The following is a 120634-nucleotide window of genomic DNA, read 5'->3' on the forward strand; positions in this document are numbered from 1 at the left end:
AAATTAACCCGAGGAAAAACGAAGCAACCTTGCTTGTGTGAGACGACCTAACCAAAATTGCCGCAAATTCAACCAAATTAGAGGAGTTTACCAGGCTAGGTTCGTTGATTATGTAACTCATGGATTTCGCAACATCAAAAACCAACCATCTGAGCTTCATATAATAAAGTCCACGTGCCCAACACTGCCCAAAGAAACGACGATGAAGAAAAGCAACACAGAAAGACCCGTGTTCAAAAGGTCCCATCACAGCCAAAAAAGGAATCACGAAAGCATATGAGAGAAGCCTTTGACGATCCAATTTTACATCCACAGGCTCAAAAGAAAAAATAGAAATATCTCCCACGGAAACACTGATCCTAGTCCTAGTTGGAGACTAGTCAAACCCAAAAAGGAGCGAAGCCGAGAGAAAATCAAACCGCCAAGAAACGCTAGTGATAACAGCAAAAGAGGGCATGCCCTACGCCGAAATCCAACATAAGGTAAAAGCAGATCCTGTACTTAAAGAGCTAAGCGACAATGTGATGCGAATTAGACGAACACAGTAAGAGAGATTCGAATTATCGAAGAAGAAGAAGGATCATGACGACCTACAAAAAACGTCAAGACTTCACTCGGCGAGCAAGATTCTGCCTAGATTAGTCGGCCAGTGGTGGTGAGAGAGTACAAAGATCTTGATGGGGTTACCTTTAAGGAGGAAATCTGCAAAGCACTCAGAGACCAACTGAAACTGAAAGACGTGCAGGAAACAGATGTGAAGAGCCTAAGGCGAACAGACAGCGTTGCGTCACTTACGAAAGCATTGTCTGTGGGTAAAGCTCCTGTACAGTGTGTCATGTGCAGGTTACCCCAAAAAAAAGTCCTCTAAAAAGTGCTTTAAATGCCTCGAATTAAGACACATGGCAAAAGATCGCACCAACCAAAATTGGATGTAATGAGGCAGAGGTTAAATATGGAGGCGACCAGTTACACCAAGTGGTTCATCAACTTGTGCTCAAGGTATGGGACAGCGAATCAATGCCTGACGATTGGCAACGATGTATTATCAGTATCATACATAAAAAGGGAGATATCACACAGTGCAGCAATTATAGAGGTATCACGTTGCTGAGTACCATTTATAAGATATTCTCCACTATCTTGCTAGGCCGCCTGTATGGAGTTGCCAAATCTCCCACCAGGCGCGTCCCTTCGTGCGGATAAGGGAATGCTCGGCGAATGTGTCATGGCCATGCACATGCACGCATCCGGAGATGTGCGTGTATGGGCATGTTTATGCGCTGGCCGGGTAGGTGGGAAGTAAACGCCCACCCGTGGATAAAAATTGGCTATGGGAAGGATACCCAGAAGTAAAACCAAACATGGAGGAGCAGAAGAAGAATGAAGTTACGGTGCAGGGCATCGGAAACCCAGTACCGGCGGTTTTTGGGAGTGAGCAAGCGGGCTCCCGGCCGTCGATATCCAACGACCGCAGTGCCTCAGTAGTGGGAACCTTGGCTACTATGGCATCTAATGTTACAAGCGTACGGGAGGAACTTGAACTGGCTCCAGTGATGGATCCGTTCAGAAGGAGCTCGATTTTTCGCAGATCCCCTCCCACACGGGCACACGCCCCAACGATCGCTACCCCCAGTGGGAAGCGTATAGCGGGAGTCTTCGATGAGGAAGAATCACTGACGCCGATTCACCCGAGCGATGTTTTGGGCAATGATCAGTCTGGAGCTGCCTTTACTGCCCTCGGTAAAAAGATCATGGAGCTGTGTGAGTTTATAAAGGAGCGCAGGAACATTCACCAAAATATAAGGGCCATGATAAGAGGCATCCGTTTGATGTGCGGCAAGGCCCAGGATGAACGAGTAGGGAAGTCGCCGATTGGAAAAGTGAACCAGGCAACTCAAGTAACGCCGGTTCAAAACACAAAAGGGGAGAAACCGAGGAAGAGGCTGCGCGAGAAGCTGAATGACTCAACAGGCCAGCAAACCCCGAAAAGAAAAAAGGACTCAACTCCCAAAAAGGCGGAGTTCATGAAAAGTATGTCTGAAGCTACCAGGGAAAATACTGCAGTGGCTACCTCGAGAAAAGGGATCGAACCTTCAAAGGCGGATGCGGAAGCTTGGAGGAAGGTAGAACCGCGGAAAAGAAATTATCGGAGGAAGGTTAGACCGGAGATGATTTTCATTTCCAAACGAGGCAAAGGGTCATACGCCGACATTCTCAGGAAAGTGAAGGCAGACCCCGAACTCACCAATTTGGGAGACAACGTCAGCCGCATTAGACGATCCAAGAAGGGAGATCTTATGTTGGAGCTTAAGAAATCCAAGGATGTAACAGCGGACAAATTCTTAAGCCAAATCGGGAAGACTTTAGGGCAGGAAGCCGACATAAGAGCTAGCAGGCCGGAGATGACTATAATCTGCAAAGATATAGATGAAATCACGACGAAGGAGGAGGTTCGCGAAGCGTTAGAGAAACAGTTCGATCTTGCCGGACTACAAGAGTCAGTGGTGAAAACGCTAAGGAAAGCCTATGGGGGACACAAACCGCCATCATCAGCCTACCAATGGAGAACGCACTCAAACTGTTAGCACCAGGGAGAGTGAGAATAGGCTGGGTTATGTGTCGCCTTAGGGAACAGGTGGCGTTAAAACGGTGCTTTAGATGCCTTGGCTTTGGTCACATTGCGAAGTCATGCACTAACCCAAATGACAGGTCAAAGCAATGCAGGAGATGCGGAGTGGAAGGCCATATCAGCAAGGACCGCGGAGCTGACCCAAATTGTCTACTGTGCAAAGGAAAGGAGGGTGTGGACCATCGGCACATTGCAGGCAGCAGCAGGTGCCCGGAATACAGGAGAGCCCTTAGCACAAATCGCAGATGAGGTTGATACAAATCAACCTCAACCACTGCGAGGCGGCGCAGGATCTACTCGCGCAAACCATCCGCGAGAAAAACATCGATGTGGCCATACTAAGTGAACCATACCGACACCGCGGTGGTAGCGTTTGGGTCAAAGACCAAACGGGCCAAGCAGCGCTGTGGACTTGTGGAGAACAAGCCTTTGAGGAAATAATGGAGCACCCGGAGGAGGGCTTCATCAGAGCGAAGGTGAAGGGCATCCACATCTACAGCTGCTATGCTCCACCCAGCGCTACACTCGTCGAGTATGAGCGGATGATTGCTGCTCTTGTTTTGGATGCAAGAGGACGTTGGCCGATCATAATAGGAGGCGATTTCAATGCGTGGGCTCTGGAATGGGGCAGCCGGATAACTAATGTGAGGGGACGTGTTCTCCTCGAAGCATTCGCGGAGCTGGACGTGGTACTGGCGAATGTTGGGTCTTCGTCCACTTTCCGGGGAAGGGGCCGGGGTCTATAGTGGACCTGACATACGTGAGTGCCACTTTAGCCAGTAGAATCGCTTGGCATGTCAGTGAGGACTATACTCACAGCGACCACCAGGCAATCTGCATAGAGATCAAGGGCGGATCGAGGTCGAAAAAGAGTTTTAGCAAAATGCCGGGTGGTATGCTTGGCTGGACAGTGAAAGCGTTCGAGAGGACACGTTTTCCGCGGTGCTCAAATCCGACATATCACGACAGATCACTCGATGGGTGACGGAAGCATGCGATGCTACTATGCCCAGAAGGCGATTGCTCCCCAGTAGGCAACCCACCTACTGGTGGAACAACGAAATCGCAAGTTTGCGAGCCGCATGTTTTCGGGAAAGGAGGCTTTGCCAGAGGCTCAGGGGAAAACCCGGTGGCGACGGTCGAGAGGAAGCACACAAGCAATTGCGTGGCCGCCTAAAAGAAGCCATTCGGAGGAGCAAAAAGAACTGCTTCAAACAGCTGTGCGACCATGCCGACATAAACCCTTGGGGCGAGGCTTACAGAGTGGTGATGAAAAGGCTGCGGAAATCACCCCAGGTGACCTGTCCGCGCCTCCTGAAACAGATTGTTACCACTCTGTTCCCTCACCACGAAAATAGGGGAAGGCAAATTTTTGTCCAGCCAAATGTCGGCATAATACCGCCTGTAACTGTGGAGGAGCTGCGGGAAATATGTGGTAGGTTCGGTGACAACAAGGCCCCAGGTTTAGATGGCATCCCCAACCGAGCTTTGAAACTGGCAGTGAAGACTAGGCCCGACCTTTTCGTCAACACCTTCGAGGCGTGCCTAAAAGAAGGAGTATTCCCTGCCCAGTGGAAAAAGCAAAAGTTGGTGTTGCTTCCGAAGCCTGGCAAGCAACCTGGAAACCCAGCATCGTATCGTCCTATCTGCCTGTTGGATACAATGGGGAAGATGATGGAGAGAGTCATCTACAACAGACTCCTGCCCATCGTCGAAGCCAGCAATGGTTTGTCGGAACGCCAGTTTGGTTTCCGACGCGCCCACTCTACGGTGGACGCAATTGGCATGGTGGTAAACCTGGCAAAAGGTGCACTGATTTCTGGCGGCTGCTGTGCCGTGGTGGCGTTGGATGTCAAAAACGCATTCAACTCCGCCAACTGGAATAGAATTAAAGGGGCGTTGGCTGACATAGGTGTCCCCGGATACTTAGCGAATTTGGTGGAAAACTACCTCTCAGAGAGGACTCTCTGGTACGGGACAGATGAGGGCCCCAAAGAGTACATTGTCGCAGCCGGGTACCACAGGGATCGGTACTTGGTCCCCTATTGTGGAATATCATGTATAATGGGGTGCTTGCTCTTCCCGTCCCAGAGGGGACTACGATTGTCGGCTTTGCTGATGACCTAGCTGTGGTTGTTGCAGCAAAACACCCAGAAGATGTCGAGGTTTACGCAACGGAAACAGTGAGAGCGGTAAAGTCCGGGCTAGAAAAGGCCGGGCTGACCTTGGCGGACGCGAAAACGGAAGCGGTCTTAATAACGAAACGCAGGAAAAATAACACTGTAAAAGTGGAGGTCGGTGGACATACGGTCGTATCAAAGCCGGCTATCAAATACCTGGGGGTAATAAGTGGCACCAAATTGAGTTTTAGGGAGCACCTAGAGTATGCATGCCAAAAGGCAGCCAGTGCCATCACGGCACTTGCAAAAATGTTGCCAAATATTGGTGGGCCGAAACATTGCCGGAGGTTGGTGCTAGCCGGAGTGGTGCACTCCATCCTGCTCTACTCGTCGCCTGTGTGGGCAGAGGCGCTGGCAAGCTCTCAGAGACGGAAGCAGGTGAACTCGGTTTACCGGCGGATGGCTTTGAGGGTTTGCAGTGCTTTTAGAACCACATCAGATGAGGCAGTATTGGTGGTGGCAGGCATGATCCCGGTTGACATTCTGGCCAAAGAAATGAGTGTCCTGTACCATGCAAGACATATGGAGGGGCATGCACAGCGTAGAAATGCGGCAAGGTCAGAGTCGCTTGATCTCTGGCAACGCAGATGGGACGGGTCTGCGAAAGGTCGGTGGACGCACAGGCTCATTCCCAACATTAGGGTGTGGCTTGAGCGAAAACATGGGGATACCAACTACCACATTACCCAGTTCCTCACAGGACACGGTGGTTGCTACAGGCAGTATCTGCACCGCTTTGGGTTGGATGATTTTCCAAACTGTCCCAGATGCGATGGCATACCGGAGGATCCAGAGCATGTAATGTTTCACTGCCCACGATTTGCGATGGAAAGAAGGAGCTTAAACCAGGTGCTGGGCAGGAGCGTGACCCCGGAGAGCTTGGTTATTGAGATGCGGGAGTCCGAGGAGAAGTGGCTTGCGGTTGGCTCCGCAATCATCGAAATGCAGGAGGAGTTGCTGAAGGAACAAAGAAGGAGGAAAGCTGCAAATAGGAGAAGGATGAGTGCCTAAGAGCAAACCTACCCCGCGAAGTAATACCTCAATGGTGGTCCCGCGGGGCTGGGGCTGGGGCTGGAGAGACCGGGGGTGGTTTTTAGTGGGTGTGAATCCCACATGCGCCCGCTGTTGTTCCGCCGTTTGGGCGGCGGAGCTGCGGCGGACGTGTCTTTCTAAGATTTTCCACCGTCGAAGTCGAAAAGATCCATAAGAAGGTTACTCTTAAAGATGTCAGCCGGAAAAATGAACGAGAGAGAAACACGAATGTTAACAGGAGTTTTTTTTTCTTTTTTTTTTGGGGTAGGGTAGGTGAATGCATTTTCGCACACAGTGTTGGACTCCCGCTTCGGAACGTCGTCGGACTACCAACTAAACACCTCCCCATCGTCAGAGAGCTAGCCTGGAACCGTTTGTCACATTACTTCGGGCCAGCCCCCGAACTCTCCCGCCTTGCGGAGCCTTCAAATCAGGGAATTCCTTTCACCAACGGGAGGGGAGAGGAGGAAGGGAACTGCCAGTTCAAGGAGCCCTCTGCCATAAGGCTCCTCCACCGGTCGAGTTCTATCTTCTTAGCAACGAGAAGGGCCCGAACGTAATAGGCAACACGGTTCCACCTGTCAGCAGTCCTCAGCATCTCTTCCACAACGTTGTCTGGAGAGAGATCCCCCGTGTTTAAATAGAGCTGCTGACGAACCCCATCCCACCTTCCACAAGAAAAAAAAGTGTGGTGGGCGTCGTCCACAACTCCATTGCAAAACACACAATCCGGAGAGCGCGCCTTTCCAATCTTGTGCAGGTAAGACTGAAAACTTCCATGCCCACTTAAAAATTGGGTAAGAAAATAGTCAGTCTCACCATGCTTCCGACTCAGCCACGCACCTAAGTTGCTGATGAGCCGCGCAGTCCATCTGCCTCTAGTTTCATTTTGCCACGAGAGTTGCCACTCGTCTAGAGTGCGTTGCCGTTCTTCGCGAGCAACCACCTCCCTTGGCTCATCTCCCTTGCGCTTGTATATGGCCTGACGCTCCCTAGCAAGAAGGGCAATGGGGATAACTCCCGCGACCACCGTCACGGCCGGTTCAGAGACTGTGCGGTACACAGACGCCACCCGTAAAGCTCCCCGTCTCTGTACTTGCGCGAGGCGTTTACGATATACCTCCTTGTTAAGAGCGCCAGCCCATACCTCTGCGCCATAGAGCAGGGCAGACTGCGTTGAGCTCATCAGAAGACGTCGCCTACTAGACGTAGGACCCCCAATGTTTGCCATTAGCCTACTTAAGGCCGAAACTCCAGCCGCAGCCTTGTTCGCTGCTGCTTGGATTTGCTCAGAAAAGCTCATCTTTGAGTCAAGAGTCAACCCGAGGTACTTTACCGCTGATTTTGACTCGATTATCGACTCGCTGAACGATATGGGACGCAGGGTCGGAATTCTCTTTTTTGTCAGGATGACTACTTCGGTTTTTTCCAGTGCAAGGTTGAAACCATGAGTAGTCTGCTTTGCGCCTGTTCGACAGTGCGTCCAGCAACAAGCACTGCGACATCATCTGCGTAGCCGACCAGGCGCGACTCTTCTGGCATGTCGAGTTTAAGCAGACTGTCATAGGTAGCGTTCCAGACGATGGATCCCTGTGCTACCCCCGACGTGACCTTCATCCACCTTTGACCCTCTAGTGTTTCATAGAGCAGGGAGCGGTTCCTCAGATAGTTCCTCAAAATCCGTAAGAGATAGTTCGGCACGTTGAAGGTATTGTCTAGTGTGCCTAGAATGTCTTTCCATCTTACGGAATTGAAGGCGTTTCTGACGTCAAGCGTTACGAGGAGCACCACCCGTCGAGTTCGGCGGCTATGTGCCTCTGCTCGTCGAACGGCGTCCACGACCTGCATGACAGCATCAATTGTCGATCTCCCTGCTCTAAAACCAAACTGCCGGGGAGATAAATCTCCGGCAACGCGTATCGCTTCAGCGAGTCTACTTCTGATGAGCTTTTCGAGCACTTTCCCAGCAGTATCATGTTAAGAGGAGTGGAGTTATACCATATGTGAGTCCGGGGGGAAGATTAAAAGTCGAAGGAGGTGGTTTTAGTGGGTAAGATTTCAACATAACCGACTGCCAGGAGCCAGTGATAACTTTTGAAGCTTTACCTTCCATCGGCAAAAGAGAAAGACAGATGGACAGACAGACAGCCATTGAACCGATTTGAATATGATTTTTGTTTCACACAAAACCTTAAAAAGGACCCTCAATACTACCCCAATCCAACATAGTTCCAGAGTAGCAAATTCGTACAAACACAACAAAAAATTCCCGAATTTGTTTGGAACGATGCCCGCACTTTATGACTCGTTTTTTATTCAGTCTATGAAAAATTTGCTGGAAGGACGAGTACATCCCTGACCTGCCAGAAGTCGCAGTTGAAACGAGCATTATTCATTTCAGACCACGGAGTAGTCATACGAAAGTTTGCCAAACAAACAGATATCACTGAATTTTATGTCAGGAACGATATTCCACCGAGACGAGTGTTCCTTGCAGCATAGACGTGGGGCTCTTCCAAAAATCAAGGCCCGACCATAATTCATAGTTCCAGAAACTCGATGACATGATATCTACTTGATGACAAGCACTTTGAGCTGTACACAGAATGCATCCTTCCACTTGCCTCCAAAGATGAAAATGTTCTTGCGAATTTTCTGGATCCGTTGTTTGATTTTAACAGGATTAGAATTCTTCGGGATTTGTTCATGAATATGAGTTATACGAATATAATTGCGAGCCTGGAACCTGAGTCCTTTGCACCGGGAGAAGAAACATGGTTCGCGATTTGAATTCCCTTCTCGGGATTCAGGCAGCTCAGCCGTGAAACTTTATAACTCGTCGAAACTCTTTGCCTCCCATTTAACAAGTCTTCGCTCGCTTAATTCCCCAAATAAAAACTTGTGATCCCTGAACAGCAGCTCGCCGAGCAAAAACAACCTGAGAAGCGGAGTGGTCCCATTCACACCAGCTTCATGCCAAAGAAACACCAAAAGCTGTGAAGTCTATTATGTTTTTTCCTTTGCAGCACAACATCAACATCCCCCAAAAGGGACGATAGCATTGTTAGGACTTTACACACAAAAGTTAATTAAAATTCCTCTTACTCGCAAAATTATACCTCTTTACAGTCTTTACTTTCACACAAGGTGATTAATTGCAGTAATTAAATGAAATGCCACTATCGGCTGCCTACACACACAAAAACCTCCCTCTAGCGCGTCCTCGTCCCCTTCCCGGGGTGCCGGGGTCCCAGGGTGCGAGGGTTATTCAAAATTCCTTTTTGGATTGCTCAGTAACAGACTGGCGGAACTGCCGGGTTTTTACGTATGAGTGCGGAGTACATGCTCGTGTTTAGGAAAGCTAACAAAATAATTCATTTTCTAACATAACAAACCTGCGCCTCATTTACCGTTATCTTCTTTGGAATGCCATAGGAGGGCGGCGAGTGTCTAATAAGCGAGGGATTCACCCCCGGCCCGATGGCCTCGAGGGCCTTCGTCAAGTGGAGGCTGTGCGTATATTACGCACAAATGTACGGAGTGGCGGTGCCAAGGAGTGGTGGCGACGACGTCGGCAACATGTCGGGTTTTCCCAGCGAAAATGTTAAATGTGCCGTAGTCCTTGTTTTCCCGGAATTTGAAGAAAATTGCTGAAAGCTGCGATTAACATGACTTTGATGGATTTCGCCTGAAAAAGAGGAAATTTGATATGCGAGATGAACACAGTATTTTATCTCCGCTATTCATTTTTCCTGGGGAGCACACTTCCTGCAGTTTTGTTACTTTGACTAATTATTACAGCCACGATGTCTTCCTTCCATGAGATTTGCGAATATTTGGAGAGGATTGAATAGGATTGTTTCATGCTGAGCTGAATCCTTGGCTGCAATATGTTCCATGCTATTAACATAGTATGCTGGTCCCAAGCCCAGGTAAAGGAGGAGGGTTTGAGGCAACGTACTCTGTACTATCCTCAGTAAAACAAAAATAAAATGCTGAGATCAGGGAAAGAGATAAATAGAGTATAGTTGAAGTTATTCTACTATGCTAAATCCTACCTGATCTCTCTTGGTGCCAGGCCCCGCGACAGGTCGACCAAGAAAATGCATACAATGTCGTTACAAACATGATGATCAGATTGAGTCACAAGCCTCGGAGAAATGCTAGGGCGTCCACCTCGGTCGACGCGGCAGGACGGGCCCCGGTCCTGTCGAGAAATGGGCAAGGGTTCTTGACGCATGGACGGCGTCAGGACGTAAGCAAGTTAGTCCGTACACAACGAACAAAACAAATACGTCTCTGCACGCTAAATGTTGGTACCCTAACTGGAAAGACCGAGGAACTCGCAAGAACCCTTCGGAAAAGGTGCATTGACATCTGCGCTCTGCAAGAAACCCGATGGTCTGGTTCCAAAAGCTGCGACATTGAACGCGAGCGCGGTAAAAATGGCTACAAACTTCTCTATTTTGGTAACCCACACACTCAATATGGTGTTGGCATTGCCATCTCAGAGGGTTTCCGTGATGCCATTAAGGAAGTCGAACGATTTGATGATCGGCTGATGAAGCTCACCATTATATCAGCTGATCGCACTATTCACTTCTTCACCGCGTATGCACCACAGACAGGTCGACCTGATGCCGAGAAAGATGCTTTCTGGCAACTTCTCGATGAAAAGACTTGTCACGTGCCTGCTGACGATTACATAATCATTGCCGGCGATCTTAATGGTCATGTGGGTGAAAAGGCAGACGGTAACAGGTGCCATGGGGGAAAGGGGTTCGGAGCGCGCAATGAAGGTGGCGAGCGTATAATCGATTTTGCGGACACCCATGACCTTGTACTTATGAATACATGGTTCATCAAACGATTGTCTCATCTTCCCACATTTTATAGTGTGAACAGTAAAATGCAAATCGACTATATTCTCATAAGACGCCAAGATTTTACCACCGCCACTGATTGCAAAGTCGTTCCCTATGAGACCATCGCACCTCAACATCGGCCGTTGATTGCTGTCCTGCGAATTAAGCCACCGATAAAACAGCGTGAGGAACGCACTGGCCCGCCACGCATTAAATGGTGGCAATTTGGTGAGAAGAAAGAAGAAACGGTCTCACTCATACGATTGCCAACCATTACGAATGTGGAAGAATCATGGAACCAAATGAAAGACACGATCCACAAAGCGGCCTCTGCAACCATCGGGGTCACCAAACCGGGTAAGCGGTACATAAACCGAGATACTTGGCTTTGGAATGATGATGTTGAAATGAAGGTCCGTGAAAAGAAACGTCTCTACCACAAATTTCTCGACGATAAAACGCCTGCTAATTGGCAAATTTATAAGAATGCCAACCGGGAAGCAAAGAAAGCGGTCGCTGTCACCCGAGCGAACCATTTCAAAAATCTTTACGATAAACTGGACACTCGGGATGGCGAGAGAGATCTGTATCGACTTGCTAAAAGCCGTGATGAACGCACACAGGATATCGAACACTTCTGTTGTGTTAATGACAAGAACGGTACTTTGCTTACCAACCGTCGAGCCGCAACGGATAGATGGCGAGAATACTTCCAGCAGATTTCAACTGAAGAATTTGCTCATCCTCCACTTCCACAATCATTGCCGACATTTGGACCAGTTCCACCAGTTAGCGCAACTGAAGTCGAGTAGGCAATAAAACAAATGAAATCGGGGAAAGTAACAGGAACTGATGACATCGCATCTGAGCTCTGGAAAGCGAAGAGCTGGGACCCAACACTGTGGCTCACTGAATTCTTTAACCGGGTTATTCAGGAAGGAAGAACACCATCTGACTGGCAAGAAAGTACCACTGTTCCAATATGGAAAAAGAAAGGTAGCCCAGCACAATGTTCAAATTACCGTCCGATCCGGTTACTTTCCCATACCATGAAGATTTTTGAACGCATTCTTGACAACCGTATTCGCGAAATCGTTGAAATAACCGTGAATCAAGCCGGATTTGTCAAGAACTGCGGAACTACTGACGCAATACACGCTGCGCGGTTACTCACGGAGAAACACCGTGAAAAGCATCGCCCTCTTTACATTGCCTTTCTGGATCTAGAGAAAGCGTTTGACCGTGTACCACACGAACTAATCTGGTATGCTTTACGACAACACTTCGTGCCAGAAGAACTCGTGCGCTGGGTTCAATTGCTCTACCACGATCCGAAAAGTAAAGTTCGAAGTATGGCGGATGTATCAAAACCGCTTCGTGTCTCTGTTGGAGTTCATCAAGTAAGTACCCTCTCACCACTCCTCTTTGTCCTTGTTATGGACACCGTCACACGGGATATCCAACGTCCAGCGCCCTACACACTGCTTTATGCAGATGATGTTTTCCTAGCATCTGATAGCAAAAATGATCTCGAGCAACTTGTTCAAAAATGGAATGATCGCCTCATGCAACACGGTCTCAGATTGAATTTAAACAAAACTGAATTTTTGACGACCGATCCCCATGAAACAGGCACAATCACTGTCAGCGGCAGTGATCTGCCCAGAACTGAGCGATTTAAATACCTCGGGTCAACGCTATAAGCCAATGGAGAGCTGCGTTATGAAATTGCTTCACGCATTAACGCAACCTGGATGAAGTGGCGTTCCACAACTGGTGTCCTTTGTGATCGACGTATCAACGAACGTCTCAAATCTAAAATTTACCGCAATGTCGTCCGTCCTGTCGCTCTCTATGTTTCTGAGTGTTGGCCGACCATAAAAGACAATGAACGGCGTCTTGCCGTAATGGAGACGAAGATGCTACGTTGGATTAGTGGCGTGACACGTTTAGATCACATCCGAAATGAGGATATCCGCGATCGTTATGGGGTTGCACCGATCGTGGAAAAGTTGCGAGAGAGGCGTCTTTGATGGTATGGTCACGGAATTCGTGCAAACGAGAATTCACTTGCCAAGATTGGTCTGAACATCGAAGTCGATGGTAAACGACCGAAAGGCAGACCTAAGCAACGGTGGCTTGATACGCTGGATGGGGATTTGATAGCCTCGAGATTGCACCCAGATCAGGCATTCGATAGAGCCAAATGGCGAAGCCGATCACGACGAGCCAACCCCGCTTGTGACCGGGACAAAGGCTGAAGAAAAAGAAGAAAATGTTCCGTGTATTCTGCTTCCGCATTACAGGAGGGGCACGTATCGTCTTGCACAATTCCTATTCTGAACCTATGTCCAGCTAGTGAATCTAAACATAGAGTCCAAGCAGCCTCTGAATTCCTGAACGATTTTCGAGGTGGTCAAAGGACTACTCAACACTCTCAGCCTCAGCCTGGCCATCGCTACAGATTGCAATGCGCTCGGCAATAACCCAGTTTGCCGTCCTCAGCATCGCATATACTTCAGCTTGAAAAACTGTAATGACATAATGGGATTTGTCATCATCAGAAGACCCTCCTGAGTAACCGGAGACGACCAAGAGAGAAAAGCTATCCCAAAACCTAAAAAAATAGCTAAATTGATCGTGAAGGTCCGCCCGCAAATACTAAAGCTTCATCGAAGTGCTTACACACCTCTGTGCTTGCCAGACTCGGGGTTCACAACTTCTACGGACGATGTTCTGGAGTATATAAGGAGCAAAGTTGGTTTACTCTCTCCTCTGTCCTGCATTAAACTCACAAAAGACGACAACACCGACCGGGTCATTGCATCTTTCAAGGTTACTTATCCACACGAAGTTGATGTCCTTGGCAACCCTTCTTTCTGGCCTGAAGGTGTATTCATAAAGCCGTATAAGCGCCCCAATTCGCGGATAAATTTCAGGGCAACTCGCCTACCTCGCCGAGCTATATAACTGGATCCATGTTCACTGTCCGTCTGTTTTATCAGAACGTCAGGGGTTTAAGAACCAAGCTGGGGGCCTTCAATTTATCCGCGCTGGCTTAGCAACACCATGCCATCTGTATCTTCGAAACCTGGCTAGACTATGCCATATTATACTCCGAGCTCCCCGAAGGGTACTCCACTTTCCGCTGTGACAGGGACCGGGATGCTTCTCGTAAGTCCACTTTCCACTTTCCCGGTGGAGCCCTAATTGATATAAAAGAATCACTCCCCGCTGAACTCGTCTTCTCCTCCTCTGGCTTTCCTTTTGATTGTGTTGCTCTTCGTGTCTCCCCGCCCAACTTCCTCCCGTTCATTGTTTCTTGTGTTTATGTACCCTGTGCTAGCCCTTCTCACCTGTATGAAGAATTGTTTGACAGTTTGTCTGATCTCCTTACCGTCAGATTCCCTTCCCTCCCTTTCTTCCTTTGTGGAGATTTCAACCTCCCCATGCTCAACTGGCCTAATCATCCTAGTCTTCCAATTCCTTCCAACAACCTCTCCCATTCTTTCCTCCCACTTTCTTCCTTTATGTATACTTGCTCTGCCCTGAATTTCAACACCACCAAAAACTCCTTGGGCCGCACTCTCGATCTCTTCCTTTCCAACCTCCCCGAGCGCTACCTCTCTTTATTTCCTGGCACATCCCCGTATGTGAAAACCGACGCTCACCATCCCGCGGTTGAATTTGAAGCGGAGCTCAATCGTTCAAAACCCAAAACCAAGCGTAAACCCACTAAGTTCAACTTCCGCAAAGCCAATTTTGACGGTCTGAACTCAGCTTTAGCGTCTTTCAACTGGGTACATATATTAAGTAATTCATCGTGTGATCAAGCTCTTAACACCTTCTATAATATCCTCTCTGATCTCCTCTCCTGTTATGTCCCTTCTTCCCCTCCCTGCCTACGTTCGTACCCAACTTGATTCACAACGGAACTTCATATTAACATTCACTTGAAACATACACTGCGGAAGAAGTTTCGGGCTTCTAAAAATGACGCCGACCTTGCTCACTTTAAGGCTATACGATCTACTGTGAAGTCAATGGTCAGAAAAACGCGTAAAAGGTACCTACTAAGCGTCGAAGCCGCCCTTGCCCGCGGTAACTTAAAACCCTTTTGGTCTCACGCTCGCAACTCTCCTAATCAAACTCAATCTGTCCCTTCTTCTATCAGCTTCGCTGACTCCACTGCCAACGCCCCACAACAATCCTGCGACCTTCTCTGCACCTACTTCTCTTCAGTGTTTTCTCCCTCAAGCCCTTCACCCTCTACACCTTTCATAACCAAAGGCTCCTCTGAATCACTAGCCATTCCTCTCCTTACGCCTTCCTTGGTTGAGTTCCTCATTGGCAACCTTGACCCCAATGTCGGACCTGGCCCCGATGGGCTTCCTAACCTCTTCCTTCTTAACTGTAGAAAACACATTTCCCTCCTCCTGTGTATAATCTACAACAAAAGTCTAGACGAATGCTACTTTCCCCGTCTCTGGAAAGAGGCCCTTATCATTTATATCCTCAAGAGCGGAGATCCTTCCCTTGCTGTGAACTACCGCCCCATTTCCCTTCTCTCCTCTTGCTCCAAAATCCTAGAAAGATACGTCAACGACTGGTTGACCGCGCACTTCGGTCACCTCATTGTCAAAGAGCAGCATGGTTTCGTGAAACATAGATCAACGGCTTCAAATCTTCTGGTCTTTACCACCTTTGTTGCTAAACGCTTGAATTCACGACAGGAGGTACATGCTGTTTATACTGATTTCTCCAAAGCCTTTGACACCGTTGACCATGACATTCTCCTCTCTAAACTTTCTTCGCTAGACTTCCCTCCCTCAGTTATCTCCTGGCTTTCCTCCTATCTCTCATACCGTTCCTGCAAAGTTTCTTTTCATGGTCACTCATCTGGTTCCTTCTCTCCTTCCTCTGGTGTTCCCCAAGGCTCTATACTTGGCCCCCTACTCTTCCTGTTTTTTATCAATGACCTCGCCTCCATCCTCACCTGTCCGTATTTGCTTTACGCAGACGACCTTAAATTGTTTGCCTCTGTTTCGTCTCCATTGGCCTGTGCTCTCTTACAATTCAACCTTGATAATTTAGCCCGTTGGTGTTCGGTCAACAAGCTAATACTGAATGTCAACAAATGCCACTGGATGCGCTATTCCCTTAAACCCTCCCCATCATCATTTTCCTATTCTCTCAGTGGTCAACCCCTTTCACTACTGACCTCCTTCAAAGACCTGGGTGTAATATTCGACTATAAATTTCGTTTCAATTCCGACTTGGTTGACATCATCAATAGAGCTTCCAAAATGTCTGGTTTTATCCTACGTTCCTCGTCCGACTTTACCTCAATCCAGCCCTCCTTAACACTCTTCAATTCCCTTGTCAAAAACATCCTTGAATATTGCTGTGTAGTCTGGTCCCCCTACCGCATCCGTGACGGCCACGCTCTTGAAGCTGTACAACGGAAATTCACCAGGTCCCTCTTTTATAAAAAGAACCTTCCACGGGTTGATTATCCGTCACGACTCCGCACCCTCAATCTCCCCTCCCTACAGCAACGCCGTATCTTCCTTGATATGTGTACTCTTTTCAAACTCTGCAACTCTGCTCCGCCAACTCGGATATTACTTTCCGTATCGCCTCGTCTCATAACACACGTAATGCGGACATTTTTGATGTGCCCTTCGCCGAGCTCGAGATTTACTTTCAGTCTCCGATCCTGAGGTTTTGCCGGTCCTACAATGCCCTACAGCTTGGTTCCTTTGACTCTATGTCCCTCTCTAGCTTTAAGCGCAAAATATGCCATTTACTTGCTCCTCCCTCTCAGGAAAATATGTAATAAGAAATTTGCTTTCTGTGTATTGTCCTCATTAAATAAATAAGTAAATAAATAAATACTCAACGCTCTCAGTGCAGCCTGGCCATCGCTACAGACATAATGGGATTTGTGATCATCAGAAGACCATCCTGAGTGACCGGAGACGACCAAGAGAGAAAAGCTATCCCAAAACCTAAAAAAATGGCTAAATTGATCGTGAAGTGCAAGTGTGAGTCGTGGCGGCCATGACATCGAAACAGAATTTTTGACAGCGGAAATTGTTTTTAGGTGTCAGAACAAGCAATAGGAAAGAAGGACTCCTCTCAACTAACTGTTAATTTTAAAATATATTGATTTTGATTTAAATTTAGGCGCAGGACCATTTTCCTTCTCCTCCGTTCTTCTAGCTTGCACTGTCTTTCTCTTGGGTTGTTTGCTTCCGCTAAACGATGTCCTCCGAAATAGAGTCAAATCCATCGGTAATTACAGTGGCCATATGAATGCCGCCGTTTTGGCGCAGAAGCCCGGCAGCATGGTTGTTCCATCTCGAGACCCAATTCGCTGTGGCCAACTTCAGAGCAGATGGCGTTCGATTCAATTACGCGCTGGTCAGGCTGGACGAGGAGGCAGTTGAGCTTGTCTCCGACATCCTCGAGGAGCTGGCATCCCCGAGGTGCCCGAGTAAGTAGTAGCTGGCATAATTCCTATGTTCTAGATAATAGCCTCCAGAAAGGCTCTCGGTGAAGAGCGAACTGCTAGTGACCGATACACGGGGGAACACACTGGGAGTCCCTGGAGCCATTGACAACACCTTGTGGACGTCGATAGGGAGATGTGAGCCTAGCTCTGCCAAGTTGATAGTTGTGGCGTGTATCAGGAGTCAGTTCTTTCGGGACCCTGGTCGGGTAGTGTGCATTGAACAGGTATTAGTAATCCCCGTTGCCCCGAGCGAGCGCTGATACGTCCGTGAGTTCCGAAATCAGTTAATCCTAGGTCAGGGCTCAGGGAATTGGGGTAAGGGCTTTGATCGCGGGGATATACCCGTTCTTGACAATCGGCCCGCACACAATGTGCTGGTAAAAAACTTAAATGGCGAACACGAACAAAACGAATGAGGAAATAATAGGAATGGAGAGTGAGCTGGCTGCATTTATACGTAGCACGAAAATGCGTCTTTCCCTCCAACGCCTAATCTGGCGAAAGCTGATGAGAAAAGGCTTATTAAGAAATGCATGGCTGTTATGAAGTGCATGCGATCTGCGACGTTCCTCCAAAAAAAACAGATGGAGCTGGAGGAGCTCCTGGACAGAATCTCATATTAAAGGCGGACATGGAGAGCAAGAGAAAATCTGCGGGAGGCACGAACAACCGCACCTCCCGATGAGTCCACTGTGAACGCCAAACAGATCACAGACAGGAGAAAGGAGGAAGGAGCATCTAAAGGAGATTTCACTCAATTATTCTCTAGGATTCAAAAGAAGAAGACGAAGAGCGACAGTAAAAATCCGTTACAAAATTAAACTCGAAGATAGCGAAGCAGAAGCCCCTTCTATTCGTAAAACGAAGGATGGTGGAATCCTAGTCGCACTGGGCCCGAAGGCAACAAAGTTACGTTCTGTGAAGCAGTCAAGGGGCTTCTGAGAGAGAAAGCCCTTCCATCTGGGTGCGGGACGGCACCTTCCTTAGGGTTCTTGCATAAGGCCGACGGAACGGTTTTGTGTGGATTTGGTGTTTAGGGATAACGTTTTTCAGTGTCTATCTTACACCGAATGACGCGTTGACGGACTTTCGATGCAAGCTTAATGCTTTAAAGGACGCTACCTTGGGCACGAATGGGCAGATCTTAGGCGGGGGTGAATTCATTGCCGGGGCACTTGAATGGGGCATGCCTCACTCAGACTCCAGAGGGAAACGAATCCTGGAAATGGTGATGGAGTACAAATCCGGCACTCCGCAGCGCACAAAACAGGAGCAAAGCTCGTTGCTGACAGGTTTTGGTCGACGAGATGAATGGGGAATCGATTACAAACTAGTAACCCTGTTCATTAAAGGCCGAGCAGATTGACGGCATTCTATGGGATGATAACGTCGGAACGAAGAGCGCCCAGGACTGTCCACTTTTCTCTATAAAAGAAGTAGAACAGGCAGTCCTCTCTATGAAAGACAAGAAGGCGCCAGGACCCGATGGTATTCCAGCAAAGGTTAAAAACCGGTATTCCAACATCGGACATACCTACTGCTCGGCGCATTCAACGCTTAACAGAAATGTACGAACGTAGAGGCTCGATCCCACGAACGTGGAGACGCACCCTTTTCCATTCTTCCCTTCTCTTTGGATGGTGGCGAGGCTTGCGCTGATCAACAAAGGGAAGTGCGGCCCTGAGTTGCCGTCTTCATACCCCCCACTTTGTATGCTTGACACTGCTGGAAAAGTGCTCGAAAAGCTCATTAGAAAGAGACGAAGACGAAAAGAAGCGATATACACTACCAGAGACTTCCCTCCATGGCAGTTCGGTTTTACAGCAGAGAGATCCACAATCGATGCTCTCATGCAAGGCGTGGACGCCATTCGATGAGCGGAAGCACATAGCCGCTGAACTCGACGGGTGGTACCTCTCGTAACGCTTGACGTCAGAAACCTAATTCCGTAAGATGGAAAGACATTCGAGGCACACTACACGATACTTTCCACGTGCGGAACTATCTCTTACGGATATTGAAATATTGGGGATCCTACGTCGAACATGATGAGTTCAAGGCAGTCTGTCCTGCTCTACGGTGCAGAGGTATGGGCTGACGCTCTTGGCAAGGAGGTATAGGTATATCGTAAACGTCTCGCGCAAATACAGAGGCGAGGAGCTTTGGGGCTAGCATCTGCGTACAGCACTGTCTCTGAACCGACCGTGATGGTGATCGCGGAAGTGATCCCCGTTGCCCTTCTTATTAAGGAGCGTCAAGCCATATACAAGCGCATGGGGGAAGAGCCAAGGGAAGTGGTTGCTCGTGAAGAACAGCAACGCACCCTAACTGACAGGCAACTCTCTTTGCAAAATGAAACTAGAGGCAGATGAACCGCGCGGCTAATTGGCAAATTAGGTGCGTAGCTGAATCGAAAGCACAGTGAGGCTGACTATTTCCTTACCCAGTTTTTAAGTGGGCATAGAGGTTTTCAGTCTTACCTGCACAAGATTGGAAAACACAATCTCCGGATTGTGTGTTTTGCAATGGAGTTGTGGACGACGCCCATCAAAATTTTTTTTCTTATTGAAGGTGGAATGAGATTCGTCAGCAGCTCTATTTAAGCACAGGGAGTCGCTCTCCAGACAACACTGTCGAGCAGATGCTGAATGAAAATAAAAAAAAGTTGGCTCGACCGCTCGTGTGAAGCCATACAACTGCGGACCCGAGTGCCGCGATCGAACGGGAGAATCCAGGACGGATCAAATATTTTTGTGAGGCGCCTCCTCTGAGGTTCCCTCCCTGCATTGACATCCTCAGGCCATGGTTTTGAGGAGGTCCCTTTTGCCCTCCTCCTCCTTAGCTCCGCAAGACTCTCACAATGAAGAGGCATCCTTAGAAATCATGGTATGACTATGTCAAAGCAGCGAGGGAACCTCAGAGGTCGCGTCTCACAAATTAGTCCTGAGTTTCCATGTCCAGGCAAAGGTCCGTCTACACAGCCTCGTTTCAACTTTACCTCTATATGTTTTTTCCAAAGAAGCTTCTTATCTGGAGTGACTCCCAGATATTTCACTTCTTCGTAGAGTTGAAAGGTTGTATTTCTCATCTCTAGGAGGCAAAGTCCATCCATTTTTTTCCTTTTTGTAAATAATACCGTTGGTTTTTTTGGATTAACTGAAAGTTCACGCCTAGAGCACCAACTGTCAATCAAATCAATGGTACGTTGTATATTTCTTCACACCGTTCCGAGATCTTAGCCAACCGTAAGCACAGTCACGTCATGAGCATAAGTTTGAGCTTATATTGGCAAATTTTGCAGTTCACATAGAAGTGAGTCGATCAACATACTCTACAGAAGTCGCAATATCACACCTCATTTGGGGGCAGCCTTTCATTGCTTCTGCTATCAGGTCGCTGAAAGGTTACTTCGGCACCCACTTCCATACACAGCAACCTCTGTGTTAGCATAGCATAGATCCACTTAATTAAAGTGTCACCAACACCACGCACACTGGGGGTATCACAAAGTTTTTGGAAAGGCGCGCAATCAATGTCCCTTCAGTTTCCATGAACACGCCCATCGCGTACTCATCCCCTTGTATCCTCTATCTGCAAAACCAAAAACTGAAGAGCAGAATAAGAATGATGTCAAGCTGATCTATCTGAGGTTTTTTGAATTTAAATAGTCATCCTCCTCAGGCTTTGGTATGATGACTAACTTAACCTTCTGCCAAGAGGTAGGCAGGTAGCTAAAAGCAAGAGGTTCTAGAGAAATATCTCTGAGCAGTCGCTCTAAGTGCCCTATACCTTAGTCTACCATTGCTAAATAGATGTCATCAGTGCCAGGTGCTTTGAAGTGTTCAAAGGACAGTATGGCAGCTCCCATCTTTTCATTGGTTTAAGGGTTTAATGGAACCGCCAACCCTCTAGTAGGCCACCAAAGGATTTGCCTCTAACTCTCTCGTCGCATTCCTTTTTTTAGTTTCCGGTCTTCTTCGAATCGCCATTCGACCGATTGTTAACTTGTCAAACTCCCAGACCCACGACTCACCACCAGTAATTATGCATTTCCTGCAAGTCGTGTCATTATTCACTTCAGAAATCGTGTCCTCAGCAACCATCTTTCGATGTTGTTTTTGCACAAAGTTCAGGTCTGTTAGGAGAGCCGGGACGCTACTCGTCTCATATGCGATATTTCCACCGCAATGTGCTGAAAGGTTCCATATAATGTCAAGTTCACTAGCAATTTTTCTTAGACTATTAAGTTGAACAACTTTGTCCTGACCGGTTTCGCCAGTTTATCTGATCAAACGCCTGATCTGGATGTAATCTCGAGGCTTTTAGATCCCCATCCAGCGTATCAAACCACCGTTGCTTCGGCCTGTCTTTTGATCGTTTACCATCGAATTCGATGTTCAGACCAATCTTGGCAAGTGAATTCTCGTTAGCACGAATTGGGTGACCATACCATCGAAGATGCCTCTCTCGCAACTTTTCCACGATCGGTGCAACCCCATATCAATCGCAAATATCCTCATTTCGGATGTGATCGAAACGTGTCACGACACTAGTCCAGCGCAACATCTTCGTCTCCATTACCATAAGACGCCGTTCATTGAGATTGACTTCTTCAATTCCATTTCTTAAATTTTCAGGAAAACGGTTATGGGTTTCTGGTCATCCACCAATATTCAAACAAAGAAATAGGATCTGGTGAGAATCCATAACAAACACCTCAATTTATCCAACGCACATTTTATCTCAAAAAATATTAACGGAAGGAAATCGACAGTGACTACTAGATGGTTAACAATCACCACAAACTTCCACCAAATAAGATCAAATACGTAACCCCCAAATTCTACCTCCATTTTTTAGCCATCTAAACTAATTTCAAATACATTATGGACACCCCTGGAAGCCCTTATACTTTTTAGCGCTAGTGTACACTAGGCCAACTTCCTCGTTCACAACTCGAACGCTGTCACGGTGACAACTTGGACTGCTCCCGCGTACTGCGTCGTGCTTGCATGTAAACAAACGCCACTTCAGCTTCCAATCTTCAATCAGGAACACATTCTGCAATGGTAATTATTGGTCCAATCGAGCACAACGATCAGAACATCGTCTACCAGTCGAGCAATGTTCAGGTGAAAATCGGCGATCGGATCTTGTCAAACGGGACATTGTACATCACCGAAAGGTACGCACGAGCCTTTGTCCCGTCCCGAATTCATGCAATTATCTCTTCCAGTTCGCTTTCGTGGAAACCGGTCGACCTGCCGGAATCGATCTCCATTTCTTGGCCAGAGATTGGCGTGCACGCCATAGCGAACAACCCCACAAAATGCATTTATTTCATGATGGACAATGCGGTGTCGTGGCCGGGAGTCTACGATCCCGGCGTACGGGCGAACGGGAACAGACAGCAGCAGGAAGGCGCCGGGAATGCCTCGGGTTCCGACGACGAGGATGAGGGCAACGAATCAGACTGCGAACCAGAAATCACCGAATTCTGGCTGATCCCCAACGACCCCAACACAGTGGATGTGATCTTCCAATCCATGACGGAGTGCCAGGCACTGAACCCGGACCCATGTGATAGCATCTCAGAGGACGAGGGAGGGTTCATGGGCATGGAGGAGGACGCCGAGAACGAGGTTGGCCAGGAGAATATGCGCAATTTGAATTTGAACGAGGATGATGAGCAGTTCGCCGACGCGGAGGAGGACTGAATCTCAAATGTTTATTAAATATATACGTTAAGAGAAAATCCCTGGCCTATTATTTCCCCGCGGGGAGGAATGCGGTCCCAACTTCTGGCATGCAACGGGGGCCTCACGGGCGGCTGTTAGCCGGGTTTACGGCAATCAGTCGGTTCCCCTGACAGACCGTTTGTTTCACATCAATTCACAATAGGCGCATCGTCTGACGTTTCTTTTGTCCAGTTTAGTTGAGCCTTTTTGCGTGATGACAAATGTATCGAATTTTATAGATTTGTTTACGTGCATTTCCACGCAATTGTGGGCCTCCAAGAAATGTGAAAATTAAGCTCAGATCACAACAGAAATACTACATGGATCGTTTCAGCCGCTCCGGAATAGAGACACTGAGAAGTGAAAAAGGCCACAGAATGGAACAACTGTCGGGTGTGATGATAATTATCATCATTGGTGGCGGAGTGCTCACCTTCGTGGCCCTTTTCATATTTGCCAAGCGCCAGATAATGCGCTTCACTATACGATCCAGGCGCGGACCACACGTCCCGGTCGGCAATGATGCGAAAAAGGTAGAACAAATGTTTTGCGTGTTTGGGCGAAACCTTTGAATAATTTTCCTTGCAGAGCATAAGACGTGAAATCGAGCGACGTCTCGATTGCATTCAGAAAATCGCCTACGAACCGAAATTGCTGTGGGACGACGATAAGTATATCGTGAGACCGGACCAGCCACTGCCGCCTTACTACTATCGAATGCAAGCCGTCGATGATGTGAAAGTTTTGGAGAAAGAAATCACAAGGAATGATGGGAGCGTGCGGCATCCAAACGAAAGCCTGCGGGCTTTCTTGCTCATCACGCTAGCCGCCCCGCTAAATGGATCAGGCCAGAGAATGATCCACCAGTTTTGCGATATGTAAGTAACACGCACGTTACTCGAGATCTCCACTGTAAGCACTGTCTCTTGGTCGTTTTCTAGGTACGAACACGCCCGCCATGATCCCAACGAGTTCGGTCTTGAAGAATACGAAGCCTACCATCGTCTGCTCCTGAAGCTAATCGATTCGTGAGTTTATGAAACGCTTTCTAAACGCATATAACCATTCAATTTCCTACTTTTCATTCCAGAGCAAAAATGCTTAAATCATTCTCCAACAGCCGGAAAACATCGCCATCCAGAACACCAGTCAAGAAGCAAACAAAAATGCACTCATTGCTGGACCCGTCCCGTTTACGACCTCCTCCATTAAATTCAAGCCTCGGCAGCCTATCAAGTCTTGGTGGTGGCGGCGGGGGAGCTGCAGGCGGAGACGGCAAATCGCAGCTACACCAATCAAAAGTCAACCTCACATTAGGACTGCAACAAGGCAACGCATCGAATCTGACCAACTTGCAGTCGGTTGAACTGGACGACGACAATGAAATCCTCAGTATATCATAGCTCATAGTTGAATAAAATGTCCTTCGCGAAAGAGGGAGATATTTTTAAGGTGAAAATCGGAGCAATAAATACTCAAAATGCTTGCCGGATGTATGGATTGTGTTTAATTTTAAAGTTCAAAGATTGGGACTCTGGAAAAGACATTCGAAACTGCCTTCAAACTCGGACGTTCTGCAAAATACAGCAAAAAAATGGCGGTTAAAATCTGTCCAGCTCCAGAAAACGGACCAAGGAGGTCTTCAACATTTACAGGCACAAATACTGGCAGCCATGCAAGGACTACCTGAAAAGCGACAAGTCGGCCATCAAGGCTGCCAGACTGAACTATTCTCAGAACATTGAAAGCACCAACGAGTCAGCAAGATTCAGTAAAATTTTGACCACGGAACATAGGAGTGCGGCGGAGCAAGCAATTTGCGTGTCGAACGCACGCAAGTGCGAATCGCGGTGGCCGTAACATCGAAAAAAATTGTTCGCTGTCAAAAATTGTTTTGCGGCGTCAGTGCAGAAATGGAGTGGAATGGACAAGATATTTGACTCCTCCCCTGTTATCATATTTAATTTATGTTTTTATTGAATCGTTTTTTTTTTTTACGTCGAGCGGAGAAGCGACTTCACAGACGGAAAAAGGAAGCCTGGGAGAACCAACAAGTCTGTGAACTAAAAAAGTACAGGGAGCAACCGCACCAGGCACAGTAGGCGGAAGTTTTACCAACAAGTCAGCAGGATGAAGCCTTATACACCTCGATGTTCATCCTGCCGAGACAAAGAGGGAAATCTGATTTCCGACAGAATGGGCATATCAGAGCGATGGGTTGAGTACTTTGATGAGGTACTGAACAACCAGCACATCGGCGAGTTGGAGGTCCCGCCAACTGAAGACGTCGGACAAATACTGCCACCACCAAGTTTAGGAGAAACAGTCCGTGCAATTCATCGGCTAAAAAATCATAAGTCGCCAGGAGCCGATGGAATTACAGCCGAATTGGTTACACCAAGAGGTTCATCAACTTGTGCTCAAGGTATGGGACATCGAATCAATGCCTGACGATTGGCAATGAGGCATTATCTGTCTCATACATAAAAAGGGAGGTATCACACAGTGTAGCAATTATAGAGGTATCACGTTGTTGAGTACCATCTATAAGATATTCTCCGCTATCTTGCTTGGCCGGGTAGCTCCATACGCCCAGAACATCATTGGCCCATACCAAAGAGGCTTCACTCCAGGCAAATCAGCAACAGATCAGATTTTCTCTCTGCGGCAAGCGATGGAAAAACTGTTGGAATATGGACAACAGTTGCACCATCTGTTCATCGACTTTAAAGCCGCCTATGATAGCATAGCCAGGGTAAAACTGTACACGGCCATGAGAGAATTCGGTATCCCGACGAAATTGACCAATGTGCGAGGCCAGATAAAAGCAGCAGGATCACTCTCAAGACCATTCGACATCAACAACGGTCTACGACAAGGGGTTCCACTATCATGTGCCCCCTTTAACCTGGCCCTCGAGAAAGTGATCCGTGATGCTGAGGTAAATGCGAGGGATACGATTCTCTTTAAGTCCACCCAACTACTCGCCTATGTTGACGATATCGACATCATGGGAAGAATGACCCGAGACGTACAAACTGCCTACATTCAGATCGAGCAGGCGGCGCGAGATCTTGGGCTGCACATCAATGAAGGCAAGACGAAATGTATGGTGGCAATGTCAGCACCGAAAACCAACCAACCAACAACAGCAAACTGCACTGGTCAAACGGGAAGAATAAAGATAGGAGAATACAACTTTGAGACCGTTGATAATTTCTCCTATCTAGGGTCGAAAATCACAACCAATAACAGCTACGATGATGAAATCCGCGCACGGTTGTTGTCAGCCAACAGAGCCTATTTCAGCTTACAATAACTGTTCCGCTCGAAACGTCTCACCATAGGGTCAAAGCTCTTACTGTACAAGACTATGATCTTACCAGTCCTCATGTATTCCTCGGAAACTTGGGTTCTTAGCAAGAAAAATTACGAACTCTTGGCCGCGTTCGAGAGAAGAGTCCTCCGAAGAATTTTTGGCCCCCTACATAAGGATGGACGATTCCGTAGCCTACACAATGACGAAATCTATGAACGATACCATGACCGTTCGGTTGTGGATAAAATCCGGCTCAATAGGTTACGGTGGGCGGGTCACTTAATTCGTATGGATGGGCAATATCTATGGTAGAAAAAGAAGACGAGGCAGACCCTGCCTAAGATGGAGCGATGGCGAAGGTCAGGACGCCAGACAGCTTTTGGGGATTATTATTATTATTCTGTTAAGGGAAAGTCGCACCGCGTCCTTGAAGAACTATTGTGCCCCTTTTACTGGTTATAGTGTACCTGTTGATCATAGTATCTCAAGCAGGCCTGTAACCGTTAGGAACTTTAGTATGTTCCCCACTTCCAGAAGTTTCAGCTTTGCATCTGGTATTAAGTGTTCTCCCAGATGTATCGACCTACTTTGCACAAGTGCCGGACACTGTCTCAGGACGTGCATAGAGGTTTCGTCCTCCTCCTCACAGAACCTGCAGGCAGTGTCCGTAGATATCCCTAGCTTCTCTAGGTGATAGTTCAGCCGACAATGACCAGTGAGAATTTCCACTATGATTCGGAAGTTTCGTCCTCCTCCTCACAGAACCTGCAGGCAGTGTCCGTAGATATCCCTAGTTTCCCTAGGTGATAGTTCAGCTGACAATGACCAGTGAGAATTCCCACTATGATTCGGAGGTTCTTTTTGATGAGGTTTAAGCAATCCTTTGTACGCCTGGGTTCGTATCCCCCAATAAGTACCCTGGACTGCTCCATCCCTGGTTGGCCCGCCCAATATAGTTCCCTCAACCGTTTCTCTTCGTGTTTTAGATTCATAGCTATGAAACCGTTTCCGATTCCACAGAAGGGTTCTAGCCCGTGTAAAGGCGTCCCTGCTCCCTTCTTGGCTAGTTCATCCGCTGCCTCATTGCCTTCCAACCCAGCATGGCCTGGAACCCAAAGTATCCAGACCTTGTTGGACGAGCCGAGTGTATTCAGTCTCCCAAGGCATTCCCATACCAGTTTAGAGTTCACCTGGTTGGACCTAAGTGCCTTGATCGCTGCTTGGCTATCGGTGAGAATAGCTATGTTCTGCCCCCTATAGTTCCTTTGCAGATTAAAGGAGGCACATTTGTCTATGGCGTAAATTTCCGCCTGGAATATGCTAGTGTACCTGCCCATTGGCTCAAAGTACATTTTCCTTGGACCAATGACACCGGTACCCGCTCCCTCTGCTGTGAGGGATCCGTCAGTGTACCAAGTAATCAGTTGCTGGTTTAAGCCGTATGTCGCAGCCACGCTCTCCCAGTTTGCCTTGTTACTCCAACGTGTTTCAAACTTCTTATCGAAGTGAAACCTCGTTGTCATGTTGCCCTCGGTATCAGTAATTCGGGATACCGCCTAGAAAGGATATCAATCTTCCTTCGATTTAGGCAGCTCCCCGCCTCACTCATACTACCGGCCATCCTGAATATTGATCTCCTTGCCTGCATCTGTATGTGCAGATGAAGAGGGGTTGGGCATGTCCTCATTGCCCCACTGATACACACGCAAGCCAGCCTTTGGAGCTTATGTAATTCCCTGGTTGGGTTCTTTCTGCCCAGATTACCGCTCCATAGGTAATCATTGGTCTTACTATTGCAGTATATATCCAAAGTAGTATCTTCGGGCTGCAACCTTTTGGGGATATCGAATTGGTGGACCTCGGCGCAAAACCGGGATGTCTGGAGTTCCTCATTAAGGCAGGCCTAGACCGGATACCGGTTGTTGCGCCGTTGATGATGATGATGATAACGAGTTGTAGAACAAAAATCAAGTTTTAAATGGAATTGAATTAAAATCTAAATAAATGATTAACTATCAAAGAGATAAAGAGTTATTTTATCTAAATTGGTGACCCCAAAATATAAGTTGCTGCTAATATCGTGCTTTGCCGGCTGCAGAGAAGGATTATGTTAATGAATAGTCTTCAATGCGACCGGGTTCTCCGCAATCGAGCGAAGAACTGTTTTCATTTTTGAAGTGAAGTCAACATTTTGTTGCAAATCCACGTTGGCAGAAGCCGATCGGAAGACGAAAGCTGACCAGGCAGACCACGCAGTCGAATTCGCATTCGTGTCCCAGCCCCGCAAACTGAAGCTCAGTGCCGGCGCTCCGTAATTCCTGATTCGCAGCCACACAGCGAAAACCTGATGCAGGTATTCCAGCCCGACAACTCTGTTGACGACGGTGGTGCCAAAATCATCCGAACATTCCCGGAAAGGAAAACTTGTAGAATTAATTTAAGCTTCATCATCATCATCATAAATATTAAAACAAGTCAGGAAACCGGAAGCTAGAAAGACTTTGTGTTTCCCTATGTGAAGAATGATGAGTGCATGACAGTTCCGTGTGTACATAGTTAAAAACTCAATTGCCCTCTATTTTTTTACACAGATAATTTGATCTGGAAAGCACTGTCTTGATAGCAATCAACCTCATACGCTTCATACTGGCAGCTCAACATTATTAACAATTGTGAAGAAGACAACCTACAACAGATACAAACAAGTCAGAATACCGGAAACTGGGCGCTTCTGGTATAAAGGCTTTGTGTTTATCTTGTGTGATCAATTTCCTATTCACCTTTTTCCCATTGGAAGAGCTACTGGGAAGGCTGCATCCAGTTCTGACAATGCCTTCCGATTCTCCTGTCCCCATACATTTGTTTGGTAGAAGATATGAAGTTACCCTGAAGCGTAAAGAGGACTGGGAAGACCCAGAGGAATGCGTGGCGGGATATACGGAAATCTTCTAGACCGATGGCTCAAAAACAGAAGAGGGTTCTGGAGCCGGAGTCTACCTCTCAAATAAAGACGAGAAGTGGGCTTTTCTTTGGGACAATATGCAACGGTTTTTCAAGCCGAAATTTATGCGATCCTAAGGGCGGCAAACTGGGTGATTGACGAACGATTAAAGGGCAGGCGCATCGCAATCTGCAGTGACAGCCAAGCTGCATTGAGGGCATTGTGTAGTCCTTTGACCTCAAAAATCGTCGTTCAGGAATGCAGAAACCGTTTGAACTCTATCTCTAGATTCAATACGGTGGAACTACCCTGGTTACCTGGTCACTGTGGCATAGAGGGAAATGAAATCTCGGATGCTTTAGCGAAAGAGGGGTCAATCTCCCCTATGCCGGGACCGGAGCCAGCAATTGGGGTATCAGTAGCATTGGCTAAATCTGTTTTCAAAAACTGGGAACAAGTTTCCCATAATGACAGGTGGCAGAGCTTAAATGCTGCTCGACACACCAAACTTTTCCTGCCAGAAACCAACATATGTACCGCAAAGTTTATCCTGTCGAAAAGCACGAGGACTTGCAGGTGTATTGTGGGCATTCTGACAGGCCATAATTCACTAGCTGGGCATATGTTCAGAATAGGAATTACCGAAGATGATACGTGTCCCTCCTGTAATGAGGAAGCGGAATCCACGGAGCATTTCCTATGTGAATGCCCCGCCTATGGACGCATCAGGCATCAGATCTTTGGTGCCGATGTCCTCCAATTGCGACGGGTAGCATCACATCCACTAACGGAAATCCTGCGATACGTTAACGAATCCGGAATATTCCGTTAGACGGGGGGAGGCCAACACGGCCTGAGTGCTCAGAAGCTGTAGCTTCTCCCCCACCATACACACACACACAGTCCTTGTTTCCCCGAAGAACTCACGACGATGAAATTCACGCTACCTTAATCGTTTCTTCTTAACCAGAAACAAATACGCTAAACGCATCTATTTCAACAAATCGCCGACTCAATATACCTTAACGAGCCAATTTGAACAAGCTGGGCGTAGTCGAGAGTGACAGTGCTGAAAAAATGAGAATTGGGAAAAAATGTTATGCTTGAATGTTGGGACCTCTCGACCGTTCATTCGGACTGGACCTAGGGTCGCAAGCAGAAACAACCCTATTCGATTAGCTTTGTTCACTGAATTCCGCGTGCAGATAATGAACAAATCGGAAACAACAAAATTAATACACATTAACATGTAAAACTGAGACAAAACTTTATTTTCGACATTAAGCATCAAAATAAAATTATGATTTGATAAAGTTCATACATTCTAACATAGAATGCCATTGATATAAACAATTCTTAACATAATTTGAGTCAAATACATAAAATTAATAGAAACGCAAATACATTACAAAATTATTTCCAACTGCGGCTCATTTTCCACTGCCATCGAACTTGTTAACTTGCTTTCCCTTGCAACCGTGTCAATACCTCCATCAAGAATTGATGACGCTTCGTTATCTCCAACACATTCCGATTAGGCAATTTCAATAGAAGCCTTGATACGAGTGCATTCTCATTATCATACCCGGACTTGACTTCTTCCAAGATGATTTTATCTTCGTCACGTGTCCACGTAGGCATTTTATCTTCCACAATATTTGGAGTGGGACTTGGACTTAACGTTTCTACTTGAGAGCAAATCGAAGTTGATGGCCCTGCTTGCTGTTGCTGCAGCTCGTCAGTACGTGGAGCAGGTGAGTTTTGTAACTTGGATTGTTTGCGTTTTGGCTCGCATGAAGATCGATCACTGTCGGATACTGTTCCATCTGATGCAGTGTTGCTTCCAGATAATGATTCAAGCGGTTCGGTGATGCTTATGCTTTTGCTGGCCTTTGGTTGCTTCCGTCGAGATTTCAAATTAACATTTGGTTCAGCTTCGCCGGTAGTTGTCATGGACTTCAATTTTTTCGCAATGCCTAACGCTTTCGAAGATTCTGGAATGCTCGCCGACTTTTTATTTGTAGCTGTTGGGGATTTGGGCATGCTCTTTTTAGGAGAGCGACGTTTTTGCAGACATTGCTTCTTCGGCGAGATTTCTCCTTCAGAGGATTTCGATTTTAGACACGTATTTATATGCAGATGTTGTGGGGCATGGTATAACGCTGGATTCAGTCGAGCTGCATGCGCTTTGAATGTATTATCATCACACAGCGTATATTTGTCTTTATCTGAAAAATTCGGTGTAATTAAGGAAATCAAGATGGTAGAGCGCTTTAATTACCTTTTTCGTCATCATCTTCACACCGTTTCTCCTCATCACATTTCTCCAGATGGCTTTTAAGTTGCCGCTCAGCGCACTCTCTTATACCATGCACACATGATTTCGATGTGCCTGTCAGCCGATCATCTGCCTCAGGCGACGTAGCTTCGTCCTCCTCACACTTGCTAAGTTCAGTCGCCAAGAACGAAAGCTTTGCTGGTAGTAATATCCGTGAACCGTAATAGATTCCTCCATTTATATACTGTGGTGAGATAAAAATCTTATATTTTGGTGGGCTGACCTTAATGTATTTTACAAGACGTGCAGACCCCCCTAAGTGCAGCGCAACTGAGGTATCGTAATTTTGTGTTTGCTTTCCTCTATGCTAGCCAAGCTCAAAAAAGTGGGTCGAATTGTTTGAACACTTAAGTCCCTTACATGACATACACAAAACTGAGCGTTTTTCACATCTGGCGTCTTTAAAACCTCTATAGTTGCCACAACATCCTGCGATAGAGAGTTCCATTGCATAGTATAAACGGCAAAGGCACTGTCGCCCTTTTTCAACCTGTGACCTATCCACTGCCATTTTCATCTTCTAACTGATACGTCCACGAGAATCAGGTCCGTACGACGGCGAAGTTTTCCATTTATTTTCTTAAGCCAGAAGACGAGAAAGATTCAGGAGTTCGGAATCACAATGCCAGTTGCTTGTGAGGGTCAACAAGCTGGTTCCCAGTCGTCGATATCCATCGATCGCAGTGCTTCGCAGGAGAAATATTCAAACGAAGTACTACCTTAACGAGAACACCAGCAACCAAACCGAAGAAAGATAAACTAATCGGTAACAATACCCATCGCGTTTGAGTCCAAGACCTTCGCCAATGCCAAAGATCGTAAAACACAAAGTACAGGCAAGATCAATAATACTACAAACCTGTATAAAGCCCGCTATCCGCGTTCAGTTCGGCCTGTCAGTTACACCGGAGAAGCCCGCAATGCACCCGGCCGCCAATTGAACTGAAAGCACCATCCACGTACCGGGAAGCCGCAACATCATTCAACTCTGGCCGTGCAATGCATTAAGACGAGAATTTGAGATATTTCTGCGTCTGAGCATTTATCGAAAATGTTCACCAGTGATGAAGATGTCCATTAAATTCTCCCTCACAGCCTAAACAGACATGTTTGGCCCGTTGACCGAATCATTTTCCATTCGATCACCGACCACCTGAACAATCAAAACTGACAGACAAGCAGCTCTCATCCATGATACGGCGGTCGGTCAAGGCCAAGGTCAAGCCGTAACTGACAGTCCAAAATGAACGTAGAACACGGGCTTAAAAGAAGCAATCTGGGCAGAACATAGAAAACAGAGCTCTTACTTGGAAAAATTACTCTTGACCAAGCTTGAGGCTGTCCCAGTTTATCTGACGGTAAGAACTATAAAAGATCGCAGGAAAAAGAAAGAAATTCCAAAGAGAACCGGAAAACTGCTCCCCCAATATTTAGCCGAATTGCCAACTAGAGGATCATGGGAAAATTAGAGGGTCGTCCAAAGAATCAAGACTAACAAAAAAGGTATAAAGCAGTTCCGAAAGGCGAAACTAATATTTCGAAAGGAAGAAAGCAAATGGCCTAAGTACAAACATCGGATGGATAAAGGGTACCAGCAAAAAATGAAAGTAAATGTGCGAATTCGACCAGAAGTAATTGTTATCTCCAGCAAGGGCAATTTGCCGTACTTGAGATACTCAAAAAGGTCAAATTGGATCCCGACTTAAAGGATCTGAACTGAATTGTCAACAGAATCTTAAGAACTCATAAGTGGGATATCAAGAACCAGCATGCTCGAAATTGATAAAGGCATCAGGCGAGCATGCAAACACCTTAAAGAATCACACCTTCAAACAGGTGCGATTAGACCAACTCACTAAAGTAGTTGCCTCTACTGAAATAGCTTTCTATGAGACACAATGTACCGCCAAAACATATGACGCATGAATGCTTAGGAGTTGCACATTCCCCAGTAGAAGACCTAGATACTGAGGGAGTGGTAGGTAGGATTGATCACGGCCAAAGGAAGCAGGCTTTAAGAAGGAAGGAAGCCCGTAAAAGCGCAAGCTAGCCATCTAGCGGAGCAAGAGAAAATATATTAAAGAACTCTGCTCGGAGGCGGACGTGATATTTGCGGAAGCGGTACAAGCTGGTATTGTTGCCTAAGGCTAGTAAAATTCTAGGTGAACTATCCACCTACAGACCAATATGCCTTCCGCGCAGATGAATCGCAAATATTTGCGAAGCCTCCATTGTTAGTAGCAGCAGTTGGAAAACATTTATTGAATTGCCCACGAGCGCTGCCACCTCGTATCCGGGGAATACTCGATTGCGCAAGCAGCCCTTATCCGGTCGATTATTCGCCACAACAACCGCTAGGTAACCAGATACCGACCAGCCGCGACATTAGCTAGGAGCGCTTACACGAAAGCTTACGGACTTATAGGTCTCGACGAATAGACCATCAGGCTAAAGGAGCAACTCATACACCGGCTGTCAGTAAGTGAGGAATCACGAACTGACGCTGGCCGACTGAACCGCCAGCATCTGCTTCGAGAAATGAGACAGCTGGATAGGGAGAAGGTCGGCGCAGAACTTTTGAAATCCTTATGGTTGCAGCGGTTCCCGGAGATCACACGCGCTATCTTAGCCTGCGCGAACTCGAGACCACTGAAGGTGCCGTCACCCTGGTCGACAAAGTCCACGATGTATACGCACGCCCCATGGTCGCGGAAATATCTAGAGGCAGACATCGGGAGATCGAAGATCTTAAATCAATGGTGACAACACTCGGGACCGCGGTCTCCAAGCTTACATCGACTGTAGGTACTTCGCGTTCGGGAGGTAGATCTCTATCGTAGCCACAGTCGGGATCTGCTTTCCGAAAAAACGTGCGGGTAGTCGCACGTCGGGTCCCTCGTAATTTGCTGGTATTACCGCAAATTCGGAAACCAAGCGACAATAGCATCGGAAGTTATTTCAATACAACAAAAAACTGAGTTCTCTGGGTACCTCGGCGGTCAGCTTACAATTTTAGCAACTCTGGGCATGCGTTGCTTTCTAGTCGACACGAGGGCGGCGGTGTCCATTCTCCCCGTACCTCATCCAGGTTAATACCGCAAAACTTGCGACTGGCTGCCCCGAACTCCTCTCCCATCCGCACTTACGGCTACACGCAGGTGAACGTAAGTCTAGAATTGCACCGAACGTTTTCGTGACGATTTATTCTGACGGACATTAGCACCCCCACTTCAGGCGTAGACTTCTTATGTCACTAAGGGCTGTTGATGAACATACAGAATATAGCTTTAATAGACCACGCAATGTCTTTTAAATAAGAATTCGATGATCTCATGGAGCAAGGTATATGTACACCTTACAATAGCTGTTCGTCATGTCCACTCCACATAATCCCTAAGTCAAACGGTGAATGAAAACCTTGCGGAGATTACAGGCGTCTGAATGATTAGATAATTCCCGACCAATACCCTATTCCACTCATCCATGACAAACTTCCGTGTTTTCACGACTTTGGATTTGGCCAAAGCGTATCACCAAATCCCGTTAGCTCCCAAAGACATACCGAAAATAGCTATTTGCACACCTTTCGGACTCTTCGAGTTCACCACACTCAAAGCAGGTGAAATTTCACGACCACATGATCACCCCTGACGGAATTCAACCAGACCCAGACAAATTTCAAGCGATCAAAAACTTTCCCCTGCCAACCACAGTGAAGGATCTGCGAAGGTTCTTCATCAAATAAAACTTCTATCGTCATTTCCTACCCAAGACTGCTCTTCACCAAGCGATCCTCAACGCTTACTTGTCTGGGCCCAAAACGAAGGACACCCACGAGGTTGCGTGGTCTACTGAGGCCGCCCAGATGGTAGAATCTGTCAAACAACAGCTGGTTGATGTTATACTACTGGCATTTCCTCGGCCAGATTAACCTCTAGCCGTGTTCGTCGATGTCTCAGACACAGCGGTAGGCACCGCTCTTCACCAAAGGTTAAATCAAACCTGGCCACAATTGAGCTTCTTTTAGAAAACAACGTTTAAATACTTCCGTTTCTTCCTTGAGGGTAGGCCACAAGCCCCTTACTTTCGCGCTTAAACAAAAGCCCGACAAAAACGTCTCCTCGTCAATTTCGGCAAATGAGTTTCATCAGCCAATTTACTTCCGACATCCAACATGTGTCTGGAAAAGACAACGTCGTTGCGGATGCTTTGTCAGGAATCTCGGAGCTCACAATCCTTGCCGCGGTCGATTATACTGCCGAGGCGCAGAAAAACTACGCATGCACGTTTCCGTGGTCTCATAACCTTCTTTTGCGATGTGGTCAACAACTTTATTCGCAACAGAGATTAAAGCACCTTTGGGACGGCCCAATGCTCATCAATATTCTCGGATGACTTGGTTAGATTTGCATAGCAAGGAAGGTTGCCGAAAGCCAAATGACAGTCTAATCATGAAGACGGCTTGCATTGAATTTGAGTTGCCGGCGGTCTGTTCACCAGCGAGCAAACGTAGTAACGACAAATAAGAGAAGGCAAGCAACCGTCAGAAGATGGTTTCTTTCGAGACCGATATCAGCTCTACACTCCACACAACCTTAAAAAGAGCGAGAAAGAAAGCAACTTTCGGTAATTACCTTCAGCTGACATGAATTGGTATCTGTCGACTCCTCCACAATATCCTTTTGTTGTACAGTCTCATAGATTTCTGCCTCTCCTTGTTGAGATTCCACCTGTTTCAGGTTGATGGTTTCGTATATGTTTGAAATACTAATAAATACAATTTTGGTTAACTTATTCCATACGAATGAACGTTTTCTCTCTTGGTTTACCTTTGATTCGGCTTTTCAGTCTCAAATGTCTGCAGGAACCAGTCAACTAAAAATTTATTGCCCTTCAATAGAGGCAGAATCTTATTTTTCACTTGTTCCATGCCCACGTCCTGTTCTTCCGCCAACTCACTCAACGCTCCATAGATCTTCTTAATTTGGGCCGGTTGTTTGTTGAAGAATATATTCAATTTGTTAATGAAATTGCCCATGTTCGTAATCATGAAATGCTCGAAGAATTTCCCAATTTCAATAGCCTCGGACGGCAACAGGAACGCTAAGAATATTTCCGCCAAATGGGGATACTCTGGCAGAAATAGACTTTCCATTTTCTGAGGAAAGAGAACGAAATTATTAAAATGTTCATAGCAAAATCACTTTTCAGATACTTACATAATATAAATCGGTGACTCGATCTTTCTGTGGATCGAAGTTCTTTAGAATCTTTTGAAATGACTCGTACCGTTCATGCTGATTTGCACTACAAAATGTCTCCTCCACTTTGTCGAAGAAATTCATGGCGAAAGCTGTGAGGAATGGAAAATAATGCAATAACAACTAACTCCGCTATTAACATGTTGAATTGTGAAATGAAAAGGGCTAAGGATAGCAAATGAACATTCGTTGAGTGGAAGCCATCGTAGGATAACCCAATCGTAATGAAAATAGGAAAAGGAATAGGTGGATTCAGCACGGAAAGGGAACTTAACAGCGATCAGAACACCTCTACGAGTTGACCTACTAAATTTCCACGGTCTCTGTCACAAAGAAAAACAGAAGCCTTCGAGGGGCAGATAGATTTAAGCGCAATAGCTTGGTTCTTTGACCTCTCACATTTTGATACCTCGGCAAGGTAGGCAGACTCTTGTAAGTTTTGATGAAAACCTTCTGCAGCTTAGAAGGAATTTGTAGGTTTGGATCGAGGTCGTAAGGATACGTCTCCGTTAAGGAAACTATTACACTGTTTGGGCTACCATCCCGCTTGTTAATATTAAGAATTTCGAGAAAGGAAGCGAAATTCGTGATCACTAGTGTCGGGGAGGGGTCTCAGCTTCAAAATAGTATATAGGTTGAGGGGTGTAAATGCCGGGAAAATAGCCGAAATTTGGAGGAAATAACCCCGCTGCGCTACATCACTCCGCCCCCAGATGAAACCTAGGGACTGAACTCGGAACTGCGTTCGCCATCATACGGCGAAATGAACGCGACATTGATTTGGGGCGCAACTAGGCTTCAGCCTGGATAAGGAGGCAGCCATTTTATGTCCACCGATCTGGAGCTGGAAGAAATGCTTTCCCCGCTCGAGAACCCGGTACGGGCCTTCGTATGGAGGCTGCAGCGGCTTCCGGACAGCATCCGTCCTGATCAGGACGTGCGTGCATGTGTCCAGCTCCTTGGGCGCGCAGGCAGGTGCAGACAAGTATCGTGTGGGAAGAGTGGCTTTAATGTGGCGAAGGTCTCTGTGACACCCGACCTCTTGTCGAAGACCGGATCACTTGGGAGTCTTGGGTTCTCCCTGTATACCATCTCCCCAGGGCAGGCAGCAAATTCCTTTCGGCGGATTGTTCGTAGGCCGAGTAGGACGAGAGGCAGGATCTGAGTCCATGATGGTGTGTGTTCCAGGAAAATTACTGAAACTTCGTAGAATCTTGAAAATTTCAAGAAAAGGAGCGAAATTCGTGATCACTGGTCTCGGGGGAGAGAGCTCTAATAAGTAGAAGAGGAATCCGGAAAAGAGGAAAGCATCGTTGGGATGATAGAGAGCAAGCACTTTTGAGCCAATTCACTGTCAACAGGGTGATTTGCGATGCTGCGTACCACTACCATCTTTACGTGAAGCTCGTGTCCATCTAATGAAGTGCAGATTCTGAACGAAACTACAGTACAATATTTTATCTATTCATTGGCAATAAATTTATCACGAAGAGCTTATGATAGTCATATTTATAGCAGCTACTAACTCCGCCATGCTATTAACATAGTATGCTGGTCCCAAGCCAAGGTAAAGGAGGAGGGTTTGAGGCAACGTACTCTGTACTATCCTCAGTAAAACAAAAATAAAATGCTGAGATCAGGGAAAGAGATAAATAGAGTCTAGTTGGAGTTATTCTACTATGCTAAATCCTACCTGATCTCTCTTGGTGACAGGCCCCGCGACAGATCAAACATGATGATCGGATTGAGTCACAAGCCTCGGAGAAATGCTAGGGCGTCCACCTCAGTCGACGCGGCAGGACGGGCCCCGGTCCTGTCGAGAAATGGGCAAGGGCTCTTGACACATGGACGGCGTTAGGACGTAAGCAAGTTAGTCCGCAGACAACGAACAAAACAAATATGTGTCTGCACGCTAAATGTTGGTACCCTAACTGGAAAGACGGAGGAACTCGCAAGAGCCCGTCGGAAAAGGTGCATTGACATCTGCGCTCTGCAAGAAACCCGATGGTCTGGTGCCAAAAGCTGCGACATTGAACGCGAACGCGGTAAAAATGGCTACAAACTTCTCTATTTTGGTAACCCACACACTCAATATGGTGTTGGCATTGCCATCTCAGAGGGTTTCCGTGATGCCATTAAAGAAGTCGAACGATTTGATGATCGGCTGATGAAGCTCACCATTATATCAGCTGATCGCACTATTCACTTCTTCACTGCGTATGCACCACAGACAGGTCGACCTGATGCCGAGAAAGATGCCTTCTGGCAACTTCTCGATGAAAAGACTTGTCACGTGCCTGCTGACGATTACATAATCATTGCCGGCGACCTTAATGGTCATGTGGGTGAAAAGGCAGACGGTAACAGGTGCCATGGGGGAAAGGGGTTCGGAGCGCGCAACGAAGGTGGCGAGCGTATGAACGCACACAGGATATCGAACACTTCTGTTGCGTTAATGACAAGAACGGTACTTTGCTTACCAACAGTCGAGCTGCATCGGATAGATGGCGAGAATACTTCGAGCAGATTTCAACTGAAGAATTTGCTCATCCTCCACTTCCACAATCATTGCCGACATTTGAAGCAGTTCCACCAGTCAGCGCAACTGAAGTCGAGGAGGCAATAAAACAAATGAAATCGGGGAAAGCAACAGGACCTGTCGACATCGCATCTGAGCTCTGGAAAGCGAAGAGCTGGGACCCAACACTGTGGCTCAGTGAATTCTTTAACCGGGTTATTCAGGAAGGAAGAACACCATCTGACTGGCAAGAAAGTACCACTGTTCCAATATGGAAAAAGAAAGGTAGCCCAGCAGAATGTTCAAATTACCGTCCGATCCGGTTACTTTCCCATACCATGAAGATTTTTGAACGCATTCTTGACAACCGTATTCGCGAAATCGTTGAAATAACCGTGAATCAAGCCGGATTTGTCAAGAACTGCGGATCTACTGACGCAATACACGTTGCGCGGTTACTCATGGAGAAACACCGTGAGAAGCATCGCCCTCTTTACATTGCCTTTCTGGATCTAGAGAAAGCGTTTGACGGTGTACCGCACGAACTCATCTGGTATGCTTTACGACAACACTTCGTGCCAGAAGAACTCGTGCGCTGGATTCAATTGCTCTACCACGATCCGAAAAGTAAAGTTCGAAGTATGGCGGGTGTATAAAAACCGCTTCGTGTCTCTGTTGGAGTTCATCAAGGAAGGGCCCTCTCACCACTCCTCTTTGTTCTTGTTATGGACACCGTCACACGGGATATCCAACGTCCAGCGCCCTACACACTGCTTTATGCAGATGTTTTCCTAGCATCTGATAGCAAAAATGATCACGAGCAACTTGTTCAAAAATGGAATGATCGCCTCATGCAACACGGTCTCAGATTGAATTTAAACAAAACTGAATTTTTGACGACCGATCCCCATGAAACAGGCACAATCACTGTCAGCGGCAGTGATCTGCCCAGAACTGAGCGATTTAAATACCTCGGATCAACGCTATCAGCCAATGGAGAACTGCGTTATGAAATTGCTTCACGCATTAACGCGACCTGGATGAAGTGGCGTTCCACAACTGGTGTCCTTTGTGATCGACGTATCAATGAACGTCTCAAATCTAAAATTTACTGCAATGTCGTCCGTCCAGTCGCTCTCTATGGTTCTGAGTGTTGGCCGACCATAAAAGACAATGAACGGCGTCTTGCGGTAATGGAGACGAAGATGCTACGTTGGACCAGTGGCGTCACACGTTTAGATCACATCCGAAATGAGGATATCCGTGATCGTTATGGAGTTGCACCGATCTTGGAAAAGTTCCGAGAGACGCGTTTTCGATGGTATGGTCACGCAATTCGTGCAAACGAGAAATCACTTGCCAAGATTGGTCTGAACATCGAAGTCGATGATGGTAAACGACCAAAAGGCAGACCTAAACAACGGTGGCTTGATACGCTGGATGGGGATTTGGAAGCTTCGAGATTGCACCCAGATCAGGCATTCGATAGAGCCAAATGGTGAAGCCGATCACGACGAGCCGACCCCGCTTGTGAACGGCACAAAGGCTGAAGAAAAAGAAGAAGATATATATTCAAAAACTGCAAACACTTACTTGCATCCTTTTCATTTGTGTCCTCTTTACTTTCTGGCAATAGCATTTGTCGCAAACTCTCACCCACCCGATATGGTTTGCGTGTTTTCGGCGTTTCATCGTCACCTAGAGATTTGCCCGTGGCACTTTTCTTCGCAGAACAATCTTCCATGGATTTCATTTTTTTCACATTCATTTCCAAAGCAGTCAGGAAACCTGCGTACAGTTCAAGTGCCTTCACCTGGCGAAATACTCGATTCAAAAGAGGGTTCTTGTATGGATCGCGAGTACGACGGATCGTCCCCTGGTACACAATCAGTAAATTGAAGACCTTCCTCTTGAGCTGCTTTTTACGCAGCCTTTGACGTTGTAATAAATTCTTAAAGAACTTTCGCTGCTTCCTTACATTACGTCGTCGTCTTGCTTTTACATGTTTCCACCTTTTCTTCAGACTGAGTACTCCTACTCGATCTGCATCTTTCTTCTGAACTTTGAAGTAGTCGGTCACAAGTTTTTGGCCCTTCGGTAAAGGTGGTTCTGCTGCGGGCTCCTGGCGCTCGGTGGTTTTAGCAGTACACGCAGTGTTTGTCAGCACCTGAGGCTCACTATGGCAAGTTTCAAAATACTCTGGCGCCGCAGGACTGGCACTGCTCGCTCGACTATCAGTGGATGATTCGAAATTCCTACTAAATTTATATATGTCCAAGGGATCGCCCCCACGAAGAGATGGCAAAGGCTCGTGTATTTGCGTGAAATAGGAGAAATTGCTCTGACTTATGGTTTGATTGTAAGACGTCTCGTAATTCGTCGCTTGATGAGTTTGCTGGCTATGATGCGCTATTACAGGAGGCCGTGGATCGTACGAAGGCGCCACGTTATAAGAATGGATACTGTCATTTTGTAAAATGCTGTTCTGCGTACTATTGGAATTTTGTGAGGAATCATATACGCAATTCACTTGAATGGTGATGTTAGATGTGTTCTGTGTTTTGTGGCCCAGGTTCAAATCAATCACGTCAATGGCAGGCTCATTGTAATCACGAACAGAGTTGACAGCACGTGTGTAACGATATGGATGGCATGTCCTTTCTATCTCCAAAGCACGCAACTGAAAAGTGAATCAAAGGAAACTCGATTTAATAAATTCACTAAAAACAAACAACCAGGACGGTCGCTTCTATTTATTTGTCAAAGTCAAATCCGAAGCTCATTCACAGTTGGCGTGTATGTATCATTCACAATAAACCTTTCTGCCGTTAACCGTTAACATAACCTCGAAGCAGAATAATTTCAACATCAATCAACACCTTCATCCGGCCGGGAGGGACGAAGATATAACCACCGAAGGCTATCCATGGTTGTAAAATTCGTTTTCTTCCGCCAATATTTTTGTACGGCTTGACTGCCAGGGCAATGGGTCTGGTCATTAAGAACATAGACAAAAACGCAAAATACGAGATTACCAGTCTGTCTGCCGACAGGCTTAAAGTGTCCTAACACACACAAGAGACTCTTTCACTTAATTAAGGCCTCTAAATTAGGAGGCCATTCCTTCACCATTAACAAGGAGAGAAGGCCAACCCTCATACTTAGAGGAATCTCCCCAATGACGTACCAACGAAAATCAAGGCATTAGCACAGATTACGCCGATTCGCGGCTCTCGATATCAACGTAAACCTCTTCCGCGTTACTCTGAATTCCGAGGTAAATGCCACCATAGTATCTAAACTAAAAACTCTCCTACATCAGTGGATCGCGGCTGGGAGACACCCAGGACAGGGGATGTCATTCAGTGCTTTAACTACCAACAATTTGGCCACGTTTATAACAAATTGCAGCTACAATCCCAGATAAGTCAAATGCGCAGGCCCACACGTTTCTAGGGATTGCTCTTGATCGACTGTCCAAGACAAGCCGACTATAAGGAGTCAACGGCGCCCCGCAAATTCGTGAATTATGGCCAGCCAATTTCTCCAAATGTCCCCGTATGATGGACTAAATCCAACGTAGAGAGAGAATTAAAAATGACCCGTACTCCCGCCCGTCTCCGTTCTACCTCCCCTAGACAATCACTTTGCAGTTCATGACTATCCGCTTCCCAGGGACTTTTTCATGGAAGCCAGGTTCCTTTTCAACATTTCATTCTCCGCCCTCTAGAACACAATCTCTGACTTCTATCACAACTACCTTCGTCTCCCCCCCTGAAGATAGACTCGAAGCGTTCTTACAATTCCTCTTCGAATTTCTAGACATTCAAAATAAAGGTGCCCACACTCAACACTAACTGGCTCATTTCAAACGAGAAACGTTTCGCTCTTTACAAGATCCTCGAAGAAGCTGACCCCAATGTTGCTCTCCTAAACGAAATCAAGTTCTCGGATGCATCACATTCCGTAAAGACGCGGGTAGAGACACAACCATCCCAGTCAAATTGGGACTAAGATTAATACCATCCCATTGGATTCACTTGTTTCAAACTACCTGTTAGCAGTGGTCAGACTACCTGTCAGGTGCGGCAGCGTCCTTCGAGTCGTAATCGGCTCTTTATTTCCAAGCGAAACAGGCGGCCACCTCACTCCCATTCTGTCCGAACTCTGGAAAATCGCGGCCAGTTTTCATGCTTTCCTCCTTGGAGGTGACATCAACGCCAAGCATGTAACTTGGGGCGACTCAGTTAAGAATGAACACGACAACGTTCTCTTCGATTGGTTCCAATCAGGGCCATTCCTTAGCGCCGACATCATTAATGCGGGAGTACCAATCTGTCCACGAGGGCTCTCCTTCCTAGACGGCTTTATAATCTCGTTCAAACGCTCAGCTTGTGCCACTAGCTGCTCTTCACTGACAGCTCACTGCGACCATCATGCCCTCAGTCTCTATATGCATTTGCAACAAATTCTCCCCTTCCTTCCCCTCCGTACAAATGCAGACCTTTCAATCGAACAAACTGGGAAGATTTTGAACGCGACCTATCCAGTGCGCTGAGTTCTCCCCTGGACAAAACGCATACTCGTATTAATGACGAGCTAGCCACTTACATTAGAAAATTCAACTCTGCCTTCGAAATCACAATTGACAAACACGCTCCCGACAAAAAGCCTGACTACTACCAATACGGATACCTATCCCCCTCAACCCCCCCCCCCCCCCCCCCTCTTAGTCTGCGGCAGAAACAGACTACAGCAGCGAAGGAAACGAATATTCCACGGACTACATAGCAGATACCTGACGCTGACTACCATTTCATCGCCGAGATCATTAAAAACCTGTCCAGCAAAATTAATGGAGCTCCGAACTGAATGCTCCCTACAAGAAACTTCTCAAGTTCCTCAATCCTAGCCCCCAAGTTTTCTCAATAATGAATCGACTGGCTGGAAAGAAAAAATCTTCTCCCAACATTAACTACTCCCCGATAAAAATAAGAAACCTCTAGTTCCACTCCCCTGAAGAAAAAATATCTGCCAGCGTAGACTACTTCAGCCACTTATTCAGAGCAAGGTCTCCCGCGGACCCCACCTGGAACTCGGTAGTCGCCACCAGTGGTAACGATAAAAGGTTAAGTTTGAAAGATGAAACAATTCCCCCAGCTGCCCGGCTGACATAGTCAGAATCGACCCGTTCGCACCCTTCTTTATCTCCCAAGAAGAAGTTGAACTTGCAATAATCCGGTCTAACAACAAAAAATCATCGGGTTCTGCCGGTATCTCCAAATTCATCCTACCCAAGTGTGCGCCCACCATTAATGAACCCCTCGCCATTCTCTTCAACTGCCTGAATAACGGGCACTTCCCTGTTTCCTGGAAATCAGGTCTCCTAAAACCTATTCTTCGGAGCAACGACGATCTCAAAGATATAAGGCCTATCTCTCTTCTATCCAATATTAGAAAAATGTTCAAACGCATCCTACATTAGTCTTTGTTCTCAGTTTTGACTGGCAATTTAGGAGAATTTTTGGGCACACTGTGTTGCGCGTTAAAACAGACGCTACACACATCGTTAACGGATCGAGGATTCCACAAAATATCAGTTATAACTTTCACCAGTTCCTGCACAATTTAACAACGTTTTCTTTGTTTACTTACGGCCGTTCAGGCGAATTCACCACTGCAATGCGGTCGTGGTTCATACTTCCGATGTGTCGCCATAACCACGCGGATTCAGCGATGAAACCCAGGACGTGATCCCGCCAATGGAGTTACCGGGCGAACCTGACGCTTCGCGGGCGCTTTTTGGAGCATCCCCCGGTTCGGCGAAAGCCTGCAGCCTCGACAAGGAGACCCACTTGAGCCTACCTCGAACGTCAAGCTTGAAGGAGCACTCCCGTCACTCCATGACTTTAAAAGGGTCCTCATATGGTGGGTGAAGTGGCCTCCGAGGAGGGTTTACCCTAATGAGGACTTGTGAACATGTCTCGTCGATCTCCGGCGTCGTGTGTCGAGAAGATGGAATCGGCCGTGGTTTCGAAACCACGTCCCTGAGCAGTACGCTGGAGTCTCTTAACCTTGCTCTCATATCTAGCACAGGGTCGGCGGGGAGTCGCAGATTCTCCCCGTACACTATCTCCGCAGGGCTGGCCATAAACTCTCTCGGTGGGCTGTGCGGAAGCCGAGGAGGACAAAAGGCAAAGATTGTGACCACGATGGATCGTCGCGAGTCAATAAGGCGGCCTTTAGTGTCCCATGCTAACGCCCCAGCATCCCATTAGACTGAGGATGGTATGCAGTAGTCATGTGACGTTTGAAGCCAAGTAGCTTCCCTAACTCCGAGAAAAGACTAGATTCAAACTGCATTTCATGGTCCGTGATGATTACGGCTGGTACACCAAAGCGCGGGATCCACTCTTAACAGGTGGCCTCGGCACATGGTGCCGTATTGTCAGATAGTGGGATTGCTTGAGGCCACCGCGCAAATCTGTCGATGACTGTGAGGTAATACTTGTATCCTTGCGAGTATCGCAAAGGGCCAATGATATCGCGGCGAATGGTGTGCAAGCTCTTGGTCGACCTAAGGAATACACCTACTTCCTTTTTAAAGTGCTTGTTAATTTTGCACTTTTAGCACGCCATATTGCATCAACAAGCTGTTGTTTGACCGTTTCAAACACATGGACGGCCTCAGTAGACCACGCAACCTCGCGGGAGCCTTTGTTTTTGGGCCCAGAAAAGTAAGCGTTAAGGATCGCTTGGTAATGAACGGCCTTGGGCATGAAACGACAGCAGAAGTTTAGCATGACCAAGAACCTTCGCAGATCCTTCACCGTGGTTCGCAGGGAAAAGTTTTTTATCGCTTCAACCATGTCTGGATCAGGTTGGATTCCATCAAGGATTACCATGTGGCCGAGAAATTTCACATGATTCTGTAGGAATCTACATTTTTCAACGTTAGAACGAATCCGGTCTCAAGGAGACGTTGAAAAATGCACTCAAGTTGGTCCAAGTGCTCAGATTCGAAAGAAAAAGCGACCAAAACATTATCCATGTATACGAAACAAACTTTAAGTTTCGCAGGAGAGAGGACAAGCCGAAAATCATCCTAGTGAACTCGAAGTGTCCGAAAGGTGTGCAGATAGCCGTTCTCGGAATGTGTTCTAGAGCGACAGAGATTTGATGATACGCCTTGGCTAGATCCAAGATCGTGAAAATACGGCAGTTTGTAAGCGAATGCGCGAATTCATGGATAAGTGGAATAGGGTATCGATCGGGAATTGTCTGAGCTTTCAAACGCCCTTAATCTCCGCATGGCCTCCATTCGCCGTTAGGCTTAGGGACCAAATGAAATGGAGATGACCAACAGTTACCGGAAGGTCTGCAAATACCCTGTTTCATCAAATCGTTGAACTCTTTCTTTGTAACAACAGGCTTCTGGGGTGAAAGTGGATGCACCTTTGTGGTGCTGCACATTGTGCTTAACTGGCTGAGAGAAACTATTTCAGTAGTGATACTGCGATATTTTCTGAGGAGTGCGCGAATGCGATGGTCGACAATGTCCTCGAAAATAATAGAAAAAGTGTCGTTTGTGCAGGTGGAAAATTTTCCTGACGTCTGTGAAGAAATTGTGGGGTCTACTACTGCTTTGTTTTGTAGATCCACCAACAGCCCATAGTGGCACAGGAAGCCTGCGTCTAAAATGGGAGTGCTAATGTCCGCCAGAAGGAATCGCCACGAGAACGTTCGGTGCAGTGCAAGACTCACGTCGACCTGCCTATAGCCGTAGGTGCTGATGGGAGAGGAGTTCGCGACGATATTAACATGCTCGGACAGGATATCGGGAAAATCGACACATTAGCGTCCGTGTCCACCAGGAGGTAACGTCTGCTCAGAGAGTCGAAAACTGTAAGGCAACGTGGTACTGAATTTCAGCTAGCCGTCGCCGAGCCCCCCAGCGAGCCTAGTGCTTTTTCTTTATGCATTAAAGGTACATCCGGTTGTACACTTAGTCACTGAGCTTCAAATTTACGATGGTACCAGCATATTTTCGAGGCCGATGAGGGCCCTCGCGTGCGGCTACCCCAACGCCCTTTTCGGGAAGCAAACCTCGACCGTGACTGCAATCGAGATCTACCTCCCGAATGCAAAGTACTTATCGTTGCCGTAACCCTCGAGATTGCACTCGCCAGTGTCGTTACCATTTCTTTGAGGCCTTCCACCTCCCTTTGTGTGCCTCTAGAGACTTCCGCGAACGCGGGGCATGCGTATACGTCGTGGACTTTATCGACCGTGGCAGACAACACCTCCAGCGACCCCGTGTCCGCACAGACCAAGATGGCGCAGGTGTTCTCCCGGGCCTTGGGGCGGAGTGATGTGGCGGCACATCGGAGACAAAAAAATTGAAATAATAAAACTTGTTGTTTCTTTTTCGTTGGTGTGGATATTTATTCTTGCAAATACCGATATTTCGGGAACCACTTGTTCCGTTCATCAGTGCTAACAAGTTTATCGGTATTTGCAAGAATAAATATCCACACCAACGAAAAAGAAACAACAAGTTTTGTTATTTCAATTAGTTAATCGTTGGAAACACCGCATAATTTCACTCAGACAAAAAAATGTTTGATCGCGTTGCCGGGTAGCCGGTTAGTGATCTTTTCTTGCGCCAGCATCCTGTCAGGCCGTCAGCTATGCCCGCGACTGTTCAATGCGTCGGCAGATGCGAATTCACCATTGCGATGTGCTCGTGGAGAATTGGATTCATGACGATGTGCCGCCACAAGGGTCTTATAAAAACCTTACCAACTCAGATTAGGAAAGCAATCCCAATCTGCATCAAATAGAAGCTGAAGCATGGTTTCCACATCTTATACGTCCATGCAACGCCGCCACGAAATTACCATGCCTGGTAGGACTGAAGTTGACATTTTATTGGTCCTTGAAAACACAAACTACTGGCACAATACATGGTTGCTCATGCTCTAGCATCGTAAGGAACATCGCCCTCAAAATAAAAATCCACTACAGTGCCCTTTGTCCTGTTGCCCTCTATGGTTTTGAATACTGGCCGACTATCAAAGACAATGGACAGCACCTCGCAGTAATGGAGACGAATATGTTGCGACACCATGATCACATCCGAAATGAGGACGAAAAAAATCGACGTCTTCGTACTGATAAGAATTAACTTACTAAGCTTGGACTGATCGTTGAATTCGATGCGCAGCAACCAAAAAGCCGATTGAACAACCATAGCTTGATACGTTAAATGATGATTTGGAAGCCCTCGACGCCAGCCAGACTAAGTCTATGACCGAGAGAAAATGGAATGTTCGATTCAGACGAGAGGACCCCACTACCCAACGGTAGAAAGGCCAAAGAGAAACTCACATGCAATCATCTACACACAACCCCAAACAAGAACCCAATTTCAAAGCAATAAAAAAATGCTGCATACTTACCCTAACACCAAACTCCTGCCAGATCATTGGAAGTTGCGATAAACGATCTTCTGGCCGAAGCATGTGCTCAAAATCGAGCTCGTATAAAATATGCTTATACGGTGGCGGTTTCTTATGCTCAAAATAAAACTGAAATAATAAAATCCCTAAATACTTTCACATTTTTCAACGCACCATGCAGCACAGTTTACCTTAATTGGATTGTAATTTTCAGCTTTCATTTTACGACTGATATATTCACATAAACCGGCCACATTCTTCCCATGAACTCCGTCCACTGAAATGTAACGCACAACTTTAGCTAGTGGCACTTTTCTCGGATTAGTTGGTCGAATTTTTCTTTCATATTCTTCCAAATCTTTATAAGTGTAATATAAGGAATGCGCCAGTAATCTGGAAAAGGACGATATGGTTTTAGGCTACTCAAAATGCACGACTGTCCTCTAGAACTTACTGATCCGTGGATGGTACCATTTCGTTGAAAGATGGTTCTGTTGGTCTGAAAGGCATTTCTGGTAGTAAATGTCCATAAATAAAAACAGGACTGCGGATAATCTGTCTCATAATGCGTGCAGGAAACCGTTGCACACACGTACGTTTCTTCCTGCAAAGGGATAGAACGTGAATATCTTGAGTTATTACCGAGTAGCGATGGTTCCTCACGCTTTATCAATTTCATTGTAGATGAATTCCATCAAAGCCGTGTTCTCGGCGTTGTTAATCGAAAGATCTTTTTCCCAGTCAGTAATCAGCCTCACGGCTAGCTTGAGGTTCCAAATATTGAAAGCTGTTATCCTAGTGATGTCGTGATGCTTGTCCAGCTCCATTAACATGTTTTTCTGTGTGGTCCCATATTTCCAAAATATCGGATGTGAGTATACTTGCAGAAAATTTTGCGCAATCAACTGAACATGCATTCTAAGTTGTTGCTCCATAATTTTCCTCTGCGTGATTGTGAAGCCTGTTTGGTTTGGATCAAATTCCGGTTCTTCGGGTACTTGTATTTCTTTCAGCTTCTCATATTTTTCTTTGTAATTCTTTTTCAATTTGTTCCGGTAAGTTCCAGAATTTGAAAGCGTGTAAGAATTCGCTGTGATCCCCAATGCTTTAGTTGGGTATTTTTTAGGAGCTGGTTCTTCACTAGATGCAATCTGAGAAGTTTTACTTGCAGTAGCTGTTTGCGATATAGCCGTTGCGCTGTTCGGAGTTGTCATCCTATTTTCCGATGATTTTGTAAGGTTTGCGGTTATTCCGGAAGGTTGCTGTATGACAATTGCATTTGCCGTGCTACTTTCCACATTGGCACCCTTCGAAGCATTCTGACTGAGTGGCTCTACTTGCGCTTTCGGTGAATCTGTGATAGTTATGGAGGAAACCATATTTGTTGTTTTCGACGTGCTTATCACCGACGACTGACTACTATCTACCACAACTAGGGAGCCACTATTCATTGCCACAACTGCATCACTAGATTTAGTAGAGGTAGAAGTCAGCGCTAATGACGTAGCTATTAACGAATTGGTAGCACCCGTGATTGGTAACACAGTAAGGACACTCTTGGCTGGGCTTGCATAAGCAAGAGTTATTGGCATGAGAGTGATGATTCCACTTTGATTCTCATCATTAGAAGCAAGCATCACTTGAATCGGCCCATTTGAAGACATTACTCTTCCTCCGGTTTGCGAACCTATAGCTGAGTCACTTTCTACGATCTCCGCTACAACCAATTGTTGTTGCACATTTTCAACGGAACTTGTTATTGGCGTAACGTTTGGTTGCTGTATATTAGGTGCAAATTGCGCCGCTTTATTCGTAATGTTCATCGGAGTGGACATTATATTCGGATTGAACAAAGTTTGATTCATTCTTGTGGCATTCAACTGAGACTCCTCTCTGATAGTTGCATTCATCTTGTCAGCACTTATTTGTTGACTAAACGATGTTACGATATTACTTCCCACCGGTGTTATTTGCGAGCTTGTTTCGTTTATCTGAGAACTGCTTTCATTCATATATTTACTGGGCGTGGTGACCGTTTGGTTCGATTGTATACTGCTTTGTACTAAGCTTATATCATGTACTGGCGAGTTGAGTTCGCTTTTTGAGTCTGCTTTCGCTTTTTTCTTCTGCGGGCTTTTGTCAAATGACTTTTTTGGTGTTCCAAGTTGAATATCTTCTAGGATGACTCCTTCTTGAACTAAACCATCAAACAACTCTGCAACTAGATCACTCAGTTCCTTTTTTGATATGTTCACATTCCGTAATTCCTCGCTGTCAACTGAAAATGATCATTTGTTATTTTTATTTGGGTAAACTAAGCTCTTGCTACTCAATATAGAATAAATTATAATAAAGAAGTGCGGTGTTTGCTGGATAACGCGAACGACGGTCGTAGCGAATGTGAGACGCTATATTCTCACCTACCAGCGAGGGGCCAACAATCCCTTCTGCCGCGCAACCAGGACAACAACGTCGGGCGAATTCAACGGCAACGACTTCAACAACTTTTTTAGAACTTGGAACGTTCGTGCTCTAAATAGAATCGGAGCTCTGTAAGGGCTTCGAAAGGAAGTTTCAGAATACAACATCAACATCCAAAAAATGGCTCGAATGCAAGGTTGACGACATACGTTCGCAGACAGTATTCACAAGCGGATAAGAATAGGGAAGCCGAGAATTTGGAGTAGTAAATTCAAAGAACGAGTCCTTGATTTTAAAGCAATAAATGAACGACTGCGTGCGATCCGTTTCAACACAAACGTTTTTGAACTGCCACGTACCACCAAAAAGACGACCCTGTCAAGGATGAGTTCTACAATACCCTGAAACGAGTTTATGACGCACTGCCTTCTAACGACATAGAAATAATGTTAGGGGATATCAACACCCAGGATGGAGGAGAAGATTCTAATCGCGGAGCAACTGGAAGGCACAGCCTCCATTAAGACACGAATGACAACGGGCAGCGTCTTATTGATTTCGATAGCAACAAAAACATGAAGTGAGCTCTACCTTCTTCCCACATCGAGAGAAGGACATGTCATGGTCGCACATTCAATCAAATCGATAATGTTTTTATCGAAAAATGAGTTGCGACCAGCATTAGGGATGTCACTATGTGGGGCCAGTTATGATTTTGACCAGATGTTAGTAAGGACGAAGTTTCTAAACCAACAAACAAAACCGACGAAATAGCAGGGAAGGAGGAAGGCAGCGATCAGCGAAAGAGGCAGCGAGGGCTGAAATACCCAATGTGACACCGGAACGCCCAAATAAAGGGGAAACCTTACCTAGTGGGGCGAGTGACGGCGCGAGGACGGCAATTCCAATACCCTTCTATTCCGAAAAGCGCTAGTCCTGAGCAGGAGGATTCCGACATGAACCGAATAGAAGTGCTGTCGACCGCCTTAGTTAGAACCGAAGAGGAAAGGCTCATCAGGAAATGCGCGGCAATGGTGAAGAGTATGCGATCGGCAATGTTCCTCCAGAGGAACGTCAACAAAGGCATAAAAAACGGACTGATGAAACTGGAAGAACTACTGGACCGCATCTCCTTCTAAAGCCGAACTTGGAGAGCAGCAGCAGACGATTGAAAAGCAAAAACAGCCGCACTTCCTGCTGAGAACACTGCTAGTGTCAAACGGACCGCAGAAAGCCCACTGAAAACCGAAGTGGAAAAAAAAGCGGAAAAAGGATGACGTGCCTGAAGGAGACTTTATCAAAGTAGTTTCCACGCACAAAAAAAAAGAAGGCAAAAAAGGATAAAAGAAAACAATTGACTACTCTGCCAGAGACCCGTCTATCCAAAGACAAGGAGGCTACAAACCAAAAGCCAGTAGCAACAAAGACGAAGAAACGAAGGACTAGACTGTCGGCTCTTCTCATTAAACTGTTGGAAGGCAAGATATTTGCAAAAGTCCTTAGTGAAATCTACTACAGGATGAAACCCGAAGATAGCGGAGCAGAGGTTTCTTCCATATGGAAAACGAAGAGTGGCGGAGCCCTCGTCGAACTGGACACGAAGACAACTAGCAAGAGTACGATCTGCGAAGCTGTTATTTCTAGTCTAGAGCCTATGCGCTCTGTATAGATCCGAGATCTTGACTGCCTCACAGAAAAGGTCCAAGTGGAGAAGGCGATAAAGCGTAAATGTCCAGAGGTAACCAACGCCCGGATAGGTATCACCTCTGCAAATGTTCGAAGTCAAAAACTCGCCGTGGTGGAAGTCCCCGAGCAATATGCGAGGACACTCCTTAGCATTGGAAAAATTCAAAATTGGATGGGTAGTATACAGGATACAAACGTGGATAATCCCCACCAAGTGCTACAGATGTCAGGACTACGGACACACGTTAGCAACTTGCAAGGGACTAGACAGGAGGACAGCATGCTGGAGATGCGGCCAGGTAAGTGACCAAGTGAAGATCTGCAATGAAGGGCGTTCTCTACGGGAATCGTGGCGTGTCTAGTAAGAGCGTCGCACACACTGTGAGCTCGGGACGGTGTCCAATCTTTAGGGCGGAATTGGAAAGGACTAAACGAGAATGGCATAATCCCCATTTTACAAACTAACATGCACCGAAGTGCAACCGCTCACGCAATTCGCTGCGGAGGTAAAGACTGATCTAGTGATAATCAGCGAGCAATACCGGAAGAGGTACCTAGCTTCATGGCATCTCTACTTATCGGGTACCGTTGCCATCTAGGGTCAGGACGACGTTCGACTTCGACTTGTCCAAAGTCGAGAGAATAGCTTTCTCTGGATTCGGTATTTAAGGATAACGTTTTTTATCGTTTACCTGACGCCGAAAGAGATGATGCCGGGTTGTCGCCGTTTCGAGCAAATCCTGGTAGGTGGTGATTTTAAAGCTATGGCCCTTGAGTAGGAAATGTCTCAGCCATACTCCAGAGGGAAGCGGATTCTGGAAATCCACCATCCAACGTTTCGGTGCCCAGACTGTGAAAGAAGCATCCCTGACATCACCTTTGCGCCGGAGTCTCTGACATCATCGGTGGGCGGATGGCGAGTCCTGGAAGACTTCTCGACAAGTGATCACCGGAACATCGCGTTAGAAGTGGTTGACGCTACTTCCCGGAGTGCACCAACTCACCCGACGTTCCCCCTGTCTATGGAATGTTGCGGAGGTGAACATCGAGAAATTCGTCAAAGCTCTTGGAGCAGGCGTAGCCGCACTGGAGAGGGCCCCGAAGGGGTCTATGTACTGGTGGACTGCAGAAATTACCGACCTACGGAGGTGTCATAAGCCTCGCCGTTTGGTGCAACGTTTACACGCCAACGAGGAGGCATGCGCTATAAAGGCGCACTATAGATCAGCAAAAAGGGCATTCCACAGCGCGATAAATAAAAACAAAGCTTACGACTGGCAGAACCTGGTCAACGAGGTGAATGAGGACCCGTGAGGACCTGGTTATAAGCTTGTCTCCTGCTCTGCATACTAAGTATCGACCAAATGGATCGCATTGTACGGGTATTATTCCCCAGACATCTTGTACGGATTGATGTCAACAGCACGGAAAGTGTCGAGGATTGCCCCCTTTTCACAATGAGAGAGCTAGAAGAAACGGTTCTCACTATGAAAAACAAGAAAGCGCCCCGTCCTGATGGCATCCCAGCGGAAGTTTATAAACTGGTGTTCCGCCAACGGTCAGAAGTGCTACTTGAGGCGTTCAACGCTTGCTTGAAGGAGGGAATTTTCCTTGTCGCTGGATGGTAGGACGATCAGACCCGAGACTGCATGAGGACTAATCTGAAGTGGCAATAGTCACCAGACCTTACCAGGGGTATACTGGTACCATGGGAACCGGGAGAGCCCCTGAATTCACATACTTCTCCTGTTGTATATGCGTTCAGCTCGGTTGTTTGCGGTTGGCCCCCTAGTGGGAGCTTCATAGGTTTTGTGGTTTCATTCAAACGAACAGAGATCTTCGGGTCTCAGCGTTTCAACACGGGTGCCGTACTCCTTAGTTCGGTAGAGATTTAAGCAGGTCTCGCATCCACCAGTATGAATGCTGAGCCATGCACTCGGTATAGACTGGTACCATCGTAGCTTGCTGCGGCGGGGCTCTGATCAATCCGTGTCTTAAGAAGACAGTGGGATTAATTCCGCGAGACAGGTACCCACGTAAAATTCAGTCACGTAACTGTCGCCGGAAGGTGGCCAGACGCACTGATCAGCAAGGGAAAAGTAGACCCGGAGCTCCCGTCTGCATACCGACCGTTGTGTATGCTTGACACGACCGGGAAAGTGCTCGAAAAGCTCACCACTTCTTAGTACGAAGAAGATTGAACTCGACCAGCGGAGGGACCGGATGAAAAGGGTTCCCTGAACTAACAAAAGGGATTCTCTGAATTGAAGGCTTCCAAAGCCGGGAGAGCGGGAGGGCTAGCCCGAAGTAATCTATGAAACGATTCCACGCTAATTCTCTGATGACAGGGAGATGTTTAGTTGGTAACCTGACAGCGTACAATTGTGGGAGTCCAACACTCTTTGCGTAAACGCAATCACCTACCCTACTCCAAAAAAGGGAGACAATTTGTAGGATAAGGATCGAGTTAGCCACACCCTGAAGATTGGACACGGCCCCGAGCCCAAAGTATGTGCTTCGCTCTCGCCAAACACGATCCCCATAGAAAATGTAAACCTTCTTTTCGTTTCAAGTTTTGCTTTATGATCTACATGGCCCCATCTGCGGCATGCCACCCTCGTGTCGGAACCCCGGGTGGTTGTAGATGTGTACTCATAGTTTAAACATCTGTAACACTAGAATTTTGTTTGAAATTCGAGGGATTCCTAAGTCCGCCATCCACTTAATCGGATCGGGCCAGTTGAAAAGCAACATGCTTCCTCGATTGTGGTTCACGAAACCGTCATCCTTGCCCAAGCACCCAAATTGCAAAAAAAATATGATTTGCGGTTTCGTCCAGGGCAGAACCAACTCATCAGACACTGCCTCACCTCCGCCCTGGGAGCAACGTGACCGAAGTGGTCACAAGTTGGCATTTGCTCCTTTATATTAATTCAAAAACTCGACATATTTATGAATTAAAATGAAAACAATAACCGCCTTATATGTAAAATGCAGGCCCAAGCCGGCCGAGGCTATACTAGAATGTTTGTTTGGGAACACTTTTTGGGGGCTATCCGCCTTACAAACTACCCAACTAATTCTGATTCCCCGGCTGTTAAGGAGTCGAGAATTCGCAGAGATGATACTTTTCCGAACATTGGTCATCCGTGGACATTCACGCTTGATGGGCTCCACTTCCAGCTTTTCTTTGAGACCGTCAAGATCTCAAAATTCGAGAGAGCACGTAGGTTCTAGACTAAAAACCAGAGCGTTCTCTCTCAGTGACCCTTGACCACTTTGCAGAACGTACCCATATTTATTTTTTCCGTACATAATTCATCGAAGACTCCGGAACTCTTCACTTTTCATATGGAAAACATTTCTGCTCATTGAGGACTTCCGCAAATGTCTTGCCTTCTGTCGGTTTAATAAGCAAAGCTAACCAATTCTCCTTCCTTTCCTCTCCCTTTGCTTTGGTGTTCCAATATTCGCATCGGCTATGACGTTGGGTAAATAGTTTTCTAACGGCGCAGCGTGTTGTTTACTTTTGTCCTTTTTGCATTTTTTGGATGAAGTCTCCTTCAGACGCGTGTTCCTCTTCCAGTTCTCCCAGTCCCATCATTCCCTTTTTATGCCTTTTCTCATGTTTTCCTGATGATAGGTTGTAGACCGCATGCGCTTCACAACTACCGATCGTTACCTGATAGGTTTTTCTTCTTCGATTGCCAACTAGGTTCCCACTCAAGTTATGCCATAATGGTCATCTGTCCAGAACAGATGCATTGTAAGATATTGAAATTGCGATCCCAGCGCCGACAGTCACTCTGTGAGACTTCCTCTATATTTGACCAGGCGCATCCCGGAGTTTTATCGAGTGTTTCAGTCCATGCTGCTTCCTTCGCTGACCATTTTAGTTCCGTACTGCGCCCAAATGCAGTCAGCTCTTCTTCCTCCCCTCTCTCCACAATCTTATTATTTTTATATTCCATGGAAGTGTAGCAGTGTATCGTGTGCAAGAGAGTAGAATGAGCGCACCCTCGGCGACAAAGCCCCTACCTCCATTCCTCGAGGCCTGACCTACGTTTAACTGACCTCGAAACTCACGAACGGATTAGCGTTCGCTCGAGCGACGAAGTCTATAAATACCGATTCAATGCACATAACCCGACCAGGGTCCCGAAGGGACTGGCTCGTGATATACCCCACAGCTACTACCTTGGCAAAGCTTGGCTCACATGCTATCGAGCCGGCAGATGGTTGTCGACCACTCGGAGGATTTCCAGTGTGTCCACTGGTCACACTCGCGATTCATTCTCCCCCGAGATACTTTCTCATGGCTACTACCGCGGAGTTGCCACGTGCCTCCGTGGTCGATGGATTGGGATGAAGACTGATTTTCCTTTTTTTTTACCCCAAATTCTTCAATAAACGCGATCAATTGAAATACCAAAGAGCGAATACCCAGCGTAAAGCGAAAAGCAAAAATCATTGAGATCGCTTGACTTTGCCTCGCTTTGTCGTGTGGCTCCACATATAATCCACATGCTCAGGTGAGATAAATTGCAATGAAAAGAATGCAATTACACGGAAATATTAGGTTGGGGGAAAAATAATGTCGTATTTTGTCAATAGATGGCGACACTTAAACATATCTTGTGTTGTACTTATCGCATCGGGTCATACTATACGGCGATTAGAAGACGACAATCTGGGCTACAGGTGTCTCTTGGACAGTTTTATGATCGTACGTTTCAGTCTCAAGTTATAGCGCGTCAAAGATGGAATCCACCAAGGAAGAAATTCGTCATATTTTACATTTTTTATTACCTGAGAGGTAAAAATGCAGTGACGGCGGCCAAAAAAATTTTTGAAGTTTATGGTTCCGATACTGTAACGATTCGCACAGCACAGCGTTGGTTCGATCGATTTCATTCTGGTGTAGTGGATGTCGAAAATGCACCCCGTACTGGTAGGCCAATCGTCCTAGAAACCGTTAAAATCGTCGAAATCATCTAAGTAGACCGCCATGTGAGCATTCGCTCGATTGGCTAGGAACTGGGTAAGGACCATAAAACCGTTTGGAACCATTTGCAGAAGATTGAATTCCAAAAAAAGCTGAATGTTTGGGTGCCACACGAGTTGACGGAAAAAAATCTCTTGGACCGAATCAAGACCTGCGATGCACTGCTGAAACGGAACGAATTCAACCCATTTTTGAAGCGGATGGTGACTGATGATGAAAAGTGGATCACGTACGAAAATCTCAAGCGAAAAAGATCGTGATCGAAGTGCGGCGAGCCGACCCAAACCATCGCCAAGCCCGGATTGACGGCCAGTAAGGTTTTGCTGTGTTTGGTGGGATTGGAAGGGAGTCATCCACTATGAGCTGCTCAACTATGGCCAGACCCTCAATTCAGTCCTCTACTGTGAGCAACTTGACCATTTGAAGCAGGCGATTGACTAGAAGCGGCCAGGATGGGTCAATAGGAATGGTGTTCTGTTCCACCAGGACAACGCTCGGCTTCACACATCTTTGATGACCCGCCAAAAGCTACGGGAGCTCGAATGGGATGTCCTACCGCACCCACCGTATAGTCCGGACCTGTCACCAAGTGGTTATCATCTCTTCCGGTCCATGCAAAATGCTCTTGGTGCTACTAAGTTCGCCTCGAAAGAGGCTTGCGGAAACTGGCTGTCTGAGTTTTGTTTGCAAATAAGGAGGGGGGGTTTTATAATAGGGAGATAATGGGGTTGTCTTCTAAATGGTAACAAGCTTGCGAACAAAACGGCGCATATTTGACTTAAATCGGATAATTCTAAGTATGTTAAATAAAGCGTTAAAATTCGATCACAAATACGACATTACTTTTTCCCCAACCTAATATATAACAAGCCGGGAAACCGGAAGCTGGACGCTTCAGGTACGAAAGGTTTTGTGTACTTCTTAGTACGTAGCATGTAATATATCCATATATTATGTGAGAGTATCCACTTTCGGGTGATGTTGACATTCATAGTCTTTAATTTTCAAAGAAGCAACCAATTTGAGTTATTATAACTTTGTTAGCAATAGTGCGATTTCTACCAAACTTGGTAAGATTATGCTTTATATTACAGCCTATATCACTGCAAAATTGCATGGTACTAGGATGAACTTAAGGGGGGTTTCTAACCAATTACAAAAAATTGCAGTAATATACTATTATTAACTTTATTTAAACAGATATCGGCATGGAAGGTATTTCGGAGCCCAGGCGCCATATAGTGGCAGCCTCCTGATTTTTTTCAGATTTTTCGATTGGATAGTTTCTGAGAATGGCCCCCTTAAAGAAGTGATCACTTTCAACTCCCCGCGCTCCCCACCCTTCCAACGAATGTCACAACTAAGATCGGCTTTGAAGAGTACTAATCGAGACCATTAATTTGATACTCCACATGACTATATTTGATGAAAAAAAAATTTACACCCCCCTTTTGCATGTATGGGGACCCCCCTTAAATTCGACGTAAAAGGATGTAATTCACTGTATGCATGAGTGTTCACAGTTGCCACCTTTCTACCAAATTTGGTGTCAATCGCTATAACCGTCTCCGAGAAAAATGCGTGTGACGGACAGACGGACAGACAGACAGATGAACTGCTGGAGATCTGCGGCAGAATAGGAGACAATAAAGCACCGGGTCTGGACGGAGTACCGAATAAGGCCCTTAAGCTTGCCGTGAAATCCAGGCCGGACATGTTCGCTGAGTTGTTCGAAGCGTGCATGTCCGAGGAGATATTTCCTACATCATGGAAACGACAGAAGTTGGTGCTACTGCCTAAGGCTGGCAAACCACCAGGTGAGCCAACCTCTTATAGACCTATTTGTCTTTTGGACACTGTGGGCAAAATGCTAGAGCGAGTAATCTATAGTAGATTACTCCCGGTAGTTGAGAGCCAAGGCGGCCTTTCAGATCGGCAGTATGGGTTCCGAAAAGCCAGATCAACCATTGATGCCATCAAATTGGTTACTGGCTTGGCCGAAGATGTAATTCACGGAAAGGGTAGTATCAGCAAATATTGCGTGGTAGTAATCCTGGACGTGAAAAATGCATTCAATTCGGCCAATTGGAATCTAATACGGAAATCCCTAGCGAAGGTTGGTATTCCCGCCTATCTCGTTGCTATCGTCGATAGTTACTTAACTGAAAGGAGGCTCTGGTATGACACTGATGACGGACCCCAGGAGTATGTTGTTTCCGCGGATGTCTCACAGGGCTCCGTATTGGGCCCACTACTGTGGAACATCATGTACAACGATGTACTTAATGTTCCCCTTCCGGAGGAAGCCACGGTGGTGGGTTACGCTGACGACATAGCACTGGTTGTTGTCGCAAAGCATCTCGAAGATGCTGAGTTATACTCAAGCGAAGCAATCAGTGCTGTTAAAAGTTGGCTAAAGAGCTCAGGTCTGACACTGGCGGAGGAAAAAACAGAAACGGTCCTCATCACGAAGCGCCGGAAGAGAAATTACGCCTGTATAAGAATCGGGAATCATATCACTTCCAAGCCGACCATCAAATACTTGGGGGTGGTGATAGACAGGAAGCTCAGTTATAAGCAACACGTGGAGTATGTTTGCGATAGATCGTCCACTGCTAGTATGGCCCTGGCGAGGATGATGCCGAATGTGGGAGGGCCACGGCACACCTCTAGGTTGCTTATAGCCAGGGTGGTGACCTCAATCATGCTCTATGCGACCCCAGTTTGGAGGGAAGCACTGCAGAAGTCAGTTAACACTAACAAACTGAATGCAGTCTACAGGAGGACAGCTCTGAGGGTATGCTCTGCCTTCAGGACTATCTCAGATGATGCAGCATTCGTCATCCCTGGAATGATGCCGATTGACATCTTGGCAAATGAGATGGCGAATATATACCATGCGAAGCCAATCTCTCCCTTATTGCAGACGAAGAACGCTGAGAGTGAGAGATCCATAAATAGATGGCAAGAGCGGTGGGAACGCTCGGGAAAGGGTCGGTGGACTCACAGGCTCATTCCTGCCATCAAGGAGTGGTTGGAGAGAAGACACGGTGAGATTAATTATAATCTCACCCAGTTTCTCACGGGACATGGAGGATATCTCCAATATCTTCACAGTTTTAAATTGGAGACCTCACCCGATTGTCCAAATTGTGATGGAGTCCCAGAGAACCCAGAGCATGTATACTTCCACTGCCCGAGATTTGTGGAAGAAAGGAGGAATCTAGAGGAGACTCTAAGAGAGAATCTGGTACCGAAAATGCTAGCACATCAAGAGAATTGAGATGCGGCCAACTCCATGATCGCATCTATTCAAGATAAATTGCGAAAGGCAGAGGAAAGGAGAAAAGCGCGGTCACGTGCGCCGCGTATAGAAAAAATGGGATTAAGCTAGAGTGAGCTGACTCCGCCCCGTGATGTAATACCTTATGGTGGTTCCGTTTACACGTTGTGTTTCCACAAAACCTTAAAAATGGGTACCTACTTGGTTCATGATCGGCTGCAACATATTCCGGATCGGCTTCATCATCTTCCTCGGGGTGTACATCTAAGAAAAGATCCATTAACAGTTATTTCCCCTAAATTGCATTAAAGTCAAACCTGTGTTTAAAGGTTTTGAGAAATTCGTTAAAAATTCCACCCAAGCATTGTCTATTTCGGCATCGAAGTCATACATGTCGGTCGGAATGTCTGGCGGAATGAAATTGGACTCGATCGCCTCAATCGGTGTCTCCTGCAAACAAACTTTCGATCGAGTTCGTTTTGCGATAATTTCCTCATGATGAGATGCTGTGCTGTCCGTTCTCTGGCGCGGAACTTTAAACAGGCCATCGTCCGTGTACTGACTCCTATTTAAATCGTCTTCAACTTCGTGATGGGTCGCAGGCGTTTTGGGGGTACAAGGCTGCGAATCGATGTCTGAAATTGTTGTATTGGGATCGTCATCGGACTGAAAGTGGAGAAAGGGATGATAAAGTCTTAATGTCAAGAGGAACAACGCAACTTCTTACCGCATAGTCCTCTTCCTTGGGTTCGTACTCTTCGTCCTCTTCATCGGAATGCAACTCGTCCGAAATGAGTGCAGCGATTTCCGGCTCCAACTGTATTTCACTGAGCGCCGAAATAGGCAGTGGCTTTTTATTCAAAGCCCTGGCCGTCGACCGTGTAAATTTGGGAACTGGTGCTCCATCCTTATCGCCTTTGTCGTCTGACCCTGGTTGGCTGTCGTTTGTTTTGTTCGACGGGTCCTTCTCCCGGGCAAGCTCCACCTCCTCCTGGATCTTCACCAATGCCAGCACATGATCGTTCTTTACGACAGACTGTAAATAAATTAATTTTTATTCAAGATCTTCTCATTTTTCTGAGAATTCCTCCAGACCCTCAGTAGCTTCTTCATCTCCGCCGGTGTCAAGTTGTTTTTCTTGGCACACGATTGTAGTTTTTCTTCGATGGCTTTGTCTATCGGCAGCTCATCGTCGGATAATAACTGTTTACGCTTCCTAGAATATGTTTTCACTAGAATGAGGCAATCTTCTATGGAATCTGAGGTCACTTTACCTTTTTAATTTGTTCGCCCTCGTCACAGGAGGACGAACCGGCGTCAGACTTATTCGAAGCGTATCGCTCTCATCACTTTCTGGTTCGCTTTCATTTAACTGTTGTTCAACTTCTTTACTTCTCGGCGACTTTTCCATTTGCTAGAAACAGACGCACATTCAGAAAATTTCTGGAAAAATACAAAAGAACCGCCAATGCACAACAAACAGCTGCTCGACGCTATCTCATCTGTCAGGGAAATTCGTCATCTATTCGGGTCAATTCACAATCAAATCGAGGTCGCACTCAACGCGAAGTTCTCTCATCCCCACTTACATTTCCCAGACAATAACAAATGTCTAAACCCACCTTCAACTTGTCATGACAATGGCGTTCAATGACCTGCTCGCTTATCAACAGATTTGGCAATACCGGCAACAGGAATGAATATACATCAAGTCAGCTACTGTCAAATCTCTAATCGGAATCGGCGGTCTCTTGTTTTTTTCACGCACCTCCAGCATTTTACAAATGCCGATTGTCGGCTTTTAACTGGAGGAAATTATCGTGAAATTTTTTGAAAATTAAATTATTAGCAAAGTGGAAAATATTGGTTCTACCGGAAAATGGCTAATGTGAACGTGGATAGTATAATTCTGTACTCGATTTTGGGGTTCCTGGTACTCGAGAATGCTTTCGAAATTTACTTGGGGATAAGACAGGTGAGTTTGACCATTAAAGAATTATTGGGAATTGAATGAGTTGATCGATTTCCGTAGTAATCAGTCGCACGAGTCGGCGAGGTGCACTTTTAGGAGCAATTAGAAGGCACAATCGATTGTTTGCGGGCAGTGACACGCGGTGTCTAGTGACCATGACCAAAAGTTATGTTGTTATCGGGATTCTACTCCGATAATTATCTAATGAGATAAGATTTAGCCAAAAATATTCATCTACAACTGCGTGGCTTAGCTATTTTGAGTTCAATGGCAACCGAAATCCGAAGCGGCCCAATTTAATGGCGAACAGAGGATGTTCGTTACATAAATCGAAAAGTAATGGACTACCGTTCTCCTCCTTTAGCTTTTGCTCCATTCGGAAGGGAAGCCGTCTTATCTTAAATTGGTTAACCATCTCTACCGATTCCTATCCTTATTCGGGAGCAGCATTTTCATTGTTTTCCAATTGTGTCGATGGTCAGGGGCCCTTTTGGGCACTTTATTCTCTCACTAGGGAACGGTCAACATGATTCGCATCCTACAAATCCATATGCACCGGAGTGCAACCGCTCACGAGTTGCTAGCGCAGTTCGCTGTGGAGACCAAAGCCGATTTAGTACTTGTGGCGCGGCAGGAGTTGAGGAGGTTCTTGGGCATGCTAAACTTCTACCGTCGTTTCCTGCCCAATGCCGCCCAACACCAGTCCGTTTTGAACGCGTATCTGTCTGGCCCCAAAACTAAGGACACACGAGAGATCGTGCGGTCTGAAGAGGCTCTCCGCACGTTTGATAAATCCCGTCAACAACTGGCCGACGCTACACTCTTGGCATTCCCTCTCCAAGATGCACCCCTAGCCGTTTTTGTTGATGCCTCTGACATCGCAGTAGGTGCTGCTCTTCACCAAAAGGTGGAACAAGTCTGGCAGCCGTTGAGCTTCTTCTCGAAGCAGTTGAATTCTGCTCAACGGAACTACAGTACCTACGATCGCGAACTGTTCGCCGCGTACTTGAGCATCAAATACTTCCGTTTCTCCCTAGAAGGCAGGCCGTTCACAGTGTTCACGGACCATAAGCCTCTCACGTATGCTTTGAAACAGAAGCCCGACAAAGCGTCCCCTCGTCAGCTTCGACATCTGAGCTTTATAAGCCAGTTTACGACACGTGTCCGGCAAGGACAACATAGTTGCTGACGCTTTGTCTCGTGTCTCCGAGGTTAACATCCCCGCCTCACTCGATTTCTATGCTATTGCCAAGGCGCAGGAGTATTCGCAGCACTTCAGAGCCTCAAATCCAACCCCAAATATAAATTTCGGGAGTTGCCCATCTTCGGCTCAAACCTCTCTCTCTGCTGCGAAGACTCGGAAAAGGAACCTCGGCCATACATTCCGGCCATCTTTCGCAAGGAAGTGTTCCACGCAGTTCACGGCTTAGCGCATCCAGGCATCAGGACAACAAATTGGCTAGTCACCGAGAAATACTTCTGGCCCTCTATGAATAAGGATGTCAATTCCTGGGCCAGATAGTCCATCGCATTCCAGAAGTGTAAAGTCTCCAGGCATGTAAGGAAAGAAGTGGGCTCATTCCCCCGCACTACCAAGCGGTTCCACACAATACACCTCGACATAGTAGGGCCTTTGCGAGACTCGCACGGTTATAGGTATTGTCTCACAATCATCGACAGGTTTACGCGGTGGCCTGAGGCAATACCTCTGAAAGATATTACGGCGCAATCATGTGCCGAAGCCCTCGGTCGAGAGTGGATACCTCGCTTTGGCGTCCCTGCAGTAGTCATCACTGACCAGGGAATGCAATTTGAGTCCACCCTTTTCTCCGAGTTAGGCAAACTCCTTGGTTTTAATCGCCAGCGGACTACTGCATACCACCCGCAATCCAATGAGATGCTAGAACGTTGGCACCGGGTCCTGAAAGCCGCCATTATGGCACGCGACGATCCGTCCTGGTCCCAAGTCTTGCCTCTCATCCTACTCGGCCTACGTACAACCCGACGAGAGGAATTTGCTGCCAGCCCCGCGGAGCTAGTATACGGGGAGAATCCGAGACTCCCAAGCGATCCGGTCTTCGACAAGAGATCGGGTCTCACAGAGTCGGGGTTGGTGCGTCTGTTGAGGGACAATCTCCGACGCATAAAAGCCACACCACCCACCCGACACTCGTCCACACCTGCCTGTTCGCCCAAGGAACTGGACACGTGCACGCACGTTCTGGTCAGAACGGATGCCGTCCGGAAGCCGCTGCAGCCTCCATATGAGGGCCCGTACCGCGTTCTCGAGCGGGGAGAACATTTCTTCCAGCTCGAGATCGGTGGACACAAAAAGGCGGTCTCTCTGTCCAGGATGAAACCCGTGTCCGCCCCGAAGCAGCGTCGTGTCCGCCTTGTGGATTGACGGTGAACGAAGTTCTGGGATCAGTCGCCGAAACCCCTAGGTTTCATCTGAGGGCGGAGTGATGTGGCGCGGAACTATCCACTTTGTAGAGCTCGCCACGGGAGTGGAAGACTAGCGAGGAAAGTGTGCCATGGGTTAGGGGCAGAAAGAAACACATGAAGCGAAATCATTCTCTTCTGCCTCTAACGTGTCGTTTGCTCTTACTGATTCATTAAAATTTAATGCATTCGATAGAGCCAAATGGCGAAGCCGATCACGACGAGCCGACTCCGCTTGTGAACGGGACAAAGGCTGAAGAAAAAGAAGAAGATTCATTAAAATTTAATAAATTCTAATTATTACATCTATCGAGTATTGATTGTAAAAAACCTAGTCTATGTTCCGGTCTACCTAAAATGTTCCGGTGTGGTTTGCAAAGAAATGGACTATTTTAGTTAAATACTCATCAGTGAGCAGTACCAAAATAAGGACTCAGTTTCATGGCACCTTGGCATATCAGGTACCGCTGCCATCTGGGTTCGGGATGGCACCCTCCTTAGGGTTCTTGCCCAAGGCCGAGGGGATGGCATTGTCTGGGTTCGGTGTTCAGGGATAACGTTTTTTAGTGTCGCTTACGCCGAATGAGACGATGCCGGACTTTTGTCGGAGGCTTGATGCTTTGGAGGACGCCATCTTAGGCACGGATGCTTCAATGCTAGGGCACTTGAATGGGGCATGCCTCACACAGACTCCAGACGGAAACGAATTCTAGAAATGGCGCCGAGAACAGGACTGATAGTTCTAAACACCGGATCCACAACATCGTTCCGGGCCCAGGCTGTGGGGGAAGCATTCCAGACGTAGCCTTCGCGTCGGAATCACTGGTGTCGCTGGTGGACGGGTGGCGAGTTCTGGAAGACTTCTCGGCAAGTGACCACCAATGCATTGCTTTCGAAGTGATGGACACAAACTGTCGGTGTGCGCCACCCCGGCGATCTTTCTGTGCATGGAACGTCGCGAAAGTGAGCCCCGGGAAGTTTGTCGAAACTCTGGAAACAGGTGTTGCCACGCTGTAGGGTACTCCTGGGGCGGTGGCGCCCCAGCTGACACGGTCTGCAAAGCCTCCATGCCCAGGAACACATCGAGGCGCGGCAAACTTTCCATGTATTGGTGGACAGTGGAAATCGCAGAGCTCCGGAAGAAGTGCCACAGGCTCCGCCGCTAAACACAACGTCTAGGCGACCGGGTGGAGGCATGTACCATAATGACGGAGTACAAATCAGCTCAAAGGAGACTCCGCAGTGCAATAAATAAGAGCAAAGCTCGCTGCTGGCAAGATCTGGTCGACGAGGTGAATGGGGATCCGTGGGGACTCGGTTACAAACTGGTAACCCGAAAAATCGTGGCTCTGTGGAAACCCTGTTCGCTTAAGGCCGAGCAGATGGACCGCATTGTAAGGGCACTCTTCCCTGCGCACCCCGTATGGGATAATGACGTCGGCGCGAAGAGCGTAGAGGACTGTCCTTTTTTCTCTATAAAAGAGTTGGAACAGGCAGTCCTCTCTATGAAAAACAAGAAGGTGCCAGGAGCCGATTCTATTCCAGCAGAGGTATACAAACTGGTATTCCACCAGACCTACTGCTCGGCGCATTCAACGCTTGCCTGAAAGAGGGCATTTTCCTTGCTCGTTGGAAGGTTGCGAGGCTTGCGCTGATCCGTAAAGGGAAAGCCGATCCCCAATTGCCGTCTTCATACCGCCCACTATGTATGCTTGACACTGCTGGGAAAGTGCTCGAAAAGCTCATCAGAAGTAGATTCGCTGAAACGATACGCGCTGCCGGAGATTTATCTCCCCGGCAGTTTGGTTTTAGAGCAGGGAGATCCACAATTGATGCTGCCATGCAAGTTGTGGACGCCGTTCGACGAGCAGAGGCACATAGTCGCCGAACTCGACGGGTGGTGCTCCTCGTAACACTTGACGTCAGAAACGCCTTTAATTCCGTAAGATGGAAAGACATTCTAGGCACTCTAGACAATACTTTCAACGTGCCGAACTATCTCTTACGGATACTGAGGGACTATTTGAGGAACCGCTCCCTGCTCTATGAAACACTAGAGGGTCAAAGGTGGATGGAGGTCACGTCGGGGGTAGCACAGGGATCCATCCTAGGGCCGGACCTCTGGAACACTACCTATGACAGTCTACTTAAACTCAACATACCAGAAGAGTCGTGCCTGGTCGGCTATGCAGATGATGTCGCAGCGCTTGTTGCTGGACGCACTGTCGAACAGGCGCAGAGCAGACAAGGCATATTGACGCGACGGGTAAGCGAATGGATGACTACTCAAGGTTCCAACCTTGCACTGGAAAAAACCGAAGTAGTCATCCTGACTAAAAAGAGAATTCCGACCCTGCGTCCCATATCGTCCGGCGAGTCGATAATCGAGTTAAAATCAGCGGTAAAGTACCTCGGGTTGACTCTTGATCCAAAGATGAGCTTTTTTGAGCAAATCAAAGCAGCAGCGAACAAGTCTGCAGCTGGAGTTTCGACGTTAAGTAGGCTAATGGCAAACATTGGGGACCCTACGTCTAGCAGGCGACGTCGCCTGATGAGTTCAACGCAGTCTGTCCTGCTCTAAGGCGCAGAGGTATGGGCTGGCTCTTTTAACAAGGAGATATATCGTAAACGCCTCGCGCAATTACAGAGACGGAGAGCTTTGCGGGTGGCGTCTGCGTACCGCACTGTCTCTGAACCGACCGTGGTGGTGATGGCGGGAGTGATTCCCGTTGCCCTTCTTGCTAAGGAGCGTCAAGCCATATACAAGCGCAAGGGAGGTGGTTGCTCGCAAAGAACGGCAACGTACTCTAGACGAGTGGCAGCTCTCGTGGCAAAATGAAACTTGAGGCAGATGGACTGCGCGGCTTATCGGCAACTTAGGTGGGTGGCTGAATCGGAAGCATGATGAGACTGACTATTTCCTTACCCATTTTTTAAGTGGGCATGGAAGTTTTCAGTCTTACCTGCACAAGATTGGAAAGGCGCGATCTCCGAATTGTGTGTTTTGCAATGGAGTTTTGGACGACGCCCACCACACTTTTTTTCTTGTGGAAGGTGGGATAAGGTTCGTCAGCAGCTCTATTTAAACACAGGGGATCTCTCTCCAGACAACATTGTCGAAGAGATGCTGAGGACTGCTGACAGGTGGAGCCGTGCTGCCCATTACGTTCGGGCCCTTCTCGTTGCTAAGAAGATAGAACTCGACGAGGAGCCGGATGGCAAGGAGTTCCTTGAATTTACAGTTCCCTTCCTCCTCTCCCCTCCCGTTGGTGAAAGGAATTCCCTGATTTGAAGGCTCCGAAAAGCGGGAGAGTTCGGAGACTAGCCCGAAGTAATGTGACAAACGGTTCCAGGCTAGCTCTCTGACGGTGGGGAGGTGTTTATTTGGTAGTACGACGACGTACCGAACCGGGAGTCCAACACTGTGTGCGTAAATGCATTCACCTACCCTACCCCAAAAAAAAAATCACTCACGAGTCATTTTGCTAAATTCTACATTTCCTGCTTCACATCTTCATGATACGCGGTTCCACCCTTCCTTGGCACCCTGATTTTACTCAAAATCAAACTCATTCAATGGGATTCAAGCAATTACTAAGATCGACCCGATCGACAAAAATCCAAAAAAATTAAAATAGAAAACATTGAAAGTATGAAATCAAAAGGAAATTAATTAGATGACATCAAGTTGTAAGCTGGTACTGATAATCACCTTAGAAGCCTTTAGTAATTGTAGACATCCTCGGTTTGATGCCGAGCATGTGTTGCGGTCTCCCAATGCTCAAAAGAAATTTAAATGTGTGGAGATGTTCACCAAAATAATCGAAGAAAAATGGGTTATGTTTGCTCCCGCAAGATAATAAACCCAGCCATCGGTACAATCTTCGATGGCACTTCTTGCTGCATTGAAGTACGTGATATGCTTGCAATAATAATTTGTTTCGTCACCAACATACACACAGACATCTGCTATCTTGGCGTCAACATCGAGGTGACTCCAAGCTTAGTCGAAATATAATAGTCGATTCGTCGTGATCGATTTCGGCATTTGCTTCTATCGAATGCCTGATCTGGATGCAATCGCGGGGCTTTTAAATCCCAATCAAGCGTATCAAGCCACCGTAGTTTCGGCTGGCCTTTTGGTCGCTTACCGTCGACTTCGATGTTCAGACCAATCTTGGCAAGTGAATTCTCGTTAGCGCGGATTACGTGACCATAACATCGAAGAAACATCTTTCGCAATTTTTCCACGATCGGCGCAACCCCATATCGATCGCGGATATCCTCATTTCGGATGTCATCAAAACGTGTCACTCCACTAGTCCAACGCAACATCTTAGTCTCCATTACCGCAAGACTTCGTTCATTGTCTTTTTTAGTCGGCCAACACCAGTTGTGGAAAGCCACTTGATGCAGGTTGCCTTAATGCGTGAAGCAATTTTATCATATATCGCAGTCCTCCATTGGCCGATAGCGTAGACCCGAGGATTTAAATCGCTCAGTTCTGGGCAGGTAACTGCCGCTGACAGTAAGTGTGCCAATTTCATGGGGATCGGTCGTCAAAAACTCAGTTTTATTCAGATTCAGTCTGAAACCGTGTTGCATGAGGCGATCATTCCATTAGACGCTAAGAAAACATCATCTGCATAAAGCAGTGTATAGGGCGCTGGACGTTGGATGACCCGTGTAACGGTGTAAATAACAAGAACAAAGAGGAATGGTGAGAGGGCGCTTCCTTGATGAACACCAACAAAGAAACGAAACGGTTTTGATACACCCACCACACTTCAAACTTTACTTTTTGGATCGTAATAGAACAATTGAACCCAGCGCACGAGTTCTTCTGGCACTAAGTGTTATCGTAGAGCATACCAGATAAGTTCGTGCGGCACACGGTCAAACACTTTCTCTAGATCCGGAAATCCATGAGTATTCAAGGTAATTTCAACGATTTCGCGATTGTCAAGAATGCGTTCAAAAATCTTCATGGTATGGGATAGTAACCGGATCGCACGGTTATTTGAACATTTATTTTTCCCTATTTTGGAACTATGGTACTTTCTTGCTAGTCAGATAGTGCTCTGCCTTCCAGAATAACCCGATTGAAGAACATCGTTTTCCAGTGCTCAGCTGTGATATCGTCAGATCCTGTTTCTTTCCCTGATTTCATTAATTTTATTGTTTCTCCGACTTCAGTGGCGCTGACAGGTGCAATGGCTCCAAATGTCGGCAATGCTTGTGAAAATTCATCCGTTGAAATCTGCTCGAAATATTCTCGCCATCTATCCGTCGCAGCTCATCAGTCAGTAAATAAAGTACCGTTCTTGTCATTAAGGTAGCAGAAGTGTTCGACATCCTGTGTACGCTCGTGTCAGCTTTTGACAAGTCGATTCGATCTCTCCTGCAGTCCCGAGTGTACCGTTTATCGTAAAGACCTTTGTAATAGAGCGATCGCTTTCATTGCTTACCGATTGGTAGCTTAATTCGTAAGACGGCAATCAACGGGGTTATGGTTTCAAAGGGAACCGCTTTGCAGTCAGTGGCGGTGTCTTATGAGAATATAGTCGATTTGCGTTGTACTCTACCCATTACTAAATGTAGGAAGGGAGACAATCCTTCCTATATTTTATAGGACAACAATCGTTTGATGAACTAGTATTCACCAGTACAAAGCCATAAGTGTCTACAAAATCGACTATACGTTCGCCACTGTTATTGCGTGCTTCAAACCCTTCTCCCATCGCACTTGTCTGCCTTTCCACCCACATGATCATTGAGGTTGCCTGCAATGAGTCAATGCACTCATCAACAAGCTCCTTACAGTTCTTTACATCGAGAAGTTGCCAGAAGACATCTTCCTCGGCATCAGGTCGATTGTCTTGTGATGCGTAAGCGCGAAGCAGTGAATAGTGCCATCAGCTAATATAATAATGAGCTTCATCAAGCGATCATCAAATCGTTCGACCACTTTGATGGCATCACGGAAACCCTCTGAAATGGCAATGCCAACACCATATTGAGTGTGTGGGCTACCAAAATAGAGAAGTTTATAGCCATTTTTACCGCGTTCGCGTTCAATGCCGCAGCTTTTGGTACCAGACTATCGGGTTTCTTGCAGAGCGCAGATACCAATGCGCCTTTTTCGAAGGGCTCTTACGAGTTCCTCGGTCTTTCCAGTTAGGGTACCAACATTTAGCGTGCAGACACGTATTTGTTTTGTTCAGCCTAACTTGCTTACGTCCTGCCGCCGTCCATGCGTCAAGAATCCTTGCCCATTTCTCGACAGGACCCGGCCCTCTCCCGCCGCGTAGACTGAGGTGGACGCCCTAGCATTTTCCCGAGACTTTGTGACTCAATCCGATCATCTTGTTTGTAACGACATTGTATGCATTTTTTTGGTCGGCCTGTCGCGGTACCTGTCACCAAGAGAGATCAGGTAGGATTTAGGATAGTGGAATAACTCCAACTACACTCTATTTATCTCTTTCCCTGATCTCAGCATTTTAATTTTGTTGTACTGACGATAGTACAGAGTACGTTGCCTTAAACGCTCCTCCTTTACCTGGGCTTGGGGCCAGCATACTATGTTAATAGCATGGCGAAGTTCCAGGATGGATCGCATGTTCAATTAATAACTTTCCTGCTTCAGATCTTCATAACGCGCGGCTTTTGATGTTCCACTCATCCTTGGCATCCTGAATTTATCCTAATTTTACTCAACTCATTCAATTAAATTCAACCGTTTACTAAGATATACCCGATCCACAAAAATCCAAAGGAAGTGAGATAGGAAACAATAAAAAAATGTATTAGATGACATCAACTGCTCCTACTGATAACCAACCACCTTAGGAGTCTGTTGCGAATAGTAGACATGTTTCACGGTTGGAATTTGGATTAGACAAGGATCGAATCTAAGCCATCGCCGCCAGACAGCTTTTAGGAGTATCAAATTGGTAAACCTCGGCGCTAAACCGGGATGTCTGGAGTTCTTTACTAATGCAGACTTAAACCAGATATCGGTTCTTGCGCCGTTGATGATGGTTCAGGATGGCATGGTGGCCACCCAAGTTTTTAGAAATCTCATAATGAGAGAGCTGGTGCAAAACGGCCTGTGCAAAATATGTGGTTCGGCGTTAGAGACGTTGAAGCATCGAATTTCTGGTTGCATTGGCATCGGTGACAGACGTAGTGCTCTATGTAAGGTGAACCGTCAAAACTTTGCACAAAACCATAGGCTGATCACGAGAACATGGCCGTTTTACCAGAATGATCCGCAAGTAGTATTTGTTAATTTTACTTACAGGCTACCCGTTCAAAGCAGAAAGTTTGGTCTAGTTTTTAAGAATAAACTATCCGGTGCTCGCATTGGTAACATTGGCATGGCATATGAACGTCTTTAAAATCTTGTACGCAACAAAGTACAGAAAAAGACATTGTGATCATGTTGGAATGAAGATTTGTCCAACTACAGAAAACTGGTGCTCAGAGGTGGCGGCGAGGAAGATGGGGCGGCAACCCGGCCAAACCCAAACCAAGTGGCCGAGGAGAACCTCCATAGTGGTGGCACCGAGAGACGCTGTACTCACTTTGGTTTGCCGGCCGTGATGCAGTAGGCGAATGCTCCAAAGGCCTAATCAGGGCGATCAGACCCGAGTCTGCACGGGGACTCATCTGAAGTGGCAAATTGGTCACGAAACCTTACCAGGGGTATACTGGTACCATGGGAACCGGGAAAGTCCCTGGACTCACATACTTCGGGTGAACTCCTATTGTATGTGAGGACAGCTCGGTTATTTGCGGTTGGCCCCCCTAGCGGGAGTTTCATGGTGGTTGTGGTTATGCTCAAGCGAGAAGAAACCTTCGGGCCTCGACGTGGTGTTGCGTATCAACACGGGTGCCGCACTTCATAGTTCGGTAGAGATTTAGGTAATTCTTGCAGCAACCAGTATGAATGCTAAGCCATGCACTTGGTATAGACTGGTACCGTTGTTGCTTGTCTCAGCGGGGCTCTGATTGTGGTCACAAAATCAATCCGTGTCTTAAGAGGACCGTAGGATTAAGTCTCACGACAGGTGCCTACGTAAAACACCATGGGCTTCACTACAGAAAACTGACCAGAGAGGTCTTCAACATCTGCTGCATGCACAAATACTGTCGGTCATATAAAGGTTGCCTGAAAAGGTGTAAGTCGACCTCAAGACTCAGTAAAATTCTGGTCAAGGAATACAGGACCACATCCTTTCCTAAAAAATCAGAAGATCCTGAACCTACTAGCCCATACCACCTTCCCTGCCAGCGAGGAGCGCTACGAATCAGAACCTTGCTTAGAGAGTATACAGCCTCAATCGTGTCAGATTATCGAATCGGTAATTACCGAAGATCAAATAAACTGGGCTATAAACAGCTTCTCTACGTATACGTGCATACATTTCGGGACCAAAAACCATATTATCTTCGGATATGTACCACGCCCCGGGAGGCGCGAGTGGTTTTCATTCCGAAAGCGAGGGGAAGAGGAGAAGGGAGGGGTGTCCACGCATTGAATAAAATGCCTTGCTTTGCTCAGAATACCCTGGTTTTAAGAGGTGGTCGTTTAACCAAATTTGAGCGGAAGGATGTCCCGAGGTGGTGCTGCTATCTCTCCAGTGCTCTAGTTGATAGTGATGGATGAAATTCTACGGATATTGGAGCGCAATATCGAAGAATTGATGATATTGGTCACAGTTATATTTCTCGGCGTTATGAGACAAATCTTGTAGGGCGCACTGAAAGAGGTACGAATGTGGACGTCAAGATCCGGACTCGATATAAATCCAACCAAAACAGAGTTGATGTTTCTTACCACCAAGTCAAGGGTATCCGAATTCCACCTCCCGCGGATAAGTGCACAGATGTAAAGTTTCTGAATGTGAACCTGGTTCAAATTCGAGACTGAATATAGAACTGAGGGTTAAACTTGCAGGAGGGACCATTACGAGGAGATGAGATCTTCAACCTAGAATGGTTCTCTAGATGCAAACAACCGTGGTTCGTCCCATCATAATGTACGGTTCTATCGTGCGGTGAAAGCTACTTAGCAGAAAGTTCAATAGAACTAAACTTAATAGGATTCAATGAATCGCGTTTACAGCTAACACTGAGGCTGTGCTGTTCTGCTGGGCAGATGCTCTCAATGTACTCCGGGCGCCTTTGCCGGTAGACGTCCACATTGAATACACTGTAGCGTGTAATGGTGTCAACCAACGTGAGTTCCGAAGTTGAATGGCGAAGCCCTATAGCGATGTACCTCGAGAGCCCTGGGCCTAAAGCGGGAAACACAATTACGATGCGTGCGGAATGCGGACGAGAGAAGCTGCGGACCACACCCAGCTTCAATGTACAATAAAGATTTCAAGTCGACAAAATTCGCGCCACGTCGGCAAGGTTCGTTCTGATGACAGAATATTTAATTTGCAATTTGGCGGCGCTTTTCGTTTTCGGCCATTTTGGAAGTGATTAAACGACTGCTCAACTCCCTCATTTCAGCTTGACTATTACTGTAGATTGCACAATCACCCAGGTTGCTTTCTAAAGGTCACAGATGTATTGCATATATTTCCACTAAGGATACAGTAATATAACCTGAAAGACCATTACATATGGTCCGAACGAAAAAGCCCACTTCTCGTTTTATTCGAAAAGTAAACTCCTGGTCCAGAACCGTCAGAGCTTCTCAGATCACTTAACGAATCCAAACAGAGCGTCTGAACAGCAGAAGGATATATTGGAGTGGACTTTGAAGTTTCCCCGCCAAGCATAAAAGTGTATTACAATACCATTGGGGGCACCTGTCGTTCCACTATAGCAGGCCTGAATTTTGTGGATATTACCGGAGAGAAGGTTGGACAGGCCATAAACCACAAGTTCTGAAAACTGTGTACAATGCCTGCAAATGACTATATCGTTATTGTGGAAGATCCCAGTGGTTATATCGGCGAACTCGTGCAAGGGCTTGAAACTCGCAATGAGAGTGGCGAGCGAATCGCTGAATCTGTAAACACCCACGACCTTGTTAGCCCTGTGAGTTCGAGCTTAACAATACACTCAAATTATTCCTTACTTATCGTAATTAACTGCTACTGAAACGCCAACAATGCCTAGGAAAGGGACTCATCTCACGACTACGATATTTGGCTATCGAAAACGAACTATGATTGGTTTCTGGAATATGCCCATCCTCCTCGCCAGCGGTAACGAGGATCCTTAGGATGCATGCAGTTCTTGAGATTCTTCCTAAAGATGACATTGGGATTGTGATGGGTGATTGAATGCCAAGATGGACTTTGATAACATCTTGGTCCGACATGTGATGGAGAAGTACGGTCTTGTCGACCGTAACGATAATGATGGGGAAGTTTGTGGATTTCTGTAGCTTCCACTGCCTCTTCATTGGTGGTAAATTGTTTGAGCACAGAGCTTGCCATAAGGTCAGTTGAGTTTCAACTGATCGATACCCTACAGCAATTAGATCCACCAAATTACGATCAGCAGTAAATTTAGGAGTTGTCTCCTGGATGAGCCTAACAAGAAATGCGCTAACTTTGGCCTCGAAAAGGACCATTACCTGATGGTCACTTACGTTCGCTTATGTGTTGTGTCCGCCACTTTTTGCAGGGTTGGAAAGTTGCTTCCCATCGAGTTCAACAGAGACCGCTTGCATAATACCTCCATCGCTCGATGGTGGGAGAGCTATCTTGCTCATCGTACGGCAGATTTATTGAGCAACCCGCCTGACAATATCGATGAGTATTGAGCCGTCATCAAAAGTGTTCTTTTCTCGGGTGCTACGCAGCTTATCGGTCATGTACCGAAGAGCACCATCAGTTCTGGCTGACTGTAGAATCATGGAAGCGGATCCAGGAACGGAAGGGGTTAAAGGCTCTACTGACCGCTGCGAGCGATGGCGGGAATGACACGCTCGAACTCCGATACCGAGCGAAATCCCAAAAAGTCCAGCGTGGTGTTTGCCGTGACAAGAGAGGATTTGCTAATGCACAAGTCAGTGAAGCAGAAGATGCCGCAGATCGCAAAAATGTATACCGCATCACATGTGGTGCTGTGAAGCACGTAAACGGTATCTACGACCACGAGCAGCTGAAGAGGTGGAAGGTACACTTCACCACGGTTCTTAACCGTATCACATCCGGTGAAATTTCCCCGTTTATAGATAAAATGGCTAGTCATCGTAATATGCGGATACGGACTGTCCCTCTACACAGAAGAGAAATCATTTCGGCCATCAATGCACTCAAACCGAGTAAAAGCCGCTGACGGTTTCTTCGCACATGCTGTTATCGCAGATCTGCTACTTCCACACGTACAGAAATCATTAGAATCCGAAACATTTTCCAGGGAGTGAAAGGGGATAACCGTTAAGATTCCAAAGAAAAGCACCCGTTTTGAATGTGACAATTGGAGGGCTACCTGGTGGGTGAAATCTCAGAGGAATTTGAGGTCGAAATAGGAGTCCTCCAGGATCGCATTTTGTCACCGATATTATTTCTTCTTATTGTCGGTGTCATTCATAATACTGACGTAAAGGAAGATGACATCCTTCCACAAACCCCTCGACCTTGGTCAAATAGCTCTGAATTTGGAAATAGAGGCATGTAGTGTTGAACTGACAAAATCAAGATTCTCAATCTGACGAATCATCGCACTCTCCCTATCTATATTAAGGGGCAGAACATGGAAGGCGTCGATAAGTTTGTATATTTAGGAAGCGCGGTTTCTCGGCGCATGCTATGGCAATGCTATATCTGCTTTGGCTGCCTTGTCCAAAATCTGAAAATGCAGTTATCTGAACACCAAGATCAAGTTGAGACTGTTCTGTGTTAGTGTTGTTTCTGTGTTGCACATGGAAAGTGACCCCCAATGTCTAAGGTTTCAAGTCTTCGTGAGCACTTATCTGCGTCGTATCAGCACTTACCTACGTCATACGCTGGCCTGATACTATTACAAATGAAGAACTTAGGCAGCGCACAGGCCTGGCACTGATAGGTGATATGATCGAGAGGCGGAAGCGACAGTAGATAGGTTGCACCTTAAGAAGGTTCGACAATGGCAATGCTGGACACGCTATGTGGTGGAATCCACTCTCCCAAGATGGCGGACGGGCGGAACACCACAAGAGCACTCGGCGCAAAATAGTAGAGAAGAAGCGTAAGCGTCTTGGGAAGTCCTGGGGAGCAGAAACGCAATTCAAGTAACCACGCTGCAATGGCGCGTATATGTAGTTGACGCGCTATAACTCAACAACCGCCCTCGACTAATGATTATTTTCATGTGGAGCAATCCGCCATTTGGAATCCCCTCGATAGTATTACTTTATGTGTAGCTTAAACGGGTCGTTGGCCTTCATCATTTCATATCTCATTAGAACAAGATATTTTTAAAAAAGATGGACCCAATGAAACGCAAGGATGATTTTTTTTTGCAATTTTAAAGGTGTCCGGATAGCTGAGTGGTTAGAGCACAAGGCTGTCGTACGGAAGGAATTTGTATCATGATTTGACGTCGGATACCAGTCGACTCAGCTGTGAATGAGTACCTGAGTCAAATCAGGGTAATAATCTCGGGCGAGCGCAATGCTGACCACATTGCTTCCTAGTGTACCGTTACGGTCTTGAATGAAGTGCTCTAACACACTTCAAGGCTCCAACATGGATTGTTGCGCCAACGATTATTTCCGAGTTATTACAATCTCGGCAGATGCCGGATTTTACCTAATACTAGCACTAAGTGCCAAGCATTTAGGCTCGGACGATCCTACCTACTTAAAAACTAAAGGGCGCTGGTGGTGGTGGCCGGTGGTAGGTCAGTGGGAGAATCCGTCGAATACTCCCGGCAACATCGAGCACGTATGCAGAATGGTGTACTTCTGCATGGTTTGAACCAGACTGTGCCAAAATCCTAGGACATCAAGGGAAGCCGTCAGGGATTTAGGTACAATACCTGTAGCTGACAATATTATGGGAACTACAACCACCCGCTCGAGACGCCAAATTTCTTTGATTTCCCAAGTCAATGGCTCATAGTTCACCTTCTTCTCCACGTATTTCCGTTCAATGTTGCTATTATGGGGGATAGCAACATCAATAATATACGCGGAGCGACCCGTCTTGTCAACTAACAGTACGTCAGGCTTGTTGTGTGCGGTATGGCGATCAGTCAGAACTTGCCGGTCCCAATACATGCTGTAAGCAGAACTATCAAGTACTGCTTGCGGCTCATATCGGTAAACCGGACATGTCCCCGTGATCAGCCGATGCTTGCATGCAAGGTTTTGGTGGACAACCTTACATACAGCATTATGCCTCGTGATATATTGCACCGGTGCCATAACAGTACAGCCAGAAATGAGATGGTCCAACGTCTCTAACACCGAACCACACATTCTGCACTGGTCGTTCTCCACCCGTTCTTTCATGATGAGCTTTTTATAAGCTCGGGTGGCGACCACGCCATCCTGAATGGCACACATGAACCCCTCCGTCTCAGCAAAGAGCTCCCCAGCACACAGCCATCTGTTCGACAGATGCAAATCGACAAATGGCTGCCTAACACAATTCACGTGTTTACCGTGGATTGCCTTCGACTTCCATTCATCGATCCGCTCTTGGTCCGACTTCACCCCACTCAGAGGATTGAAAGATCGATCCTTCAAGTTAAGTGGAGTCAGTCCACACTCTGCCTTACAGACAGCCGCATGCAAGGGACTCGCCTGCTCTTTGCTGTAAAAATAAGCGCGCAGCGAGTCGACTTAGCGATGATGTTGTGCCGCCACGTCAACCACGCCCCTACCTCCGATGTCACGAGTTAGGTTCATCCGCTCCACGGCAGACTTTGGGTGATGCATTCGGAATTTGGACATAGTTGTCCGTATCCGCCGCTGGACGTTTTCCAGGTCAGTCTTCGTCCACGGCAATATTCCGAATGCATAAGCCAGTGAAGGGATAGCGAACACATTCAACGCGCTTATTTTATTCTTCCCCGAGAGATGCGATTTCAGCACCAGCTTTACACGTCGCAGGAATTCGGACAGCAGAGCTTCCTTCAGATCACCAACTCGAGCATGGGTTCCTTGCAGAATTCCTAGGTACTTGTAGAAGTCTGTCTCGGTCATAGCTTCGATGTGGAGGTCACCAATGCTATGTCCGGCGTGCGGCTCGTGATGACCTTTGCGGATGGCTTGAATTCGACATTTGTCTAATCCAAACACCATATCACGGCTGAACATGTCTATTATTCGCAACAGACTTCTAAGATGGTTGTCAGTACCAGCATACAGCTTGATGTCATCTAGGTACATCAAGTGTGTCAGTTCGCACTTAGCACGTAGGCCATATTTTATTGCAAAACCATGCCCTCTAGCATCATTCAGTAGCCATGAAAGGGGGTTCAGTGCCATACAAAACCAAAGAGGACTCAATGAATCCCTCCGGATGGGCTCTGAGGTATTAGCACCCTCAGATGTACGCACCGATAAGGTGGTATGCCACCCTTCCATGACTGTCGCCAAAAACTTTATTAGTTTCGGATCAATGCGATACAGATGTAGGATGTCGATTAGCCAAGTATGCGGAACGCTATCAAAAGCCTTGGCATAATCGATATAGCAACTGAAGAGGTTTCTTTGGCCTCTAGTTGCTTGTCCTACAACTACCGAGTCGATAGTGAGTTGCTCTTTGCAACCCCTTGACCCAACTCGGCAGCCCTTCTGCTCTTCGGACAGAATGTTGTTGATCTCGAGGTGCGCACTGATCCTTCCACTAATAATGGACGTGATGAATTTGTAGAGGGTTGGTAAGCAAGTGATCGATCTTGTGTCTGCGGGGTCCTGCACCGTGTCCTTAGGGATAAGGTAGGTAATCCCCGCAGTGAGGAAAGGTGGAAATTCCTCCGGCCGACTCATGGCCTCATTTATACTGCGTGCCAACCGACTGTGTACGCTGGTAAATTTCTTATACCAGAAATTCTGCACCCGATCCAGACCTGGGAACCTCCAGTTCTTCGAGAGGTTTATGGCTCGTCGAACTTCCTCTTCGGTAACATCCGCGAAATTCATGCCAGGTGTATTGGCATGGCGGGTGCCTTCGGCGGTGATCCACTCAGCATGCTGGGCAGGTAACCCCCAAAGTCCACCCCAATACTCTTTCGCTTCCGTCACCGAGAACTGTATTGTCTGGACGCTCTGTTAGGATTCGTTGAGAGATCTGAAAAAGCTCCGCTAGTTCTTCGCGTATGTTGCATTCTGGACACGTCTGGAATAACTTTCGCCATACCATCGTAACCGACTGCATATGACAGAAAGTTTCTGTTTTAGTGTGTCCAGAATTTCAACAACGGGTGTCTCACAGGGGATGGCATAGTTCCGGTAAACCCTCTGCACTTTATTTCTCACCCGTCGGCTGGCATTGCCAGTGCTGACCTGAATCAGTCTAGCAATGTCCTGCCTTAGTGAGTCCCGCTGACGTTGCAGACGAATTTTCCATGGTGGATCTCTTTTGTCACTCAAACCAATCTGATAGCCGCAACTGCACCACAATACACAAGTGATTGTAGTTGCAGCAGCGACATACCAGCACACAGTCGAGATGCAATCTCATCATTGATTTGAGATAGAATTCCCGGAGTTGCTGGAGATGCATAGAGCCTGGGAATACCTGGTCTATGCAAAGGATCCATATCCGAGAATTCTATACACGCTCTTTGGAATTCGTCCCGAACCTCAGCGGAAACCTCAGCTGGACGGTGGAGAAGAGTGCTTCGGCGAGTACTGAACCTGTTGCCTGCAGTGCCGCGTGGTGTTGTTGATGCCGCCGTCTCTGCCCCCATCGACTCTCGATCACCAGTTTCCCCGATGACTTCAAGTCGAACACGTTCCCTGATGGTGGCCGGGATTGTGTCACTGCGAGTAATGAAGCGGTACTGGTCTGCGACTCGCTGCACAGTCACGTGCGCGAATTGCGGGAAACGCTCGACGAATCTCTGGTGCAACAAGGGGCAGTAAGATGTTGTACCCGCCCCCGCTGTTATTTCGTAGTAGGAGCGGATGATGAAGAGGTTCATTTCTTCAGTCCATTTCATCCGCTTCCTACGCGAACCTGCTGAAGTGGTCGCCACAGATTGTGGCGAAACAGCTGCAGCAGGCGGAGCTGTGCTCCTGGTCGTCGTGGCGCCTAGACGCCGAACCGCCCCACGACTAGCGGTTTCAACGCCGTGCTGTCCATTACGAGAGCCCGACCCAGTCACCAAGTCAGACGACTCCCGCCGGTTATCCGTACCGGACCTTAAATTTCTCCTTCTTCTCATGTTTGGTGGTGCATTTTATCCCTAGCTGCCAGGTGTTGAGATAGCTTCCTTAGTGAGTAATCTGCAAGACTGCAAAGTTCCTGCACTTTCCTCACCTACCCCCTGAGACGCTGCGGTGGCGTACAGCCATTACTGAAGCTATCCATCCCTCCTTTCACAACCGGGCTTGGGACCGGCTTCGCCGGAGTTATTATTATTATTATTAATTTTAAAGCTATCAGTGATCGTCGAACATTGTTCCGCAAAATTCCCTCAATTATATGTAGAGATTTTCGTAAAGTTTACGTTCCTCATTTAGAAAGATAATTCAATAATTATCAGCGATCGCTTCTATTGCTTTTCAGATTGATTTGATTAATAATACGAAAACCGTTCCAATTGAACTTCAAGAGGAAATGACATGGGATTATATTCTAAATCGAAAACGAACTGCCATAAGAAGCATTACCACGAAGATCATTATCAAAGGAGTGTACTGCTCCATTCACGCAATTGAGCTATATTTCGGATTAGTTACCGCCATTTGGATATTATTCAAAAAATTGTGGCAAAAAACTAAATCATGTCAAAATGAGTATTGTCTGACTGTTGGCTTTTTGCTATGCTGGGGGACATATCGGTTTCTGTTAAACATCCCGGCCAATGTTATAACCAATCTGTACGCAGTCCAACAGAAGCATCCGTTGACCACTATATCGTCATCCGTTCTAATTTATTTATGGGATACGGTGGCTGTTGTAGTTTTCGGGGTATTCGTTGTGTATATGAAAGGACGCATGGGGAAGTTCTATTATATGTTTATATCTCTAGTAGAGATCGCTTGCAGATACATTTTGTTAGTGATATCATTTCACCTGCTACTCCCGATTTCTGAAGAGCATGAAAAACTGCCCGACGGCCCTGTTAGGGATAACATCACAAAACTTGCCAAATCACAAGGTTTCAATATGGAAAAATTTGTGGTGGCCAATACATATGGTATCGCTAACCACGATTTCAATGCGTATACGATTGAAACTTTGATTTCACGTCGCATCGTCCTTTCCAAAAGGTTTTTAATCTACGAAAGCGAAGGGAAAATATCAGTTAGAGAGATTTGTGCCATAGTCGCACACGAACTGAATCATTGGAAAAAAAGTCATTCATTGCTCAGTCAGCTTGAACTATTTGTGAATGTTTTTATAACGAACTATATTGCATTGGGCCTTCCGAGCCATTTCGATGTGTTCTACTTCCGTTTCCCGCAAGATGAAAGGCCGATAATGGCTGCTTATACTTATGCAATCAATTATTGTAGCCTCCCTTTCGTGTTTACATACAAAATGATAAGCCTCTGTATCTCGAGACTGAAAGAAATCGACTCAGATAATTTTGCGGCATGCCTTGGATTCGCTAAAGATCTGATTAAAGCGCTTGTGAAAATAACAATCTGGTCCTATAGCTTCCCCTTAACCGATCCTATCTATGCAAGCAGATATTTCACACATCCACCCTTGCTTGAAAGAGTGCGGAATCTGCAGAATTACAGGAACACTACATACTTCTAGGAAGTGAATCGTGATAGGGAATCGCTTACGAGATATTTTAGAAAATGCTGGTCTGTATCTTATTTAGTTTCAATTTTTCAAGGCAAATCGTAGAACCTAATTCGACTCATTTTTCACTATATATACAAGTTAAGAGAACCTATAAATTAATTTTCCAATCGAATTTAATATTTTAATTGCTTATAACGGAAAATAAATTGTACAAAATCTCAAACGACTCTTTTCTTTAGAATGTCGTTCCCGAAACAGTTTTCTAAGATTTCTAAGATCCGCACACCACTGAATCCGTTTTCCAAAGTCGTTATCGAGGCCATATAGCCCGTTTCGAACTTTAGGCCTTCAGGATGTCCTCCCTCCCACCATCTCGATTCATCATTCGGAGTGTTATACTGTCTTCGTCAACAGAATATGCCCAAAGCTTTCGGGGTTTTCCTAACAGTCTTCGTCCTTCTGTCCTCCCTTCGAATACTATGAGTGTCTATACACTAAACATTCACCATTTTTCCGGAAGTTTGTGTTAGGGTAGGGTCCATGTTTGATATCTTTAGTAACACGTCATAATACAGCCTGTTACATAAGAGCGTGGTCATTCATCATCATCAACGGCGCAACAACCGGTATCCGGTCTAGGCCTGCCTTAATAAGGAACTCCAGACATCCCGGTTTTGCGCCGAGGTCCACCAATTCGATATCCCTAAAAGCTGTCTGGCGTCCTGGCCCACGCCATCGCTCCATCTTAGGCAGGGTCTGCCTCGTCTTCTTTTCCTACCATAGATATTGCCCTTATAGACTTTCCGGGTGGGATCATCTTCATCCATACGGATTAAGTGACCCGCCCACCGTAACCTATTGAGCCGGATTTTATCCACAACCGGACGGTCATGGTATCGCTCATAGATTTCGTCATTGTGCAGGCTACGGAATCGTCCGTCGCGTGGTCATTGTTACACGTAGATAAAAAATCTGAGCGTCCTGTTTCTTTTTCTATGACATAGAGGGCACCTCAGTCCTGCTTTTTGTAAAAAGTCAGTTCTCTGTCAAATTTAGTCTTCAATTGAGTGGTTTTTCGAAATGAGTGCTGTTTACGCCTCTTGCTTTGAGGCAATTTTTCTATGTTTGCATGAAAAAGGACCCAAATTAACGCAAACTGCTGCTGCGAAATATATGGGAAAGTCGAAGCAGTTCGTTAGCAAGTGGATAAATCGCTATAAAAAGGTCGGTAACGTTGATGATTGTCCTGATCGCGGAAGTGCAAGCAAAGTCTCAAAAAAAGACGAAAAAAAGATTCTCGTATTGCTCTCGAAAGATCCAACTTTGACTTTACGTGGAGCTGCTGTGAAATTGAAAGCAAAAGGTGTTGACATATCTTACGGAACGATTCGCAAGCACTTGCTTGCCAATAAACTGAAATATCGCAGTACTTTGGAAAAACCAGTGTTGAGTGGAAAACACGTTGAAAAACGAGTGGAATGGGCGAAGGAAAACTTGGACCGCGATTGGAGCAACGTAATTTTTTCTGATGAATCCTCCTTCTGGGCATTTCCGAGCATCAAACACGCCTGGACAACCTCCACCAGTAGGATGCTTCAACGGACTGTTAAACACCCCGTCAAGATCCATGTTTGGGGGTGCTTCTCAAACAAAGTTTTCGGTACTTTGTTCTTATTTACCGAGAATTTAAATGCCGAAAAAATGAATAAAATATATCAAAAGGCTTTGTTACCATCTGCTAAGCAATGGTATATCAAGAAAAATGAAAGCTGGAAGAGGACAACGATCCGAAACATCGGAGTTGGGCGTGTAGCGAGTGGAAGGCGCAAAATGGAGTTGTCACTTTAGATTGGCCATCTCAGTCACCGGATGCAAATCCCATAGAAAATGTGTGGGCTCTGATGAAAAGACGCAAGCCATGTAATTTAGATCAACTTTCTCGACAAATTCGGAAAATTTGTGTAAAACAAAACCTTATTAAAATCGATTCAATGTCTGTCTGTCTGTCTGTCACACGTACTTTTCTCCAAAACGGCTAATCCGATCCGAACGAAATTTGGTGGACAGATGGGAGCTATGAAATCTCACGCATACAGCGAGTGGCATAAATTTAGGTGGAGTTTAAAGGGGGGCTCCCCATACATGCAAAGGTGGGATTCAAAAAATTTTTTCACCGGATATAGTTGTGTAGGGTATCAAATGAAAGGTCCCGATTTGTACTTTCCGGAACTGACATTAGTTTTGGCATAAATTGCAAAGTGCGCGAGTAAGGAGTCAAAATGTACGCACTTGAAGTGAGGCAGGACTCATTTTCGGAAACTACCCAACCTAAAAATCCGAAAAAAATCAGGGTGGTGCGCCTAGATGAAATCTAGGCCTCAAAATATGTCCCATTCCGATATCTGCTCAAATAAACTTACTAATAGTATATTACTACTTTTTAGAAATTTACTGAAAACCCCCCTTAAATTCATCCTGGGACTTCCGAATTTTATACCAGCATAGGGGACAATATTTCGTATATATGCGCTAAATTTCAACCTTTTATACCTGAAGCGTCAAGCTTCCGGTTTCCCGACTTGTTTAAGGATTGCAGGGTCCTAAGTCCGCATCCACTTGATGTCGGACCAGACCAAATATGGAGCAATTTACTCCTTCTTTTTTTGGTCCACGGACTTCTCGTTTAGGGCTTAGCAATCAAACTTCAAAAATTACCAGGGCAGAGGCAAATCGTCAGACGCAGCCTCATCTCTGCCCTGGAAGCAGCGTGACCGAAGTGGCTCGCAGATGTTAAGTGCTTCTTTTTTATAATTCGCAGAACACGCCGTGCTAAGAAACCGTAAAGCCGTCTTTGCCTAATATTTTTGAAGTTTGAGTGCTATTATAATTGCTAAATGAGGTATCCATGGACCAAAAAAACAGGGAGTAAATTGCTCCCCATAGGAACCCGCAATCCTTAAAAGAATATGTTCAGCTCTAGCCAAGCTTTGTTGGTCCAAAGTATGGGCGGATTTACGTTCAATATAATTCGCAGCCATGGCGTGTTCTGCGAATTATATAAAGGAGCACTTAACATCTGCAAACCGCTTCGGTCACGCTGCTCCCAGGGCAGAGATGAGGCAGCGTCTAACGATTTGCCTCTGCTTGGTAAGAAACCGTAAAGTCGTCATCGCCTAATATAATGGCCAGGGGCTTTACGCAAAGACCTGGATTCGACTGTGATGAGACATCAGCACCAGCGGCAAGACTGGAAACCATTAGATTGCTGGCGGCATTGTCAATTGGAATGGAAGCGAAACTGCGCCAGATGGATGTGGAAACAGCATATCTCCATGGGGAAGTCGACGAGGAGCTATATATGGAAGTTCAAGAGCCACTGAAAGAAGCTCTGGAGGATATAATAAGCAGCGAGCGAAGAGACTCGCCGATTCTACCGAACGCCTTGCAGAGGAAATCAAGCGTGCAGGCTACGCAAGGCGATTTACGGATGCAAACAATCCGAGAAAAGTGGTACGAGCGACTAAGCACAGTACTCAGAAAAATGCCGTCTTCGCCTAATATTTTTGAGGTTTTGTTATCGTTTTCCATACTCGGAGTATGGCTTCTAAAATCGGTAGGACCCAATAGAAGGCTCAGTTTGCGAGCTAAATTCGTCATTTTATTTCTCCAAGTTTATTTCTATCTTTCGTCAGTTGCACACCGTTCCGTCCCCACGTACTCGATGAGGGTGATCAGACGCGAGTCTGCAAGGAACTCATCTGAAGTGGCTCTGCCACGAAGCCTCACCGGAGGTTATCTGGTACCATGGGAACCGGGATGGCCCTCTGAGAGCATATGCTCCAGGAGAATTCCTGGAGGATGTGTTCTCGGCCCGGTCATTTGCGGTTGGCCCCCTAGTGGGAGTTTCATATTGGTTGTGGTTATGCCTACATCGCGGGCAGAGCTCGGAGCTCAAGCGTGGAGTTGCGCTGTACAACTCGGGCGCCGTACCCCTTAGTTGCGGCAGAGGTGTTAGATAGGCTTCGCATCCACTGGTATGAATGCTGAGCCTGCACTCAGTATAAACCAGGACCGCTGTGCTTGCATGGCGGGGCTCTGATTGTGGTCACAAAATCAATCCGCGTCCGAAAAGGACCGTGGGATTAAGCCTTCACAGCAGGTACTCACGTTGAACCCCCAGGACTTTCGTCAGTTGCACACCTAAGTATATAAAATCATCTACAATCTCGCTGTTGCAAATTAAATACAAACAGATATATCTAATAAGCCACAATTGTCAAGCTATTAGACTGAAGATTGGGGGGAGATGCCAGTAGCCGACATGATAGCCTAACAAAAGGCAACAGAATCGAAATCGGGTCACTAGGGCCACCACGAGCGGCAATTCAGGGAAATTCGAAAACACCAACATTTCTATAATCTAGTAATTTTCGTGTTTAGTCTTTGAAGTCTGTCAATCTCTCGAACATACCGTCAACACCTGAAACTAGCTTGTGAAGCTAAAACATGAAAAGGCGTTGTTCCAGAAATCACAGCCAAAGCCAATCAGAGCCATTCAATTATTAGGACGCACGGAATGATCTTCTCAATTCATTATAAATCAGTGATTTAAAATTGGTTAGATTTTTTCGAAAGCTTTCACGCTTTAGTTAATTTAATTATTTCTAATTATGCTTATGTTTGCTCCCTGACCGGGTCATTGAATTTATCCAAATGGCCCTGGATTTGGGGAGAGAGGCAATTAAAGTTGAACTGAAAATAAACTCCATGAAAATTAAGGTTCTCAGTCGAACAGGCGATGACTATCTCGCTATCTCCATTAATGAACAGAGAATCTGTGGATTCTGCTGACGGTGGGCTCGAAGATAATATTGCCCGACGCATTAGTTGCACTAGATCTACTTTCGCTGCCTTGTCCAATATCTACAAGTTCAGTTGTCTCCACACCAAGATCAAATTTAGACTGTTCTTCTTCTTTTTTCTGTGTTGCTATATGGGAGTAGTACTCAGAAAGTGATCCTCATTATCACTCGAAGACTCCAAGCCTTCGTCAACACCTGTCTGTGGCGTATCATCGGAGTGTGCTGGCCTAATATAAATGAAGAAATTGGTCGGTACACAGGCCTAGGGTCCGTACGCAATGTGATCTAAAGGCGAAAGTGGCAGTGGATAGGTCACACACAAAGGAGGAGCGACAATTACATTGCTGGCTGCGGCATGCAGTGGAATCCACTCGTCTAAGATGGCTGGCAGGTGGACACTTGGCGCAGAACGGTGAAGGAGTGCGGTCGTATCGAGAAGTTGTGGGGGGAGCTGAAGTGCATCTTAGATAACCACAAGCGATGTCCCGTTGGTGTGGTTGACCAAGGGATAAATGGCAATCATATATATGATTATATCGAGGCAGAACACCACAATTTGACCAAGTGAATGTCCCCGATCCACAGTGCGGCTGCGCCGAGGAAACTTTGCTTCGAAAAACTTCACTTGCTGATTCAGGCGGTTCACCCGACACTTTCTACGAGTTGGCCTCGATTCCCTAATTTTTCTAAGACAAATCGCAGGATTTATGCTAGATCATCTCATGATGACAATGTCGAATTCACCCTACAATCGTTATTTTTCTTTCCTTTCATTCGCGCTTGAACCAAGACGATTGCGCAGGTAAACGACTCCGTTTCAACCTGTATTGGATGTTTGTTGCTATGTTTTTAGATATTGCTACATGGATGCCGGAACTTCTGTATTCGAACTGATTACATTCATGTGAAAACTCGAGGCTTCCAAAATCCCTTCCTACGTGAACCCCGAAGACTTCCATAATCAGAATCCTTACCCGTAATTTTAAATAATCATTCGAATTGCATACGTAATTTCTGGGGATTCGATCTCAACGTCGATCAATGCTTTCCAGGTGCGAATCATTAGCATTGATGTGTTTCCTACGCATATCTATCGTGAAAACTTGTTCCGAAGGACACGCGATAACTTTGAACAACCCTTGGTAAGGGGGACTCCAGCGATCTTCGCAATCGATCAACCCTAATCTGATCGTGAATAAAAATTTGTTTGCGGTGGTGGCTCGCCATCGAGGTCGAACATTTTGAACTGTTCCAGAAACAGTTGAGGATCTGGCGGTTCGTCCTCCGACAAGGAATTCTCATGACACCCACAGCGGAGTTCCATAGACCAACTCTACTGATGATGTCACTAAGTCACTAAATCCTCCTCCTCCGCCACCCACGTTCCTGAATCCCAGGAATATTCAATGACCTAGAAATTCCATTTGAAGTGGAGTGATAAACGATAGTCCGAATCTTCTCACGTCCTTGAACAACGCTGCTTCGAACTGCGACCCTTGATCGTTGGTGCTCCAAAATTGGAGGCCCATATAGCAAAGAAAGTATCTGCTGCGATTTCTGTCGATATATTTTTGACCAGCACCATGTCTGGTCATCAGATGAATCAATTCACCATAATCAGGACATGTGTGTACCCCTGCGAGTCTTCCAAGGGGCCCATGATACCAATGTGAACGTGCTTAAACCTACCCTCTGATGTGGTAACTTGGCTTGTCTGCCAGTTTTACTGAATTAACACGACAAACGACACCACGCCCGACTATCAATATCCTTTGACTCCTTCTAGTTCGACCACCCGAATAAACTATTTCGTGTGTCAGGGTGTGAAGTCGTACCTGCGTAGACGGAAGTTCCCTCCTGGGTCACCACCTCATCGCGGTGGAGGAGCTTGTAGTCGTTCACTACTACACTTAGGATATCCAAAAACATGAATATGGAAGCCAAGTGGTAAGAAGTCACAGACAGAGGAAATTCCTCCAGGGAGAGCAAAACTTACCATCCTCCAGGAATATCTGTGGAAAAAAATGCTGGAGCCTGAAACGAAGATTAACAATCAAGGTTTTCGCGATGGGCTCCTCCATTTGGGGTTCACTAGCGGGACTGCCTTAAAGTGGCTCCAGCAGGTAATCCCGACTTTGAGTTCTGGCGATCGGCCCAAGTTCACTATTGTAAATACAGAGCTACGCAGGACAGAACATATCGGTTGTTAGTTACCTGGTCTTCTGGCAGGGGACATCATCCGCATTTTAGGTGAATAGAACCTGAACATGGACTTTGAGCACTGGAGGGAAAAGTTGGTAAAAGCCAGGAAGGACAAATCCACAAACGTCAAGGGTTTTAAATTTGTATTGGACCCCCTTCTGGACCAGAAGAGTCTGAAGGTGCTCAGGAATAGTCACCATGCGCTGCTACACTTTTTCCTCGGTGGATTGACTGTTGCTGATAGTTTAGCTGATGATGTTGCTGTGGAGGTTTTACTTGATGTTACTGCTGAAGTAGCGGACTTTCCTGTAGTCGATATTCTGGCAGCTGATGAATCCAATAGCCAAATGCTCGGAAAGGAGGCCATATTACCTGACATTCGCCTGGATATCCTCATCCATTCTATTGGTTATGATCTTGAATAAAGTGCTCTAAAACACTTCAAGACCCTGATCCAATTGGATTGTTGCACCAACGATTATTATTATTATTAAAATCGATTCATTGTGTGTCTGTCATACACAGTTCTCTCCCAAACAGATCCGAACGAAATTTGGTGGACAGATGAAATGCATGTGATAAGCATATAAAGTTGGGTGTTATCAATACAGTGCTTTCCATGTCAAATTGGTTGTGTCAATGGATCTTTAAAAGAAAGAACACTGTTGAATATTTAGCTAGGTATACCCAGAACTGTCATACACTCATCGCTCCTCACATAGGGAAACATAAAACCCTTTAATGCCTGAAGTGTCTAGCTTGCGGCTTCCCGACTTGTTTGCGTGCGTGTGAGATGTTCATAGCATCGCCAATTTCCTGGATTGTAGCTTTTAAGTTAATTACCCTTTTCTTTCAACTGCCCGGGATTGACTGACTGATTCCGAGGGCTCAGTTCTGGGCAGGTCACTGCCGTTAACAGAACTGATCGATTTAAATATCTCGTGTCAATGCTATCAGGCAATGGAGAATTGCGTTATGCTCCTCACATAGGAAAACATAAAACTTTTTTTACCTGAAGTGTCAAGCTTCCGGCTCCGTCTTGTTGGAACCAAGTGTCCCCCAAATCCAAATTTTCTAGCCGTGGGAAAAAAAAATTCTGTAGCATGTTTACATACCGGTACGAATTCACTGTCACTGTAACCTCATTTTCCTCAAAAAACCAGGGACCAATAATTCCAGCTGAGGAAATTGCACACCACACTGTGACTTTGGGTGAATGCAAAGGCTTTTGATACAATTCTCGAGGGTTGGTGTCAGCCCAGAAGCGCATGTTTTGTTTGTTAACCGACCCACACAAATGAAAATGGGCTTCATCGCTAAAAAAACAATAGCACCCTCGGGAATGACATCAAGAAGAAGCTCACACGCGTTCATCCGAGAATTGAAGTCACGTTCTGAAAGTTCCTGCACTATCGCCATCTTATTGGGATGAAAATGAAGATCATCACGAAGAATTCTTCTCACAGAACGATCGGATAGTCCAAGGGCAGATGCGTGTTTGCGCGCAGAACGCCGTGGCGATCGCAACATTGACGCTCTCACTGCTTCAATGTTCTCAGGTGATCTAACGGGCCGAGGGACTCCAGTTCTTCCTTTTGTCGCACTTGCAGTTTGTCTGAATGTAGTGACCCATGTAACAATTGATTTGCGGTCTGGGACGGGAGCCAACGGGGGGCTAAATTAAAGCGATTCCGAAATACATGCTGTGTTGCAATAACCGAACATCCGCTTGAAAAGTAAACCTCAACGGCAAAGGCACGCTCCTCACTATTCCAACACATGATGGCGACTGAACCGTATCGGGACAAAACTTTACAGTATATCCCCTCTTGAACGAGACCACTAGCGCTCCGCTATGACATCAACTAACTGAGTGGCGCGCATTTTAAAGAAGGAAGTTATGCTGCTGCACCCTGTACAATTTTTGGCCTGTTTTGATAATTAACTTCAGTAAATTGTCTGAAATATTTAATGGCATTGTAGATCGCCTTCAACTCATCATACGTAGTGTATTTTGTTTGAAATTTGTTGAATTTCTTCTAAAAGTAAACTAGCAGCTCTCACTGTTTTCTCCTGCATTGTTCAGACATCCATTTCCGTGTCCGTGGCATTCAATGGCGGGTGGTTTAGCGTGTCTAACTGTCAACTGGCCCGCTCCAGCTCTGATGTCAATTTGATTGGAGTGCTAACCTTCTTTCTGATTCCTATCAAAGGTTGTGTAACGAGGATTGCACGCAGGCTGCGTTTGATAGGTGAAACCTGTAGAAATTTTCAAATATCGAAGACTCGCCTAAGTTGGTCAATTAATATTGGTTTTCTGAAATTCTGTACCGCCGCTGCTTCGCCTGGTAGACATCTGGACCTCTCTGTGCTAATTTGGTATACCAAGAATGAACAAATGTTGTCCTCGCGCATTTGATCACTCCAAAATTCCGAAGTTGTTCGAACACCGCACTCAGATGTATTCCCGTAAGGGCGGTGTCGGTTTAGCGCTGAAACGTCTACGCTGCGGTCTTTAAACCGGAAAAAAATTATATTGAACTTAAATAGGTCGAAGAGGGTGGTCACCGTTGTCTTCCTGGACCACTGGCAAATGATAACTTGATCGAGCTTCACGTACCGTCGTGAAGATCTTACAACAATGTAGGCTGTTTGTGAGATCCTGGAGATACCCGATTAGATATTTGTCCTATATAAACGACGTCAGATACTGCACTCTCTCAAATTTTGCTTTGATTATGTTAAATTTCTCTGGACTCAAATATTTTTTGCCATCTTATCCTGCCCAGATGGAGCCGTTGTCTGCACATTCTCTCGAAAGATTTGATGATACCTCGTGCTTAATGCGACTATATAAATGGGGTATCTCGCGATTCCAACAGCGTTTATCCCAAAATCCATCTTTAAAAAAAAAATGGTCTAAGAATAGGTCGGTCCCCGTCTGCGATGATGAATCTCCAGTGGAAGTCTCGTCCGAAGCCAAAAGCTAGGGGTCTAGATCCGTATGTGTTAATGATTGTGGGGATATCGTCCTTGCACGAAAGCGCGTTATTAGCGACACATCTGCTCCCCTATCTACTAAAATCTGATACTTCGGCTTACGGTCACACTGACTATTAGGCAGGTTTCCTGAGGAAGGTCGTCCCTATCCACCCTAATCTCGGGCCCCTCCCTTCCTTGTTTTCCTGCTGATATTTATTTGTCTATTCGTAGTGACGTTCACCTTTTCGCGCCAAAGCTCCAAATTCGTAATGGTAGAAGCACAGCGGTTGCAGCAATAGTCGCCTGGTCGGTAGGTCCCTGGCGGTAGGGATAAAATACAGCACATGCGCACCCGTAGGTGTTGATGACAGTCGCGTGCATAATGTTTAAAATCCGATTATGGGGATATCGTCCTTGCAAGAAAGCGCGTTATTAGCGACACATCTGCTTCACTATCTACTAAAATCTGATACTTCGGCTTGCTGTCACACTGACTATTAGGCAGGTTTCCTGAGGAAGGTCGTCCCTATCCACCCTAATCTCGGGCCCCCTTCCTTCCTTGTTTTCCCGCTGATATTTATTTATCTATTCGTAGTGACCTTCATGTTTTCGCGCCTACGCTCCGAATTCGGGATGGTAGAAGCACAGCGGCTCCTGCAGTAGTCGCCCGAGTCACGTTCCCTCCGGGCTTTGATCATTTGGTCGGGAGGTCCCTGGCGGTAGGGACAAAACGCAACAAAAACTCCGGATCCGCGTCCTGGATCACATCATCGAACCTAGTTTGTTCGCCCGTAATTTCACTGATGCTGAGCACAGCTGGGCAAACTAGAATCAGACGGGGACTCGCTTTACAATTCTGGCTCCCTGCACCTCCACTCGCTGGCTGTGGCCCATAAAATCTCCGTATCTTGGGTGCACTTCACGATCAATTAATGCGAAGATTGTCCAACTGATGATGCAGGAGTCTCAGACGCTAAACGACTTATGCAAATCGTCCTCGACAATTGGAACATAACAATTTCAATCTCAAAATCTTCCAAGGGCTGACTCATATATTCTCTGAGAGACGTTATAGCATTTTCTTGACGAACGTTCTCCTATTGCCGATCTACTATTTCTTCCATTCCTTGTTTTTTTGTCATCAAGCATTTTTGGCAATTTTTTCTTATTGTTTTGTAGCTCTTTTACTTTTACTCTTCCGTTTTGTCACCTTTTCGGGTGTTTAATTGCTGGTCATCATTGCTGGCAGTAGAGTTAATGCATTGTTTCATGAATCACGAATGATGTCCCAGAGGGAATGAATTAATCACGAATGATGTCCCTGGGAATATTAGAGCGATGGGTTGAGTACTTTGATGAGCTACTGAACAACCAGAATATCGGCGAGTTGGAGGTCCCGCCAACTGAAGACGACGGACAAATACTGCCACCACCAAGTTTAGTAGAAACAGTCCGTGCAATTCATCGGCTAAAAAATCATAAGTCGCCAGGAGCCGATGGAATTACAGCCGAATTGGTTAAATATGGAGGCGACCAGTTACACCAAGTGGTTCATCAACTTGTGCTCAAGGTATGAGACAGCGAATCAATGCCTGACGATTGGCAACGAGGCATTATCTGTCTCATACATAAAAAGGGAGATATCACACAGTGCAGCAATTATAGAGGTATCACGTTGCTGAGTACCATCTATAAGATATTCTCCACTATCTTGCTAGGCCGGATAGCCCCATACGCCCAGAACATCATTGGCCCATACCAAAGAGGCTTCACTCCAGGCAAATCAGCAACAGATCAGATTTTCTCTCTGCGGCAGGCGATGGAAAAACTGTTGGAATATGGACAACAGTTGCACCATCTGTTCATCGACTTTAAAGCCGCCTATGATAGCATAGCCAGGGTAAAACTGTATACGGCCATGAGAGAATTCGGTATCCCGACGAAATTAATAAGACTGACTAGGCTGACCCTGTCCAATGTGCGAGGCCAGATAAAAGCAGCAGGATCACTCTCAAGACCATTCGACATCAACAACGGTCTACGACAAGAGGATGCGCTATCATGCGTCCTCTTTAACCTGGCCCTAGAGAAAGTGATCCGTGATGCTGAGGTGAATGCAAGAGGTACGATCCTCTTCAAGTCCACCCAACTACTGGCCTATGCTGACGATATCGACATCATGGGAAGAACCACCCGAGACGTACAAACTGCCTTTATCCAGATCGAGCAGGCGGCGCGAGATCTTGGGCTGCACATCAAAGAAGGCAAGACAAAATATATAGTGGCAACGTCAGCACCGAAGACGAATCAACCAACAACATCAAACCGCACTGGTCAAACACAAACACGAACAAGAATAAGGATAGGGGAATACAACTTTGAGACCGTTAACAATTTCTCCTATCTAGGGTCGAAAATCACAACCGATAACAACTACGATGATGAAATCCGCGCACGGTTGTTGTCAGCCAACCGAGCCTATTTCAGATTACAAAGACTGTTCCGCTCGAAACGTCTCACTATAGGGTCAAAGCTCTTACTGTACAAGACTATGATCTTGCCAGTCCTCATGTATTCCTCGGAAACTTGGGTTCTTAGCAAGAAAAATTGCGAACTCTTGGCCGCGTTCGAGAGAAGAATCCTCCGAAGAATTGTTGGCCCCCTACATGAGGATGGACGATTCCGTAGCCTACACAATGACGAAATCTATGAGCGATACCATGACCGTCCGGTTGTGGATAAAAAAACTCAGGAGACCCGAAGGTCGGACTATTCTTAGGGAACCTTCGTTGGCTGCTTGCTTATGGCAGGCAGGCCGTTTAAAGAAGGGAAAGGATGGCTGGAGAGATACGACTTGCTATAGGGCACGGGGCTAGCGGGAGGCAAAATGCTGCCAATTGGTACGGCTGTGGTCCGTGAACGCTAGCCCGTGCATAATTTGGGTCAAATACATAAACAAGCAAACGACCATTCGGGAGCGGCATTTGCCGCACTGGCTGGGAAGATAATAGAGCTTTGAGAATTCTGAAAGGATAGGAACAATATACACCAGCATATTAGAGTTATGGTCAGAGGTATCAGAATGGCATATGGTGGAGCCCAGTATGAGAACGGAACGAGTATGCCAGGTAAGAAAGTCATCCAAGCAACACAGGTGACACCTTCTCTGCAAAGGTTACTCGGCGAGAATATTGGAAAAAGAAGTCACGGGGGGATAGGTGCTTGGAGCAAGGTTTTCTCCAAGAAGAGGTAGGAGGGGGAGAAAGATACGGCCGGAAGTGATGGTCATTTACGAAAAGGGGGAACTTATGCCGACATTCTTAAGCAATTCAAGCCGGACCCAGAGCTTAGGGATCTAGGGAACAGCGTCAACCGTGTGCTGGAACTAAAGAAGTCTAATGACAAAACAGTGGAGAAATTCCGCAGTCAGGTCGAAAAATCCTTTCGACCGCAGGCTGAAGTAAGGGCCAGACGGCAGGAAGTAACTATCGAGCGCAAGGATATCGATGAGGTTACCACGGAGGAGGATGAGGATGTCCGCGCAGCACTGGAAAAGGTGTTCGAGCTTCCGGGACTATAAAAGGCCGCAGTCAAATCGAAAGGCTTATGGGAAGATGCAGACTGCAAGTATCGGCGTGCTAGAAGAAGCTGCGTTTAAATTGCTAGCGGCGGGCAAGGTGAATATATGTTGGGTCAATTGTTGGCTCAGAGAGCGAGTGGAAATGAAGAGATCCCTCAGGTGTCTCAACCTTGGAGGGGTATATGCGTACTCCCTGCCGTCGCAAAGATAATAGCCAAAATAATTCTGGAATGCATCAAAGAACATCTCCAAAGCTTGATCAACAGAGAGTAGGCTCATGTCCGCTCGGGATCCTCCTGCATTGACCACCATTCCATTCCATCATTTTGGAACAGTGTGCGGAGTTTAGATCTTCGTTGCACCTGCTCTTCATCGATATCGAGAAATCTTTCGATGGTGTGAACAGGGAGTGTATCTGGGGTGCCCTACGAGCTATTTTATCAGAGCAACATATGATAGCGCAGCATGTCACGTGCTGCGCCGAGATAAAATCTCGGAAGATTTTGAGGTCCAAAGTAGAGTCCACCTGAGTTGCATTAACTCACCGATACTATTTCTTCTTGTTATCGGTCAGGTTTTTCGTGCTGCTGTTTTTCCTCAAACAGCTCGGCTACGCTGATGGCATCTGTTTGCTCTCTCATCACGTCATGGATCTTGGCCAAATGGTTCTAGATTTGAAAAGAGAGACAAGTAGAGTTGCACAGAAGATAAACAGCGACAAAACCAAGGTGCTCAGTCTGATGAGAAATCATGCTCTCCCTATATGCATTAATGGTCAGAGCATGGAAGACGTTGATCAATTTGTATATCTAGCAAGTATTTTTCAGCAAACGGTGGCACCGAAATTAATGTTGCCCGACCCACTAACAGCGCTAGATCTGCTTTCGTGCCTGTCTAAAATCTGGGAATGCAGTTATCTCAACACCAAGATTAAGTTGAGACTGTTCTGTGCTATTGTTCTGTCTGTGTTGTTGGAAAGTGCGTGTAATTTAGAGGATTACTGAAATATATCGCTAAAGATTTCAAATAGCGTATTCTCAAGGATTAATCAACGCAATGTTTTCTTTTCATGAATCTCATTTTTCTCTTCATGTGCGCCGATTTTAGTTAATTTTAATATAACTCCGTATTTCTGCTTCTGTTATCCTTTCAGATAAATTTGATTAAAAATACGAAGTCGGTTCCAAATGAACTTAAAGAAGATATAACTTTGGACTATATTTTGGGCCAGAAACCAAGTGCCATACGATCAATTACAGTAGAAACCATCATGAAAGGATTTTATTGTTGCGTTGAAGTTGCCGAGCTATCTACAAGCCTAGTTACTAGACTATGGCTATTAGCTGAAAAGTGTTTGAAAAAGGCTAGACGCTGGCAAAATGAGTATTGCCTAACCACCATTTTTGTGCTAATCTGGTTTAGCTATTCTTTCATATCGCATATCCCGGGTAACATTTTACTGGGCTTTTATGGGAAAGAAGGAAAGCATCCACTTCAAGTCCTATTAAACACGTTCATTGACTTTCTTCGACAAACCGCAATAAACTGGCCACTTTCTTTGTGGATAGTTTTCACGAAAAAGAATTTTGGAAAAATGTTTTACCTTCTAATCGCATTGACGGACATCCTTATATTTATTGCCTACGTGAAATTCGTCTTTTACATTTACGCTCCGTATTTTGAAGAGCACGAGCCACTGAAAGCCGGGCCTTTGCGAGACAATATATCGAAACTTGTTGAATCAGCCGGATTCAAAATGAAGAACTTTTTCGTCGGCAATCTTACACAGTCTAGCAATGATAATTTCAATGCTTATTTCACAGAAACGTTTTTCTCATGTCGCATTGTTTTATCTAAATCATTTGTGGATCCAAAAAACGAAGAAAAATTCTCCATCAAAGAAATTTGTGGAGTTGTTGCACACGAGCTAAATCATTGGAGGAGACACCACGTCTTAATTGATTACTCTTTTGTATTTTTGGGGGCGTTTTTGGAGAATTATCTCACGTTGGGGCTCCCTAGCTATTTTAATGTTTTCTACTTTCGCTTTCCTGCCGATAAAAGACCTATTATCGCTGCTTATACTTATGCAAAAACCTACGGCATCTTCTTCTATAAATTTTTATTTGAAATGATTACACTTGAAGTGAGCAGACAACATGAACTTGATTCAGATAATTATGCAAGCAGTCGAGGGCTGTCTGAATACCTTGCCACAGCTCTCATTAAATTTTATGTAGCGGACAAAGATTTTCCTATCTATGACACTTTGTATATGATTAGATATCACACACATCCGACATTACTCATGCGAGTTCGAAATTTGCGGAATAAAAATAGAACAATTTCCTAAAATGTCTTTTCTCGGATTTATGTCGATATTTTGATATCAATAAAATTAGAAAAATGTAGTTCTCAAAAATACTAATTAAGCCCTATTATTTGATACCCCACATGACCATATTCTGTTAAAAAAAATGCACACTCCCCTTTTTCATGGATGGGGAAGAGCCTCCCCCGCCCTTCAGCCTCAACAAAATGATGTCACTTATTCCATATAAAGGGATCCAACGAGCCACTGTGTCTGCTTTTCAATCGTATCTCTGAAACATAGTAGAAGTCCGCTTCCAAAGTATCTACCAACTCCTACCCGGTGGCACGTTGGACGTGTGAGACCAAGAACGCGGAGTTAAATGTGATAATTTTTAACTCCAGAGGCTTATTATCAGTTGTGTAGCAGCGAATTGTCGGTGTTCATTAGTTAAGGCCGAAGCGAGCGTTTTGATCAAGTTTCTGAAGGCCAACTTGTTGCCTTGATGAATTTGAGGGGCTGCAGTTCTAGGAAGAGTATTCTTGGTTGTTGAGCGTAAGATGCGCCAATCTTTGTAACATCTGACTCATCGCCTGTTTGGCTCTCATGGCATCAGCATTTTTTTGCTCTGCCAGCTTTTCTTCTGGTAAGTATGTCCTTGTATGCCGGGCATCCGCGGTAGTTAGCGGGATGTCCGGTCTGGCCGCAATTGCAGCAAATTGGCGTGTCTGCCGCGGGTCTTGGGCATTGCACATGCACATGGGTTTTGTACACCTCGCGCACTTCCTGGATAGGCTTAACTTTCTCAAGCGAAATTTTTGGTGGAGTATATACTTCACCTTAAATGTTTCATCGAGCTCTTGAGAGGGCTCGAAGGTAGCCGTGAACAGCCCCGATTGCGACTTCAACGGAAGCGTTGGCTTCTGGTTATGGAGAAGCTTGTCAGATCGCGTGATCAGGTTCCACACGCTTTTGACCTTCAAGTGCAGATACTCTTCATTGAGCTCTCGAATTATGTCGGCCGGGTCCGTCTCTTTGTAGAGACCGCGGATTACTAAGGACTGAGTGTTTAAGGCTGTTGGGATGCTAGTCGTGCTACAAGTAGCCCCTTTTTTTTAATAAGGTTGAAGATCGCCGCATGATCTTCGATGCTCGGCGCAAAGATGAGGGTCCTATCGGCCCTTGTATTCTTTAGGGTTGCTTTCAACCATTTTTCTTTCAAAATTAGCAGGAACTGAGGTACATTGACTTTGTACCCAGTTGGGGTGAGGGTGCGTGTGGGGTACTTACTCTACTAATACTGACTTCATCTTTTGTTCTTCTCTTTTTTCGCTGCACGAAGTTGAATTCGTCGCCTTCCTCTTCTTCGATGAGCACTTAGAAGCACATCCCTCTTTCATCTTGATGTTGTTCTTGTTCTTGTTGCTGCTCATTTTGTTGTTCCCGTTGTTGTTATTGACAATAATATTGCTGCTGCTCCAAGATTGGTATCGGCATTCTCCCTTCAAGAAATGCCAAGTGCTCCTCCAACTGCTTGATGATGCCTATGGCTATGGCGGCCGTCTCTTGTTTTAATTCATCTACTCTTTCGAGGAGGGTCGCATTTACGACCTTCAGTTTCGAAGGGCTTCCTTCTTCTTCTGGTGATAACTCCTCCGGGAGTATCATCTTGTACCTCTTGGTAGACATCCTGAAATCTGAAATTGTAAAGGATATTTTTTTTCTTTAATTGTTCCGTTTTTTTATTAAATTACCTTGTTGGAGGTAAAAATAATAATCTTTGGCGCAACAATCCATATTGGATCACTTACCAGGGTAAGGCCAGATAATAAATTCCCTATCAGGAGCCATCAGTAGACTACCAATGAGAATTCAATTTTTGCAGATTGACGCCACAAAAGCAATCATTTGCAGCCTTTGTTCCCAGATGTCCTTGGAACTGGGCAGAGCTGGAAAAAAGTTTTAAGCTGGCGACTGAGTTCCGGTAGGTTGCACTTAAACAGTTCCTGGGCCTTGTTGTTAATGACCTGATGTACATTTGAGGGAGGTGTGTGAACAGGAGTCCCGCTGGTTTTTCCCTGATGGAATGGCGTGGGTAGCCTGGGGATAAAAACGTCTGGGCTTACTTTCGATGATGGGTTGTTTTTGGTGCCTTTCTTGAAATCTAAGAAGGCGGAACATTTCCCGTAGTTTACCGGATGTTCAGACGAACCACAGTTAATTCGAGCGGCGGGTTTTTTCTCCTGTGTTTTACGGCATTTGCCTGGCGCATGTGAAGTGACGCACTTCACTCACCTATAGGGCATGCTACAATTGACTCCAGCGTAACCGATTCGTTGGCAGTTCTTACACTGCGTCACCTCCATGCTTGGAACAGGTTCGAATTTAACGAGCGTGTTTAGGAGAGTTTTGACTCGGGCGAGCTTTGCCGTGTTGAAGCCTGGCTGGAAAGTGACTAACCAGAGGTTCAGCGATCGATTTTCTCGTAGAGAGCGTCTCGTCGCGTATTTCCTGATGCCAGTGGCCTCGGATAAGCCGGACTGCGCGATGCCAGTCATGACGTCGGTTCTTGGGTGAAACCTATGCAAGCCGCTGAAAACCATGTTAACCGGTTTCAGGCTTTTGGGAGTGTAGGAGAAGAAGCTCTTCTCCTTTCTAGCAAGATAATCTCTTGTCTCATTGAAGTCACTGATTGAGTTCACGAGCACTTTTCTTAAGTGTATATGGCGGGAAGCTCCACTTCATTTTCGCACAGAATGATGGGAGGTATTCTTACTTTCCTGTTGATGGATGAGGATGCTAGATTTGTCGTGGCAGCGGCACTAGCAGCGGCAGCGTTCACTACCGCGGACTAAGAAGTGCCCAGTGGGTCGTGGTCTGGACGAGCAGTAGATTGAGCAATCCATGCACTCTCCATTTACTCGCTCTGCTTTCGTAGCTGCAGGATCGTGAGGTTCTGGCGTTGGATGTGGGCCAGCATGAATTGTATTCTTGCTTCCGGATCGTTTCGGTCTGTAGCGTTCGTTGTCGGTTCTTCGTCTATTTCCACGGAGTCGATGTCCTCCACAGGGTCTCCTTCAGGTGGCGCAGTAGCGCGCTTCTTCCGCTTAACTGTCACCCAGTTAGACATCCTGGGGTTGCGATTTCACCCGAGGAAAAATAAAATAGAAAAACTAAGAACTTATCCGTCCAACTAACGTCGGTCGGTAGAATTGAAATTCGGTGGGTACGTAAAAGTACTCTGATCGTCGCGGCTTACTGCCGACTGAAGTCGAAGTGTGGAATCAGTCGACGTCTTCACACTTATCGGCTTCGAAGTGCCACGTCTGCACGTGACCGCTGTTCCGGGGCTTGGAACGATCTGTAGCGAGTTTTTTCAAGTGCAGCATTGGTGCTAAATCTGACTTGAATTTGTCCCAATCAGTATGGGCGAATGATCTGATGGTTTTCTTAACACGCTTCTGCAGTTGTGAAGTTGAAGCCATTATGAGCTCAACTGCAAAATGGTCGGACAGGCCTGACAAAGTTTTACAGGAAGTTACCTAAAAACTTTGCTTGGTTTCATCAGACAGCAGGAAAAAGTCAATGATGGATTGACTAGCGGGTCTTGTCCGCGAATCCGGCGAGACTACCTCAAAGTTGGCTGGCGTGAAAGGGTCGTGGATCCAGTTGTACGAGGTTTTCCCATTTAAATTTTCTGCCTTATCGCCCCAGGATTTGTGCCGTGAGTTAAAGTCAGCACCGAAGCTAAGATATTTTGAGATTAACTGGAGATCGCCCAAGACTTTTAAGGGACTTTGGGCGGAAGTGAGACTTTCGACCAAGTTCCTGAAGGCCAGTTTGTTGCCTTGTCTAGCTTGAGGTTCTGCAGCTTTAGGAAGAGTATTCCTATTTGTGCTTTGTGGCATCTGTGTCACCGTTTGCTTGGTCTTTGCGGTTTCCGCATTCTTTTTTGCTCTGCCAGCTTCCCTTCTGGCAACCATATCTTTGTATGCCGGGGATCCGCAGTAGTTGGCAGGATGTCCGGTCTGGCTGCAATGCGGCGAATCCGATGGTGTGGGGCATTCTCCGCGGACATGTTTTTTTACGCACTTCACACACCTGTGGACAATAGAACAGTTGATGGCGATGTGCCCGAAATTTTGGCAGTTGTAGCACTGCACTTCTTGGATTGGCTTGACTTTCTCAGGCAAAATGTTTTGGTGAAGTATATATTTAACTTTATATACTTCACTGAGCTCTTGGAAGGGCTCGAAAGTAGCTATAAAAAGTCCTGATTGCGACTTCATCGGGAGCGTCGGATTTTGGCTATGCAGAAGTTTGTCTGCTCGCGTTACTAGATTTCCAACGCTTTTCAATTTGAATTGCGGATACTCCTCGTTGAGTCAATATGTCCGCGGGATCTGTCTCCCTGTGGAGACCGCGAATGATCAGGGACTTATTTCTCAAGGTTGGTGGGATGCTGGTGGTGGCGTGCAGCCCTTTCTCTCTTATGAGAGCGAAAATCGCGGAGTGATCTTCAACCGTTTCGGCGAAGATGAGAGTCCTGTCAGCCCTCGTGTTTTTCAGGGTTGCTTTCAACCCTTTTTCTTTGATTAGTTTCAAAAACTGCGGTGCATTCAGTTTGTACCCAGTTATCGGGGGAATTTTAAGTTTCTTTGGGGTGACTGCTTGGGGAGAGGATTGTGGGATGGTTGGTGGGGCACTTACAATAGTGGTACTAACCTTAGTTCTATAGAATGATTTTTTCTTCCGTACCACGAAGTTGAAAGGGTCTCCTTCCTCCTCCTCGGTGATGACTTCCGGGCACATGCCATTATCTTCTTCGTTCTGCTGCTGTCGTTGTTGCTGCTGTTGTTGTTGTCGTTGCTGTTTCCTTTGTTCCTGCTGTTGTTGCCGTTTTTGTGGTTCCGAGGGCGAATCTGCGGCCCTTTTAAAGCCCGCGAAACGTTCCAGAAAGGCATGCTAGGAAACTACTTAGCCCTTTGACAGGGACCCCTTACTAACATTAGAGTCATTTGTTATCATTCTAACTAAATTTTCGCCCTGTTGTTACTCAGTTTTAGCGTCCTAGCTAATTGGCATTACTACGATTCAAAATTGACATCATACATAGTTTTTCCAAAGTGATTTTCGTCACAATATCTTTGGGATTCAACATAGTTCTTCAAGCACTGTCCCTTCAACTGACATTTTCACTATTGCTTTGCAATAACAAGTAAATAAATATTGAGCAAGTCTCAGTTCAGCACAGCGGAATGGCAGGCTTTGTGTTTCTGCAAGAGTTGAGCTTCCTCCCCAAAATTTTGTGCAAACACAGGACTATGCAATAAAACAACGAAAATGAATTTAACTTCGTTTGTTTCGTTTAATCTGCACCGAAATATTTTCCTACAGTCGATTTTACTTTTATTTCAGGTAAACGTATTGCGAAAGACTGTACTTGTGCCTATTGAACTTGCTCCCGACTTATCTCCATTTGTCTTCAACCAAATTCGAGCCATGGAAATCCGAAGAGAAATCTTTACAATTTTCAAGAAACTGTTTATCGATATCATTCTTCAAACATTCGAAATTCGCTTAGGATTCTTGGCTATTGGTTGGAAATATTCCGAAATGCTTGCCAAAATCTTTAAAGCCAATCCTAAAGATGAAGTGATCGTAACATCGATATTTATAACACTATTCAATATTTATGTATCGATCCGTTCAGTACCAGATATATCATATGCAACTTTCACACGTAGCGACCCACCGGGATGTAACAGAATCACGAGACGAAACTATTTATTTCTTACAATTAAGATGTTTTTCACTAATCTGGTTTCCTATCTTATTGTGGGCATGCTTCTCGTGACATTCGCTTTACATTTAGGCACGTACTTCTATCTAGCACTTTGGGCCTTGGCAGTATTCATATTTTATGCCGCGATTCTGGTGTTTGTTTACGTTATTGCGCCATTTGGGAATGTCTTCAAACCGCTCGAAGACGGGCCGCTGCGAGTGGAACTTAAAAAAATTACGGAAAAAGTGGGATTTCCTATCGAGAACGTTTATACATCCACAGGAAACTCTGATCCCCGTTTGAATAATGCTTATTTCCTGGGGCTGATTATCACGAAGCGAATAATAATATCTGAAAGCTTCATCCAGGAAGACACTGAGCAACGAAAATGCTGTAAAATTCCCGAAATTGTAGCTATCGTTGCCCATGAGTTGGCCCACTGGAAACATAGAGACAACATTAAGAAAAACATAATTTTCCAATTAAACTATCTTATCATATTCGTGATATTTGGTCAAATATATCAGTATGATATCACCTATTTATTTTTCCCACCAGGAGTTCGACCGGCATTTGTTGTATTCTTTATCACTTACTACTATATCCTGGCACCATATCATACCCTCTATCAACTATGCAACGTTGCATTGTCCCGACACATGGAGTACAAAGCCGATAAGTTCACGGTCGAGCTTGGTCTTGGCGATGACTTAATTCGAGCCTTGATCAAAATTTTATTGGAACGTCAAGTGAAACCGATTTCTGATCCACTCTATCAGTTTTGGTTTTTCACTCATCCAACCATTTTAGAGCGTGTCCGAAAGGTTCGTGAACATGTTGCAATTATGGACTTGGCAGGTGAACGTAGTTAGGAAAGCAAATGACGGATTTTATCGAACTTTTTTGAATAAAATAAATTATAAATGAGATCGTAGATCTGAATGGGGTCCACTAGCACTTTACTTGATGGATTTAATCCTTAACTCCATCAAGCGCGACCAGGATGCAATCCCTTGTAACCCCCCCGCTTATCAAGTAAAATTAAAGGAAAAGTTAAAAATTGTACATTGGATGTGGAGACGTGCAGCAGAATGTGCTGCTCACCTTAAACAAATTTATGGAACTCATCCTTTGATTTGTTAACCAACTTTCTCAGTTGCTTCGAAATTGTTTTATCTCAATATTTACTTTGTGCATTTGTATAAACACCAAACATTGAATATGATGTGCACCCGACACAGTGAACAATAAAAATTCTTGTTAACCAGCTAAAAATATCTTTCCATTAATTTTTAACTTTAAATTTCCCATTCTATTCCAGCTGCGCGTATACCGATCTACACGAAAAGTTCCTAAAGAATTGGACGGGATCCTGAAGGTCGAGACGTTCAACAAGGCTCGCGACTATGGACTAGACAATGAAAAATTCAGTTTAGCAAAAGGCGTAATATTCGATATCATAATTCAATCATTGGAAATCTTTTTCGGTCTGCTCCCATTCCTATGGCTAAAAGCCGAATCCCTAACTGGATGTTTGGGACTAGATTCTTCGAATGAGATAATCGTTAGTTGCGTGTTTATCGTTATAACGAATTGTTTCAATTTGCTAAAGGAAATTCCCGTGAAAATCTATAAAATCTTCATTTTGGAGGAGAAACACGGTTTCAACAAGCAAACACCGAGATTTTTCGTAATGGATCAAATCAAATCATTCGTAGTTGGTCAGATAATATTCATTCCGATCGCTGCTGCAATTGTGTGGATAGTTAAGCGTGGTGGAGATTTCTTCTTCCTCTATCTCTGGGTTTTCACAGGGCTCGTTGCTTTCCTGCTCTTGACAATCTATCCCTCCCTCATTGCTCCACTTTTCGACAAGTATAGACCGCTCGAAGAAGGCCCACTGCGTGAGTCAATCGAAAGCCTTGCAAGTCAACTGAAGTTTCCATTGAAGAAACTGTACGTGGTTGAAGGCTCCAGGCGTTCAGCACACAGCAATGCCTACTTCTATGGTTTGTTTGGTTCCAAGCGTATTGTCCTATTTGATACCCTGCTGCTGAATAAGGGTAAAGCGGACCCAATGGAGTTGCCGGAAGAAGACAGGGGCAAGGGATGCACGGACTCGGAAGTCTTAGCCGTACTTGGGCACGAATTAGGCCACTGGAAATTAGGACATATTATAAAAAATATTATCATCATGCAAGTTCATCTGTTCTTGATGTTTTTAGTGTTTGGATATTTATTTAAATATGAACCATTTTATCGTGCTCTGGGTTTTCCTGCCGGATCACGTCCGGTTTTAGTAGGTTTACTGATTATCCTTTCATACGTACTAGCTCCATATAATGCCGTGATTAATTTTGGAATGACAATGCTCTCCAGACGATTTGAGTACCAGGCTGATGAATTTGCATGCAAGCTCGGTTTTTGCGATGAGCTGGGAAAGGCTCTAATTAAGTTGCATATCGACAATTTGGGATTCCCAGTGTACGATTGGCTCTATTCAACATGGAGTCATTCACATCCCACGTTGTTGCAACGATTAGATCGACTGAAAAGTAACAAGAAGGATAAATAGAGTAAATGTACGATTTAACACACTTCTACTAATGTATTTGGTTTTTTTTTTGTAAAATATGAACGAATAAATTTTTTTATGCTTTCGAACCAAGTGTTTTGTTTAAATTACAAAGTCTTTCAGCTCTGATTCATCAAAAAGAACTCTTACAATTGCTAAATGCATATGGGCTTCTGCTGCCTGCATCGGATTCATTTCAAGTCTGCTTCCAAAATTCTGTCCACTGAAACGACCTGTTCCGCAACGACCAAGGGCGTGAATGTCGAGAGATAATCAATGCCCGGATAGGTATCACCTCTGTAAATGCTTGAGGCCAAAAGGCCGTGGTAAAAGTCCTCGAGCAATATGCGAGGAAGCTCCTTAGCAGCGGGAGAATCAAAATTGGACGGGTAGTATGCAGGGTACGAATGCGGATAGTCCCCATCAAGAGTGCTACAGGTGGCTTGACTATGGACACACGACAGCAGCTTGCAAGAGACCGGACAGGAGTACTGCATGCCGGATATGCAGCCAAGTAGGTCATCAAGCGAACAACTACAATGAAAGCGAGAGTTGCGTTCTCTGCAGGGATCGTGGCGCATCTGTTGAGAGCGTCCCATACACTGCGGGCTGGGGACAGTGTCCAATTTTCAGGAAAGGGCTAGAGTGCGAATGTCATGACCCGCATTTTACAAAGTAGCATACACCGGCGTGCAACCGCTCACCAGTTGCTAGCAAAGTTCGCAGTAGAAGTAAATGCTGATCTAGTGCTAATTAGCAAGCAATATCGTAACAAGGATCCGGCCTCATGGAATATCGACTTTTCGGGCATCGCTGCCATCTGGGTTCGGGATGACGTTCGACTTCGTGTTCTTGTCGAAGGCCGAAGGAACGAGTTTGTTTGGATCCGGTGTTTAGGGATAACGTTTTTTTTTCAAGGCGTTTACCTGACATCTGGATGCTCTGGAGGATGCCGTTTCGAGCACGGAGGGACTAATCCTGGTAGGCGGTGATTTTAATGCCAGAGCTCTTGAATGGAGCATGCCTCAGTATTCCTGCCATCACTTTTGCATCGGAATCTCTGGCATCATCTTTGAACGGGCGGTGAGTCAAACAAGACTGCTTGCAAGCGATCACCAGTACATCGTGTTCGAAGTGGCATTGTTCCCCAGACATCCTGTACGGGTTGATATCAATAGCGTGGAAAGCGTGGACGATTGCCCCCTTTTCACAATGAGAGAGCTCCAAAAAGCGGTTCTCACTATGAAAAACAGGAAAGCGCCAGGCCCTGATGGTATCCCGGCGGAAATTTACAAACTGGTGTTTCGTCAACGCCCAGAATTGCCGCTTGAGGCGTTCAACGCTTGCTTGGAGGAGGGACTTTTCCTTGTCGCTGGAAAGACTCGCGCTGATCAGCAAGGGGAAAAGAGACACGGAGCTCCCGTCTGCATACCGACCGCTGTGTATGCTTGACACGGCGGGGAAAGTGCTTGAGAAGCTCATCCGGAGTAGACTCGCTGAAGCGATCCGCGCTGCCGGGGACTTATCTAGAAGGCAGTTCGGTTTCAGAACAGGGGGATCCACAGTGGATGCTATTATGGTGGTGGTAGATGCGGTTCATCGAGCCGAGGCACACAGCCGCCGGTCTCGACGGATAGTGCTCCTCATAACGCTTCAATTCCGTAAGATATGCTAGATACATTAGAAAACTCATTCCACGTGCCAAGCCATCTGTTGCGGATATTGAGGGATTATCTGAAAGACCGCTCCCTGCTCTATAAGACGCTATAGGGCCAAAGGAGGATGGAAATCACGCCGGGAGTAGCAGAGGGATCCATCCTAAGGCTAGACCTCTGGGACGCTTCCTACGATAGTCTGCTGAAACTCGATATGCCCGAAGAGTCGCGCTTGGTCGGCTATGCAAACGACGTTGCGGCACTTGTTGCCGGGCGCACTGTTGAACAGGCGCAAAGCAGACTTGGCATATTGATGCAACGGGTAAGCGAGTGGATGACTGCTCACGGTTTCAGCCTTGCACTGGAGAAAACCGAAGTAGTCATCTTGACCAGAAGGAGAATCCCGACTCTGCGTCCCATATCGATCAGCGAGTTGACTATAGTCAAAATCAATGGTTGAATACTTTGGTTTAATGCTCGACTCGAAGATGATCTTCTTCGAGCAAATCAGAGCAGCAGTGGGCAGGGCTGCAGCTGGAGTCGCGGCCTTGAGTTGACTAATGGCGAATGTTGGGGGCCCTATATCTACTAGGAGGTGTCTCCTTATGGGAGCAATGCAGTCGGTTCTACTCTATGGCGCGGAGGTATGGGTTGATACCCTTGACAAGGAGGTGCATCGTAAGCGCCTTGCTCAAGTGCAGATGCGGGGAGGTTTGCGAGTGGCGTCTGCTTATCGCACCGTCTCTGAACCGGCCGTGATGGTGATCGCGGGAGTGATCCCCGTTGCCCTCCTTGCCAATGGGCACAAAGCTATCTACCACCATAAGGGCGAGAACTTAAGACAGGTGGTTGCTCGTGAAGAACGTCAACGCACCCTTACCGAATGGCAACTCTCTTGGCAAAGTGAGTCAAGGGGCAGATGGACTGCGCGGCTCATCGACGATTTAGACCCATGGTTGAACCGAATGCACGGTGAGATTGAACACTTCCTTACCCAACTTCTAAGCGGGCATGGAGGTTTGCAGTCTTACCTGCCCAGAATTGGGAAGGCGCGATCTGCTGATTGTGTGTTCTGCAATGGAGTCGCGGATAACGCTGAACACACCTTTTTCTCTTACGAGAGGTGCGACGGCTTTCGTCTACAACTCTATGCAGACACAGAGAAGCTCTCTTCAGACAGTCAGAAAGATGCTGACAAGCGCTAGCAGAACTCGACCGGTGGAGGGATCGGATGGTAAGGGGTTCCCTGAACCAATAACTCCCTTACTCCCCTCCAGTTGGTGAAAGGGATTCCCTGACTTAAAGGCTCCCAAAGCTGAGAGAGCGGGAGAGCTAGTCCGAAGTAATATGTCAAACGGTTCCAGGATAGTTCTCTGATCACAGGGAGGTGTTTAGTTGGTAGTCTGTCCAATACTCTGTGCGTAAACGTATTCACCTACCCTACTCCCAAAAAAAGGCTGTTAAACCCTCCTCAATGCAAGAACGCTAACGTATGTAATTTTCTATTTCTTCCGGGGCCCAGCCGGGGAATTAGAAGCTAACATACTACATTGCAGTTAGCCTAAGTTCTTAGATTGGCTGTGTATGTAAGAGAATCCAAGCGTCGTCCCAGTGAGATGAAGTTACAACGACGAGTGGGATTTCATTTTCACCACGTACAAGGGCAAAAATAGTGAGCTACAAACATCTACCCCTTTCGATGTGACCAACCATGCCAACCATATTCGCAAGCTCGTATACAGTCAGTCACAGGGGTATTCAGTCAAGGCATTGCAGAAGAAAAGAAGGCATCAAGCAAAATATCGCAAATGAAGACTCCCAGAAGACATTCATCCATACAAAAAATTGAAAACGGAAAGTCATCCCTGCGCCGGTACTCAAAACACAAAAAATGGGAATTGGCGCGCCTCAATAATATTCGATCAAATGAGAACGATGCACAAAGACCAAATTAAGAAAGTCCTCAACATGAGTGATGGAGGTAATAAAGTAAAGTTGCAGCCTCAGCTTCGTAGGAATAATGCATCAACCAAAGTTTGCAATTGTTTACCGGTACCATGAAAGTGCGAGCGTCCTGAAAGGAGAAATGTCTCGCAAAATGAAAAATACCTCCGCCGAGACCGAAAGAACAGTCTATCTGATGCTGAGATGAGCTGACTATTGAATTTATCAAGAAACATGTAAATGTCATTTATCGCCGGTACCAACAGGAACAACGGATCCACATCATTCTACAAAAAATGAATCTTCAAATTTTGGACGCTGACAATCTACGATTTATTAAGCAACCAGCAGCAATCCAAAACTACGTTCCCCACGTTAATCCTTGGTCGACGAGTGGGTCGCCCTAAGGACACTTAGCGCAGAACAGTAGAGAAGGAGTGCAACCGCTTCGGGAACTCGTGGGAGAAGTTGAAGGGCAGTGATTTCGGGTAACCGCGAACGATGGCGCGTGGGCCTAGTTGACACGCTTTACCATACCAAACGTTGAATGACAACCATATTACAGGAAAAAACTGAGAAAGTGATTTCAGCTGAAACAATGGGCAGAGCGCTCAAAACGGTGGGCACTATTTAAAGTTCGCACCACGTAAGCCCTCCATTTCGAGCGAAAAAAAATCTGGGAAACCGGGAAAGGGTTTTGTTTTCCCCTATGTGAGGAGCGATGAGTGCCTTGAAAAATCCATGTGTATATAGTTAAAAATTCAATTGGACTCTAATATTTAAAGAACCATTTACGCAAATTTGATCTGGAAAGCACTGTATTGATAATAGCCAACTTCATACGCTTCACACTACGAATTCAACATTGTTGGCAAATGTGAATAAGTTTACCTAAAGCAGATATAAACAAGTCGGGAAACCGGAAGATGGAAAAACATTTGAGTGGACATTTGTCCAATTAGTACCGAGCACGTAATATATATTTCAGAGCGGCAATATGGGTTTTGGCGTTCTACAGTCGATGCAGTAGCAAAGGTCGTAGAATTGGCTCCAAATGCAATGGCTGTGCTCTGGTGATGCTGGATACCAAAAATGCTTTCAACTCAGCCAACTGGGGCTGGATTAAAGATGCTTTGGCCAAACTTGATGTTCCTAGTTACTTGGCTCGGCTAATCGAGAGTTACCTTTCGGAAAGACTGTTCTGGTACGAGACAGACGACCGGCCGAAAGAGTACATTGTGACGGCAGGTGTGCCTCAAGGTTATGTATTGGGACCACTGCTGTGAAACATAATGTACGACGGAGTGCTTGGCCTACGCGTGCCGGAGGAGGCAACGCTGATTGGTTTTGCGGACGACCTGGCGGTAGTTGTAATTGCAAACCATCTCAAGGATGTGGACCTGTATGCAAATGAAGCCATTGATGCCATCAAGTCATGGTAACGAATGGCCAAGCTAAACCTGCGGACAAAAAGACGGAGGCGGTCCTCATTGTCAACCCCAGGAAGAACAACACGGTTAATATCCGGGTTGGTAATCGTGAGGTCGTCTCAAAATCAATTGTCAAATACCTGGGGGTGATGATCGATGCCAAACCGAATTTCAAGGGACACTTGGATTATGCGCGAGAGAAAGCAGCAAATGCCAGCTCATCCCTTGCAAGGATGATGCCTAACGTGGGAGGGCCGAAGTGTAGTCGCAGGCTACTCGTCGCGGGAGTGGTGAGGTCGATCCTGCTATACGTGGCCCCTGTCTGGGCGGGAGCGTTGAACCACGCTGTCAACTGGAGGAAGATAAGTTCGGCATACCGACCAATTGCGCTAAGGTTGTGCAGTGCATTTGGGACGGCGTCGACGGAGGCAGTGTGTGTCATCACAGGAATGATCCCTATAGATCTTATTGCGGGCCAGGCACACTGGCTCTACGAAAAACGGAAGCCAAATCCAGGCGAGGTGAATGCGGATTTCCGAAAAGCCATCAGGAGAGAATTGTGTGGCAAGTGGCAACAACGATAGGATAACTCCAACAAGGGCAGGTGGACCCATACATTGATCCCGTGTATCGAGAATTGCGTCAACCGAAAGCATGGAGAATTGAATTATCACCTGACACAGTTCTTTACGGGACACGGTGGCTATAGGAAGTATTTGCATCGCTTCGAGTTGGACGAGACTCCTAACTGTCCTGAATGCGGTGCTACACCCGAGGACCCGGAGTACGTTATGTTCCATTGTGCCAGATTTCTGCAGCAGAAAAGGAGTCTTGGGGGCGGACACCGAGCACTCCAACCTGGTGAAACAGATACTGAAGTCGGAGGAAACCTGGATGGCGGTAAATGAGGCAGCAGCCGTGGCGCAGACAAAACTCGTGGAATTAGATAGAACTTGGATGGTGATAAATGAGGCAACAGCCGTGGCGCAGACAAAACTCGTGCTGGTGTAGCGAACCAAAACCTCCCCCGCGAAGTAATACTTCATGGTGGTCCTGCGAGGAGGGGCGGAAGAGTGGGAGTGGTTTTAGTGGGTGCGAATCCCACACACTGCTGCAACCTGGCGCAGCACCATCTTTGTAAGATGTCCACCTCCATCCATAATATATATATATATATATATTATTCTCGTTAATTATGACGTCAGCATTTTATTTGCATGGCTTAAGACGTAGCAAATTCGCGCGAAATTGATAAGTTTGAGTCGCTACAACTTGGATACAAATGGCCGAATTTTTACAAAACTTTGCAGTATTATGCATGGTATTGTCCTGTACGTTGCTACGGTATTCCTATGATGAACTCAAGGGATATTTTCAGTCAATTTTGGAAAGCTGGTAATATATAATTAGTAAGCTTTTTTAAGTAGATATCGTGAAGGGACATATTTTGAAGCCTAGATTTCATATAAGCGCATCACCTTGATTTTGCATTTATTATGTTAATGCAATTGATGCTGCCAAGAGTGCACTTAACTCCGGCTTAAATTCAATTTTTATGAATAGAAGATTCGGAAAGAATGCTAGTGACATTCCTAATTATTATAGCATTTGCAATTCAATTAGTGCCGACAGTTTCCTAAATGAATTCATGCTAATTAATCCCATTCAAATGTAACAGCCGAAATCGAAAAATGCAAGAGTCGCAAGAGTTCGATTTTCCGAACTTTTCTGCGTGCCATATTGCGCACCGGGCTTATTGTGTATTGGCTCATACAAGTCCGTGCAATGAGCTTTATTTAACGGCTCTCTCACTGCGGACGGACGCAGTCACTCCGCTGTTGTGTTTAGGCCATAAGACAGTCGACATCACTTAGCTTGTTTAATATGAAATCTCTTTAATCGTTAACTTTTTTCTTAAATTAAGGTCACTCCTTCTACCGGCTCTCCAGTCCACGTATCGTCAATCTTCTACATCCCCCCGTCTTTGGTCCATGCCCTTGTACAGGCCCAAATTAAGTAAAAGTTAGCCCTTTCTAGGGTTGCTAGTATCAACCATCTTATCTTTCTTATCCATATAGTGCGCGTAATTTCTATATACGCATCCCACATATTGCTCGTTGTGACTATATAGAAGCCTTGAGAAATATAAAGTTTATATGATAGTAAATGTATCTTTATTTAAGTTTAGAAAAACAAAAAAAAAAATAACAAAGTACATCTTCATTTTTTTAAATTGACAAAAATCCCATTTTTATTGCGCAATTTCTATATACGCACTTGCACTTTTAAGCTTATTGAAATAAATAAACGCATAATGACTAAAAAAAGTCAAGCGACGACGGCTTTACGGTTTCTTACCAGGGCAGAGGCAAATCGTCAGACGCTGCCTCACCTCTGCCCTGGGAGCAGCGTGACCGTAGCGGCTCGCAGATGTTGAATGCTCGTTTATATAATTCGTAGAACACGACATGCCTACAAATTATATTGAGCGCAAATCGGCCTTATTGACCAGAGCTTGGCCAGAGCTGAAATATTCGTTTTGAGAATGAAGGGGGTCCTAAGTCCGCATCAACTTAATGCAGGAAATTTGATTTGGCGTTGAGGCTAATCAATTTTTAAAGTATTTTCTTCAATTTGGTCCTAGCATTTTAAAATTTTTGTCTTTTACTCAAATTGGCTAAATTGGCGTCATTCATAGACTTTCCATGCAAGTATCCCCCATATATTCTCTATGGGTTTAAGATCAGGACTTCGATGGGACCACTGCAAAATTTTTATTTGTTTGTCATTTAAAAATGTTTCGTGCATGCAGAAGCGTGTACTGCGGCGTTGTCATGTTGGAAATTCCGGTCAATGTTATTATTCTCATCAAAATGGCTTCCAGAAGCTCAATATAAATTACTGAGTTAATTTTGGCTGGTACGATTCCCTGTTGAATGTTACCGGGAAAAGAAAATGTCCCCCAGACCATAACACTGTCGCGTTGCGAGTTACGACTCATTTGAGGAGCTTCATTTTTTTTTAGATCGTGCCAAAATGCGCTAAATCCAGCTGGACCGTAAAGCTTGAATTTCTTCTCATCCGAAAACAATACTGCCTTCCATTCTTCTTCCCATTTCATTCACGATCTAGCCAATTTAAGAGGAGCCTTATTATTTGTCGATGTTAAATGAGGTGCTTCAGCAGGTTTCTTATATTTAATGCTGTTATCAGCATGGAAAATCTGTTGCATCCGTATCTTTTTAATAGGAAGAAGTCATTTTGGCATGATCTGGAATGAACCAAAGTTTATTTCTAGTAGATTCCTTCTTAATAAGAGTGATTTCTCTTTTCCCGATTTTTTTATTTCCACGCGGATACTTTTTTTGTACGGTATTTTCCCGTTAATCCAACGAAATTCAGCACAACTACGTCGGATTTACAAATTCCCCTCAACATCGCTCTCATTGTGCAGCCCGAATCTTCCATTCTGGAAAGTTGACCTTTTTCTTCATCGATTAACACTTTTCCACGAGGCATCGCTATAATGTAAGCTAAAAAAGTTAAAGATGAGCACTATTTTACGTAGAATACTACAAAATTTCACGTCGCAACTTTCAATTACAAAAGTAATTTCATAAACGTTTTAGCTGCCTGCGTTTATAGAAATTGCGCACTTGCAAATGATTGCTTTTGATCAGAAACAAAATATCATACAACATTTTTCAGTCATCACGAATTCTCAGGAAACCAAGGAACTTATATTCCCTTTAATTGTTTCACACAATCTTCACATTCTATGCATTTTCTAAGAAAAAGAGGAAAAATGTGACTGCGTATATAGAAATTGCGCTCACTGTATATAAAACAAGATTGGCGATGGCAAAGTTGCAAGCGATTTAAATGTCTCAGCCTCGGCAAGAATTAAATACCAATAACAATAAATAGGCACTTTGTGGACATCTGAACCTCATTAAAAGTCGCTAAACAATGGCAACCGGAAGCTATTAAGGCACCCCTAGTATATTTTTTTCTAACTATCGACTTTAGCGCCATCTCTTAACTAACGCATGAATTGCACAAACAACGAACAGCTTCACATGCTTCAATTCGGCTTGTCATTCCAATCAGTCTTTGCTTGAATTTCATATTGTTTTTGTGGTGGTTCCGTAGACTTAGATTCCTTGAAAGAGAAAAACATGGCATTGGCGGAAATTTGCGGTTTATCTGATGCTCCCTTCATGAAGGCAAACTCATTCAGTACCGATGACGCTGGAATTGAGTTATTCAAACTCTCCGGGAACATGGAAGATCCATTCAGCCTGGCGGTACCCCCATTTGCAAATGTAAGTTCCTGCCCGAAGGTGTTGAAATTATGGAAATGATAACATGAACGCTACAATTTCAGCCTTGTGAGCATCTTGCGGAGTTACAAGCCACTGGCGAGAACTCAGGGATTAAAATGAATTTCGACCACGGCACGACCACATTAGGTTTCAAATTCAAGGGAGGCGTTATCCTCGCTGTTGATTCCCGAGCCACAGGAGGCCAGTTCATCGGCTCCCAGACAATGAAAAAGATCGTGGAAATCAACCAGTACATGCTGGGTAATAAAGCAATTATTTTTCTGGTGATCTTAGGTTCTGATTAGTTGATTTCATTCAGGCACGCTCGCCGGTGGAGCCGCTGATTGTGTGTATTGGGATCGAGTCTTGTCAAAAGAGTGCCGTCTGCATGAATTGCGGAATAAGGAGCGGATTTCAGTAGCTGCCGCCAGCAAAATAATGGCGAATATCGCACATGAATATAAGGGAATGGGCCTTTCAATGGGAATGATGTTAGCCGGCTATGACAAACGCGGTCCGGCGCTCTACTATGTCGACTCGGAGGGGACCCGTACACCAGGAAATGTATTTTCAGTAGGAAGCGGTTCGATATTTGCCTTCGGCGTATTGGATTCCGGCTACAAATGGGATTTGAGTGACGAGGAAGCTCAGGAATTGGGAAGACGAGCCATTTATCACGCAACGTTCCGCGATGCTTTCTCCGGTGGTATAGTGCGGGTTTATCATATTACTCCACAAGGTTGGGTCAATATTTCCAACCAGGACTGCGTCGACCTGCATTATAAATATCAGGCCCAGAAGGAAGCAGCGAAGCATTGAGAGTTTACTAAGTTTATGGATCTTATATTTGTTTTGGTAATAAAATTAACTTGAAGAGTACGAAATGCGTTTTGTTTTAATTTATTTAATCCGAACGACGATTTTTATAGAAAGTGGGTGAACAACGCAGGCAAAAAGTGGCGAAATATTTGCTATGCTTGATTATGCCAGGTTCTACCCAATTTCACTAGATATTTGGTAATAATGAGAAAGTGAGAACGTATAGGGGTGGAAAAGTTTTATCTCCAGACGTGATTCAGTACAAGAATGCATGACAATGAAATATTGGTTTCCTTTTTCTTTATATTCATCTCGCGATATAGTAGTCTTTCGACTTACGATGATTTTTAAAGCAGTACGATATCGATAAAAAAAGCCAGCGGAATCTGTATGACCGGTGGTAATAACTGAAGGCGATACATTAGAATTTCTGGCAGAGGTGAACTCGATAGTATTTGCATTATTTACAGGCCTCGTCTTTATGGTTTTACAGGGTACCTACCTCGGGACACGGATTAATTTTGTGACCACAATCAGAGACCCGCGGTGACAAGCTACAACGGTACCAGTCTATACCGATTGTATGGCTCAGCATTCATACTGGTGGATGCAAGACCTACCTAAATCTCTACCGAACTGAGGAGTACGGCTCCCGTGTGGAAACGCAACACAACATCGAGGCCTGGAAGGTCTCTGTTCGCTTGAACGTAATCACAACCCCCATGAAGCTTCCACTTGGGGGGCCAACCAAGCTGAACGCACATACAACAGAAATTCTCCTGAAGTATACCGGTTGCCATGGTACCAATATACCCCTGGTAAGGTTTCGTAACCTTCTCCCACTTCAGACGAGCCCCCGTGCAGATTTGCGTCGATTAGGCCTTTTTAGCATTCGCCTATTGCATCACAGGCAGCAAACCAATATGATACAGTGTCTCCCAGTGCCACCACTGTGGAGGTTCTCCTCGGCCACATGGTTTTGTTTCGGCAGACAGGGTTGCCGTCCGTCTTCCTCACCGCCACCCTTGAGCACCTCATTTACAGGCCTGATCCAAATAGATGAATGAGGCTCCTAACGTAAGAACTGTGCAGCTGGTTCTTCTACGACAACGTGACAAGACGCCGAAGAAATGGCCGCACGGTAGGTCCATCCAGGAGATAACGAAGCAGTTCGAAACGTCACCGTCCGTTACCATGGCTGCTAGGAGAAGCAGGTTGAAGTGGTGAGCCGTTGTTCCTTGCCAAAGCTACGAAGATGCTCAAGAACAAGGATGCTCCTTAATCGGGCTCTGAAGGGCGAATCAAGCACTAGCTGGAATCGCTATAAAGAGGCAGAGAAGGCTCTAAAGAAGAGCATAAGATCGGCTAAACGATCATCTTGGAGACGCTTTTGCGAAGAGACTAACTCTCTTGAGGCAACCTCAAAGCTGAAGCGGATTCTGGTCTAAGAACGTAGCCAGAAACTGGGTTACTTACGTTTACAGAATGGGAAGTACACAGAAAGCGATGAAGAAACGGCAAATCATTTGCTTGAAGTACACTTCCCAGGCAGCATCCAAAATCTAATCTCGGGGCCAACAGGTGCATACAGCCCTCAACCGAGAGATTGGAATCTGGCATGCAAAGTAGTATCACTGGAGCGAGTGAAACGGGCATTTAACTCGTTCCATAGATACAAGTCTACAGGTGCAGATGGCATCATCCCTGCGCTAGTAATAGAAGGAATGGATGCCATGGGTCTACATATTCGGATATATATCGCGCATGCCTAGCACACGCTTATATTCCAATTATATGGCGGGATGTGAAGGTGTTGTTCATTCCTAAACCAGGAAAACCCACCTACACAGACGCAAAAAGCATTCGACCGATCAGCCTAACGCCCTTTCTGCTAAAAGGACTAGAAAGATTAGTAGATCGGTTCATAAGGGATACACACATTCCTAAATGGCCACTTCACCATAGGCAACACGCCTACCAGAAAGGCAAATCCACGGAGACAGCACTCCATGAACTTACGGCAAAAATTGAAAAGGCGATGTCCGAAAAAGAATACGCCTTAGGCGCATTCATGGACATCGAAGGTGCCTTCAATTATGCCTCATTTGCGGCAATTTGTGATGCGGCAAGACAGCATGGAATCGAACCGCTACTAATCCGTTGGATGCTTCACATGCTAGAGTGGAGAAAAATCCACATATCGGTCGGCCAGAAGTCTATTGAAGCAAGATGTCTCAGGGGCTGCCCACAGGGAGGGGTTCTCTCTCCACTGTTATGGCTCTTGATGATGGATACCCTGCTGTGGCTCCTGGAGGACAAAAAAGTCTTCGCGCAAGCATTTGCGGACGACCTAGCCGTAATAATTACCGGCAAGTTTGCGGACACAGTATGTGACCGCTTGAATGTAACTCTGCATGTAATCCACAGCTGGTGCCTCCGCAATGGACTCACGGTGAACGCTAGGAAGACTGGACTAGTTATGTTCACTAGGAACGTCAGGTGGGGTAGCTATGCGCTACCCACCTTAGCAGGGGCGGAAATCCAGCTGGCACAAACAGTCAAGTACTTAGGAGTACATTTCGACTCCAAGTTAACGTGGAAGCATCATATCCAGGAACAATACCAGGAATCCTGCAGATTGCTCTGGTGCTATAGGAATGCG

The 120634-nt window shown here is 46.0% G+C and overlaps 5 protein-coding genes across 6 annotated transcripts; 4 read left to right on the forward strand and 1 right to left on the reverse strand.

Annotated features, from left to right (window-relative positions):
* The first annotated feature begins 22155 nt into the window (after nucleotides 1–22155).
* Nucleotides 22156–22950, forward strand: LOC119655187 (methylosome subunit pICln). The gene is made up of 2 exons (XM_038060951.1): nucleotides 22156–22408; nucleotides 22460–22950. The coding sequence occupies exons 1-2, from the start codon at nucleotides 22290–22292 to the stop codon at nucleotides 22938–22940; spliced, it is 600 nt and encodes a 199-aa protein (XP_037916879.1). The 5' UTR covers nucleotides 22156–22289; the 3' UTR covers nucleotides 22941–22950.
* Nucleotides 22951–23121: 171 nt separating this feature from the next.
* LOC119655186 (protein C1orf43 homolog) lies at nucleotides 23122–24457 on the forward strand. The gene is made up of 4 exons (XM_038060950.1): nucleotides 23122–23494; nucleotides 23550–23839; nucleotides 23903–23989; nucleotides 24052–24457. The coding sequence occupies exons 1-4, from the start codon at nucleotides 23282–23284 to the stop codon at nucleotides 24362–24364; spliced, it is 903 nt and encodes a 300-aa protein (XP_037916878.1). The 5' UTR covers nucleotides 23122–23281; the 3' UTR covers nucleotides 24365–24457.
* A 6006-nt stretch (nucleotides 24458–30463) lies between these two features.
* Nucleotides 30464–62685, reverse strand: LOC119655321. The gene is made up of 15 exons (XM_038061160.1): nucleotides 62469–62685; nucleotides 62290–62410; nucleotides 61922–62230; nucleotides 61512–61860; nucleotides 61396–61458; nucleotides 49463–51077; nucleotides 49254–49403; nucleotides 48991–49192; nucleotides 48800–48928; nucleotides 40932–42018; nucleotides 36779–36912; nucleotides 36389–36717; nucleotides 36194–36326; nucleotides 31503–31743; nucleotides 30464–31449 (listed from the first exon to the last, which is right to left on the reverse strand). Exons 1-15 carry the CDS (start codon nucleotides 62603–62605, stop codon nucleotides 30677–30679), a joined length of 5772 nt encoding a protein of 1923 aa, XP_037917088.1. The 5' UTR covers nucleotides 62606–62685; the 3' UTR covers nucleotides 30464–30676.
* Nucleotides 62686–62836: 151 nt separating this feature from the next.
* Nucleotides 62837–107888, forward strand: LOC119654284 (CAAX prenyl protease 1 homolog). 2 transcript variants are annotated; one of them, XM_038059572.1, is made up of 2 exons: nucleotides 62837–63169; nucleotides 82309–83679. In XM_038059572.1, the coding sequence occupies exons 1-2, from the start codon at nucleotides 63074–63076 to the stop codon at nucleotides 83509–83511; spliced, it is 1299 nt and encodes a 432-aa protein (XP_037915500.1). In that variant the 5' UTR covers nucleotides 62837–63073; the 3' UTR covers nucleotides 83512–83679. The 2 variants fall into 2 exon arrangements, with proteins under 2 accessions (XP_037915500.1, XP_037915499.1); XM_038059571.1 differs by lacking the exon at nucleotides 82309–83679 and adding an exon at nucleotides 106546–107888 and having other exon boundaries at nucleotides 62876–63169.
* Nucleotides 107889–116900: 9012 nt separating this feature from the next.
* Nucleotides 116901–118032, forward strand: LOC119655762 (proteasome subunit beta type-5). The gene is made up of 3 exons (XM_038061817.1): nucleotides 116901–117153; nucleotides 117216–117414; nucleotides 117473–118032. The coding sequence occupies exons 1-3, from the start codon at nucleotides 117007–117009 to the stop codon at nucleotides 117970–117972; spliced, it is 846 nt and encodes a 281-aa protein (XP_037917745.1). The 5' UTR covers nucleotides 116901–117006; the 3' UTR covers nucleotides 117973–118032.
* The last annotated feature ends 2602 nt before the right edge of the window (nucleotides 118033–120634 follow it).

Source organism: Hermetia illucens, chromosome 4 (genome assembly GCF_905115235.1).
Source record: "Hermetia illucens chromosome 4, iHerIll2.2.curated.20191125, whole genome shotgun sequence".
Taxonomy (NCBI): domain Eukaryota; kingdom Metazoa; phylum Arthropoda; class Insecta; order Diptera; family Stratiomyidae; genus Hermetia; species Hermetia illucens.

What these genes read in the sequence shown, in the direction of transcription:
- LOC119655187 (XM_038060951.1), top strand. Translation starts at nt 22,290, where the DNA reads ATGGTAATTATTGGTCCAATCGAGCACAACGATCAGAACATCGTCTAC. An exon ending in ACATTGTACATCACCGAAAG is followed by an intron (nt 22,409 to 22,459) that starts GTACGCACGAGC and finishes TATCTCTTCCAG; the next exon opens with TTCGCTTTCGTGGAAACCGG.
- LOC119655186 (XM_038060950.1), top strand. Translation starts at nt 23,282, where the DNA reads ATGGATCGTTTCAGCCGCTCCGGAATAGAGACACTGAGAAGTGAAAAA. An exon ending in TCGGCAATGATGCGAAAAAG is followed by an intron (nt 23,495 to 23,549) that starts GTAGAACAAATG and finishes TTTTCCTTGCAG; the next exon opens with AGCATAAGACGTGAAATCGA. An exon ending in ATCCACCAGTTTTGCGATAT is followed by an intron (nt 23,840 to 23,902) that starts GTAAGTAACACG and finishes GTCGTTTTCTAG; the next exon opens with GTACGAACACGCCCGCCATG.
- LOC119655321 (XM_038061160.1), bottom strand. Translation starts at nt 62,605, where the DNA reads ATGGAAAAGTCGCCGAGAAGTAAAGAAGTTGAACAACAGTTAAATGAA. An exon ending in CACAAATGAAAAGGATGCAA is followed by an intron (nt 36,913 to 40,931) that starts GTAAGTGTTTGC and finishes CATTCCTCACAG; the next exon opens with CTTTCGCCATGAATTTCTTC. An exon ending in CCAATTCATGTCAGCTGAAG is followed by an intron (nt 31,744 to 36,193) that starts GTAATTACCGAA and finishes ATCTCACCACAG; the next exon opens with TATATAAATGGAGGAATCTA.
- LOC119654284 (XM_038059571.1), top strand. Translation starts at nt 63,074, where the DNA reads ATGGCTAATGTGAACGTGGATAGTATAATTCTGTACTCGATTTTGGGG. An exon ending in TTTACTTGGGGATAAGACAG is followed by an intron (nt 63,170 to 106,545) that starts GTGAGTTTGACC and finishes ATTCTATTCCAG; the next exon opens with CTGCGCGTATACCGATCTAC.
- LOC119655762 (XM_038061817.1), top strand. Translation starts at nt 117,007, where the DNA reads ATGGCATTGGCGGAAATTTGCGGTTTATCTGATGCTCCCTTCATGAAG. An exon ending in CGGTACCCCCATTTGCAAAT is followed by an intron (nt 117,154 to 117,215) that starts GTAAGTTCCTGC and finishes CTACAATTTCAG; the next exon opens with CCTTGTGAGCATCTTGCGGA. An exon ending in AATCAACCAGTACATGCTGG is followed by an intron (nt 117,415 to 117,472) that starts GTAATAAAGCAA and finishes GATTTCATTCAG; the next exon opens with GCACGCTCGCCGGTGGAGCC.